General features: G+C 45.7%; 1 protein-coding gene across 2 annotated transcripts; it reads left to right on the forward strand.

Moving 5' to 3' along the window:
• The first annotated feature begins 76,886 nt into the window (after positions 1–76,886).
• Positions 76,887–106,329, forward strand: LOC138582488 (tubulin alpha-1A chain-like). Of its 2 annotated transcripts, none has more exons than XM_069653829.1 (4): positions 76,887–76,992; positions 91,220–91,442; positions 96,410–96,558; positions 102,226–106,329. In XM_069653829.1, the coding sequence occupies exons 1-4, from the start codon at positions 76,990–76,992 to the stop codon at positions 103,204–103,206; spliced, it is 1,356 nt and encodes a 451-aa protein (XP_069509930.1). In that variant the 5' UTR covers positions 76,887–76,989; the 3' UTR covers positions 103,207–106,329. The 2 variants fall into 2 exon arrangements, with proteins under 2 accessions (XP_069509930.1, XP_069509932.1); XM_069653831.1 differs by lacking the exon at positions 76,887–76,992 and adding an exon at positions 83,616–83,766.
• Positions 106,330–144,179: the final 37,850 nt, after the last annotated feature.

The following is a 144,179-nucleotide window of genomic DNA, read 5'->3' on the forward strand; positions in this document are numbered from 1 at the left end:
TGTGAGAGATTCCCACAGGAATATTGAGAAAGGACAAAAATGAAAATTGCTCAAAATTATATTTTGAGGCATACAAGGGATGCATCAGGCTAGACGTGGGGAGGGGGAAGAGGACAACATGTGAAGTTGTCTGTGAGCTGCAGACCCAGTTACAGGTAGAACATTTTCAACTTATCAGTGGAATCCCAGACTAATTTTGTGTGATTACCGCAGTAACGGCACAAGACATTCTTGGAAAAGAAACTGTGTCACATGTACCAAAAGGTGATGGGGGGTAATGGGAGAGGATCAGGGAGGAACAAAGCAAATGGGGATTGTGTGGGGACCAAGGAAAGAGGAGGGGGAACATGGTGAGTGCTTATTGTAAGGAACTCATGGTGGCAAGAGTAAAGACAGACACAAGTGATCACAGTTCAAGGGTGTTTATTAAACTGTATAAATGGGTGAGGAGAAAAATGCCGAATCTAAACCTAAATTTAAGATGGGAGCAAGCTACAACCATCAAATAATAATAAGGCCGTCCTAGTGGCATCTTATCAAAATAAAAAGGGCCTACACTATAAAAAACTATTACCAATCCTTACTGCTAAGTTACAAAATAGTGTGGAATAATGTTCATCAGAAAAGAAAGAAGAGTTCTCAAAATGGTAAGGCAGGATGGTATGGCTGGGATCTCCCTTCCTCACATTTTTATCATGGGACAAGGCGGTATTCCTGTGCACAGGACACTCCTGGGCCTTGCCAACACGAGGTTACAGTTCTTTTCCAAAATATCAGTGCCTTCTGTGGTGAAGTCTCTTTCACACAAATTCTCTTGCCTCAGAGGACTTGATGTGCTATAAACCATAAACAAAAACAAAAGTGCCTTCAATAAATCTTCATGGGGCGATTACTCTTTGCCTTAGGATCTCCCTCTGACGGATTCACTACGGCCTTTCATTCACAATGTAACATTCAAGAGTCTCAATGTCTTTTTAAAAAAAAACTCAGTGTGGACAACCCTCAGCCGGGCTCACTCTTGTCGACACAGTGGTTACGGGTGTATTACTGTTCACCCCAATTTGCAGGCATCCCTCCGTCGGGTTCACATTTACCAAACACACAGTTCACTTTGCTTTATCAATATGTGGGATTCACTTGCCTTAGCTTGCCCTGTTGCATTTCTCCGTCGGGTTCACATAGCTATTCTACAACAGATTTGCTCATTCTCATCAGAAAGGTTCCCTTCCCCTAGCTTTCTTTCAGCAACCCTCTGTCGGGTTCACACTTGCCACAGTTCACAATGTTCACTTCAGATTACTTAGGTTCCCTTCTTACCTAAGTTCAGGTCTCAGCCCACAGTAAGACTTTCTTTAAAGCCCCCAGCCAGGCTATACACAGTTCTGTTACAACACCTTACTTTGCTTTCCTTCTTGTCATTGTGTCAGAGACTTTAGATTGTACAAGGTGTTTGACTCGACCCTTGTATGACCCCTCTAAATCCTCACACTAGCCTCACTTAGGGCCTTCTGGTACTGGTAGTTTCAACAAAGGAGACCAGCCAGAGTCCTTCAAATGAGCACCCACGTGGCCCCTGAACAGCCTGCAGCTGGTCCTTCACTGGACTTTCTTTCAAGCTTTCACATACAAGTTCTTTGTTCAAAAGTTCATACAATATTGCCGTTCACAACCTTGGGTTCAACACTGTCTGGTTTGCTATCAGCTCCCTCAGACTCACTGGCTATGCTGAACCCGATGGCTTGTCTTGCCTCTGGAGTCAAGGATGGGTCCACGGTAGCAAGCATGCATGCCTGCCTGGGTTATCAATGCGGGAGGCCACCGTGCACCGTTGACATCTGTTACACCACACGCCAGCTGTAATTCCCAGTCTTATGATTCTTTTCTTGGAGGCTTTGAGGGTCTGGGTTAAAAAGGGCATGGATACTTCCCTCCTTGTCGTCCTTTCAGGTCTCGCCGCCTTTCTCCTCCGTTTGAACTGCTGTCTCGGAATTACTGCTTCCTCATGTGTTTGGGCTAGTGCTCCACCTTTTATCCCTGTGGGGAAGGGAAATGGCCGTATTATTATCAATTGCCTGACTCTGCCTGACCCTGGTGTTGGGGCATGTCAGGTAAAAGGCTTGGGCGTTAGTCCATTGTTTGTCACGGTGTAGCAAAGTGTTTGTATTGGAAACGGGGGGAGAGGGGTTGAGCTTCTATATATCCTACGGGGTAGGATGGGGAACATGTGTTAATGGGAAGGTGGGACCGCGTCTCAGCCTTTGGTGTCCCACCTCGACTCCCCGAAGACCCCTCCCCCACTGGTCCACCCCCAGGAACTGGATCCAATAGCGATGGCTGTGTCCTGGTAACCTGGAGGACAGATCCCGGGGACTAGCAAGTGAGACACCTTCAGGTTTCTCAAATTATGAGTGTACAGGAATGACGTTTTAATTTTCAAGCATTTTTTCCGTTATCGAGGGAATTGGCACACTGCTAAGCAAACCACAGGAATCTGCATAATCAAAAATGATTCCCCAGAAATTATTATTACGGGAATAGGAAGTTGAAAAAAAACATTTCACACATGCATAGAACACATCTACTAGGCAGAGGGCAAGGGGTCTTTAGGGGAGATTGGTGCAGCAATTGTATCATCTACAAGGCTGTCATCCTAAAGTCCCCAATCTACCTCACTGAGCATCTCCGGAGGCTTGTGATCCTCCAGAAGTATGGAAATGTGCAGGCTTGAACTCGAACAGTGCAGGAAGGAAAGAACCAGAAGACAAGCCTTCACAGTCTATGCTCCAAGACTTCGGAACCTCCTCCCCGTCAACATCAGATTTGCTGCATCGCTTCTACAGTTCCAGAAAGAGCTCTAGATCTTCCTCTTCAAGGAATGGCTCCTACCTAACACCTAGATCCACACACCCTGCACTCCCCACCCTACCTGAAACTCGGTGATCTGCTTCCCACTGTCTGCTCCCTTAGTTGCTTCTAGATCCATTGCTACCAATTGCCTACCCTCACCCTCCTCTGTTAGCGCCCATGCTATATTCCTCCCTCACTGTGATCCATTGCTTTCAAAGCTAGATCCGCACTCAATAAATACCCTAATAATAATAAAAATAATACAGTGGACGCGGCAATGGCCAATAGACACTGAGCCGGCCAGCAAAGTTTTTAATATTTGGGGAAACATGGATAGTGGGTACAGCAGAAGGCCATGGCTGGTGGACCCTGATGCCTCATGTTAAGGCCCTCTGTGTCTTTGCAAGCATTTGGGTCAACATGGAGAGTGGCCACAGCAAAGGCCATGGGTAGTGGGCCACTAGAACGGGCCAAAGTGCAGTGGACCCCACAGATGGTAGGGGGTTATGAGCCTCGACCAGTGGGCACGGGCCATTGGCCATGGTGTCTCATCCATAATGGGTGAGGGGGCGCCGACCCGCCTGTACGCTCGCCCATCATGGAGGAGCTGCACCAGCCCAGGAGCCTCTGTCAGCTTGCTCAGCATCACCAGGTCTCCTGAGGACGCCTCATAAGGGAACACATTATGAATACCTAGTTTTTAAGCTCCCATAACTCACAGAAACTCTTTAGTACATCTTGTGGCCATCACAAATCCACTTGACTTAAAATAAAACCTACAATACATTGTACTGCTAACTGACAGGATAATTGTCCGATATGGACAATTGTCATGACTGTTTTGGTCTGCACCGATACTACTATACATTCATCTCTGCAATCACTATTACTCAACCTTATGTTTTCCTTCCCTTTTTTGTGACCTATGTCTGTCTGTTTTGTTCTCCACCTTTCTCCATCTGCCATTTCCTGCTCACATTTTCCCAGTGTCCTTCTATCCCACATAATACTATGGTTTGGTTTATACAGGGGGTGGGGTCACAGTTGACCCATACAGACAAGGTTCCATCCGCTTTAAAACTACTACAGTGGTGATATGTGCAGTAGAAACGACAAGTAACATAACATAGCATAATAGATGCCGAGTAAAAAAGGCCTTTTTTGAAAATGAGGTTGGTTTTATTACGTGGCTAGAGTGTAATTTTGGAGCAGCCTGTCTACCCATTTCATACTCTGGCATGACAGTTTTTATCGTGGGCATCTACGATAAAGCAGACATTTTAGGTTTTCGACACAGTAGACCACCAGGCACCTTCAGACAACGTACATCGGCGCATGGGGATCAGCAACCGTATTCTACACTGGTTCAAGTCCTACCTCGCCAAACGCCAGCAGTTTGTTCAGATGGACTCGCCTAGATCGCTAATGCTACCCGTCACATGTGGAGTCCTGCAGTGTTCCATCGTCACCCCGGTGATCTTCAATCTATACATTGAGCCACAGAGCCACCCACAACATCCACATCCACCAATAAACTGATGACCCAGAGCAATAACTCAAGATCGACTCCATCAAGGACATCCATAGACTCAAAACCTGCCTCTCGCTGATCCAGTTGTGGATGTCCAGTGCATATTTCAAGCTCAACCCCTCCAAGACCGAATTCCTACTCCTCACCAACAACACTGAACACCCAAACCTACAAACCAGGCCATCAACCATGACCTCTGAGGGATTCACACCCAAGTTCACCTCTTGCACCAAGTCCCTCGAGTTTCACATCTACAAACACCTCTCCTTCAAGACACACATAGCTATGAAAACTCAGAAAGCTTGGTATCATCTCTCCCTCCTACAGACTATCAAGCCCTTCCTCCCTCCGGACAGCTTTAGATCCACTGTTCAAGCACTGGTCCTATCCCACCTGGATGGGGGAAATGCACTCCTCAAAGGCCTCCCGTTGTCCTCCCTTCTGCCCCTGAGAAGTGTCCTACAAGCGGCCGCACGCCTCATCAAGGGTCTACGCAGATACGAGCACATCACCCCGGCCCTCATTGACCTTCACTGGTTCTCACTGCATGCACAAATCACCTTCAAGTCTTGCTTCATCATCTATAAGGCAGTTGCCCTCAAGTCACCAAGCTACCTCACAGAGAAACACAACATCTCTAGCGGACAGCGCACCACCAGAGGTCATGGCACGTACAGACTTGAAATCCGTTGCTGCATAATGGAAAGGACCTCTGTAAAAGCTGTCAATCCTGGCCTTATCTGGGGAACTCTCCCATGACCCCTTCTCACCTCTTTCCTCTGAAGAGTTGGTCTGGGTGTCAGATGTCTCTCTTCTCCAGGACTTCCTTTCACCTTGGCACTTCTTCGTCTTGACCTTTTTATCACAGAGGTAAGGACGGGCTCCACCAGAGGCCACTTTGGCAGAGGATAAATCCCCAACCAAAGGGAACCCCAGGAAGCCAGCCTCCAAAGCAGGGAAAAAGCTTCTTAGCACCAAAAAACCCTGCTGCAATGTGGCCAGATGGTCAGCAAAGGATTGCCCTCTTGGTACACCAATAGGTTCAAGTTCGTGGTTTAAATACCAGTCCAATGAATCCGAATGATGGATCCAGACAGCTGGAGGTTCAATAGCAATTTGAAAGTAAGTCAGACGGCAAATGGGAATGGTCTGAGCGTAGCGGGTAACAGGAGCAATGGTCGGAAACAAGGGAAGCGAGGAAAGGAAACGCCAGAGTGGCAGAAGAGGGTGCAGGAGCACAAGAAATGTAAGAACAGAAACGGACGGTAAAAGGATCCTTCCATTAGGAAAGCAGCAGAGAATCAAGAGGTAAGGGGACGAGCTGGTGAAAACAGAGCGAGTGTACCTTGTTGAGTGGGTACCAGCCGAGGAGGGTCTCGGGTGAAACAAAGTCTGTAAGGAAAAAGTAGATACTAGCAGTAACCGGAGACAGAGATAGACTGAAATAGGATACATGAAGGCAGGAATAATCCAGGGAATAAACAATCTTCCAGAAAACTCGGTGAAGGAGAGAAACATCGAGAGAAGCTGCAGCGGGGTACCAGGAAGTGCGATAAAATGCACTGAGCCGTGACTACGGCGTGTAGTTATAGCATTGCAGCAATGCGGTGGCCATGTTGGTAGAGGACTAGACCGCGTGCGGTCCTTTTCGGATGGCTATCCACAGAACGTGGTTTTGAACATGAATTGCAATGCCTTCTCCATTTGTGCTACAAACTCCAAGGCTGCCGCATGACAGTATGCCTCCTTCCCATCTGGGTACCTCCAGGCTTGCTCGGATGATGTCTATGAAACCGTTGTAAGAGCAAAGGTGCATGAATATGGCTTCTAGGTTCCCAAGTACGCTCGGACACTGTGTACCCCTTGCAGTGAACCAGATATTGTAATGTGCCTCTTCTATACCTCGAGTCAACAATGTGCAAAACCTCGTACTCCTCAGGTTCAGAGGCAGCGATGATCTTCTGCTGGCGTCTCTTTCTCAAAAAGGGGTCTGACACATATGGTTATAAGAGGGAAGCGTGTAAGACTGGGTGTACCTTCTTCATCTTCTTAGGGAGTTTGAGTCTATATGCCACAGGGTTTATTTGTTCCACGATGGGGTAAGGACCGATGTATCTGGGAGCAAACGTACCCGTGTGCACCCATCGGGAAATGTACTTGGTCGCCAGCCATACCAATGATCCTGGAGTCCAATCGGGATTGGCTCGTCTTTTGCGGTCGGCACTTTCCTTATATGCTTGTCTGCTTGCTTCTAGAGATCTCATGGCCTCCTTGTGTGTAATCTTCAGGGTGTCCAGGAGATTGTCCATTGTACAGGAATTAGATGTGGAATGACCGATCCAAGGCAAATGCTGAGGGTGATAGCCAAAGGTACAGTAGAAGGGGCTCATGTTTATAGCGGTGTGGTAGGTATTGTTGTAAGAAAATTTGGCTAAGGGCAGCAACGATGACCAATTGTCCTGCTCACGGTTACAGAAGCATCTGAGGTACTGTTCAAGGGTGGCATTTAACCGTTCAGTCTGTCCATTGCTCTTGGGTTGGAATCCCGATGAAAGCGCCCTCTGGATACTCAGTTGTGCGCAAAGTGTGGACCAGAACCTGGACGTGAACTGCGAACCTCGATCAGAGAGTATGGTTCTTGGTATTCCATGAAGCTGGACTATGTCTCTGAGAATGACTGATGCCATTTCTGGAGCAGTAGGAAGACCAGAGAGGGCTGAAAAGTATTCGAGTTTGTTGTGGGTGTCGACTGTAACCATAATGGCTCGACAGCCTTCTGATAATGGAAGGTCCACTATGAAGTCCGTCGAGACGTGCTCCCAGGGTTGTGTCGGTAACAGAGGTTGTTGCAAAAGACCCAATGGTCTGCCGGTCATGGAATTACTGGTGGCACATACAGGACAAGCGGCACAAAGCTCTGTACATCCTTATGCAATGTCTTCTCACCAGCTGTAAAGTGTTCTTCAGACCTGTGTGCCCCGCCAATGGTACATCGGGACACCAAGTTAACACTTGGGCCTGTAGATCGGGTGTAGGGATGAACAGTGCCATGCCGAGGTACAACAACCCATCCTTCAGAAGTAAGTCGGGATTCCCTTTTTCTTTCATCTGAATCCCTTCTTGGACGGCTTGAAGAAATCTCAATACTATAGATATGAACTTCTTGTCTGGTAAGAGCAATTATCTTCCACGGAGAAAGCCTTGTTCTATATCCCAGCTCCTAGAGAGAGTGTCAGCCAAGGTGTTCTAGGAGCCCGGGAGATACTTTATGCGGAAGTCGAATTGCAAAAAAAGGGCGGCCTATGTCAGGACAACTGACTCTAATTAAAAGAACATGTGGATTAAGAATAAAATCGACCCGTAACTTGTCACCTTTCCTTCAGGAGGTTTGCGTAGAACAATCAGAGCCCACAGAGAAGTTGATGGACCAATTATATATATTAAATATATTCTGGAACACGACTCCAAAGTTCAACCAAAAGCTTGAAGACGATATCATTGAAGCCAAAGACACAATTAAAATAGAGGACTCAAAGGCATTAATTATCCTATGTGGAGACTTCAATAGGAAATTTATTGACCTAGACCAACGAAAAACAACGAAGACCAACGGGGCGAGACTTAAAAATGAATGTTGGCTAGAAGAAATGGCAAATAGAAATTTATCAATGCTTAATGGAACAACAAGAGGGGACATTCCAACAAAACCGACCTGGGAAAGAGGAACTCAGCAATCTATTTTAGACTATATCTTTGTCTCGGAGAACATACTACATGAAATAGTCTCCTTCACAGTCACTAAAAACATCCAAAGTGATCATAATATTACATCAATGGAATGGAAATGGAGAAAAGTAGAAAAAAAGGAACAATGGAGATGTGACATCTCAGTGGAACCTGGGCGTAACAGACTAAGGATAAAGAAACCAAATATTAAGGTGATATCTGAACAATTGCAAAGATCCCAGGAGCAAGGCCTGATTGATGCAATTGAATACCAGCATTTGCTGGAAATTTATAAATCTAAAAAAACAAAGGCTCTAAGGAACCAAAACTTCTTCAAACATAAGTACGACCCGGAAGTGGCGAAAAAAAAGGGAATTGAGAAAAACATTAAGATCGATTAATGCCACGAAAGGAGTAGCAAACCAAAACCAGTCCAAAAAAGTGAGAAACCAATATAACAACTGGCACAAGTTACACAGAGCTAAGATGGAGCAAAACGACGCTGAGATAATCCTGAAGGCGCTGAACCAAAGGAATTCCAGGGGATTCTGGGCCTTAATAAATGAATCATCTAACTCAGAAAAAGCGATCATAACAAATATGGTAACGGAAATGAATTGGGAGTGCTACTACAAAAATCTGTTCAAAAGAAGGAAAGGTCCAAGTACAGTGGAGATCCACACAAAAGTACCATGGGACTTACAAATAGACAGAGTGGACATTCGAACCTCAATTGCAAACAGCAGTACATCCAGAGCCGCTGGACCTGACGGCCTCTCGAATGCTGACTTAAAAGAAAACATCGATGAATGGTCTGAATTTTGTGATATCCTGTTAAAGGCGATAATAAAAGAAGGATGGATCCCTGCAACCTGGAAATCAGGAATCATTGTTCCGATATTCAAGAAAGGCTTACCGTCTGAGCCAGCAAATTACCGCCCCATCGCCCTCCTTGACGTTATAGGTAAAGTGTTTGCAACTCAGCTCCTTAAACAACTCACACTGTGGATTAATTACGAAAAAATCTATGATGACCGACAGTCTGGGTTCGTAAAGGGAGTGGGTTGCAGCACAAACCTCCTGATATTAAACCTACTAAAAATAGATGCCATTCGATCGGGCCAGAAAATCTGGCATTTATTGATATGGCAAACGCGTTTGATGGAGTAAACAGGGAAATCCTGTGGTGTAATTTAAAGAAGAGAGGCTGTGATGAGAGTTTAATTGCAGCCATTAAAGAACTTTACTCCGACACCCACATTCAAATAAGGCTAGACAAAGAAGGAAATCTGTCAATTCCAATTCCCACAGAAAGGGGAGTAAAACAGGGCTGCCCATTAGGGGCAACCCTGTTTAACTTCTACATCTCGGAAGTAGGAAAATCCCTGGCAAACGTGACTTCATTTCCGCCAACCATCAATGGATTCCAACTGCATCACATCTTATACGCAGATGATATGGTGATCTTGGACCGTACACCAATCGGTCTACAGAGGAAATTGTCTGCATTGAAGATCTATTCAGAAGAACTTGGGCTAGAGATAAATGCAGCCAAATTAGAAATCCTAGTCCTGGAGAACAAAAGAGGAAGGAAATCTTGCAAGTATAGATCAAGTTGGTTCGTGGGATCAAAGAAGCTAGAAAAAGTGCAATTCACAAAATACCTGGGCACAATAATCAACTCCAGCATAAACGACGAACCAATGGTAAAAAAAATTCTAAATAGCTGCAGACAATTAACCTCACAAGGGATCGTAATGCAGAAGAAATTCGGGAAATTCACGTGTGAGCCAGTGAGAAAATTTTACCAAAATAAAATTACACCGATCTTGATCTATGGGGCAGAGAACATGTTTGGCTGTGACCACAAGATATGGTCTAGGTGTGAAGGTTTCTTCTGGAAAAAAAGTTCTCCAAATACCACAAAGTACACCGACTGCGTGTGTTCTATACGAAGTAGGAATATCCACTCTGAACGTAAGGATTACATGGAACAAGCTATTGCTCTTTAGGAAAATGCACGACGAAGCAAACCTACCACCATTCAAAATCCTATTGGGAAACGAAATAGGTGAAAAAAAGTCGGCCCTAAGAGACTGGAAACAGCAATGTGGAGAAATCCTCAAACAGCTAGAGACGGATGAGTCAACATTATGGAATAATCCAGATTTTGTAAAAAGAAAATTGCTGGATCTCGACTGGATCACAATTGGGGAGAGAAGAGCCTGTCAAAAATCCATGATAAATCAACCAAAAGAAGCAAAAAAACGGAATACTCTTCAGAAATATCTGGCACTGGCTCCGTGCAAGCACCTCAGAAAACATTATTTGATGTTTCGTCTAAACATTCTAGAAACAAAAGAAATTCTGGGAATCAGGCGTGCGATATCAAGGGGAAACACTATGCCGATTCTGTGGGGAGAAAGATGAAAATTTAAAACACCTCATTCTAAGCTGTACTGAACTAAATGATCAACGTGATAGTTGCATGGGAAAGATGATGACAAATTACCAGACGCTGTCTGAAGAAGAATGGTGGAGACAACTACACTTGACTGAAAGCAAGCCACTGTTGATTGCATTAATGCGATTTTTAGAGCTCCTGCAGAAGCGCCTAAAAATGAATCCGGTGGTTGCCTAAAACAGCGGCCCGCACAGTTATAGGTCAGGAGACCAACCTCTCTGAAAAGACTGATAAGACAGAATATCTGTTGGTGCAAAGGTAGAGGAATTGGGGGTAGAACAAGTTTTGAGAAGTAGACCAATAAGGTGTTTAGTGAAAAATGGTTAAGGACGATAGATGGAATGTTGATCTTATGTTAAAGATAAAGTTTTTCAAAAGTTTGCATAAACTAAATGAAAATAAAAAAAACAAAAAAAAAAGCCCACCTGGCATGGCAGGAATTGGCACATTCCATTTGTTGGAAGACCCTAAGGTTACGATGATCCGGGCTTACGATGAAAGGCTGTACTGAGCCCTGTAGCAAGTGTCTCCATTCCTCTCAGGCCTGTTTTATGGCCAACAGTTCCTTCTCCAGGACGGAGTAGTTCCTTTCACTGAGCGTGAGGTTTCTGGAATAGTAGGCCACAAGGGGGTTCCATCTCATTGGTAGTCCTTTGTAAAAGGGCTGCACCAATAGCCCTATCTGAGGCGTCAGTATCTAATATAAACTGATGTGTCTGATCAGGTTGCATGAGAACTGGGGCTGAAGTAGTGAACAACTCCTTCAACTGCTGAAAGGCTTGCAATGCTGCTGAATCCATGCAGAACTTAGCTCCCTTCTTTAACAAGGCAGTGATGGGAATAACTATGTTGGAAAAATGAGGGCTAAAGCGGCGATAAACATTTGCCAGTCCCAGGAATCTCTGGACATCCTTCACGTTCTTCGGTTCAGGCCACCTTAAAATAGTTTCGACCTTGCTGGGGTCCATCCTGATTCCGTCCTTAGAAAATATATATTCCAAGTAAGAAACTGATTCAACATTGAACTGGCACTTCTCAGATTTGACGAAAACCTGATTCTTTTGGAGATGACTGAGTACCTCCTTACCATGGATCAGATGCTCAGTGGGGCTAGATGAGAATACCAAGATGTCGTCGAGGTACACCACAACTGACAGAAACAGGAAATCTGAGAAAAGTTTGTCTATAAATCTTTGAAAAACTGCAGGAGCATTCACTAGGCCAAAGGGCATAACTCTGTATTTGAATAGGCCTAAGGGAGTTCGGAAGACGGTCTTCCATTCGTTGCCTTCTCTAACTCTAAGGAGGTGGTAGGCTCCCAGCAGGTCTAACTTGGTGAAGCTAGTGGAACCTTGCACAGCCTCCAGAATGTCCCGGATTAGAGGCATGGGGTAACAGTCTTGCAGGGTGACGCGGTTGAGTCCCCAGTAATCTATACAGGGCCACAATTCCAAGGATCCTTTCTTGGGGATGAAGAATAGGGAGGCTCTGCCTGAAGACCTGGACTCTTGTATCAGTCAGTTCTGTAGGTTTGCTTCTAGGTACTCCCTGAGTGCCTCCCTTTCTGGAAGGGAGAGCGGGAACATCCTCCCAAAAGGGACTGGGGCCCCTTCTAGTAGCTCCAGTGAACAATCTTCAGGTCTGTGGGGGCGGGGGGGAGTAGTAGTCTGGGTAGCTTGTCCTTGAATACTTCAGAGTACTGTTGATATTGCACTGGGATACTAGACACCACTGAGGAAGAGGGCACGATCTCCTGACCCACCAGGTCTCTTTGAGAGGGATGCAGAAGGCAATGCTCTTGGCAATAGTCTGAATTGAAACTCAAAGTGTTCTGTGACCAGTCTATGCGAGAATCATGTCTACTTAGCCAAGGGATTCCTGGTATACCTGGGAAGTGGGCAGCTCTGGTAACATCAAAAGTAACTGTTTCCTTGTGTCATCCCATCTGAATCTGAATGGGGCCTGTCTCCATCACTATGGGACCTGAAGAAAGGGGAGTTCCATCGACTTCCTCTACTGGGATGGATCTGTGTTTTTTCAACACCGCTAACCCTTGCTCCTTCACTGAGGTGATGTCTATGAAATTGTAAGCTGCCCCACTGTCCAGCATAGCTAACACCTCCACCATCTTCTCAGGGTTGAATTGTAACTATAAGAGGAGCCCCATCAATCTAGAGTCTTCCGTGGGATTCAGTGCTTGTGTGTGGTTGCATGGTTATCGACTATTTCCCCCGATATCACCCCTGCGTTGACTCGGGGGGAAGCGTTTCCCTTTCTCCTGGGGGGCACCTCCGGACAGTTGCGTAGCAGATGTTTTGAAGACCCGCAATACATGCAGAGTCCCAGTTCTCTTCTCTTTCTTTTGTCTGGCGAAAGGGGTCCCCGAGCTGCTCTTACCTGCATCGGCTCGTCAGGAGGGTGGTCGGTCCTGGAAGAGTCCTTGGTTGGAGGCGAGAGGTCAGTCACCAGGGAGTAGGCCCACTGTCTTCTTCGTTCCTGTCGCATTTCCATCATGCGATATTCTATCTGCAAAGTCAGGGTCACTTGTTCCTGAAAGGTGCCTGGACATGCTACCCGAGCCAGTTCTTCCTTGATGTCTATGTGAAGTCTCCTCCTGAATATTGTCTGCTGGGCCGAATCCAGCCACCTGGAATTGGTTGCAATCTTCTGAAATCTGGAAACGTAGGTCTGGACAACTGAGCCGCCCTGTCGGACGTCCAGCATAGCTTCATAGGAGGCAAACAACACCTCTGGTCAATCAAATCTGGCTCGGAATAACTGGGCGAGCTGGTCGAAATTCTGTAGGGCCAGATCGTTATTAGTTACAAGAGGAGTGGTCCATGCCAATGCGTTTCTCACCAGATTGGAAATTAGGATCCGCACTCGGGCCCTGTCGTTCTAAAATGTCCTTGGTCTGAAGGTGAAATAGACTCAACAGGCATCCATAAATCGTTTCCAAGACTTGGCACTGCCATGAAATTTACCAAATGATAAAGGCAAGGGAGGTAAATCCCCTCGTTCTTCGTTCCGTGCTGTCGCCTGTTGTCTAAGTGCAACATTTTCAGCTTGTAGATTCTGGATCTGAGTGGTCAGGCCTTGGATGGCGGCCACTAACTCCTGAGATTGTTCAAAAGACGCCATGGGAAATTCTGGGTGTTGTATACTGTCAAGCCTGGCCTTATCTGGGGAACTCTCCCGTGACCCCTCCTCACCTCTATTCCTCTGAAGAGTTGGTCTGGGTCTCAGATGTCTCCCTTCTCCGGGACTTCCTTTCAACTTGGCATTTCTTGGTCTTGACCTTTTTATCGCACAGGTAAGGACGGGCTCCACCGGCGGCAACCTTGGCAGAGGATAAATCCCTAACCAAAGGGAACCCCGGGGAGCCAGCCTCCAAAGCAGGGAAAAAGCTTCTTAGCACCAAAAAACCCGGCTGAAATGCGTCCAGATGGTCAGCAAAGGATAGCCCTCTTGGTACACCAATAGGTTCAAGTTTGTGGTTTAAATACAAGTCCAATGAATCCGAATGATGGATCCAGACAGCTGGAGGATGAATAGCAATTTGGAAGTAAGTCAGACGGCAAGTGGGCATGGTCTGAGCATAGCGGGTAACAGGAACAATGGTCGGAAACAAGGGAAGCGAGGAAAGGAAATGCCAGAGTGGCAGAAGAGGGTGCAGGAGCACAAGAAAGGTAAGAACAGAACGGTAAAAGGATCCTTCATTTAGGAAAGCAGCGGAGAATAAAGAGGTAAGCGGACGAGCCGGTGAAAACAGAGAGAGCGTACCTTTTTGAGCAGGTAACAGCCGAGGAGGGTCTTGGGTGAAACAAAGTCTGTAAGGAAAGAGTAGATACTAGGAGTAACCAAAGACAGTGATAGACTGAAGTAGGACACAGGAAGGCAGGAATAATCCAAGGAATAAACAATCTTCTCGAAAACTCAGTGAGGGAGAGAAACAGCGAGAGAAGCTGCCGCGGGGTACCAGGAAGTACGATACAATTCACTGAGCCGCGACTACGGCGCATTGTTATAGCAATGCCGCAATTTGGCAGCCATGTTGGTAGAGGACCTTTCCGGATGGCTATCCACAGAACATGGTTTTGAACAAGAATTGCAATGCATTCTCCATTTGTGCCACAACCGCCAAGGCTGCTGCATGACAAGCACTCTCTTGCTTCTCAAAGCTAGGTCCATGCACAATAAATACCATAATAATAATTTAAAAATTAATAAATAAGTGTTTTAAGTGGTATTTTGGAGCAGTCAGACTAGCCTTTTCTTGGCTAACATTTTCTGTACTTGCATCTATGATAAAGCAAGTATTTTCAGTGTTATTATGTGGCTAAACTGGCATTTTGAGGGCAGCCAGTCTAGCTATTTCTTTGGCATCACATTTTTTAATTGTCATTTATAATAAAGCAAGCATTATGTGTAATTACATGGTTATCAGTTTGAACATGTTTTCATATTATGGCATGCCATTTTTAGTGGCAAAGCCAACAAGAGTATGCTGCTGCATGGGGATACTGGCATTTTGTTGAGCTGCACATCTCACCATGCTGCGTACCCACCTGTTTTTCTGGCATGCAGTTTATCATCTTGTTGAAGCAGGTATTGCAGCGAACCAGACCCAATCCACCCGTGGGAGGGTGAAATCCAAGGATTGGCCGGGGACCCGATCCCCACACCACGGGACAGCCTGCCAGAATTACTGATGTAGGAACAGTGCTAGCAGAGGCCAAGGAGGGCTGGGAATTCTTGGCAAATATCCAATGAACCAGAATGGAGAAGCCCAAATAAGAAGTACCAGGCAGGATGCAGAAGGTAATGGGTAACGAGTGGAAACGCGATATCGGGAAAACACACGGGATCTAACCCGCGATTACACTGAGAGGTATTGGTACCACATATTGTCTGTTGGAGATTTGCCTCTCTGGGCCTCATTATAACTTGTGTGAAATGGGTTTAACAGCGCTGGTAATGGTGCCGGCGCCATTAAACCCATTCTGCACAATTACGAGGTCCCCTCGTGGGACCCGCTCTGGACGTCTGGTTTTTCCAGACATCCATAGTGGGTCACGCGAGGGGACCACGGAGCTAACAACAGGCCCGTTCGTTGTTAGCTCCCTCGCCATTCCCATTGAGCCTTATGAGGGCTCGAATGGGAATGGGGAAGGATCGGGCCCGGGTTCCCTAAAGGAGGAAATACCGGGCCCTCCATACTCGGAATTGCCCGGTATTTCCCCATTCAGGGAACCCGGACACGATTTTGGAGGCAGCCTTGCCTAAGGGCAAGGCTGCCTCCAAAGTCGTAATGAGGCCCTTTAAGTTTCTGGCAGCTAATCTAAAGTGAGGCATATGGGCCAACGTTGTTTTCTGCCTATGAGTACCACATAGAGAGGAAATGTTTTGAAGCAGCATCTGATGGTTATGCAACGGGCATATCAGCCCCCAAGTTGAATGAAAATACTAACCACCAGGGTTGAAGCTAGTGACCTTTAAAGTTAATACACCTACCACATTCATGAATAGAGAACAGTATAAAAGATAGCCTTGAGGACGACCTATTGGTCGAAAACACATGTTGGCTGTTGATTTGTTGAACCTAACCAATGAATCAGATACTTTACATCGGACAATGAGACTTGAACTTTCATAAGGACTATGGACACTCTCATGTTTAGGGTCTTTGCGTGGATGGGCAGTATACACAACTAATTCATCGAGTGGAAACTACTCTGTATCATCGGAGCCACCAAGAATAGATGGGAAGGCTGGGAAATACTGAGTAAGCGAAACAGGTAGAAAAGGCCAGGAGAGAGGGAACAGGAGCCTGGAGAGGGCAGGCCGGAGAGAGGGAGGTGTCAGGGGATGCTACTGGCTAACAGACGAAAGCAGGAACCCACAGAAAGCTAATGTTAAAGGGCAAACAGATAGATTCTGCCCCCCCAGCTTTAATGGACAGATGAACATGTCACTCAGAGCATTTGCTCCTCCCCCAGCCCAATATTGTAAATATGAGAAGCATCACTCACTTAGGCAACTTTATCACCCATACTCTAAGCAGGGGCAGTAACAATAATAAACACAGTGTGAGATAAAGATGGCAAGAATGACCACACAGACAGTAGAAACATACATGCATCCATTAGTCATGAAGCACAGATGGATTCACCATGAAGTCACACAGACATTAGGATAAATGTGCATTCGTACATGAAGAGCATCTGTGCAACCACACATATAGAAGAAACGTAACATAAGTGATGCCAACGCTGAAATGCAATGTGAAGAATATATGCTTGTTTTTTTTATTGTATTTATTCTACATATAGTTAATTAAAAAATCTTTGCCAATCACATCACAAGCATCTTCTTTCCTCCATATCTTATCGCTATTTTTTTTTAAAACAAATTCCAAAATTCCAAATATTTTACCAGTGCATGCATCCACTTGATAATCCCCCCACCTCCCCGAATATTGGGCTTCCCACCATCTCTCAGAGTCCATTTAAAGTTTTGGGTAAAGCTGACCTTAGAGGTAAACACTTCTCAGGTGTTGCAGTTCCGGGCAAAACAGAGTCAGGTGTTGCAAAGGCTCTATTTCTCCATCACATAGTCTGCAGTTTGTGTTGTTGGAGCAAATTCTGTATCTACATAGTGTTGTTCTGTTGTGGAGGATGTTTAATCAGAATCTTAAGCACAGGTCTCGATATTTAGGGTTTGGGAATTTAGTCAAGTAGGGTGGTGTCACATTAAGGGGGCCCGTTATAGTTTTAGACACAGTGTGGGTCTTGGACTTTGATCTTCCCATTTCGGTGATTCTCCAGTCGTCTGTCCACAGAATACGTTTCACATACAATGGGTTCTGACATAGAGTCTCAACAGTGACACCCAACTCAGATAGCTGGGCAAGGCAGGATCTCTTCCACAGGTCCAAAGTCCAGTCTGCAGAAGTATTTGGTCTTGGAGAGAGAATGTCAAATTGAACTGGGTGATCTGATGTTTGTGTTTTACTATAAAGTAGTATAGATTTCCATTTTACTCTCGTGTCGGATGATGGCTATGGGGACTGAGTTCGATAGATGTAAGAAAGTTTACCAGAATTTTCCTTAAAGCCAGTACCACGTCTTCCACGGTAACCCCAGACATGATATATGTGATTGCTGGAGCTACCTTCTGGTTGTAGAATTGCACAATAGGGGCAAGTGAGAATTTCCCATACTTCCGCCCAATTATCATAGCTTGAGATGTTAGTTCTTTTAGTTTGCACTCCAGGTGATCTTTCCACTGGCTTTCAATCGCACTTGCGTTAATCATTGACCCCGGGTATTTGATTGATGGTGTCGCTTGGAGGTGATGCTCATTTATAGACCACCTCAACGTCTTCGTTTTCCGCATTCTTCTCTTTTCCAACACAAGTATTTCGGATTTGTTGGGGTTTATTTGTAAACTGTTTTGGTCTACATAGGTTTGAAGGCTGTCAAGCTTCTTCTGCAGGCTCCTTGGTGTTCTGTCTAATAACACCAGATCGTCAGCGTAAAGGAACCACCCCAGCATTTGACTGTTTATTTTTGGTGAGCACGATGGAGCAGGGTCGATGACGTGCCTCACATCCGAAATTAAGAGGTTGAACAGGAATGCCACATGGAGCCAGCCCTGTTTTACAACATTCTAGGTGGAGCTGGAACCTGTCAAGAGGCCTTCTTGATTCAATCTAACATGCAGAGATGTTCCAGTATATAGATCCTTAATCGCATTTAGCAAGTCAGTTGGACATTTTGTAGCAGGCATTTTCATCCATAGACGTGCTCTGACTATACCGTCGAACGCGCTTTCAAGATCATTGCAAGCAAGGTACATTTTGCAGTCTCCTCTGAGAGTTTGCGTTTTTATCAGGCTCATTAACAGCAGGTTAAGACTGCACCCGACACCTTTAACAAAGCCTGTTTGTCTGCAGTCTATGTTCCCGGTCTCGGTCACCCATACATTCAGTCACTAAAATAGGACTGAGGCGAAAATCTTGCCCAACACATCCAGCAGTGCGATAGGGCGGTAATTTCCTGGTTTTGCTCGCTCTCCCTTCTTGAAGACCGGAACAATGATACTTTTTTTCCACGAGGTTGGGACTTGACCATTCTGGTCGATCCTTTTAAACAACATGCAGCAGAAGTTAGCCCGTGAGTCTGGGGCTGCCTTTAGTATTTCACTGGTTAGGCCGTCTGGTCCAGGGACTCTCGATTTACTTGCTTTCTTTATGATAGTTAGAATTTCATCTTGATCAAAATTAATATTCCATGATCTTCTCTCCGTCTGCTGGAGGTCACCTCTTTGGGCGATGTTGTTTTTAAAAAGATCGGCAAAGTGAGATGACCAAACATTTCCTGGCACCGAGTTCAAGAGAAAAGGACGGTTATATGAGATGTGTCCATTTAGTAACTGCCATACGTTCTTTGTGTTTTTGGATCCCATAGCTTCAACCATTGTTTCAGCGTCTTTTTGAAACATAGCAGCTTTATGTGCTGCAATCCAGTTGTGATATTTCTGTTTTCTTTGTTTGATTGACTGTGTTCTGACTAGCAGCGGGGCGCTCTGCATGGCTCGCACTTCTTTGCGCATCTGGTGCTTTTGCTTAAATGCTGTTCTATCAGAGCTTGTTGTTTGCTAACATATAAACGCGATGATAAAGAGCAGCCATCTTATCCAAAATGGAGGCCACAGAATGCTTCAGCACCAGCCAGTTCGTCCAGGCCCCAGGAAAGCTTACAAGACTGAATTCATAAAGAGGAAAGCACATTAGAAAAGGCTTGCTTAGCACATGAGATAGTTTAATGCTGAGCCTCGAGGGTGAGTACAAGGAAATGCATGTCCTTGTAGGAAGTAGAATTCTGCTCAGAAAGCAAGATGCTGGGTCTGACATTAACAAATAATATTAAAGAATCAAATAGTAGGGAATACAGAATTCAGCCGTGCCTCTGCAAAGGTGTGTGTAACTAATACTTGGCACAAAGGGAACAGATAGAGAATACAGAACAAGCCCATCAGAAATGTGGAGAGACAAAGGGTTGCTGTAAAATAACCCTGGCACTGAACATGGTCTCCTTTCGATACTCCAGGCAAACAGCATTTGGTGGGAACCAGTGTGTTCCCAAAGCTAATTCAAGCACGTCAGCAGAGAATAACATCAGCAGGAAGGGAGGGAGTGTGATTGTAGGTGTTCATTGGAAATGACTCGGCCAATTTACGTGGCTAAATTATTGTTAATGCAGTGCAATTTTTTATGCCGTTCTCACCACCCTCTGTTGTGCTCCTTTGCTGGTAATCTTCCAAAATGGCATGGTTGAGAAAGCCACCACTGACCAATCATTACCTCCCATCCACGTTGCCTGACACACTGTTGCATCGTCCAATGACATATTTTCGAGATGACATGGTTTTACCTGTTGCAACTTAGAAGGTGGTCTCAGACGGAGATAGCAGGGGTAGAGCCTGACCAATGATCACACTAACCCCTACATAAAATATGCATAGTTAATTCACCTTACCAATCCCTGCCTACCGTAGGTTTTTGTGAAGCAACACATCGCTTACGATGTCACAGCCCTTTATAAGATGTTGTCAAGCTTGGAACTGTTGAGAGTCATGGAGATTTGCCTAATGTTCGTGCTGTCCCTGTTGTATATGGTGTTTGTTAAATAAAACAGTAGTTTGTCGCATTTTTTGTCTCTTCTGTTTTTGGGGCATGGGGTTTCCCCTGGCCTTCCCTCTTGCTTATCCACAGAGGTCTTCCTCCCTCTCATTTCACTACTACGTTCAGTGAGTCATGCCACTAAATGGCCTTTATGGCAAGCCGCCACCAGAACGAGGCTGGGATTCAGCAGAGGGTGTTTCCCAGGCAACTAATGCTCTGAGAAGGAGTAGGTTGGGATTGATCCTCCTTGCACCAGCGTAGCACCAGCGTAGTCAAGAGCAAGATGGCGCCACCAGAAAGAGGCTGGGCATCGGCAGAGGGTGTTTTCCAAGCAACGAATGCCGTGCAAAGGAGTAGATTGGGATCGATCCTCTACGCGTCAGCGTAGTCAAGAGCAAGATGGCGCTGCACTAATGAGGCTGGGAATCGGCAAAGGGTGTTTCCCAGGCAAAGTATGCTGTGTGCTGGCACAGGTCGGGATCAATGCTCCCCACACCTGCTTAGCCAAGAGCAAGATGGCACTACCCATTGTCAAGAGCAAGCTATGCAGGTTCAGAGGCATGATGGTGGTAGTTAAAGCTGCGGGCGTGGAGCATCAGCTCTGAGAAACACCGGCTCCCAACCCAGTGTCCTGTGCCCCAAAAGCACCAGCATGGATAAAGGTGCCACTCCTGTGCAGTCGCTGAAGATAAGAGCCGCGGAACGTTATGCTATGTGTTGAAATGTGAGGAACGCCTGACACATTTATTGGCAGAACCAGTGTGGACACGTTTTCTGATAGAATCATTAGTGGCATTATGTGCGAAGCAAACATGAGTATGTTCTTATATGGAAATTCTAGTATATATTGGTGCAGCAAACATTAAACTGTATGGGCAAGGCTGTGTGAAAATATTTTTATACTGGCACACATTGTGGGAAAAGGCATCATAGAAATGCATTGGGAAATGCTCTTGGGAACCGTTGGTGACTTGCATCAATTACATTTTGGGAATTTGAGTTACCCTACAAAACCAATTACAAACTGTCTGGCTTGTTAACCAATTTTTCACAGAAAGTGTGCTATATAATGCACCATTTTAACCCATAATTCAAAAATTTTTCTTAGGGGGGGAACCACCCAATAACCGCCTTTGGTTGGTTCAGCTACCTCACTACAGTTGGTAGCTCTGCATATGTGTGGGACATATTTACACCAATCCAATCATAAAATTCACCAGCCACCATTGGCCATGGCGAGTGGCCTTCCCTCTTTTAAATTTATCGATTGATTGATTGATATTTTATTTCTATTGCGCTCGTACACAAGTGTTTCAGAGTGCGACAAGGCAAGGGAGGGGACAGGGGCGGACAAAACAGCGATCTTACTAGGCCCAGTGACATTGAGAACGCGCAAGTACATGGGTGAGGGGGAAGGGGAAAAGTGCATGGAAGGGGGGAGAGGTGGAAAGTGCAAAGCAGAGGAGAAACAGATAAATAACAATAAATATTTATTTATTGTTAAAGGCAACAAACAGTGGTAATGCAGCCAGCAATTGGCAAGCAGGTTTAAGGCAGCATTGAGTTTTACGTGAGCTGTGCCTATCCTCTTTTTAGGGGCTGAGTGGGTGAGGATAATGAAACACCAATTACAAGAAATCCCACTAATCAGCTTCCTTCCCTTGCCGGACAGAGTGAGTCAACTTAGATGTATATGTACTTAATTTTTTGCATTCTTAAACCCAAACAAAAGGGCACTTCACCATTTAATTGTCAGAAAATACACATATTTTAATATTTATCATACCAATTTGACAATTCCAATATACAACGTTAAAAATGTTCCAAACATCAATTCAACAATCAATTTTGTGTGTACATCTTTCTTCATTGCGACTAACAGCATAGAACTATATGCTTAAAAAAACCTTTTCTATGCCTTATTGGGGTGTATTCTCTTTTATAGAAAAGACCCCGCTCTTATTTAAGCCCTTCCCAATTTCTCTGGGCCAAACGGACTGTGCCAACACTTTTATAGAAATGTGTTTCTAGGACCAGCATGGGAATATATCTTTTAAGAATAGGCAAGGCAAGTAATCCCTATTGCAAATCCTGCTGGTGCTGTCTTCAGGGCACTTAGGTTTTTGTTCATATTCTGGTTTTCACACCCTTAACGGTTTGCCGTAATGTACAATCTTTCTAAAAGACAAATAAAACATTTCCACTTTAGAACATAAACAAGTAAAACATTTTTATGCAAAAAATACATCAGATACATCTATTACAACTTCATCTCTATTACCAATATAGACAGCAGGGATGCATTAATACTCAAGTGGTCTAAATTATCCACTACTACACTTTCTCTCATATTCAATATGGTTTGTTCTCTCCATTTCATGTGTCTGCAAACATGCATTTTAGCCTTTAAAGCTTAATTTCCTTGGGCTGACCGTCTCTTTCCAGCACAGACATAAAAAACTTTTGCTGAAAGGGGGGGAGGGATATGTTTTAATATTCCTATCAAATGTCCCTATATGTTTACCTATCACCCAATTATTAATTTAAGCAAGCTGAACGCTCACCTTTTACTGGATCTTCAATTTCTTTCCGATCGGGCTACTTCCTCTAAGTCCCGTGTGGGCACTATTACTGCCCAATGGTGTTCTCTATGTCACGAGCCAGGGTGGTCTCCCTACTAGTTTGTAGCTTAGCTCTGTAACAGGAGGAGAGAAGCCACCATTACTTATCACAGGAATATCGGTGATCACCTCAACATTCTCTTGTTTAAAATTGAGTGAAGCTTACCCGAGTGATCAAGTCCACTGTCTTGAAATTTCCTTTATTTCTATTGGGGGATTTTATCTCTCGTCACCCTTCATGGAACCGCCAAAAGCGTGTTCTAAATAAACCAGCACAAAGGGGAACAGCGTTAAATTCCCTTTTAATGGATACCGCATTACTCAATGTGTCCATTGTCCCTCTCTCTTACCTCATGGGTACATCTATGCCGGCTGTTGTCCCGTGCACAGTGTATCTGAAGCCGGGCGTGCCGCGATGAACGTCTGCTGCTCGATAAAGCTGCGGGCCTACTGTCGCATTTGGTCCATTTTAAGTAGTGGTCATGTCACATGATTTTACGCGCGTATCTACGTGATATCACGTGATCCGCAACCCTTCTCTTAAAGGTATACCACTTTCTTTTGGTTTAGTGTCGCTGATAATCAAATAAAGCAAAAATGCGCAATATACCAGTATTACACATTAAGCAAGCTGGATATTCACCTTTTACTAGATCTTAAGTCCCGTGTGGGTACTGTTACTGCCCAATAGGGTTCTCTATATCAGGGGCCGCCCGAGGCGTGTTCTAGTTGGACCAAAAATGATCAAAGGTAACAGCATTAAATTCCCTTTTAGTGGATACCTCATTTATTCAATGTGTGCATTATCTCTCTATCTATCTCCCCTCGTGGGCATATATGCCGGCTGTTTTCCATCTCTCTCGCCGTTGTATACTAATCACTTATTCCCACAGAGACCCTTATAGAATGTTACATATTTCACAGGGTACATATTGTAAAAGAACTTGCGACTCATATATCTTGTTCACCTTTTGTGATGTATAAAAAGGGACCACTCAATGGAGATATTTAATCCGTTTCTTACAGTGTCTAGGGAGTATATCCATTTCTGTTCTGTTTGTCTTAGCTTTAGATCTCTGTTACCTCCTCTTGGTTGCACATTTATTACTTCTATAATGAACCAGTGGATGTCATGTACTGAATGGTGGGCGCTTTTAAAATGGGCCACTAAAGGTTTATCGGGTACCTGGTTCTTCACACAGGATCTGTGTTCACAGATTCTCTGACGAATGGGTCTCTTCGTCTTGCCAATATATAACAGGCCACATGGGCATTTGATGCCATACACTACCCACTTAGAGTTACAGTTTGTAAAGTGTTTCAATTCCCATATTCTCCCTTTGAGGTCTACCTGTTTCATGTTAGATGTTAATTCACACACAGAGCAGTTACCACATCTGAAGTGACCTACCACCGGAGGTAAATTCCACAGTCTCGATTGGTTGGTGGACCTATCCTTGCCCACTGGTTTATATGTATGTACAAGTTTGTCTCTCAAATTAGGCATACGACGAAACGCAAACCGAGGTTTACTAATTGAGAAATCTTCTGTGTTGATAATATTCCAGTTCTTCAATATGCATCTCCGCAGATCGTTGCTGATCGGAGAGAATGTGGAGACACAAGTGATCTTTTCCTCTATAACTCGCGGTTGTGGTGTCAAGCACCTATCTCTAGGAGTGTTTCTAGCTCTTTTCATGGATCTACGTACTATGGAGGGAGGATAACCTCTTGCCCTCAGTCTAGTTGTTAAATCTTTGCTATGAATCTCAAAAGCTTCTTTATGGGTACAATTCCTTCTGATACGTAGAAACTGTCCCACTGGTAAGTTTTGCCGCAGGGATTGGGGATGGAAGCTTTCAAACAGTAACAGAGTGTTTTTATCTGTAGCCTTCCTGAACAAAGTGGTGCCCAATTTGTTCTCTGTGTCTTTAAAAATCTCTAAATCCAAAAAGGGAATTTTTTCTTGGTTGGAGTTCATGGTGAAGTTAATACATTCATCTTGGTCATTGACCCAGGTGATGAATGAGTTTAGTTCTATTTCAGTTCCTCCCCACACCATGAAAATATCATCAATGTAGCGCACCCATGTTTTCATAAGGTGCTTAAAAGGATTGTGATCTGCATAGACTGAACGTGTCTCTAAATCGTCCATAAAAAGGTTTGCAAGATCTGGTGCGAAACTGGAGCCCATACTTGTGCCATGTTGTTGCAGGTAAAACCTGTCTTCTTCAATGAAAAAATTGTTGGTAAGGGCAAGTCTAATACACTCCAGAATGAATGCCGTTGGTACTGTCTTGTCCCTCCTTTTCTCTAAGTATTGACCCATGATTCTGACGCACTTCATCTGGGGAATACTCGTATACAATGCTTCCACATCCAAGGTGACTAAGGTGTCTGTGGAAGCCACAACTATCGTGTCTAGTATCTTAATCATTTGGGTTGTATCTTGGACATATGAACGCATCGTTTTCACAAATGGCCTCAAAAAGAAGTCGGCATATATTGACAAGGGTTCGAGAATAGATCCAATGGCTGCCACTATGGGCCGCCCCGGAGGGACCTTGTGGTGTTTATGAATCTTCGGTAGACAGTAAAAGGCTGGTGTGATAGGATGAGCTTGTAGCAAAAAGGCTTTCTCATCGATGTCAATCCACCCTTCACTTTCTGCGTGGTCCATAAGACTAGATATTTCATCTCTAATTCTTGGTGTAGGATCACATGGTAAGGGTTTGTAAAAAATGATTCTTTCAAGTTGTTTCTTTACTTCGGCCCGGTACAACTCTATGCCCCATAGGACCACTCCTCCGCCCTTATCTGCAGGTTTAATCACGAATAGTTTGTTTTCAGCTAGATTTTTTAAAGCTATCCTTTCCACTTTGGACAAATTGTCCCTGTGCTTATTTTTAGTTTGAACCAGATTTTTCATCTTGCTTATGATTTTGTTCTCAAAACTGATGATTTCTGGTGAAACCATCGAGGTGAGAGGAGTGAAAGTGGATGGTGGTTTCAAACCCGAAGTACTTCTATCTCTGGGTCTTTGATCATCATGATCTTTAAAGAAATACTTCAATCGAATCATACGGAAAAAGTTCCGCATTTCTATTTCTGTGGTAAACTGATCAGCTTTACTCACTGGAACAAAAGACAACCCCTTGCTCAGAACACGAATTTCCGCTTCTGTGAGGATGTGTTGGCTTAAATTAAAGATGGGAATCACCAATTCGGCAGACCCGGCTGCCACTGTCGTGTACGCATCCCGTGGCTGCCTGGTTGGCGGTTCCTCCCCCGTCTGCCCCGGTTCTGAAAAGGGCCTCTTTGTGGATTGCCTACATTGGCCCCCTCAGTACTTGAACCACCATCACTACTGTTGGATGAATTTGAAAAGGTTACAAACTTTCTGAAGGGACGTTTCTTATTCCCACCTTGGCTTTGGCCTGGGTTCATATTCATCTGTGTAAAAAAACCCGGTACCAAATACGGATAGGTCACTTCTTCCTTATAGTACTGCACATCTTTTTTAAATTTCCACAATTTCTTGTCCATGGTGAAAGTTTTAAATTTCCCCATGTCCTCTTCTATTTTTTCCAATAGAGCTTTGGCATTAGGTATTATTGAATCCTCTTTGATTTTCTTTTCTAATTCCGCTAGATCCACTTTTTGTTTTTTTGCTTCCTCATTTGCCGTCGATATAACTAGGATGATCCAATCTCGGGAACACTTATTCCCTACACCACTAAAATTTGCCATAAATTTAGGGTTGTCCAGAAATACCCGGGGTATATTTTTAACTTGGAGACCCTCCGGGATGATCCCTGCTTTTAGGTATTCGACCATTAACTGGCCATGGGATTCAGTACGTATTAATTTCTTCACTTTCTGAGTTAGTAAATCTAGATCATTGGTGTTAGATGGAGTGGGACTGGCTGTTGCCGGGCTGGATTGTCCCAGAATCGACGGCAGTTCAAAGAACTTTTTGAACTGATCCTCCGAAAAGGACACTATATTTACATTTTCCATTTTATCAAGCTAAATAGCTCTGCCAACCAACGGGTTGTCCTATAACATTGAGTTTTACGTGAGCTGTGCCTATCCTCTTTTTAGGGGCTGAGTGGGTGAGGATAATGAAACACCAATTACAAGAAATCCCACTAATCAGCTTCCTTCCCTTGCCGGACAGAGTTGGCACAGTCCGTTTGGCCCAGAGAAATTGGGAAGGGCTTAAATAAGAGCGGGGTCTTTTCTATAAAAGAGAATACACCCCAATAAGGCATAGAAAAGGTTTTTTTAAGCATATAGTTCTATGCTGTTAGTCGCAATGAAGAAAGATGTACACACAAAATTGATTGTTGAATTGATGTTTGGAACATTTTTAACGTTGTATATTGGAATTGTCAAATTGGTATGATAAATATTAAAATATGTGTATTTTCTGATAATTAAATGGTGAAGTGCCCTTTTGTTTGGGTTTAAGAATGCAAAAAATTAAGTACATATACATCTAAGTTGACTCACTCTGTCCGGCAAGGGAAGGAAGCTGATTAGTGGGATTTCTTGTAATTGGTGTTTCATTATCCTCACCCACTCAGCCCCTAAAAAGAGGATAGGCACAGCTCACGTAAAACTCAATGTTATAGGACAACCCGTTGGTTGGCAGAGCTATTTAGCTTGATAAAATGGAAAATGTAAATATAGTGTCCTTTTCGGAGGATCAGTTCAAAAAGTTCTTTGAACTGCCGTCGATTCTGGGACAATCCAGCCCGGCAACAGCCAGTCCCACTCCATCTAACACCAATGATCTAGATTTACTAACTCAGAAAGTGAAGAAATTAATACGTACTGAATCCCATGGCCAGTTAATGGTCGAATACCTAAAAGCAGGGATCATCCCGGAGGGTCTCCAAGTTAAAAATATACCCCGGGTATTTCTGGACAACCCTAAATTTATGGCAAATTTTAGTGGTGTAGGGAATAAGTGTTCCCGAGATTGGATCATCCTAGTTATATCGACGGCAAATGAGGAAGCAAAAAAACAAAAAGTGGATCTAGCGGAATTAGAAAAGAAAATCAAAGAGGATTCAATAATACCTAATGCCAAAGCTCTATTGGAAAAAATAGAAGAGGACATGGGGAAATTTAAAACTTTCACCATGGACAAGAAATTGTGGAAATTTAAAAAAGATGTGCAGTACTATAAGGAAGAAGTGACCTATCCGTATTTGGTACCGGGTTTTTTTACACAGATGAATATGAACCCAGGCCAAAGCCAAGGTGGGAATAAGAAACGTCCCTTCAGAAAGTTTGTAACCTTTTCAAATTCATCCAACAGTAGTGATGGTGGTTCAAGTACTGAGGGGGCCAATGTAGGCAATCCACAAAGAGGCCCTTTTCAGAACCGGGGCAGACGGGGGAGGAACCGCCAACCAGGCAGCCACGGGATGCGTACACGACAGTGGCAGCCGGGTCTGCCGAATTGGTGATTCCCATCTTTAATTTAAGCCAACACATCCTCACAGAAGCGGAAATTCGTGTTCTGAGCAAGGGGTTGTCTTTTGTTCCAGTGAGTAAAGCTGATCAGTTTACCACAGAAATAGAAATGCGGAACTTTTTCCGTATGATTCGATTGAAGTATTTCTTTAAAGATCATGATGATCAAAGACCCAGAGATAGAAGTACTTCGGGTTTGAAACCACCATCCACTTTCACTCCTCTCACCTCGATGGTTTCACCAGAAATCATCAGTTTTGAGAACAAAATCATAAGCAAGATGAAAAATCTGGTTCAAACTAAAAATAAGCACAGGGACAATTTGTCCAAAGTGGAAAGGATAGCTTTAAAAAATCTAGCTGAAAACAAACTATTCGTGATTAAACCTGCAGATAAGGGCGGAGGAGTGGTCCTATGGGGCATAGAGTTGTACCGGGCCGAAGTAAAGAAACAACTTGAAAGAATCATTTTTTACAAACCCTTACCATGTGATCCTACACCAAGAATTAGAGATGAAATATCTAGTCTTATGGACCACGCAGAAAGTGAAGGGTGGATTGACATCGATGAGAAAGCCTTTTTGCTACAAGCTCATCCTATCACACCAGCCTTTTACTGTCTACCGAAGATTCATAAACACCACAAGGTCCCTCCGGGGCGGCCCATAGTGGCAGCCATTGGATCTATTCTCGAACCCTTGTCAATATATGCCGACTTCTTTTTGAGGCCATTTGTGAAAACGATGCGTTCATATGTCCAAGATACAACCCAAATGATTAAGATACTAGACACGATAGTTGTGGCTTCCACAGACACCTTAGTCACCTTGGATGTGGAAGCATTGTATACGAGTATTCCCCAGATGAAGTGCGTCAGAATCATGGGTCAATACTTAGAGAAAAGGAGGGACAAGACAGTACCAACGGCATTCATTCTGGAGTGTATTAGACTTGCCCTTACCAACAATTTTTTCATTGAAGAAGACAGGTTTTACCTGCAACAACATGGCACAAGTATGGGCTCCAGTTTCGCACCAGATCTTGCAAACCTTTTTATGGACGATTTAGAGACACGTTCAGTCTATGCAGATCACAATCCTTTTAAGCACCTTATGAAAACATGGGTGCGCTACATTGATGATATTTTCATGGTGTGGGGAGGAACTGAAATAGAACTAAACTCATTCATCACCTGGGTCAATGACCAAGATGAATGTATTAACTTCACCATGAACTCCAACCAAGAAAAAATTCCCTTTTTGGATTTAGAGATTTTTAAAGACACAGAGAACAAATTGGGCACCACTTTGTTCAGGAAGGCTACAGATAAAAACACTCTGTTACTGTTTGAAAGCTTCCATCCCCAATCCCTGCGGCAAAACTTACCAGTGGGACAGTTTCTACGTATCAGAAGGAATTGTACCCATAAAGAAGCTTTTGAGATTCATAGCAAAGATTTAACAACTAGACTGAGGGCAAGAGGTTATCCTCCCTCCATAGTACGTAGATCCATGAAAAGAGCTAGAAACACTCCTAGAGATAGGTGCTTGACACCACAACCGCGAGTTATAGAGGAAAAGATCACTTGTGTCTCCACATTCTCTCCGATCAGCAACGATCTGCGGAGATGCATATTGAAGAACTGGAATATTATCAACACAGAAGATTTCTCAATTAGTAAACCTCGGTTTGCGTTTCGTCGTATGCCTAATTTGAGAGACAAACTTGTACATACATATAAACCAGTGGGCAAGGATAGGTCCACCAACCAATCGAGACTGTGGAATTTACCTCCGGTGGTAGGTCACTTCAGATGTGGTAACTGCTCTGTGTGTGAATTAACATCTAACATGAAACAGGTAGACCTCAAAGGGAGAATATGGGAATTGAAACACTTTACAAACTGTAACTCTAAGTGGGTAGTGTATGGCATCAAATGCCCATGTGGCCTGTTATATATTGGCAAGACGAAGAGACCCATTCGTCAGAGAATCTGTGAACACAGATCCTGTGTGAAGAACCAGGTACCCGATAAACCTTTAGTGGCCCATTTTAAAAGCGCCCACCATTCAGTACATGACATCCACTGGTTCATTATAGAAGTAATAAATGTGCAACCAAGAGGAGGTAACAGAGATCTAAAGCTAAGACAAACAGAACAGAAATGGATATACTCCCTAGACACTGTAAGAAACGGATTAAATATCTCCATTGAGTGGTCCCTTTTTATACATCACAAAAGGTGAACAAGATATATGAGTCGCAAGTTCTTTTACAATATGTACCCTGTGAAATATGTAACATTCTATAAGGGTCTCTGTGGGAATAAGTGATTAGTATACAACGGCGAGAGAGATGGAAAACAGCCGGCATATATGCCCACGAGGGGAGATAGATAGAGAGATAATGCACACATTGAATAAATGAGGTATCCACTAAAAGGGAATTTAATGCTGTTACCTTTGATCATTTTTGGTCCAACTAGAACACGCCTCGGGCGGCCCCTGATATAGAGAACCCTATTGGGCAGTAACAGTACCCACACGGGACTTAAGATCTAGTAAAAGGTGAATATCCAGCTTGCTTAATGTGTAATACTGGTATATTGCGCATTTTTGCTTTATTTGATTATCAGCGACACTAAACCAAAAGAAAGTGGTATACCTTTAAGAGAAGGGTTGCGGATCACGTGATATCACGTAGATACGCGCGTAAAATCATGTGACATGACCACTACTTAAAATGGACCAAATGCGACAGTAGGCCCGCAGCTTTATCGAGCAGCAGACGTTCATCGCGGCACGCCCGGCTTCAGATACACTGTGCACGGGACAACAGCCGGCATAGATGTACCCATGAGGTAAGAGAGAGGGACAATGGACACATTGAGTAATGCGGTATCCATTAAAAGGGAATTTAACGCTGTTCCCCTTTGTGCTGGTTTATTTAGAACACGCTTTTGGCGGTTCCATGAAGGGTGACGAGAGATAAAATCCCCCAATAGAAATAAAGGAAATTTCAAGACAGTGGACTTGATCACTCGGGTAAGCTTCACTCAATTTTAAACAAGAGAATGTTGAGGTGATCACCGATATTCCTGTGATAAGTAATGGTGGCTTCTCTCCTCCTGTTACAGAGCTAAGCTACAAACTAGTAGGGAGACCACCCTGGCTCGTGACATAGAGAACACCATTGGGCAGTAATAGTGCCCACACGGGACTTAGAGGAAGTAGCCCGATCGGAAAGAAATTGAAGATCCAGTAAAAGGTGAGCGTTCAGCTTGCTTAAATTAATAATTGGGTGATAGGTAAACATATAGGGACATTTGATAGGAATATTAAAACATATCCCTCCCCCCCTTTCAGCAAAAGTTTTTTATGTCTGTGCTGGAAAGAGACGGTCAGCCCAAGGAAATTAAGCTTTAAAGGCTAAAATGCATGTTTGCAGACACATGAAATGGAGAGAACAAACCATATTGAATATGAGAGAAAGTGTAGTAGTGGATAATTTAGACCACTTGAGTATTAATGCATCCCTGCTGTCTATATTGGTAATAGAGATGAAGTTGTAATAGATGTATCTGATGTATTTTTTGCATAAAAATGTTTTACTTGTTTATGTTCTAAAGTGGAAATGTTTTATTTGTCTTTTAGAAAGATTGTACATTACGGCAAACCGTTAAGGGTGTGAAAACCAGAATATGAACAAAAACCTAAGTGCCCTGAAGACAGCACCAGCAGGATTTGCAATAGGGATTACTTGCCTTGCCTATTCTTAAAAGATATATTCCCATGCTGGTCCTAGAAACACATTTCTATAAAAGTGTTGGCACAGTCCGTTTGGCCCAGAGAAATTGGGAAGGGCTTAAATAAGAGCGGGGTCTTTTCTATAAAAGAGAATACACCCCAATAAGGCATAGAAAAGGTTTTTTTAAGCATATAGTTCTATGCTGTTAGTCGCAATGAAGAAAGATGTACACACAAAATTGATTGTTGAATTGATGTTTGGAACATTTTTAACGTTGTATATTGGAATTGTCAAATTGGTATGATAAATATTAAAATATGTGTATTTTCTGATAATTAAATGGTGAAGTGCCCTTTTGTTTGGGTTTAAGAATGCAAAAAATTAAGTACATATACATCTAAGTTGACTCACTCTGTCCGGCAAGGGAAGGAAGCTGATTAGTGGGATTTCTTGTAATTGGTTTAAGGCAGCAGACAGGGTAGGTCCGATAAGTGCAGGAAGAAAAAGGGGAGGCTGTATGGGTACAGATACAGACCCCAGTGCAAGGGGTGGCCCGGAGGCATTGCGGGAGGGTGGCAGGATAAGGTGGTACCTGGGCCCAAAAGACAGAGGGTGGCCAGGTGCACGGTGTTAAGAGCGAACAGATCAGCAGGGGAGAGGGGGAGCGAAGGCAGAAGAAAAGAGGAAGGTCTGGAGGTGCTTCTGGAATGGGAAATGGTTCTCCTCAAGTTTTAGAGTGGCAGGGAGGCTGTTCCAGAGGGAAGCCCCAGCCGAAGACAGAGATCTACCCCAGCTTGTTTCTTAGAAAAACGACTGACTCTGAGTGAGTTGGAGGTAGAGGAGCAAAGAGCTCGAGAGGGGAGGTATTTGCAGAGGGATAGCTGAAGGTATTTTGGACCCAGGCCCCAGAAAGTCTTGTGGACAATGCAGAGGGTTTTGAATTTAATCCTTGCATCGACTGGGAGCCAGTGGAGAGATTTCAGAGCTGGAGAGATACGATCCCAGGGCTTGAGGCCAAGGGCAAGTCTCGCAGTCCTGTTCTGGATTAGTTGCAGAGGGCGGAGAGTAGAGGCAGGTAGATTTAGAAAGAGGCTGTTACAATAGTCCAAGCTGAGAGAACCAGAGCTTGCTATACCATGAACATCTGGGGGAAGGAGAGGAAAGGCAGAGTACCTCTGAGGAGGTGCAGTCGGAAATTTGACTTTTTAGAGACCTCAGAGATGTGGGCGGAGAAGGAAAGGGTGGAGTCAAAGATGACCCCGAGGTTCTTAGCCTCGCAGATGGGGGTAGGAGGAGGGCCAAGGGAGGCTGGCCAGAGAGTGAGGGGATAGGACGGTGAAGGTGTGGCGATGAGGAGGATCTCTGTCTTGCTGGCATTCAGACAAAGATCATTGGCGGCACACCAATCTTGAATGACAGTTAGGCAATCAGAGATGAGAGAGGGAGAGGAGGTGGCAGAGGGCAGCCTGAAAATGAGTTGAGTGTCGTCAACGTAGCACTGGAAATTTGAGCAGAAAAAGGCAATGCAGTGGGCGAGGGTTGCCAGGTATTGGTTGAAAAGCCAGGGCGAGAGGTTAGACCCCTGGGGAACACCACAGGTAGAGAGGAAGATGGATGAAAGGAAGGACCCAAGTTGGACTTGGGAGGGTCGATCTGAGAGGAAAGAGGTCAGCCAGGCCAGACCCTGATCAGTGATACCCAGGTTTTCACGGAGACGGTTGAGCAGGATGGTATGGTTGACCTTGTCGAAGGCAGAAGAGAGATCGAGGAGGATGAGGATAGAGGGAATGTTAGAGTCAAGGTTGGTGAGCAGATCTACATGGATGTTTAGGAGAGCAGTTTCCGTGCTTCTGGCAGCTCTGAAGCCAGATTGGTAGTCATGGAGACAGCCAACAGAATTGGAATGAAGGTTAAACTGAGAGATGGCCAACTTTTCCAGGAGTTTCCCAGGAAAGGGAGTAATGGAAATTGGGCAATAGTTAGGATGCACAAAGGAGTGCTTCAGAGGGGAGGGGAAGGATCCAGAGGCAAAGGAGTGGTTGCAAAAATCAGCAAGCGCCGGAGCGAGGGTGTCAATGTGGTCCTTGATGGTTTTAGAGGAACAGGGATGAACCTGTTTTGAAGAGGCTTTCATAGATCGGACTTGTCTAGCAACCTCGTCAGGGGTGAAAAGAGGAAAGGACGAGAAGGATGGTGGGAGAGTGGCTAAAGGAAGGTCAGCAAGCACAGATGGAGAGGGAAGAGGAGGAGTGTGGGTGGAGAGGGTGGACAGGATGTCCTGTGTTTTTTTTAATGAAGTGAGAGGCAAGGGCATTGCAAAGAGCCTGGGAGGCAACAGGAGGGGTAGAGACTGCAGCAGGGTTGGCCAGCTCCTTGCAGATTTTAAAGAGTTCAGCCGAGTTGTTAGATGCCGCAGAGACACAAGCTTGAATGTGGACTCTCTTCTTGAGGACAGAGAGTTGGTATTGCCTTTGTAGCAGGCGACAGGCCAGTTTGTCAGAGGATGAACAGGAAGTCCTCCATTTCCTCTCAGCTGCCCTACACTTACGTTTAAGTGTAGCTAGGTCAGAGTCATACCAGGAATTGCACTTGGCTTTGGACTTCAAACGGATCCTCATGACAGGGGCAAGAACATCAAGCGTATCAGAAATTGAAGAGTAGAGCAGAGACAGGGCTGTATCAGGATGAGAGACAGCCAAAGGTGGAGGGGGGGAGAGAAAGTGGTGGCAAAAGCCTCAACTGACACACGCTTCATGGGCCGGATGTCCGAGAAGGAAAGTGGCAGTGTTGGGGTAGGCTTGGCTTGGGGGGAAAGAGGGAGAGATGAGATGAGAGGAGGGAGTGATCTCTCCAGGAGAGAGGAGTGGTCAGAGGGATGGAGAGGGGGAGGTCAGAGGAGATCAAGACATCGAGTGTGTGCCCTGCAGAGTGAGTCGGGCCAGAGGGGAGGATGGACAGGGAGAGGGAGATATTGGTGCAACATGTAGCGTGGTCATGGCCGGAGGCCATGTCTAGTGGGCTCAACAAAAATATAACAGAACAAAACCCTTGAACGTCACTAAAATGAACTTTAGTTAAGAGAGATTTAAGGTGAGCTGATTTATTGCAACAAAACCCTTTAAATTCAGTGGCTGTGGTAAGTGATGACCATCTCAACTTGGTGTCCCCTGTTGCAATGCCCATTAGCACATACATCATATCACAGAAGAGAGTCACAATGGCATACACAATACAATCATGGGGGATGTATATGGGGGAATGCTGAGTTAGGATTGTCATCACTTCCCACACACACTGAATTTCAAGCATTTTGTTGCCAAAAATCATCTCACCTTAATTGCCTCTTAACTATCTGCCATTCGGGATTGGTGTGCCACCAACGATCTCTGCCTGAACGCCAGCAAGACTGAGATCCTCCTCATCGGCACACCTTCATCTTCCTTTCCTGTCACTCTCTGGCCTGCCTCCCTTGGCCCTCCTCCTACCGCCGCCTGCGAAGCTAAGAACCTCTGGGTCATCTTTGACTTCACACTTTCCTTCTCAGCCCACATCGCTGTTGTCTCTAAAAAGTCAAACTTCCTACTGCACCTTCTTAGATGTACTCTCCTTTCCTCTCCTTCCCCCAGAAGCTCACTGTCTCTCAAGCCCTGGTTCTCTCTTGGTTGATTTACTGCAACAGCCTCTTTCTAAATCTGCCTGCTTATTCTCTCCGCCCTTTGCAACTCATCCAGAACAGGACTGTGAGACTTGTCCTAGGCCTCAAGCCCTGGGATCGTATCTCTCCAGCCCTGAAATCTCTCCACTGGCTCCCAATGACTGCAAGGATTAAATTCAAGACCCTTTGCATTGTACACAAGGCTTTCTGGGGCCTGGGTCCAAAACACCTTCAGTTCTCTCTTCGTAAATACCTTCCTACTCGAGCTCTTTGCTCCTCCACCTCTCACTCCCTCAGGGTCAGTCGTTTTTCAAAGAAACAAGCTAGGGGTAGATCTCTGTCTTCGGCTGGGGCCTCCCTCTTGAGCAGCCTCCCTGTAACTCTTAAATTTGAGGAGAATCATCTGCGGTTCTGGATGCACCTCAAGACTTTCCTCTTTGCTCCTGCCTATCCCCTGCTTCTGCTCTGTCTCAGCATCGTGCACCTGGTTACCCTCTGACTTTCGGCCCAGGTACCTGCTCACCCTACCACCCACCAGCACTGCCTCTTGGCAATCCCTTGCACTGGGGTCTGTATCTGTAACCCTACAGCCCCCCCCCCCCTTCTTTGTCCTGCACTTATCAGACACACCCTGTCTGTTGCCTTAAACCTAGCATGAGCCACTTGCTGGCTGCACTACCACTGTTTGTTGCTTTTTATTATTGATTTACTAAAACAAATGTATTCCTTTGCTCAGCACTTCCCGCTTCTCCCCCTCCCATGCACTTTCCCCTTTCCCTCTCCTATGCAGTTGTGTGTTTTCAATGTCACTAGGCCTAGTAAGATCGTTGTTTTTGTTCTCTCTTGTTCCCCTTCCTTGCCTCCTCGGACTCTGAAACACATGTGTACGAGCACAATACAAATAAAATATCAATATCAATAACAAAACTTTTTTTCAGTGATATATACGAGATATATACATAGACACACATACATATAAAAACATTAAGGTTACTACCTAAAAACGTTAAAGTCTACAAATGTTGGGACTGCCAACAATAACGTTTAATCTATCCTTAAGCACTACATTTAAAATAAAACAATAACTTTGTTAGTGTCTTAAGGCATTCTTATTTGGATTATTTTTAATGTGTAAGTAGTGGTTTCTTTGGATATTGCTGTTGTGTGCTTGTTTGCATGGGTGTAGTTTGGTGTGAAATGAGGTTTAGAGATGGTAATAAGAGAATATGGCTATGTGGGACAATTGTATGTGTGTGAGTGTATGTCTTTTTAATATTATTTGATGTAATTTATCTGTGTATTATAACTTCTATTGTATGTTTGCTATATGTTTTTGGTGTTTGTTGTAAAGATATACATTCATCAGGTGCCAGATAGGAGTTGTCTCAGTTTTGCGCCCGCGGAAGGGTCTTGTATGGCACACACCTGTGCTCGCCACATGTGGTGTTTGATACTACACATTTTATGTGGTCTAAAAAATAAATCCCACTTAACCTGTCAAACACTCCAATTTTGAGTTGGCATTTGGTTCATTTTTAGAACCCTCTGCTTCAGTGGTTTCTTCCCTGATCCCTGAGCCTAACCACAGGCTGGCCCATTTTTTCGGCTACTTGCGCTCCCTGCTTTTTAATCTTAAGAACAAACAAATGAAATTGTTGGCCTCAGTGCAACTGTTACCATTACGCAATCCTACCTGGCATCCACTGTGAACCTGATGGCTGCAGTGCAACTGTGCCAAAGGCACTGTAGTACCCATAATGCACTCCTGCCCAAGATGGCTGCACACTTTTATCTGGCACCGCACCACCTTTGTCCATGTGAAGCAATATGATTTCATAGCTCCAGCACAAATGATCCAGAGCCTCTTGTATATAACTGGCGTTACAGCTCAGAAGCCCCTGCAGTACACTTCCGGTGCCCACAGCATAAATGATGCCATGCCAGATCAGGGACGTTTTTGTTTTTATGGGAGGGTAACCGGGGCACTTGCCCAGGGCCCCCACCTTGGAGGGGTCACCACAAGGCTAGCTGATCTGAAGAAGTAAGATTGCATTGTTCACCAGTCTTAAATAGCACACGTCCGATTATTTTATGGGGTGCTGTTGAGGCTCTAAACTCTTTGCCTTTCTGTTTTGGCAAGTACATTCTGCCTTGATCAATTCATCATGTATTGCTTTCTGTGTTCACTGTGGTATACATAGTTTGTGTGTTGTTTATGGCACAACTCTGTAGCATTCTTTCCTTCCTGTGGGAATTATGTTGATCATATGCAATAGGCAATGGTGAAATGCATATTGATAAATTGAGTGCCACAATGGTTTAGAAGTTACCTCAGAGTGTGAACCCATTGCAAAGATATGTGTTCATATGCAAAATTAGAACATCACATATCTGCATATGTACTTGGGTTCGCAGAACAACATCAGAACAACATCAGCTATTATCAGCAATGTACTGTACCAGATAGGGGTTGCTATAAAAACGAACATATCATCTGTATGGTGAATGTCTAGAAATTGGTTTGTTCAGATGGGGTTTTGTAAAGCCTAGGCAATCACTTCCAATGATGGGATAAACTGTTAGTCCAAGAGGTGAATAAACATCCAAATTCAAGACTATGGAACAACAGCGTTCATGTTTGTATCCTGGATTTGCCAGCAGACGATACTGTGCTGCCTTCTGTGAGGTTTGCCTTCTTGCATGCTGCTGGTATCGTTTCGCCATTACTTGATCTTTCTTCTTATGTAGGCCATTTGGGTGGAAGGGTTCTTAGACAGAAGAGAGCGGACCATATGTTGCAGGCCTCAGGCAAGCATATTTTAAGGTCTGCTTGTTTGATACAAAAAATGGTTTGCTTTTTGGTAAAAGTCAAAGGTTTTTAGGCACATTTATAAATGAAAATGTCGCAAGTCATTGTTTTGGATGTATTTAAAGCTTTAAAATACAAAAGACAAGCACAGATGAAATGTGTTAACTCACATCGATTGGAATGCTATTTCTTATATACTTCCCTTGATGATGGAGAGAACCAAGCTAGAATCATTCCCATTAACCATAACACCGTTCTATAATATTTTGTTTAAAAATAGTCATGTTTGGTCATGTGATTTGTTTACTTTCCAAGTCCGTTTTTTAATAAAATTAGATTTTAGTTCATGGTAAGAAGTGGAAAAGAAAGTGTTCAAATGCAGAAATAACAGAGTTGGCACAAATCCCAGCTTCACCCCTTCACCCCTTAACCAATGTATGATCCTGGGCATCTAATTTAATCTTGTATTGCCTAACCTCTCAATATTGCCAGTCCCTAAACCTTTCAAAATTGTCAGCCCTTCCGAGTGATTTCCTTCTCATGGTATGATCTTCATAAAAGCCTTATTCATGGTTTCACTGCGTTAATAGTGAGCATATTTATATCGCACACCACAGGCATTTGTTCCTTTGATATCTAATGGCAACACTATTTGAAAACCATATCCCACTTCTAATCTTAGTCTCTCTGTATAAAGACCTTCCTGGTAGCTTCTAATCTGCCTCCAATATCCATGCTACAGTATGTGTAGTGTTCTCCATCCTTCCAATTGGTGGTCTCTATCCATGCATGAGCACTTTTGCATTCTGTGAGGCAGCTAATGTGAGTTCTGTCTATTATGGGTTACATGTACCTTTTACATACAGTCCTGCATTAATACTACATCTATCTTCCTGGATGTTATTGATAAAAAGTACCCTCTATGCACTAGAACAAATAACCACCTTTGTAGACTGCTAATGTTGGTCTTCAAATGCTACTTGTTTATCATTATGATTAGAGCAAGAATGAAGAGGGTAATGTTAACGTGTTTATTATGCTGAGAGACAGCATATCATCCTATAGGTTGTGAGCGCGACGGGTGGGCTGTGGCGGGCGCGGCCAGTATTCTTGATCCCTTAATTCCTTAGGTTTGGTGGAGGGGGCCCCAAAGATGTCCGTGCCCAGGGCCCCAAAAGTGTTTAAGATGGCCCTGTGCCAGATGCCAGTATAAAGTTCACAAATCCATTGTCTCCAGAGAGCATTCCTAGCACAACTATCCAGAACCGCGGCACACCTACTGCATGGCTGTGGCACTCCTGTCGTATCTGGCATTGAAGCTAAAATGGGGCATTCCTGCTGTATCTGGCACGGCACAATTAATAGTAGCATCACACACTGTATGAAGCTTTTTCCACTAACGTCTGCATGCCATGCCTTCCGCACTCTTGTCTGTCCTGTAAAGCACACATGTTCTCGTGGAGCACTCCTCTGTGATGACCACAACAGAAACTCCCTAAGACACACTTGTCTGGCACTGCGGCGCAATTGCTGCCATATGCTCTTCTAAAATCTGGCACTGCAGCACATGTGTGCCAGAGGTCCACACCTGTTAGACTGCAGCACAAATGTCCACACTGCTTGCACATCGGTCAAGCAGCACAATACATTTTCCCCCAAGGAGCCTTCCCATCACATGCCAAGACTCACTGCTATCTGGCACTGCAGCACACCCGCACCATGCCGTACGCCGATCTAGTACCATGGCGCGCTCCTATCTTAGCACCATAGCCTTAATGTCCTTTTGCACACACGCTGCATCCTGCACTGCGCCACACACGGCGCTGTGTTGCACTCTTAAGAGTATGCAGCAAACCATGACACATGAGCCCATGGAGCAATGCTATCTGCTGCTACATTGAATTCTTATGTGGCACCACAAACCTAATGTTCTCAAGGCAGGCGCCTGCAAAATCTGGCACTGCAGCACACACGCTCCAGCAGTGCAGGCTCAAATTTCTCAGTTTCCCGCAGCGTACCCCTGTGGTGCACTACTAACTGGCACCACCGAACAAATGTACCCATGCCCCAGGTCTGCAGTATCTGGCACCATAGTCCATCTGTCCTGCATGAGCAATTCCACCTGCAAGCATTTGAAGTCGGGCTGAAGAGCACCACGGGGGCACCGGAACTTGATTTTGTAGGCTTAATAGCTAGGCATACTTATTTTAATTAAACAGAATTGGCACAGCAATTATAGTGCTGTGCCGCGAGGTCTTCCTTTTCCTGGCACCATGTTCTGAAATCAATGCCACTGTGTTCCTGAGGGAATTTCTGTGCTACTTTAAAAACGAATCCTGATAGGAAACAGTGTTACTCTTTAACCCCTTAAGTGCCAAGGACGAGTATGCTCGTCCTTTTTGCATAGACTTGCATAACAGCCTGGCAGAGGAGCAAAAATAGCATGTAAAGCATTTTGCTCTTCCAGCCTGGAGCGCTCGGGTGACCACGTTTTGTCCCTTCCCAGATTTTTTGAGTTTTTATTTTCTTCCGGGTGGACTGGGAACATTTGGCAATACCACACAAATGAGGCCCAGGGTGTAGAGGCCTACTGGGAAATCTCCAGTGTTCCCTGTAGGCCAGTCCACCCCTGTTTTCTTCCTGTTCGTGAGAACTCGTGCCGGATGTGACGTGGAAGTGGAAATAAGGACTGTAGTAGATGGCACAGCTGTGAGTAATAGATCAAGCATCAAAATAAAGATTTGATGAGCCAGATCTTATAGTGGCACCTGGGGAACTGGCATCAGACCGTAAGTGGGACCTACCTCTCTGGAGCAAGGAGCTGCAGCACAGCGTGGTTCAGATCCAACTTCCACATGAGCTGCAGACAATAACTTGTCCATTCATATATAACCCATTGTGCTTTAAAAGTCATGTACCTACATTGGCAAGCTTCTTCATACTTAATTCCAAGCACACGAAGGAACTGTGGTCTATATATTTCTGTGGCACCAGCAGATGTAGGGCAGCAACCTGTGGCTGTCCAGATGGTTTGCTCAACTCCCATGATCCATCACCAATGACTATGCTGGCTGGGGTTGATGGGGGTTGTAGGCTGAAACCTATGGAAAGCCGAAGGCTGCAGACCCCTGGTAGCTGTTGGTGTGAAGTTGGCCAAACTCCCCTGGTCTACAAGCAGGAGCTGAATACCATCCAGCAGTTCTGATCCTTGGGGGGATACATTGATTAGCTTTCAAAGAGCTAAACATTTCAAACCAAATTTGTTAGTGCCTCCCTCCCTTTCTTCATATTTGTTGTTCTACCGGCCACGCATTTTGGGAGAGCACACATTCTTAATACTAAATAATTTGTTTAATCAGAATGTCCTTTAACAAAATCGATCAAACTACTTACTGAAAATAGGGCAGAAACACTAGGTTTTAGTGAAGAAGAAGCAAACTGCATTCTATCATTGATCAAACTAACAAGTGAAGACCTAACCCCATCAGAAAAACCAGAGGCACTCATCAGACAACTCGAGTGGAAAATACTGCGTGAGATCAACCTAAAATTACTAGCCTCAACTTTAGTGCGCTACTACAAAGCACAAAGAATTCCCCTTGGACTGAGATTTAATCTTGAACCGACCTTATGTAAAGAGAATCCGGCATTTGTAAAGAGGTGGCGTCAGATACTAAACAAATGCTCGTTCGATTTAATACTCCTTACCATAGAGGAGTTAGCTCATAACCTCAAATCTTTGAGTGAAGATGTTGGAATTCTCAAGGCATCATTGAGCAAGTGCTACTCAGAAGATCAACTCAAAGAGGTACAAAAATACAAACAGGAATTAGAGACCAAAAAGATACGCAAGTTCAGACGAGACCCACTTGACTACAAGTTGGATATAGTATACACATGGCAGGAGTACTACGGACATCGCCCAAACAAACCATACCAGGGACAGACGCCAAAACCACCTACATCACAAGCCGAAACTACCACCTTGGACGCCTCAAGTATGGAATTGGATCCTGTAGTGACACCGGAAGTTCCTCAGCCTACTGGCTCTCGGCACGAGACAATATCAACAGAAGAACCGCCTTTTTTAGAAAAGGACCAACAAGACGTGGACAAAAGAAGAAACACACAGAGAAAGAAGAACCAGAAAAAGACTTAGTGATTAACATATCGTCTTATACTCTGACCCCTCTTGAACTTCGGCTGCTCCGGAAGGGACTGTCTTTTGTTCCTCAGAGCAATAGCACACTTTTGAAAGAAAAAATAGACTTTTCAGACTACTGAGAAAAATGAAACTGAAGGTATTCTTTGATGATCTCGTGGAAGACCAAGACGAACCGGGCGAATTTCTTGAACTTAATCCTAAAAGACATTTTAATCCACAAGTCCAGAACCATGTTCTATCGACATTTGAAAAAACGATCCTTCAAGACTTCAAGAAATTCCAATTCAAAAGTAGTGGATGTGGGAATTTTACTACATGTGAGCGACAAACCCTAAAAAATCTATTAGACAACCAAACAATAATTTTTAAACCAGCAGACAAGGGGGGCGCTCTTGTATTAATGGACAAGAGTGACTACTTGGAGGAAATTGAAAGGCAACTAGCGGACACAGAAACATACAAGGAAATACACTTCAACCCCACTAACCAGATTATGACATTAATTGAAGAAACCCTTGATGAAGCGGAACAGATGGGGAAGATCTCAGAGAAAACACATACATTCCTAAATAATAAACATCCTATTACGCCCGTCCTTTACATACTGCCTAAGATCTACAAGAGACTACTGAAACCTCCAGGGTGGCCGATCATCGCAGCAACGAATAGTATTTTGGAACCTCTGGCTCAACATCTAGACCGGATTTTGCAACCAATGATTCAGAGCACAGAGACTTACTTGAAGGACACAACAGATTTTTTGAAGAAACTACAAAATGTCCAATTTGTAGAGGATTGTGACGTCCTCTTCACTATGGACGTCACATCCCTCTTCACAAACATAACTCATGAAACAGGATTAGAGGCGGTGGAATGGATGTTATTAAGAACAGCAGATTGCAAAGCGGATCGATTGTTTGTCCTTACTTTGTTGAAGTTAGTTTTAACGAACAACTTTTTCAAATTTGGCGAACGTTACTTCTTGCAGATCTCAGGAACCAGCATGGGCGCAGCAATGGCCCCATGCTATGCCAACATTTCTATGTTCTTTTTAGAACATGAACACGTATTAACATCTCCAAGATGGACACGCCATTTGTCACTATATACACGTTATATCAATAACATCTTTGGAATCTGGACGTGTCCAAAGGACGAACTTCAGCAATTCTTTTCCATGATGGACCACATGAATCCAAGAATTAAATTCACGACATCCACCAGTGAATCTAAAATCCATTTTCTGGACGTTGAAGTTTATGTAATAGATGCTAAACTTGAAACACACACTTTACAAAGAAAACAGACAGGATCAGCTTGCTCTTAGCAACGAGCTTCCATCCACAAAGAACCCTGGACAGTGTACCAATGAGTCAGTTCCTATGGTACAGAAGAAATATTTCAGGACCCACAGAATACTTACGACAATCATCCTCTTTACAGACGAAATTCATTGAAAGGGGATATAACAGAAGTCTGATTTCTGAGGTAAAAGAAAAAGTGAACCTTATCCAAAGGGAAATCTCCTGACACCAAAACCTACCAAGAGTATCAGAAACTGGTATACGTGACAACACACTCAACCCAGAGTAAAAGAATAAAATGAATAATTCAGAAACATTGGCCAATGTTGCAAATGGATCCAAAACTACAACAACCTTTTCCGGAAATTCCGACATTTGCTTACAGGAACAACAAGTCACTACGCAACAGTTTGATCAGAGCGAATATAACAACCACAAAAACAGGAACATCTATTCACAAAGGAACTTTACCGTGCTTGAACTGTCAGCATTGTAGCAATAATAAAAGTTAACACCATCAGACATCCACACACAAGGAAAACCATCCCCCTTAAGCATTCGTGTACATGCGAGTCATCCAACGTCATCTATGGTCTGAAGTACCCCTGTGGCCTATTTTACGTAGGCATGACCACCAGAAAGGCAAAAATACGCTGGGCAGAGCACAAATTGAATATCAGAACGAAGAGTCAAAGGTCACCAGTCGCAATGCATTTTTCAGAAGCTAGACACTCAATAGCGCAACTTAAATGTGTTATATTGGAACAGGTCAAACCCAGCCCTAGAGGTGGCGACATAGTAAGAACATTACATCAGAGGGAAATTATGTGGATCGATTCACTCGACTGTCTCAGCCCTAGAGGCATGAATGTAGATTTTGATTTGATGTGTTATGACTGATGTGTTAAGTTTGATTTGATGTGGACTTTAATTTGATGTGTCTAATTTGATGTGTTATGTTTGAGCCCCATGTTAGGGCTGCACATTGAGTTTATAGAGGCTTAGATTGTGAACGTCATCTTATATTCTGAGGGAGTTTTTGAACCTAATGACGGCAGGAACATGCAAAGAATGGAATGGGTGTATCGATCAGTATTTACATCTGGGTTTGGTAACGAGAAAGGAGTAACATGACGTAGGTTGTTGTAAGATCACGGCATCCTGTGCCCAAGGCGGATATATGTGTGGATCCACATCAGAGGGATACATCCTATCACAGACACAATGGGATTTACAGCTTTGTTACATGGACCTTGTTGCCTGGGGGACATGGTGACCCGAGCAGACTTTGTCTGCGTCATCCCCACTCACCCGGACAATGGTCCACGGAACATAATCCCCCCTCACGAATAGGGACCCATTATGTCCAACCCGAAAGGAGATAAAACTGCCCCTTACTTGTTGGGGAGGATATAGGGTGTGGAGGTGTTCCACAGCCTATATACCCTATATTGTTGTTCCTAACAGTAATCATAGCATTTAAATCATCAAATTCCTACTCTATCAGTAGTGATCACACTTGTGAAACATTGAACTCGGGCAATACACCATACCCCTCGACACATGCAAACCGAGTTTGCACTTTGTCTTAGTATATACAGGTCTGTTACCTACACATGTAGATTTGATTTTGATTTGATTTTGATTCATTTCTTATGCGCACCAAGCAAGCAATTGCATTTGGGTGCATATGTTAACTATATGTTCTATATTTAGCTGTGGGTTGTAGGTTCAACATAGATACTTAAGTTCATTTGAATAGGAATGTTTTTAATTCTTTTCTAAAGGTTGCCAGTGTAGTGCATGAGCGAATGCCTAAAGGCAGCTGATTCCACAACTTGGGACCGAACACAGAGAACCTCCCGTCTCCTTTAGAGGTGTATTTTGTCCGGGGGACACATAGCAGGAGTTTATCTCCTGAACGGAGGTCTCTGGTAGGATAATATTGGTTGATTCTCATGTTCAGGTATCTGGGTGCGAGTTTATGGTTGCATTTATAAACTAAACACGCCACCTTGAATTTAATACGGTCCTCCACCATCAGCCAGTGGAATGCTTTCCGAGATGCAGAAACGTGATCTCTTTTGCCCAGGTGGGCAGTTAACCTTACTGCTGCATTCTGGGCCATTTGTTTCATAGGAATCCCTGTCATAAAACAGATCAGTGGCACGCTCTCGTGAAAACATTTGGTTGATTTTATATGGACTCCTGCACAGATTACCCACACTCATATGTAGTGCTGTAGTCATTTGTAGTAAACAACCTACCGAGAGATCTAAAAGAGCATATACACATGCGCGTAGGGGACGTGTCTCCTTTCAACGAATGTGTTGATACTGTAGATGTTACAGATGCACATGTGCAGAGGAGCACCGGCCCGACTCCACGGTCCGTGTTGCTCGCCTTGCGCATGAGTTTTGGACTAAACGGAATGTAATAACATCCAGGCTAGAGTCTGCTATACACATGCCAGACGCCAGAAGTCTCACTCGTCTGCCGATAGAGGTAAGCGATATTCCTTTATCTCCTTACACAGGATTTACGGGTTTTCATAGCCCACGGAGTCAGCAACTGTAGAGTAGCTATATTTGCATGAAATAAGAAGTCAATGCACGACTGCTTTTATAGTCATGCAATTGACTTATTTGTTCGTTTTATTGCCGATACTAATTCACAAGACACCTCTCCATTTGAGACAACATAGAATTCGGTTAATCTCTTTACACACTGAACACGGGTTATCTATCAAGGACGGTTAGATGGATTACTTCTGTCATTTTTAGACAGAATATAAGTTACGTAGGTACAAATTTGAGTGCCTTGAACCTCGTGAAGTAGTAATTAATTTACACTTCTCCTTACCTTTTACTTTAGAATTTAGTTTTTTGAGCGGGCCCGCCTAAGGTGGAAATTGCCACACAAAAGTGTGTATGTGCACAGTCACATTCTAGCACAAGAGTGTGGCCAAAGATTGGAGTTAGAGATCCCATCAACACAATTACGAGGTGGGTCATGTGCAATTATCTAGTTTGAATTGATGAAATTTAATTTGAAAACAGCATTAATAGCTGGCCCTTCTCTACATTTCCACATAGGGATTGAAGCTGTGGATATACCTATGTTATAGAACCAATAGGATCCCTTGCCCTGAAGATGGACCTTTGTACAGTCCGAAACGTGTTGGCAACGCAGTGAATGATTGGTGCTGTTTGGGATTGGTGAATTTCAACCTAAGGACCGTTTTTTCTTTATGACCAGAAGTGGATAATGCGAACACAGGCCAAGTGTGCAAAAAAACTTTTTATATTTGTGCATATAAAGAACTTTCTGTTAATAAGACTTTGTTAAAAAAAATGGCGCTTCACATTATTTGTTTCGCCAGAGAAAGGCGACTCTCATGTTATATAGGTTATGTTTTGAAGAAAAATGGTTCTTTTAATTTTATAATAGAAATTCTGTAATGTAAATTCTGTGGTGTTACCTTCTTTTGCTTTTATGAAAATGTTTAAAAAATCTGGCGCTTTAATTAATTAAAAAACCCACAGAGGGTATTTTTTCATTTATATAAAAGAGTTTGTGTCATAAAATTCTCATCAAGTACATTGGGTAAAAATGTTTTGAATGAAAAAAACTTGAAACTCCTAATTTGACACATATAGTGAAAACTGCAGGCAGCAGAGGACATTTTAGACCCTGTTAACCTGCTAGACGGACAAAATTGGGATTTATCTCCCCTTGGAGTGCACTGGTGGTTGGCGTGTAGTAATACACATATTTTTTTCTAGGGATACATTGATTTGCCTAAAATTGCCTGTATTCTGAGCAATGTGCCTGGATTAGAACCCAGGTGTACAGGTTCCCAAATTAGACCACTTACGAAGGGTCTATGGAAATCAGAGGGTGCGCAAGATCTCCAAGGCAAGAATTATGTAAAAGTAAACATGGAAAAGGAGAAGCAAACACAGTGAGAACCTGAGCACTGCCTAGAGGCTGCAGTCAAAGTAATCAGTGAAACTTTCAGGGAGTGAACGTGCCAACTTCGGCTGTTGACTGAGGATAAACTCTCCAATAATGAAGTATCGAGGCCCTCCTTGCTGACCAACCTTCTCTAAAGGTGAGGTGTGTACTTACAAGACTTTGTTTGGAGGAACTACTGCGCAGCCGCTGGGGAACTGTGGCCCTTATCCCCACAAGCCTCTTGGTCCATATTTGCTTGTTTAGCATTTTTTCTGAGCCCCCTGACCCCGATCACGTTCTCTCTACCCCCGACCCTCTCCTGGTCCCACTTTCTCGTTTCCCTTGCGACTCCCACCCCGCCCCCTCCCCTGATTGGGTAATCACAAGAGGCCTGCCTGGCCTTGTGCTACGGCTCTCCCTCCTGCACCCCACTTTTTTCCAGCCTCTGCAGGTGTGTGGTACGCCTTCTGATCCATATTTGCTTGTTTAGCATTTTTTCTGAGTCCCCCCCACCCCATGATCGCGTTCCCTCTGCCCCGACCCTCTCCCGGTCCCACTTCCTCGTTCCCCTCCCTCCTCCCGCCCCGCCCTCCGCCCATGATTGGTCTTCAGAAACCCACTTAGAGTGCACACCCAGGGCAGCCCCTGCCCGTGCAGCCCCTGTGGTGAAGGACCCGAGGTAAAGGATACCAGCTCCTGAAGAGACAGCTCCAGACTGTTCTGCCCGTGTTTGCCAGTGATGCCTGCAGCCATCACCCGGGTAGCGTCTGACCAGGTAGTAGACCTAAACCAACTGATCTACTGTGAAGTGCACAAACACCTTCGTAATTCATTATAACCGCTCCTGTTGAGTCCTCCTGCTATTAGACCTGACCCCAACCAAATACTGCCTTTCATAATTTGCCCAAAAGCCATATTCCACATCTAATTTGCCAGTACCCCCTATGGTTACTATATTTACTCTTATCTCCCTGTGTTAGGCACTTTGTCCCTCTACGCAGGTGTCCCAAATCTACGTGCTGCAATTACATCTAGGGTTACTGCATTTACCGGTGTCTCCCCGTGTTTGCCCCTTTCTCCCTCTATCCAGGTGTCCCAAATCTAGTTGCTGCTATAACATCTACGGTTACCGCATTTACTGTTGTCTCCCCCTGTTAGGCCCTTTATCCCCCTATCCAAGTGTCCCAAATCTAGGCGCTGCTATTACATCTAGGGTTACTGCATTTACTGTGCTACTGCATTTACTATTACCAAATGTACTGTTGTCTCCCTGTGTTAGGCCCTTTCTCCCTCTATCCAGGTGTCCCAAATCTGGGCTCAGCTATTACATCTAGGCTTACTGCATTTACTGTTGTCCCCCCTCCTGTGTTAGGCCCTTTCTCCGTCTATCCGGGTGAATCAAATTCTAGGTGTTGCTATTGCATTATTGACCTTCCCTGCCGGATGGAGATACCACATCAAAAACCACCACCTCTCTGACCCCTCCTTATTCCCCCCTTTCTTCATCACACCCACCCCCCACAACTCACCCCTCCCGGTGCATAACATCCACCCTAGCACCTAACTTCATGACCCCTATATCGCACACCGGGTCGCCATCTACGACCCTTGCCCCGGAACACTGATACACTCTGACCCGCCCTGCCCACTGCACAATCATCATTCCACCTCTAACTTTAAGATCAGAGGAGCACTCTGGCGTATCAAACACCCCACACCTCAAACCCTCATCTCACACACCTCAACCCTCCTGAACATATCATCATCCATCTTCCCCCAAGCATCTATTGTGAACAACCCCACACTCTTCGCCCATACACCCCGCACAATCTCAAACTCACAAGCCAGAGGAGTTCTCTGGTGTTCCAAACATCACGTGTCCCCCGCCACTACCGCACCATCTCTACGCTCACTAAGGAACTCCTCAGCCAGATGAATCCCCCACCTCAGCCCTCCCTGCCATTGCCAATCCTCCTCTGACACCCGCACTACCACACACCCACTCGTGTAGAACTCTGCGTCACTCCAGCATCATTATCCCGCTACAAACATGCCCCCCATCCACGCCCCCACATCAGTCCCACACTTCCTCACCCCCAACACCTCTACCTCGAAAACCCAGCGTCCCACTGACAGCGCGATCACTCGAGGACAACCGCACTGCACAAACCCAGCAAAACCTGCGCCGCTTACCCTACCTCCCACACCGCCCTCCCCACAGACCTCCCCCTTCTTACCCTTTCCCTTCTCTGAAAGTAGAATATCTTGCTCTTACTAATGCAGTCGTTTCCTCCTACTCTCCCTCTAACCCTCCTACCCTCTCTCACACTCCTCTGGTACACAAACCCACAAAACACAGAAAGACTGACCGACCCTCTCCCTCAACTCTCCATGCCTCACCACTTCTCCATCGCTCCACCCTCCCATCCTTTCCCACCCCGACCATCAGCCTCCTCTCTCCCCATCTCCACCCCCTTGTTTCTTGACTTATCTCCCAGTACACCTAAACCCCCTGTGCCCTCCAGACTCGACCCGCAAACAACTTACCTAACCCCTCACACCACAAGTGCACCACTCACTACCCTGATCCTTCCCACCATGTCTCTCACATATCTACCACCGCCTGCCTACTCTTCCTACTCCCCAGCGATCTAACCAACTCATGGATCCTCAAAATGTACATGCATCCAGACCCCCCAAAAATCCAGCTCAGTCAATATCCACCACCCAGACTGATCCTACCACACCTCCGATCTCACTGGGCACCCATGTCCACGAGCACTCCCAGCGAAGAGCGTCATGAAAATCACCTCCCCTCATTAAGTCAAATGCATCCTTTTCAATGCCTGCTCTGTAGCAAGAAAAGGACACAGCATCTTTGACCTCATATCCTCTGACAATCTCAACCTCATTTTTATCACTGAAACCTGGTTCTTCGACGGCTTTGCACCAGTCGCGCACAAGGCCTTCCCACCTGGCTACTCGCTTATCGCCCACAACAGAGCTTCCAGAGGTGGCAGAGTAGCAATACTCTACAAACCTCATTTCTCCGTTTCACTGGTCGAAACCTGGACTTGCAACGCTACCTGTGAATTCCTTCTAGTAAAACTCTTGCTACCATCAACACTCACTCACAGCTTCCTATTCAAATACAGACCCCGTGGATATGACAGACATTTTGCAAACAATCTCTGTGACTCAGGTAAATCACCCCACTCTCACACTATTGGGAGATTTCAATATCTGGTTCGACATGCCCAACAACCCCATGACCCAACCTCTGGTCGACATTCTTGATGCACTCAACCCCTCCCAACATGCCACTAGTCCAACTCATTCAGGTGGTCACACCCTTAATGCGATCTTCAGCTCCCATGACCTCGTCTCTTCATCCAGTCCCAAACCACTTATCTGGACATACCACTCTATCATCCCGTTCTCTATCCACACACCAGCCCCATCTCCACAATGCCAACCTTCGATTCTTTCCAACCCACCTCGAGTGACGAGTTCCTAGGTCTACTCTCTGGCACCAGACTCTCCGGATCCCCCCATAACACCCACCCGCATCTCTTCTGAAACAAATATTGTCCTCTACTTGTGCAGGAAAACATGCAAGGTCCATACTAAACGACTCCCTCACCTCTGGCACCTTTCCAAAAGCCTTTAAAATAGTGCATGTCAAACCGCTTCTAAAAAAGGCATCGACCCCCTCGACTCCAAGAATTACAGACCGATCTCCAACACCAGATTTTTCGCGAAACAAATTGATTTTCCTTGATCTGTCAGCAGCCTTTGACACTGTTAACCACTCATTCCTCCTTGCCCGCCTCCACTCCCTAGGAATCCGTGGCTCAGCACTCAAATGGATTGCCTCCTTCCTCAGCAACAGGAAACAAATCGCCTTCCTCTCCCCTTTTGTCTCCACTGCTCGCCCTGTGACTACTGGAGTACCCCAAGGCGCCTGCCTCTCTGCTCTCCTTTTCAACCTCTATCGGACCTCTGTACCAGGAATCATCCTCACACACAACCTAACCTGTTACAACTATGCCGATGACACCCAAATTAACCTACAAATTCCCAAAACAACCACCAACCCATGTCCCAACCTTGAAGCTTGCCTTAGTGATATTGACTGAAGGATGACAAAAAATCTCCTTCTGAACCCAGACAAAACTAAAATCATGGTGTGCAGCAATACTGCCCTCCTCCCACAACCACTCCCATGGCCTCCCTCCCTTGGCGCCCATCCCCCTCCCTCCACAATTGTCAAAAACCTTGGCTGCGCTATGTACTCTGGCCTAACCCTCTCCTGTCAAATCAACAATGTATCAAAATCCTGTCACTACCACCTCAAACTCCTTAGATGCATTTTCCCATACCTCAGCTATCACAACAGGCTCGCCGGTGTAATGTCTATTGTTATGCCAAGACTGGACTATGCCAACTCCTTATACCTGGGAGGACCGGCATACCAACTTAAACTCCAAAGAGCCCAAAACACTGCTGCCAAACTCCTTCTAGCCCTGGGACACAGAGACCACATCTCTCCCGCTCTCTGCACCGTCCACTGGCTCCCTGACGGATAAAGGCCCTCCATCAAAACCCTATGCATTACCCACTGAGCAGTGCACAAGACTGGCCTAACGTACCTATAAGAGAAGATAAACCCTACCTCCGATCACACACCATAAGATCAAGCACTGCCCTCTCACTAGAGATTCCAACCTTCAACTCAGCCAGAATGGGAGGGTCCGCCTTCTCAACCTTGGCTCCGAATCTGTGGAACTCACTCCCCCACACATTCGACACACCCAAGACTACATGGCTTTCTGCAAAGCTCTAAAAACCTGGCTCTTTCCATAAACCCGATTAAGACCACCTAGGGCTGCTGACACCCTGCAACCTGCGGACAAATGTTAGTGGAGATACCGAGCAATTACACCACTGAAAATGACTAATAAGGAACTGGTTACCCTCGATGACAACCTTAGCGTCCTGTAAGCGTTAGATATATGACTGCTGACTATCTGCTTCCTGAGTCTACTACACATGCTTAGCTGCCTCCTTTGCCACCTCCTCTGAGCACAGCTACCGCAAAAACGCGTAAATTTAATCCGGAACATTTGGCTCATAAGTATTTTAAAAATCCACTCCAGACACTCACCTCTCCTATCACTATGCTCACTTTCTACTCTACACCAACAAACCATAGAGCGCAGCTACACCCCTCGATCAATTCGGCCTAGCTGCTCACATACGAACAATACTCCATGAACATCTCAACATCCTGCTAGAACGCATCTATACCCCACGAAACATCGGCCTAGCTGCACACATAAGCGTTCGACACAGGCATAACCTGGCCAGGACCCAGTCTCGCAGACCAACTTCCAGACTGTACACATTCAACTGATCTCTCAATACCACCACACCTAATGTTAGGATGCAGCTTCCATCAGGCAATCACATCAGATGCTTACATATTGAGTGCACCCAAGCACCCTTTGATTCCCTTTTCTCTCGACTGACCTGGACTACGGTCCCCCAGGGCATTCAACCCACAAGCGCTTTTAGGTCATTCCAATGATATATAGAGCGCTATATAAATGCCAAATAACATAACAGTTTTGTTAACAGATTTGTGTTTAGTGCGGTAGATCCACTTTTCCGTTTCATTGTATTTTTCATTTTGCTGTCTCTTTTACATTTTGTTTCCACCCGACTTTACAGCAAATGTACAGTGGCCTTAAAACATTTTTCATTTTGATTTGCTTCTCCGACCATACTGCTCATATACGGCGGCCCATACTGAGTGTTGAGTGTGTTGTATCATGTTGTGCATTTCAAGATATTTCACATTTCAGTGTATTGTTTTAATTTTGAGTTGTTCCTATGACCCTACTAGGCATGACAGTAAGGCTACAGCTTCATCTGTGCTGCCAATCATCTTGTACATGGGGGGAATATTTTTAATTTCACTTTGTTCATCTGTGTGCTGGGTGTGGCATATTATCTGGTGTATTTTGCAGAATATTATTTCATTGTGTAGTAGAATTTCATTTGGTCTCCTCAAACCTCTGTGTCTTATTGAATATGTGTGTGTGTTTGTGTGTGTGTGCTGCAGATGTTTATGTGTTATGCAGTATAATATATATATTCCTATTGCCATTTAAAAAGCCAATGCCATGTTGAATTTGTCAATACATGCCAGCATTGCCACTGTAAGAACACACTCATAGTGGCTGCACCTAATCATTCCAGTACTGCCACTGTTAGAATTCACTTGCATTGGCTCTGTCCAATAATGCCAGCAATGTCACTATTGGAATATGCTTGTGTTTGCTTTGCCCAATAAGGTAAACACTGCCACTATATGCAAAAACACGTGTGTTGTCTTTCCCAGTAATGCTAGTACTGTCAATGTAAGTACATACATGTGTTGCCAGTACTGTCACTGTACTAATCCACACTCATGTTGGCTTTGCCAATAGTACATTTCATGCTGGCTGCACCTATATATGTCAATAATGCCACTGTAAGAATAGCTTTGTATGAACTTTGCCCAATAAGGCCACTGCTGTTACTGTAAAGATAAACTCATCTTATCCTTGTAAAATAAGACCAGTACTGCTGCTGTAAGTACAAACCCACGATGGCTTTGTTCAATAAGGCCATTAGTGCCACTGCAAGAATACACTCATTTTGCCTGCGCCCCTCAAGGCATGCACTGCCACTACAAGAATACACTCATGTTAGATGTGTCTAGCAAAGCCATAACTGCCACCAGCAGTACACTCTTATGGCTGCCTTGCAAAATAAGCACATAATAGAAGGTCTAAGAAGATATTTTCATGCAGGCTGTGCCAATATAGGCCAGTATTGCTACTATGTAGGCCAGATGTGCTGGGGTTGCATTTGAAGGCCCCAGACAGAAGTCCCTTTCACATAAATGGCAGGATTTTAAACACTGAAACAAAAACGACCTGGTCTTTGTTTTAGTTATTCAAGTAAAGTTAAAGAGCCACGTGGAAAGGGGCCTATTACCAATGGATAAACAGAAATTACAAAAGAAGGAGGAATCAAAGGTCCCTGTCACATGCAAAACAGGATTTTTAAACATTGAAAACAAAAACGGCCTGCACATGTGTGTGCAAATAAAAAGAGTTTTAAAAAGTAAAAGAAAAGAATATCACTGCTCACAGAAAAATGGCAGGAAAACAAAATGTGCGGTTTGACCAAAAGTAATGTATATTATTTTTCACCTACCAAAACTCCAGTGACATTTGAAGAGCCACTTTGTCTTCATGGAAAATGTCAGCACAAGGCAGATCCTTTTGCTGGCTGTGGTCAAAACGTCACAAGGAAAACTCCCACTCTCATCCTGGATTTCACATCTCTTATCTAATGACCAACCGCAATAACATTTCCTGCTAAAGGTGTTGAAATTCAGATTTCTCCAGACCTGCTGGCTCTGAAAGCATCGACTTAAAGAAAAAGTCACCCTTGGCTGGAGCATGACTAATATGTGTGAAAATGGGGGCACCCTCTTCAAAGACCAAGCTTCCAACACAAAGGAGATTGATTAATAAAAATGTGGGCACAGGCTGACCCAGTGAAAACAATTGTCCGGAAGGCAGGAGTCAGGGCCATTTGTCCCACATGAATATTCACAATTAATTTAAAAGGACCATTATCATTTAGGGCTCTTTCTCAGCCATCATACGGCAGATCGATTTCATCTATGTACCATTTTTTATGTAATTTCCAGGCGATTTTGGGGATATAAAATTCATTTACGTGTGAGTCATGGAACTGTAATGGCTATCTAAGATCTGTTTCAGGCTGGTCTGAACATCTGAACATGTTCCAAATGTGAGAGTTGGTGAGAGCGTGGAAAATGAAATTAGGGATATTCTTAATAACTTAAATATTCATAACTGTTGTGCTTTTTATGGAAACAGCAGAAAGATTCCACATGGCCATGCTACATGATACGGATTTGGTGGTTGGCTTATCTAATTACCCATGATTAACTGAAACAGAAAATGTGTTTACTATGGCAGTTGCTAGTAAAATTATGACGTTGTGATACATAACAAAGTTTTGCCAAAAGGTTGAAAGGAGAACAAAGGGCAATTGCAAATGGGAATTGCCATATGTTACTCCTGACCCCTAGACCAATCCTGACTCGGAAGCTGGGTTTGGGAGGAGAGAGAAGGGTAACTGTCCAATCCTGGTGGCAGGGATTATTGCAGGGTACATCCCCAAGATTGTAAAGTTGGTGGTATCATCACTGCTATATAAGGGGCACTGTACTAGGACAAGGGGATGGAAAAAGGAAAAAGACAGGAAGAAGAAGGAGAGTAACAGGCAAACAAGAGATGGGCCATCTGGAAGGCTGCTGAAACTTAACATCTGACAGCTATAAGGAGACACCAGAGGAGATTGCTGAGAGTGCATCTGGGTGGAACTGTCTATTTCTAGGAAGGCCTCAAAGTTGACTTGGTCCTATGGTGGAGAGCAGGAGCCCATCTTTGAGAGTGGAGTGACCAGACCCCGGCCCTATTTTTCCAAAGTGTCCTGAGATGCAACTGGCTTTTCTGAACCTTAAACAGGGGCTTGCTATATGCTATGTAAGTAGAACTGAACCCTGGAAAACAAAAGGGTGGAGGAGTATGCTTACCTTGAATCCCTTCCCTTTATAGTGGGCAGGGGGGTACAACTGTGTAGATCCTTAGCCTATCTAACCAAAAATATTAATGTAATTAATTCCCCATTAGGTAGAACAGTAGGGGTTGAATTTTGTTAAAATTCAAAATTAACAGCGCTCACTTCCCAGTGTGCGCTGAAAACTGTAGACTATGAATTAATTGGGTAATCCTTGTTGTCCAGCTGACACTGACTTCTTTAAGGAAGAGGGGTGTCTTTGTTCCTAAATCAGTCCAACCTTTTTATTCAGCTTCCCGAACACATGCATTTCAGTAAGGGGTGGGGGTCTGCAATCCAAAGTTTCTCCAAATCATTACAATTTTTCTCTCTAACTTCCCAACATAGACCAAAGCAAGGGGGGTCTGAAAAACAAACAGCTAAATCACCCTATATTTATTTTAAATCAAATGTTTGGACGCAATCATAATTGCCATATGTATTTGAACCAATCTTGAAATCCTACTGATAGCCTTTTAAGCCGGCAGGAAAATCACATGATAACTGCCTATGTGACTGATCAGTGCAATTAGGAAAGAATTGTGATTGTGTTCTTTTTAACTCACTTTTGTGATTTATTTATCTTGACAGAAGTTGATTGTGTTGTGCCACGGATAAAGTGGTTTTTGACATTTTTGTGCTATTTTCTATTACTTTTAATTTAAATAAATACCAATATATTTCCTGTACACCGGCCTGGTTCTTGGCTCATTGTTAGCTCAGAGGAGAGGGATCCAAGGGGCATGATATGTGTCTGAGATAGGGCTAAAAAAGGAATCTGTTAAACAGATTGTTGCATAACCATGTGAGTGGGGAGGGATGAAACTCCCTGTGTTGAGGGTGGCTTCTAAATAAACCGTTACAGTTCCACAATCCAGACCATCATTTCCTGCATAAAGAGGGAAATGCAGTCAAACAGAACCTTACTATCCATAAAAAGCAAGACCCTTTCCCGAAAAATACGTGAATGGCATAATAAAATATACCTGGTCTAAAAAAGGGTGACATACAGAATTTATTATCAGGAATCCTCCACTTCCCAAGCCTTAAAAAAAATTTAAAAACATCATCATACTCTTATGATTCACTCTTTCTGCAAGATGCTGTATCATGTCAGATGGTCGTCTTTAAATTATCATACAAATATCTTTCTCTGTGCATTTTATGCATATAACATATTTTCCATTACTCAGCTCTGCACAATACATTTGCACGATCAAGCATTGTGTACCTCCTTAAGTGCTCCTTATGGGTCCATTCAATAAAGAGCAGCCCTGATCACAGCAGACCCAGGAATAAAACACGTTTAATAAACAAAACATGCCACACTAAAACATAACGATAATATTCTAAAACTTGTTGTCTCCATATTAAACCGTCCCCTTCCCCAACCCCTTTCATGAACGACTGCACAAGGTTTTAAAGATGGTACTTGGGTAGGGATCAGCTCTAGAAAAGTGTATATAAATGCAGTGGTTTCTAAGATGAAGAGTAAGCGCTAAATATTGAAAGGGGAATCGTTTTCTCCCAGGGAACTGCTGCTATGGGGGTTTCCAAAATAGACCATATGGCTCCGCAGCACATGGGAAAAGGCAACCAACCAGGGGGGTCTAGGTCTCAGATGCATATAGCAGAGGGCATAAAAAGGAAGCCCTGGCCCACTTCCCCTCCCCACCTCCCCTCCTGGGTACAGCTATAATGGGTGACCTTGTGGAACAAGGTTCTGCAGATTTTCTCTGGAGAGGACGACAGGCCTATGTTCCAACAGACTCCAATGGGCCAGCAAAAGTGATAGTCAGGATTCTTCCAAAATCCGCCCGCTCAGCCACACAGGGTCTTCTATGTCCATTGTGTTTATGGATGCACAACTAGCAAGTGCTGTCAATTGGAAGCAGACCACACTTTTAACTCATAGTTATGAGAGGACAGACAAGACTTTTACTCCGAATGTCACAATGTACCCCTTACTTTCCGGACTCAACCATCTACAAGGTTTGGATGGGAATGAGAAGTATCAACAACCCCTCTAAATACCCTCTTCTCTGGCCAGGCTACAAGCCTATCATGCTCTCCTTGACGGATAGGTCTGATTCCTTCTAGCCAGATCAAGGGTCCAAAGACCCGTCCCGTGCATGAGATGGCGGCTTAGTGATCCACGCGCATGAGTGTGGGGGCAGTGTGGTGCTTATCTGCTGGCTATCTGTAGTGGGAGTCGGGGGTGGAGGTCCACAATAGTGGCCAGAGCTCTTTAATCCTATATCCCTACTTGCCCCAGCTTTCCTTAACATACAAGAACAGCCATAAAGCTGAGAGTTATATCAATGCAGTGTAATGTAATGTTACGTGGTCTTACAACAAACACATCATTTTGGCGGCCTTGTAATGTGTGGTTATCTGCAAAGGAAATGGGTCTTAGTAGAGTAGAGGAAGAGGAAGGTGTGAAACTTGTGGTTGTTGATGAGTGCAGGTCAGAAGGACGCAAGTCCCTAGTACCGGATGTTTCTACATTACTTGGGGCACTGACAACTCAGTTGCCAGTGCTGGGAACACCAGGAGATCCTCTGGTATAGAGGGGGAAGGGAAAGAGGTTGTAGCCTGCGTAGTAAGCACAGGGTGACTCCTACTGAGGTTTTTGTGTTGGGGGTGATGCAAATGGGCATAAAGCATGTGTGTGTGCGTGTGTGTGTGTTGTAGTGTTAAGGTGCTAGTAGATTGAAAGGTGGGGTAAACTATTTGGGGAACGTAGAGTCAGTTTGGGAGCTCTTAAGGATTTTCCCGTTTGATGAAGTTTAACTGACTAAATTGCTAGAGTTCTAGTCTTTCTGTCGGAGTGAAAACAGACAGCCTGTCATGCTATATCCTTTCTGAGTTTTGTTTTCTGTTGATTATAAGGGTAATGTTGGCATCCTATGTCAGAATGGGAGACACATTGGGGACACTGACCTGACTGAGTCCAATTTCTCAGGGTGTTTTTTATCGAGGCGTCATGCGCATTTGCACGTGTTGGCAAGACTGACCCAAAATTGGTGCCGTTTCTATTTTCTCTCTGTTAGTGAGGCGGTAGCTCGGGCTGGTCTTTGTGACCATGTTCTTGATGGCTATTATCCTGTAAAATCTGAAGGGTCTGGCCTCTAGAATTCCATGTTAGTTTGTCTGTGGGGTTCCAGTGTGTCTTTGCCTTTGTCCACGGTAGCTAGTAGGTTAAAAGTGCTTAATTTGCCTAGGGCTAATTTATCTTCACCTCCTATTTTCACTCCTCCCCAGGCCAATATGGGAAACTGCAGGGCAAATGAGTGGGTACGAGGACAAATATTGCTTAAATTAGATGGAAAAAACTTGGATGATTCTAAAGAAAGAGAAATGGAAATTTGAGACTGAGAGGAGAAAGAAGAGAAAAGAGAACAAGAGGAGCAAGAGAAGAAAACAGGAGTAGAAAGAAAGGGAATGGGAAATAAGACAAGCAGAGGAGAAGGAGAAGGAAAGGAAATGAGTAGTAGACAGAGAGAAGGAAAGAAAATGAAATGAAGAACAGAGAAATGAACAAGAGGAGAAGAAAATTGGGAGGCGAGATGAAGAAGAGAAGGAAAGGGTGAGAAAGCAATGAGAAAATAAGGAAAGGGAGAGTAGACGGGAAAAAGAAAAGGTAAAGTAGAGAGAAGAGGTAGAGGGAGAGAAAAGAGGAGGAAGAGAGAGATAGGAGAGATGGAGAAGAGCAGAGAAAGGTGACAAAATTAAAATGATGAGATTGTTAAAGGGTGTATGATCCAAGAGAAAGAGAGACAAGGAGAAGGACCGAAGAGATACGGAAAGGAGTTTAGAAAGACTCTGTAAGGAACTGGATGAAATACCCAAAAAATCAACTTAGTTAGATGAAGGTGAGGGAGAAATCATGCAAAGGAGGATTGGTCATTTGATCAGGAGCCGAAGGGACAGTGGTGTATTTAGAACAAATCAGAGTAGAGGAGGATGTTCACAGAGGGGGAATGGAGTGCATTTGAAGTAGTGATAACTGGATTATATAGGACAATTCTCCTGAAGAGACTAGACTTTGAAGACAGATAAGATGAGGGAAGTAATGAAAGTGGTGATGCAAATTGTTGTTCATGAGAAAAGACAGGAAAGTGGAGAAGAGGAAGAGACTGCACAAGCCTCTTTGACAAGTTTAAGAACAGGGAACCCGAGAAAGTGGTTAGGTTTGGAAGGATCAGAGAGGATACCGAAGCCTGTTAAAAGTACTGGATTTCCAAAAGTACAATCAAGAAGCTTAGAAGACAGAGCACCTTATGTGAACAGGTTGAGAGATTTGCCAGGACAGAAGAAAACTAATTTGACAGACATGACACCCAGCGGATGGGGACCAACTGCAGGCATACAGGACATAGAATTGACCCAATTACCATTGCTAGAAATAGGGGGTGAATGGCCGCAGTATATTCGATGGCCACAGATGGACAAGAATAATTTAATCTGTAAACTGCCAACATTGACATCGGGAGCTGGCAAATGGATTGATGAATTAGAAAGAATGACAGAAGGAATTACGTTAGTGGGAGGGGACATATAGAGCTTACTTGCTGCCATAAAGGGAGAGAGCAGATGACATTTGGAAACTAACTGGGTATTCTGGAGTGACGGCTCAAAACACCACTCATGAAGGAGCATCCTTTAACAATTGTAGGACCAAGGTATGGAGAGTACTTAGGGTACAATATCCGATTCGTCTGATATGAGCGTGATTATGACATGCAAAATGCGTGATGATGAAGACTAGGTTGCTTACATTCAGGAGAATCAAGAAAAATGGTGTTTCAAAATGCGAGAACTGTGCAAGAACTGTGGGATGAAAACATTTCTATTTTTTATCACATATTGTGTCAGGGGCTGCCTGGGGCAGTGCAGAGACAATTGAAAAAGATAGTGGGAATGGAAGCAAAGCCAAGGCCAGAGATAACGTTTTCAGTGGAAGGATCAGTGTTAACCAGTGGAGAGGGGGTGATTACACAGGAGACACAGCAGGTACAGTCAATGACTGGAGGGAACTTTGCAGGTAGGGAAGAATATAATTATTTCCCGCAAGGAAGAGAAGGTGCACCCAGAGGCAGAGGGCTTGGATTTCAGGCTCCACACTAGAGGATTCAATGGGGATAACTTAGGTTTGGAGAACAGCCTCAAAAGTGCTGGATGTGTCAGAAAATGGGGCACATTTCATGTGCATGTAGAAGCAGGGGAGGAATGCAGCAGAACTGGCAAGATCACAGAGGGGGGACAGCATATCCTCCACTGTATAGTGCAGAACCACCTGAAATTAGGTCCGAGATCACACGCAGTATCAAACGCAAGCACCGCAAATGCAACCTGGACAAAAGGGAAGGCCAATGAAAATGCAACAAACACCAATACAAATACAGCAAGCCCCCATGCAACAACAAGTACCATACAACAGAATACAATGGCATCATGTAATGCAAACGCAGTGCCCCAGACATCCAAACCCAGAATAGGGAGTGTGACCATGGTGGGAGGGAACCCTTTTACCAGTACAGGGATGAACCTATATCCACAATAGGATAGCCTACAGAAAGACTTGATGTGTTCCGTCCTATAAATTACACCAGACTCCCAAGAGGAACCAAGGGTCTGGTTAACCATAGGTGATAAAACATGTTCCTTCCTTGTAGATACACGGGTGACTAGGTCCTGTGTTAGAGAGGGATGATATCCAATGTCAGGCATTGCCATGAATGCACAAAGTTGTTCTGGGGTTTCAAGTGTGGTTCCTTTCACTGACGACGTACCTATTACTTTAGGAGAACATGACTTTTCCATGCCATTATTGTACTTTCGCAAAACAGTTTGGGTAGGTTTGACCGAATTTCTTTTGGTCGTGGAAAACTGACCGCAATTTATCTGCTCGGAGCCCAATTTAAACGCACATTTTTTTTGTCCCCTGCCTCAAATTGTAAGGAAGCGGGGGACACCTCTGCACCCCTGAAATGCCAAAATATCAAACATGGGGAGCGGGGGACACCCACAGGGTTGGTATTTTGCAATATATGCAACCAAATTGCCTTAAAGGGTAAATCACCCATGCAAAAAATTACCAAATTGGTCATTAGGTCAAATGTTTTAGGTCAAATAGGCTAATACCCACAAAACACCAATCAACATACTAAGAAGAGATTTGATCACAAAACTGAACATGACAATATCCTTCACTGACCAATATCCTCTACTCCATGGATTTATTATAAAAATGCACAAGAGTTCATAACAGCATTTTATGGCCAGAAAGTGCAAAGATGCGTAATAATAGACACAGAAGTCTTCCTTTATGGAGTACACATACTGTTAGCATGGCTCCCAAGAATAGGAGACAGAATGTTACAACTACCCACAGAGTTTTTGTTCAGAGCAGAAGTACCTATGGATGAGGAAGAAGGGCATGTGATTACAATAGAGCTAGAAGCAGCGATAGTGAGAGAAGACAGGGTGATTCTACACAGTATTGATGATGAGGGAATAAACTGGAGGAAGGTGGTAACTCTTGGCGAGGAACACAGACTGACCGATTTGACAGATGAAGACTTGTTTGCAGATGAAGACATGGATAACGAGGTAGTGTTCAACACCAGCCTTACTTACCAGCAAAAAAGAACAGAGAAGTGCTGCAAAGAATGTTATTAATAAAAAAGATAAGGAGTCCTTTCTCCTGGAAGATTTGGCACAGGTACCAAGCACATTGTGGACCAGTATTCCATATGATGTCAGCTTATTAAAAGGAGTAAGAGCAGTCAAAATTAAATTGAAACCAGGAGATATTTTGTCACGGGTCAGACAGTATCCATGTCAAGAGAAGCAGATGAACGTATTTATGATACCATTTCTGCTTTAGTGCAACAAGGGATACAAGTGCCATCAGAATTAGCATGTAACACGCGGTGTACCCAGTAAAGAAATCGATGAGAGGTTGTGGAGATTTATTCAGGATTTACACCCCCTACACAATATTGTTGTAGCAGAGTTCCCCTTGGTCCCAAACCAAGCCACAATGTTGTGCAATGGCCCATCCAGAGCTCAATATTTCACTGTGATTGATCTAAAAAAATGCATTCTTTTGAATCCACTTCATAAAAAGTCTCAAGACTTGATTTAGTTTTCCTATCGCGGGAACAAGTGGAAACATACTAGGCTTCCTCAGGGGTACTGTGAGTCCACCTCAGTCTTTAATCAAGTGCTGTGGATGGAAGTGGAAACATGATAGGCTTCCTCAGGGGTACTGTGAGTCCACCCCAGTCTTTCTGCTCTGGATGGATCTCGGAAACATACACCATGACAGCATAGTGATACAATATGTGGACAACATTTTGATGTGCAGTGAGACAGAGGAACAGTGCAGGAAAGACTCAATACAGTTGATGACAGTCTTGGCAGAAAAGGGGTACAAAGTAGACAATGAGAAATTACAATAATTGTCAGAAAAAAGTCCTGTATACAGGCCAGTTAATATATCAAGAAGTAAGAAAAGTGATCCCATAGAGAGCAGAAGTGAACATGAAAACAGCCAGACCAAAATGAGTGATGGAGATGCAGCAATTTATGGGCCTATGCAATTATTGAGGGCATGGTGTCATGGCCACCAACCCAGGGCCAACACTTTCATCCTCTAAAGGGTCCAAATGGACCCTGTCCTGGTGCCTTTGGCGACAGGCTCATAAGAAAGTGTGCTCTGCACACTTTGAATCCAAGGCATGTGCACTCAGGCCGGGCGTGGCCATTAGAAGACATTGGCAGGCACGTGCAGGAGTCTATGGGAGTGGTGAGGTGGAGCCACAAGGCAGGGCTAAAGGGGAGTGGCTGGAGCTAGGCTATTTAAGCCAGCCCCACCCACATGTAGAGGCTTCGCGTTAATCTGCCCTGGGCAGCGTAACGCTCACCACCATCTGCAGCTCTTACCTGCTTCCAGCTCAGCACGCTGGGCCTGGACATGATCTGTAACGCGCACATCTTACCTGAATCCAGCCATATCATCGCTCACAGCACAGCGCGCACCTTGCCTGAATCCAGCCATACCATCGCTCACAGCGCGCATCTCATCTGAATCCAGCCATACCATCGCTCACAGCACCGTGCGCATCTCATCTGAATCCAGCCATACCATCGCTCTCAACGCAGTACGCACCTTACCCGTTCCTCCAAATCCATCGCCTGCAGCTCGTCTCGTCCTCACCTGTCTGAGCGTACCTACGCGGGAGTCTCCTTCTCATCCAGGATCTTCAGGGATCTTTCATCTACCTGCCGCTGACAGGTTTTTGGACCGCCGCTCTCCACCAGTCGACGTCAGATTATCCGTGCAAGAGAAAAGGAACGCACAAGGTTAGAAACTGCATAAACACTTAACGCTTGGCCGTGCAATACCTAAGCCTTGCATTTTACCTAAAGGCCCAACTTACCCGCCAGTGGGGCCGCTCCATCACCCTTCTGCCACCGTGCAGGCTTGTTCCCAACACGGCGACTCTGCGGTGCCATCTTCACATATATTGGGAAATGGAAACTTACGAACAATAATCATTATTACGAACACTTACCTCAAAAAGGGGATTGGTCACAGACGGTCTGGGCCATCACGTATACGGACCAGTGAAATATGTAGGTCTATCTACAGCGCCCCTGCTGAAGAGAAGCAGGACGGAGAGCTCATCATTACTAAACAACAGGTGAGAGTTTATGGGGAAACGCATGCTTCTCTCATTCTGGCAAGAGGAGTTTGAGGGGGATCGCAATCCAACCGCCACATTTTCACTGCCTCTCACCTTCTCCCAAGTGCTTTGCCAGCGACCAGAGCAGTCCACCCTACAGCAACTGAGGGTAGAACCGGATCCAGGGGAGCCAACTCCAGGGAGGGCCCAAACCGTGCCCCAACACCCCCACGGAGATCAGGTGAGCGTAACACACGGGTCTTTGACTACAGTACATATGTCAGACCCCTCTTAAAAGAACTCGAGGAAGCACAGAAGGATAACAGTGACATGGCCTACGTAGGTGAAATGATCGAAGCCTGTGACAAGTTAAAAACAGCAATAAGCACAGCACCAATGTTAGGGACCCCAGATTATGGTGCAACGTTTTTCTTATTTTCTCATTCAAATGGAGTAGTAATGACAGCAGTCCCCACACAAAAAAAACACCCTGGAACACAAACCACTAGCATTGTACAGTGGGATCCTAGATCCAGTAATGAGAGATCATTATCCTTATGAATAAGCATTGGCGGCCGCAGCCTTTACAATTGAAAAATCTGCCACTATTTCAATGGGCGGTACAGTAACTTTGTATGTCGAGCAGGCCCTGTTTGCCATCCTTGAAAAGCCTAAAAGCACATTAACCACACAGAAAGCCTCTTGCTATGAAATCCAGCATTCAAAATTGTCACATGTAGAGTGTTGAACCCAGCTAATTTCATACTAGAACCAGTAGAACCAGTAGAATAAGTGGACTACGTGCATGATTTCACCAAGTATACTGAATATCATGATGAAATACCACACGTTAAAGAAAATGCCCTGGGGCAGGTGTTCTCTTCATTGATGTATCATCGTCAATTGCTCAAAGCACTGGTGAAAGGCACACTGGGACACCAGTAGTAAAAGTACAACGGAATGGCAACATTGAGACAGTGGCACTTGCGAGATTGTCTTTGCATTTCTCTGCCCAAGAAGCCAAATTAGTAGCGCTAATTTTTTCACTTGAAACACGCGAAGAAGAGACTGTAACAGTGTATTCTGACTCCGCCTATGTGATGTCAACAGTGCATACAGGACTGTCACATTGGAAGAGGCGTGGCTTCTTACATGCAGATGGCACGCCAGTGCCAACATGCGCCACTATTGGAAAGACTCAAACGCCTTATACCTCCCATCAGCCATTGCCATGATGAAGTGCGCAGCACACTTAAACGGAACACGCAGGACGCTGGCAGAGCTTGCCTTGCGGTAAAACACAGAGGCAACTCAAGGAGAAAATAAGGACACCAGGCAACAGTGAAGGAAGGGAATAATCCCAACAAATAGGAATTGTGGAGAGAGGAATTGCTCATGAAAAAGGTTTAAGCCCTTTCTTGAGAAAGACCAAAATGGTTGAAACACGTGTCGAAATAAGAGCAAGATTAATAAAAGATTACTGATAACATACAATAAGAACTGGAGCTGAATTATTCCATATTTTGTTAGTATGAAATAACCAAAGAGAGCAAGCACGCACAAAGGATGTCATACACTAGAATGTTCTAAATAAATGAGGTGTAGGGACAACTCAGCACATCCCATGGGACGACAGCCCAATTAACACAATATAATGTGTTGGTAAGTGCAGAGGTGATATCACCAAACCCCAACCAACACAAAAGAACAGTTCTGTGTGGCCCAGAATCAATGATGTGATTTTAAGGAATAAGCACAGAGCACAAAGGGAGTTATGTGGATAACTCTGAATGTGGGACATTCCTCACAGAGTGAAGAAGAAGAAAACATCTGCAAGAGCCAAGTGTTGGTCAATTAAAAGTGTACAAAGTTTATATGAGAGAGTGAGCAGGTCTCTGGAGGCCAAGAGGAGCAAGTGCATCCAACATAATCAAATCAAAAGTATCGTACAAAAATGTCACCCTCATTTGTGCGCCCCCACAGTCACTGCAACTTTGGAGGCGCACAAAATGAGGGTGACATTTACTGCGCCCAAGCAGAGCAGGGGTTGCGGGGGTGTCCCCTGCTCTTCCTGGGCGCAGTAATGGGGGCCGGGGGTTCCCCCCGCTTACCATTTTGGAAAGCGGGGGACACGTTAAAAAAATTTTCTTTTAAAAAACAAAAAGCACCCTACAGTGTCAGCACCAACCCACGTTAGTGGGAGGAGCTGACACTGCAGGGATCGCAGAGTGCAGGAGGCACACGCAGAAGTGTGCCGCCCTAAAGGTAAGTGTGTTTGTGTTGGGGTTGGGGGGGTGGGAGGGGGCACAGTGATCCATATGATCTCTGCACCGCTCCGTAACTGCCGCCGGCATTTTCGGCGTCACAGTTGCGGGCGGCGCAGTGATCACATAGATCCAAATGAAATAGCAGAAAATAGAAGGTTGAAATGGAAAATTGTGTGGTCTGCTAACATGTGATTTCAAAGCAGAGAACAAGGGCTATTCATTAAGCCTCAGACAAAGATAGTGGTGTGCTTACACTCCCTTGAATGTTTCAGGCCAGTGAGCAGTCAACAAGGTCAACTACAAAAGAAAGACTTTGGCTTACGGCCTACCGATGAGAGGTGATGGACTAATTGGGGAAATAGGGAGCAGTCTGATGGGAAGCAAACACCTACTTTTGGTTTGTGCTGCTAAAAGAATCGAAACTCCAAGGTTGGGATAGCATGCTAACCCATCAGTGGATTTGTGGATAACCTAACATACAATGTTGTATCGACCAATCCACTGACAGTTTGTCCATTATAATAAGTACTGTACGTATTTAGAGGTAGTTCAAGGCGTGCCCTACAGATAAGGGGTAGCCAATGATGCACTAATCCTTATATGTTCTATAAGTAGATATGTTCCCTTAACCAATCTTTTACCATGATAGGTTTTGTATTTTGCCACGTAGCATGACGTCATAAATGATGCACATTGAGGTATAACACCTTTGCATAATCAAGGTTAGTTAGGAGTGTGCATGCATCAGTCCGATGTTTGTCAGGTCTCCCTACTTTATGAACTGAGGATAAGTAGTGTTTTGCCATATTCTTTGAGTCTGTCTGGTTATTTGGTCTGTGATCTTTATTGGTAATTCCATCTAGCACAAGAGACACTTCAAGGTGCTAGAGCACAATTCCTTGACATGGACGGCCACCAACACCATCTCGGTAGGAGTTCTAATGTCTGTCTCCTTCCCGGATGGACTGCAATGTGTGAATCATGACACAATTGGAGTGTATTTAAATGAGAATTTTCAGTATGCATATAGATTCTGTTTTGAATGTATGGCAAACCATCGACAATATCAGCATTGCACATGTCCATCTCATCTGGATGTTGAGAAACCCATTGCTGTATTTCACCCTTCATCCGTGACTGTAGCGTACACCCAAATACAATCTGGTTTGCGGTCAATATGTACTGCTCCACGGTTTACCTAGTGCTCACAACTCCCATGTGAGACAGCGCATCAGCTTTACTCTGATGTGCGGCAGGCCGATATGCAATAACAAAATCAAATAGGGAAAAGAATGTATGCCAATGAGATTGTCTTGAGATCATACACTTTACGGTTTTTAATGCTTGAAGATTACGATGATCAGTATACACCGTTACTGTATGACGGGCCCCCAACAAATGATGCCGCCATTCCTTGAATGCCTCTTTGATGGACAGCAATTCCCCTTCTGTAACAGTGTTATTTGGTTCAGGAATGTTCGTTTTCATTAATAGTAGGCAACAGGGTGTAATTTGCTAGTGCCAAGACAGCAGTGTGAGAGAATGGCCCCTACTGTCCCAGAGGCATCAGCTTCAAAAATATATGGTTGTTCAGGTTGTTCAGGGTTGGGATGTTGTAACACAGGGGAAGAAGTGAAACACGTGTTAGGCTGATCTTCATTTGAATAAATTACATGCAATTACATATGAAATACACAGACTTTGTGCGCAGTGTGATTGTATGTATCTATATGTATTAAACACACACATCAAGATTGGCTACCCCTCTCTTTATCCCCAAATGGACAACACGCCAGTGATACGTTAAACTACTTTCTTAATTTGGTAGTTTGAACAGAATCTCCACGAAAGGTAACTACAAAAAACCTTACACAATTTTATTAACACATTTTAAAACATTTAAAACATATGATCAATCACATCATCACCATGTAAACCAGGCATACAGGATAACATAAATACCACAAATACTTGCATACAATAAAATATATCATAAAAAGAAATCATTCAAAATGCGAAAGAGAAAAGAAAAAAGAATGGGGCTCAATCAGAATTACTCTTCTCCTGTAAACCTACTGAGCCTCCTCAATGAGGGAGATCTTCCTTACGAAATAAAGGCTGACCCTGTATTTGTCAAACAGGTGATCCTGTGGTTCGTATGAAAGAGCCAGAAACCAAAATGCACCAGGCTGGAAAGAAAGGGATAGGATTAGCACTGGGACAACACTTCAATTAGGAAATCCCACCTATTTACCATACCAACTAACCTGGTTTTACTGTGCACAGTATCTGGATGGATGGAGACTGGATAGTTGGTTCCAGGTTTTAGAAAAGATACTTTTCTGTAAAGTAAATGACACTTTATGAAATACAGTTTTTCACATATATCTTTAAAGGATAATAATAAATAATGATACCAATTCTCACCTATTGCTAATGAGGTTAAACCCAGGGTGGTTGAGTGGACAAGGATTTCCTCAATGAACGTGTGAAGGATGAACAGAAATTCGGAAGGCAATGAACAAGGGAAAAGGCATAGGGTTAGTCGTGTTAGTAAAACGTACCCCCGAGCAGAACGAGGACAAGTGACGGAAGGAGCATATGTTGCCAGTCTGTAACAGCAGAGAGTGTGATACCATAAAACAGGAATTCCCAAATATGTGGAGAATAACAAGAAACAAAGTAAATTCAAGGGTAATCCCAAAAGACAATCCGTTGAAAGCGTAGCCGAGGTCTGTAGAACGTAGAGCATAAGTGTGAAGAATTCAGTCGGTAATCCAAATGAAGAACAGGAAATAGGCCAAAGGTCGGCAACCAGAAGAAAACCAAGACAACAAAGTAGCGTGGAGGTGCTACACAAGTGAACAGAACTTCAATAAGAAGCACCGAGAGCGCTGTGCAACTACTATTTGTTTGACTCCCTGTAAAGTGTTGCCATGGCGACACACAACGTGCTGAGAAGCCGAAATGCGAGATGCACAAAACGTTGCGCAAGAACTCTGCGGTGTGTCAGTTTCCACTGCAACTTCCAACAACGGCAGAGGCTGTGTCGCCGGAGCTGCTTTGCATTCACAGACAATGGAAATGCCTTCTCGTTCCTGACAGAGGTGGACGGGGCTGGACACATATGACACAAGAGGGTTTGGGGTGAAACAGCCAGTTGGCAGCAGAATCCCACCCATTGGAGGCCACTCCAAAGTGGACTAAAAGAGGCCATCTTTTTGGAGAGGCCTTCAACAGGAACTCTAAAGACGTAGAACCAACTGGAAGATCTGTTCAACATAAGGGATTGTCATAAATTGCATGATATGCCGATAATATGAAGAGCTCTAAACTCCTAGCTAGGCCACATAGCTTGCAGCCACACACGAAACCTTCCTGTTAACTTTGACAGAGATGCATTTCACAAATGTCCATTCAGAAATATTGACTTTGCCAGCCTTCTCTTCTCAAACACAATTGGTAATATACAGAACATTACTGAATCATTTCAGAATGCATTATAGGGTTAATGTGTTCACTGAAAACCAAAAAAGCTTGTTGCATTTAGAAAATACATTTATTTAATTTTATGCAGAATGCACGATATAGGAGTTTGCCTAAGTAACAGGTCTTCTCTGCTAGCCTTATCCAGTTTGCTACATTGTTTTTCAAAACAACCTCTGTGCTTTGCTTTAATGAGCATGTTGTCACATTATCAGTGCTGTTAAGAAAGCATAGTAGCAAACGATGCAAAGAATTCTGAAACATGCAATATTTTGTAAAACAAGATAAACAACTGATGTCTTTTTATCATTTGGCCAAGGCTCCTCTTGTTCAAATACACCAGTTCTTATGTAGTTAACAGATAACAAGATTGGCTTCAGTTCATATGCAAACAAACAAGATGTTTTTTTATTTTTACATTTATATAGCGCACATACAGCCCAAAGGCATCACAGCACTGTTACTTGTGGCAATCTTAGTTACAAAGGGAGTTACATACATGTGACGGTAGCTGTCAGGGCATATGAGTACCATCATTCAAGTACAAACAAATACAGATTCAGGTTAAATTACATTATGCAGGTGCCTAAATACCCTGATACTAGGCGTGTGGAAGATCATGTTCAAATCAAGGATGAGCTTTAGTTGAAGAGCATAGTTTTCACAGCTTCGCGGAATGCTAGGTAGGAGACTTCTCCGCACAGGGGTGGTGGCAGGGGGTTTCATTGCAGCGCTGATAGGTATGGGAAGCTAGCACTTCCCGCTCAGGCTCTCTTGGCTCTGGGGATCGTGAGCAGGTTTGCATAAGGTGTTCTAGTTGGTCTAGTGGATATAGAGGGGTGAATTCTCTCAGAGAGGTAGGGTGGAGCAGCGTGGTGGATGCACTTGTGGATGTTCTATTCTACTGTTCCTACGGATTACATGAATGACATTGTTATCTGTTAGAATATGATTGGCTAAAAGGGAAACAGGGGTGGGACTTTGCCTTTTAAAGCCAACTGTTTCAGACAGTAGGAAGCAGTTCCTAGGATTTCACCCAAGATTATGCCATTGTGAATCCTAAAGGAGCAGGGTTTGGAGGAGGCACAAACCCACAAGATCTTGGCCTGCCTGGGTAAGGAAGCTTGCAGAAACTTTGATGAGTATGCCAAGACTGTAATCCTAGCATATGGGTTTAAAAAGTGCCATTTTGCATTTTTTTCACAATTCTGATTTGATATGATTGCTTCAATGATTTTGAGGCAAACCTAAATTCCAAAGCTAACATGCCTTGGAACCAAGCAGCAAAAAGCTTTCAGACGCCTGCACCCTGAGACAGTTAACTGCCCATGAGGCTAAAAATTGGCACGTTGCTATTTTTTTTCCAAATAGTTATTTTTTGACTGTTTCAATATTTTGGGGTCTGAAGAAAGCCTTCTTTACCCATTTTATAGCATATATGTTCCTCTTCTGTGGGAGGACCAATAAGCAACATCATGGTGTATATTTCTTAGATTAGCCTTTCAATGATCCCTGTGCTGGCGAGGAACTGAGTTTAGTGTGGTACAGTGTTTTGACACAGTGTCCATATATAATCTGTGTTGCCCCCTCATACTTCCTTGGTCAGGATTAGTGGATCCGTCAAAGAACAGAGGAAAGGTGAGAGGAGTCCTTTGCAGGGAGATTTTAAATGTCCTCTTCTCTTTTTGACCCATGGCTGTAAATCACTTTTAGGTTGTTCTTAGCCAACTGCCCATAGAAGCCATAGATTTTTGACAGAGTTTTAAACCCTTTTCTAACTAATTGGTTATCCAGGAGGTTGGTCTGTATAATCTCACTTGTCCCCTGGCTTGCCAATCCAGAGCATCACAAATGTATGATTGTATGTTTCACTGGGCCACAATGGCTACATATATATTGGTGAACGGTTGTTGGTAGGTTAAACATATTAGTAGAGTAGAATGCTGGGTATCTACTTAACTACTTTATTGCTAATGTTAGGAACTATGTATTGTTTCACTATTCTATTTTCAATTCCATATACTATCTCTACAAGAGTCAGCAGGTGTTGGGCTACTACTCTATCGCACTAAGGACCATGTGTACTGAAATATTGTAGTGGATAGTGAACAGCCTGCAGTGGTCCCACCAAAGGACACTTGCCCAAGGTCACCACAAAAAACAAATCTACTAGAGTGTGTGAAACACACTCTAGTATCTCTACAACAGAATACATATACCTAAATGCTAAACAAGAGTGTCCACATAATTAATATGTTTCTATATAATGGTATAAAAGACACTATATTGTAAGTGAAAACACTTGTTGATTTAGTGATAAAAATGTGTAGGGAAGATATTGATAACATCTGATGTTTATCATACAGAGATGGGTAATGTGCAACAAAACTTAGATGACCCAGAAGGTAGACCCACTATAATTGTTTCCCAATTCCCAATAGAAAGCCTGTCAGGTGCTTAAGGGTAGTAGTTTCTCTTGCACTGAAGCGCAGAGACCCAACTTTCTCCAGAGCCTTGCTTTGGGTACCGCTTTATTTTCTGCCACAAAACCTGCCACAGTCCTAGGTGGACATTTAAGCCACCATTCGGGTGGAGGTTAGGCTCTGGAATGCAGGGTATGATGTAAATTATGACATGGTAGCCTGTTGTCTGGTACATGTGTGCATGTATAGTCAGTAAAAACTGAAAGATATCTCTGCTGTCTGGGGCAGTTCAGTGATAACTCTGTCATTGAGTCCTTAGCCTTTGAAGGCCACTTTTCCTGAAAATTGGGTCTGCTAACCAATGCTGGGATCGCTAACAACTTTAATGTGAGGGTTAGCTCTGCTTTCTGAGACAAATGTATATAAAATCAATGTAACATAGATTATAGTTCAGCTATCTGAGACCTCTACTAACAATGTAATGTAAAGTGGGTTGCATAATGGCTTCAGAGTTATCTTATGTTGAAAGAGAAAGCTTAAATTCCAATGTCTCCTTGCTCCCTCGGTCCTGCATTCTGGAGAGGAGATTCTGGATCCAGATTTCCTGCTTTTAGAGGGTGCTTAGGAGGCCCCTGGAGCTTTTGGCTGGATTCGTTCCACGGCAGATGTTTCACTCGACTATGGACACTTGACCCCTGGCATTGGGCTTCTGTAGCAACGGAGAGGCACAGCAAGTCAAGGATTGCGCCAAAGTGGAGTTCGTCTTGGGGTTAGCTGGTCCCACTAACCCAAGGGGAGAAGTCGTTCTGTCGGTGCTTCTCTGTCGAGGTGAAAAAGGAGGTCAGCACAGCAGCAGGGCTTAACGAGGCAATTGAAGGTCCAGGAGGTTGCAGTGGGATTCTCTTCATGGTTTCTTCCTAGAATCTTTCTTCCAGTGCTTGACTCTGCATGTAGTTCGAAGAACCTTGCCTTTTAAGAAAGTTTTCCCATTCATGCACAGACGAGACTGTCAATTACACAGCAGGGTGATGCTCCTTTCAGGACAGCCAGTTAATCAGGACTAGTTTCGTTCAGGCACTCCTAGAGAGAAAGGACAGGGGTGTTTCGGGACCCTCCCTCACATCCTGTCCCTTCCAGACACACTGGAGCCAGGGGTGGGCTTCAGGATTGAAGCCCGCCAAAAGCAAAACAAACAAAGTGCGCAAACCTGCCTCAATGCACACAGTAAAAGCCAAGAAAGACCTCACAAACAGAAAATGTTGAAAAAAGAAGACAGGCCTTTTTGATAGAAAGGTCACCCGTGGCTGCTGTACTGCAGCTGAGGGTTCAGCCTGCGGTAGAAAAGCACAATGGTAGGAAAAATTAAACCACTGCCACCAGCCCTTTAAAGTAGTGAGGGTAACAAAAAATGTTACATGAGAAAGTAGGATAAGGGGCTACTAAGTAACCCCCCAGCACTCCACATAAGATGGTGTGTGCTGGACCTACAAAGAGAAAAGGCAAGTAAACTCAATTTCACTTTACTATTCTTGGGATCTGTAGTTCACCCAAGATAAGGTATTTAAACCTTAAGAGAAATCTAAGGGATTTCTCAGTGACTCTGCACTGAAGGTGCTGTATCACCATAAAAAAGCAGATGCCTATGGAGTTTGTCAGGCTCCCAAAACAGTGAAAACAGACAATCCAAATAGGGTAAAAACATATGAGAGAGGGAGAAAAAGGACCCACTCCCTCAGGAATTAAAATTAAAAAGTCCTAAATCCAGCAAAAGAAGGAAAGGGGGGGCTCTAAGGCTGAAGGGAATTAGCACAGAAATTAAAATTCTGCCTAACACCTAGGCATTTATTTTGTTGCACGGGTTGGGTGCCAGAAATAAGGAGGATCCTCGATTTGTTTTCCTGAAGCACGGCACTTTCACTAGGTCTGCATTCCTGGGTTGAAACACTCAACAGGCGTGTAGTGGATGAAGATCTGTGTGACTTTAGGAATAGCTCAAATGGCCTGAGCCTGCAACACGTGTAACCTAAGGGATGGCTCCTCCATCTTTGTTTCTGGGACATTGCCATATGAGATCTGTAACGTGGTGTGGGAGGGGTGGGGGTATCTCTGCTGTTGGAGGCCTAAGCCTGCCATATCTGTAATCTCTGCCATAGCTCTGAACTTCAAGTCTGAGACCTACGTCTTTAAGATCAATGTAACCTAACGCAGAGCTATAGGTATGTGTCTAAATAAGATATGTGGAGCCGGGTGGATAGCACTGCTGTCTGATGCCTGAGGAATAGCTCTGCTGTCTTAGGCTAGGGCCGGTAGGCAGAGTCGTTGCTAGGGGGGGGCTGAGGGGGCTATAGCCCTGGGTCTTTTGGTCATAGCCCAGGATAGAAGCTCGGGGCCTACAACCAAAAGGCTAGCTATCCCTGGGTCCCGACAGTCCAGGCATTAGCATAGCCCCAGATCTTTTCCAGACCTAGCAACACCCCTGCCGGTAGGTAAGGTCTGTTGCGTGAAGGTTACCTCTTCTATTGTGTCTGGGGGGGGCTATTAGATCTGTAATGTGTGGGGCCTAGGCCTGTGGATTAGTGTAACCTAATTATGTAGCTCTTCTGTTTGGGGCCTGTGCCTGTAGGTTCTGTATAGTGAGGGCGTGCCCGGCTGCGACCAGGTGCAACCAACTCCAGCCACAAAGCAACGGCCTGTTCCTATCCCACACAGAGCAAGGGACTGATCGTTTGGAGGCCAGGGATGTGATGGGCTGTTCTGCATTCGGATGCTTGGCAACAGGCTCCTGTTCCGTGGGACGCCCAAGAACTGTGGAGGAAAGGGCACGGGACATACGTGTATAAGTGTACGCTGAAATACAGTGCTGTAGTTTGAGACCTGCAAGTTGTGTGTAACTTGAATGGCGGCTCTGCTGAGGTGTGTGCATGTAGTTAGTGTAACCCTAGTCCCACCTCTGCTGCCTGGGGAATGCGCTTGTCAGATAAGGGCAACCTGAGGAACAGCTCGGGTTTCCGACCCCCGAGGATACTTAGTAATTGTTATACAAACAATGCTGCCACAGCCACTGGGTAATGAAGATCTACATAAACAAATGTGTAATAAAAATATGTGTTAAAAAATAATCTAGCGCCTTAAAGTGACAATGTTGACCCTTCCCAGGAGCTGAGCATGATAATCAAATTGCCCACCCTCCTCCCCATCGACTAGTCGTACCACAGTCTGCACATACATTGGATGCTGCAGCATTACCTCACCCCCTCTCTCCTCGCCGGACCAATGAGAGGGCCGAAGCTGGTCTCCATGGAGACGCCCTGTATAAAGCCCCCGGGCGGGGCAGCGGATTCAGATTTTCTTACATCGACCGCCTAAGAGTCGCGCTGTAAGCAGCCTCCAGCCTCCTGTGCCGGCAGCATGGTAAGGGCGGAAGGGCCTCCTAATACCGCTCATTGCAACCAGCACCACATTTAGAGCTCATGGGCGGGGTGGGGGGACCCTTATCCTCTTCACAATGATGAGCCTCCTAATATAGCGGTCCACACACTGGCACGGTCTCCGGAATGTTGAGCTGGAGTCCACCTCACCTACCAAGCACAATCACACCCCGGCCACCCCAATAAACTGCTGTCCTGATAACAGTCCTCCACATGCCTGGTGAAAAGCGCTGCGCTCGCTTTATATGCCGCCCTCGGAGCACACTGCGGGAGCAGATCCCTGATACGGCGGCTGTGGTGTGTTATACAGGATAGCCATGCTATGCCGTCCCACGCCACACTTTACAAAACATGTTTCCACGAGATAGAGTCCTAGCGCCGCGAAGCAACGCTTTGCAGCCTCCCCGGCACTACTACCACGCCCGTTATGGTGCCATGGACCCTTTACCACCCCGCACACACAGTGCCCGCCTCCCCGCTGTGATGGCAACTCAAAACTCCCATGTATTTAGTACCCGAGAAGCAGGGGTCGGGGGTGGGGGGTGGAGGGGACGGCCGTTTGGTACTGGTCTTCTCTGAGGGAAATGGACAGTGCAGGTGTCGGGGAGAGGGGTGGGGGTGGTTGAGGCTCTTACGCATGGTGAAGTAGGGGGGTTGTCCGTTTATGAAGGACATGGCTAACAGATTTTGGGGTGGGGGCTTTCGGGTGCTTTTGAATACGGGTGGCGGGGTGTGGGCGTTTCCAGCTGATTTGATCCATGGGGTATGGGGTGAAGCAGTTAATGTGTGGGGTGTGGTCACTGGTCAGATGTGGTCTGGCATGGGGCGGCGCTGTTGTGAGGGTTAAGGCTTTGAGGTGAGTTGTCAGATATTGGGAGGGGGCGGCAACGGGTCGCTGGGGGAGCTCAGCTCTCTGGCGTGGCTGCAAAATAGGAAGCGGGGCTAGCAGACACGAGGGGGTCCCTATTTGCATTGGGGCGGGGTTCTCGGGTGTGAGGCGGCTCTGACATGGGCTGCTATGAGCAAGGAACTGCCAGATATCCGTGAAACCTGTCACACACGCGACTCGGGCGTGAGATATCAGTCGCGGGGGTGGGGGGCAATATGCGCTTCTTGATATCAATGACTGCCGCAGGCGTGGGGGGCGAGAGATTCGGTCGAGGGATCCACCCAGATATGGGTTGGCGATGTCAGCCTCGAAGGGGCTGTCGCCGGGTGATGCAGGGGCACCAGGTCTTGGTTGTCAGAAGAGACAGCCAGACATGGGTGAAACGAGTGTCTGTGGTGTCTGCCTTCGGTGTATGGATGTCTGGTGATGCGCAGTAATTGTGAGGGTCCGCCTTTGATCACCACTTGTCTGAGTTGCACGGATACTGCTTGTGCAGGCTGCTGTTGTGCGGGTGACTATTGAAATGGGTCATGCGGAGAGTACTTGTGATGGCAGTCGTTGTTGACTCTTGGGGCTGGTTTTATGGTGAGCACTTCAGGTCCCGGATAGCGCCATTTGGTGTATGGTGTCTGCTGTCGTGGAGAGGGATGGTTAGAAGGTCTTTAAAGCTTGAGTTAAACGGAAGTGGCGTCCGTCTGGTGGATGGGCCCCTGGTGATACAGGTGTGTCGTCTGTCTGGTGGATGGGCCCCTGGTGATACAGCGTGTGGCGTCTGCCTGGTGCATGGGCCCCTGGTGATACAGCGTGTGGCGTCTGTCTGGTGCTTCTGTCTGGTGCATGGGCCCCTGGTGATGCAGCGTGTGGCGTCTGTCTGGTGCATGGGCCCCTCGTGATCTGTCTGGTCGATGGGCCCCTGGTAATACAGCGTGTGGCGTCTGTCTGGTGCATGCGCCCCTGGCGATACAGCGTGTCTCGTCTGCCTGGTGCATGGGCCCCTGGTAATACAGCGTGTGGCGTCTGTCTGGTGCATGAGCCCCTGGTGATACAGCCCCTGGCGATACAGCCTGTCTGGTGGATGGGCCCCTGGTGAGCCTTGTGCCGTCTGTCTGGTGGATGGGCCCCTGGTGATACAGCGTGTGCCGTCTGTCTGGTGCATGGGCGCCTGTGATATAGTATTATGTGACCTGTGTTTGATGCGAGAATAACGAATGATTTGGTAGGCCTGTGGTGTTTGGTGATATGGAGAGTATGGGTTTGTTGGTAGTAGAGAAGGGGAGAAGTGGGGTGGCGATGTGGATACAAATGGTTCGACAAAAAAGAAAAGCAGTATTCGGTTTGATGCCGTCCTATAAAACCAACTATCACCACAGTGAGAGTGGACTCCGGAAGGCCGCCCACCCCACTTATTTGGTGATGGTTGGTTGGTTTGTCGGGCATCTTGTGATCACATTCCCAACAAAAGACCCCCCTTTAAACACCAGAATTGCTCGCTCCTTATTCTTCCTAGTGTCTGGTGAAGGGGTCGTGCTGCCTTTGTTCTCTGGGCTATGGCAGTCCGTCCCTCCGGGGTTCAGGCTCTGGGTTATAAATAGAGATGTGCGGGGTGGGGGCGGAGTCTCTTTATATGGGGGCTGGTGTAGCTGTCTAACCGGCGATGAAGAAGAGTGCGCGAGGAGTCTGACTTTGAGCCTGGCGGAAGCCTTTGTTCTGTGTCTGCATTTGTAATGGGGTGAAGGCATTTGCCCTCGTTCTGTGGGTTAGCTTGTGGGCGTCTTGCGAAGAGGCCTGTATTGTGGAGGGATGCCTCCTGGCGAGAGATTAGCAAGTATCCTGCTTGTTTTGGCGGGGCTGGTGATAAGTTAAGGGCCATTTCTTCCGGGCACGTGGCTAGTGAGGGGTCAGTGGTCCCTTTGACTGGCCAGGCCCCACTTTGGTATCAGCACACAGGGCGCCTAGTAGTCCCGGCCTGCAAGCGGTAGATAAAGGCGTCGGGAAGCCTGCGCAGCTCCCCTGTCAGCGTAGCAGCCACGCCCAGCGCGCGCGCGCCCCGCCTTCCGGCTGCAGCGCGCGCCCCGCCCCCGCCTTCCGGCTGCAGCACGCATCAAGCCCCCCTCCCGTCTCTTCTTGGCGTAGGCCAAGCCACGCCACTCCCCGGGAACCTCCCTCCCTTACGAAGACTTCATGACTCCCTCCCCTCGCATGAGGGCAGATGTCTGGTTGTCCCTCGTCTCTGCTACTCCTTTTATCGGCCACGGGCAGTGACTATTCGTCCTGAAACATGCCTATTCTGCCAGAGCGTCAATGGCTGCGTCTCTCCCTGGGCACCCAGGTCCCCCCAATGGGTGGCTCCTTCCCTGGGGACACAGGCCACCGAATGGGTGACTCGCTCCCTGGAGACACAGGTCCCCTCCTCCAACTGTCAATGGGAGACGCCTCCTCCCTGGGCACGCAGCCCCCTTCACCCGACTGTCAGTGTGTTCTCCCCTCCCCCTGCTGACGGCAGTGGTACAGTCCTACTTCTCCCCGAGAGTCAGTGGCTGTCTCCCTCCCTTCCCTGGTGGTGATGTATGCCCCCCTCCCTTGGTGGTGAATGCCGCGCTTATTGATTCGAACACTTGGCTCTTTATCCGCCCTGATGTATCCTGCCTCCTGCAGGATCTACCTTGAGCCAGAAATAACAAGGAGCAGGAACCAGGCTGACTCAGGTATGTAGAAAATAGGAAGTACGCTTTATTGTCTTAGTTACAGGTTTAGTGTAGAAGTTAGGAGAGAGAGATCACTAGTAGCTTCTTCCCTGGTTCCCTGCCCAGCTCCAAGTCCCTAACCGTCTCCCTTGGAATCCCCAGGTGCCCCAACACTCCAAGCTCCACTAGCATTCCATCACAGCTCTTACACTGACTCAGACCCCACTCATACATATGCAGGATATAACACATCCCCCTCCTTTTCAATCAAAAGAAAACACACAACTCACAACCATGCTAGGACCAAACAACCACAACATTTCTACTACTCCTTCCACCCTGGCCTGCCACACCAGGGTCTCAGTGCCGCCACCACCAAGCACTACCTTGCCACATGGACAAACAAAACAAAACTACAGACATCGACCCTCCTAAACTAAACACCTTCCGCCAAGACTGCCACTCTTGACCTCAAGTCTGCCACACTTGAGCACAACCCAAAACGCCCCAAAAATAGGCTAACTACCTTGCCAAAACTGTGTAGCCACGAATGTTGCAAACTTACACAGGGCCATCACAATAGTCCTAAACATGCCAACAAAGATCCCATTGCACTCTAACAAATATCCCAACAACATGCCTCATCCTTCTCTCCTAAAGAAAACATGAAAAAGGAATGAAAAACCTAGGAAAGAGACATACAACACAAGATCACAGAAAACACAACCACAAAAGGAAGGAATTGTGGCTTAAAAATTGCATAGCAAAAGCTATGAAAAAATGTTAACATGCACTTACTACCAAATGACAAAATTAGTAGTGCATTGCACATTCACCTTTGCAAAACCCAAAATTCAGATGTAAAAATTTTAACACTACCAGAAAAAAGAACAGTAGTGTAGTGCAATTTCAAAATTTTGCAACCCAAAAGCTCCGGCACACCACTGGGATGAAAAATCAAATGGTGTGACCTGGAATTTCTAAAAATATTTTGAAAAGTGTAATAAAAACTGAAATTAATCCAGTAACCCAAACCAGTGTACAATCCACAACTTATATACTAAACACTGGCCTAATACTGTGTGCCCTCCACTCCTATTCCATACCACTTGCAAACTGGCGTGCTAAAACAACAAAATCCTCCTCCCAAGTGCACCGCCTGGCATCACAGAACTAACTAGGGAAAACCCTAAACTCAACTAAAGGAAGTATGTTGCCGTGCGGTTACCTACAACGCAGACAACTAGTGTAGCCCCTATAATGTAAACATACACTATCTGAGAAAAAAAAATTCTCCTTTCACTTCCTTTTCCAAACGCACAACTGCGTTGTAACTCCACAAAACAACTCCGAAGAGGGCCCATGCCCTAAGGTCAACTACATTGGAACACCCTTCTGTGTCCAAACTCCTCAAAACAAAACTTTGGGGTTCCTCCTGAAGGTTTTATACTACTGCCAATACACCTGGCCAGGGTGTATAAGCCTAAACCCCATTTGCATGCATGCAACTCCCATTTATATATTCCTATTTTGCGCAACATACTCCGCATATAAACGTGTACTCTCCCACACGTCAACATCTACAACCGTACAACACCCTGTACACACACCACTACAAAACACACGTGCTACCTCTCACACATGTACTAGCACAAAATGCACTACAACTGCAGAACCTGCTGCCTCCTGTGCGCACTCTTGTGTCACACACCCCATAAGCTTGCGCTCACATACGCAGACTTAATCCACAATCGTACAGAACTTCAACACATGCAAACGCAGATCAGACAATTAGAATTTCCAAATCTGCAATTCCCAAAAATTGTGCTTTTCCAAAATTTGCATTTCCCCAAAATGCAAATTACATAATGCATACGAAAGATCAAAGATTCGCCCAAAAAACCATATCATGTGCAATTTCTAACAAAAATCAAGCATTTCTGCATATTCTTTAAAATTCTTAATGCTAAACTTCAATTCTTGTTTCCCCACAAATTGCATTTCCCCAAAATGCACATCACATTAAGCATAAACATGCTCAATGCTTCCCCCAATGCTTACAAAAAAATCAAGCATTTATGCATAATTCTTCCATATTATTGTGCCATACGTCAATTCTACTTCCATTCTATACTTCAAAGTTCCTCCAGAAATGATGTGCAGTTCGTTTAAAAATAAAGCAAATTAAAACATCTCCAAAAAAAAAAACAGCGCCCCACGTAAATCAAAGTGCCATCTGTCTTCATGCACTGTCCACTGAAACTTCAAACTCCAAAACGGAGATGCCTTAAAAACAGCTGTGCACTCCCCGTATCGAAATTACTCTGTTCAACCATGTTTGTTTGATTTAATTCAGCTGCGTGTTCCAAATTCCCATTTTCAACCGATACTTCACGGCTTCATGTTTCATTTCACCTCTCTTCCGTCAAAGATTAATCTGCAGCTGCCGGTGTAATTTATTCACTCCAACATTCCGTAGTTCCATTATGAAATAATGCTCTTGAATTTCCGCAAACGTCATCACGTTTGTACACGCACAGACGTCCTTTCCTCTGTATTCCTCTGCAGGCTCCTGAGCTCCGAGGAAATAATGGTGAGGGGCTGCCTGCATGCGTTCCAGCTCAACGGCAGAGCTGGAACGCAGGGGTTCAACTGGGCGCGCGCCACCCAGGACCCCATACGACCCTCCAGGACTTACGAAAATGTGTACCACAACACTTTTCTTTTTTTTTTTTTTTTTTTCTCAGCAGAAACTCTTTTGCTCCGGACTTGAAGTTCCACAGACCCTTTCTCCAGCAAAAGCGCAACGGCGCTCAGGCTCCAAAAGATGACAGCTGCTTACTGGTGGCACCTTCTCCCTGCCACACGGCCTCCTTCCAGCAAAGGCCCAATACTCCTCCAGCTGCTTTATCACTGACCACAGGCTTTTCCTCTAGCCTGACTGGTGCCTCCAATGAAATAGTCAGTCACCTCCATAGACAGCGCCAACTCCACATTTATTTCCAACAGCTCACCGACTTCAGAGCTGTTTGGCGCAGGTAAATTGGGCATCTCTCTCCCTCCAACCTTCACTCCAATGTTCGCTTCTTTAAATCCCACCTTCGTCGCCAAATGATGTATCCTGCCTCCTGCAGGATCTACCTTGAGCCAGAAATAACAAGGAGCAGGAACCAGGCTGACTCAGGTATGTAGAAAATAGGAAGTACGCTTTATTGTCTTAGTTACAGGTTTAGTGTAGAAGTTAGGAGAGAGAGATCACTAGTAGCTTCTTCCCTGGTTCCCTGCCCAGCTCCAAGTCCCTAACCGTCTCCCTTGGAATCCCCAGGTGCCCCAACACTCCAAGCTCCACTAGCATTCCATCACAGCTCTTACACTGACTCAGACCCCACTCATACATATGCAGGATATAACACGCCCCTGGCTCCGAAGCCAGGCCCAGGGATAGTTGGCACAATCTGACTGTAATGAGATCATTATGGGAAGCCGCGGACACACCAGCTGGTCAGCGAGGCAAGGCATGCAGGGCTCTAAAAGCCCAGTGGGACGTGGACAATGTACATTCACAATTCACCAATCATCGGCATGCCACCAGGGGCAATGCCAATGCGCGAGTGGCACTGCCAGCTGCTCCAAAGATACTGTTGGCTACCAGACAAGTCATACAGGCCAGTCCATCGGGAGAAGGGGAATAGAGGGGTGAGGGGTTGGAGGCAGGGTGCCACCCCAGCAAGAACACGACGGGGCCTCTGGGCATCATCACACGTCAGGCAAACTGGGTGCATGAGTGGTCCAGCATCCCATTAACGGCCCAGCAGTGTGAGCCATTTTTGCAAAGTCATAACCAGACACTTGAGTGAACTCCTCCATACAGACTTCCCCTTTGTTCACTTCTGGCACTGCAGTAACCGGGCAGCCAGGTACCGGCTTTGTTCGCATAGACGGGCAACCTGCAGACAGCGACCACACATTGACAGAACTAAACAGCGTTGCTTTATAAGACAGGCTCTTATACCCAGTGGCACTCGAGCATTTCCCAGGGACTGTGACCATCATATGCTCTGCTTGGGGCAGTATCCCAACCCACCCCATGGCACTCATCGCCACCCTAGGGCATTTCTCCCATCGACCCAAATGCAGGGGTGGACTGGCAACAAAAAGAGGCCTTGTAAATAATGTTCAACGTGGGCCCATATTACACTTTCTCATCAAGACCAACCAAGAACATTTGGAAAGAACAAAGGTTACCACACAAAAGAGGGCCGGGGTGAAGAGGCCAACCGGGAAATCTCCAGAGTTCCCTATAGGCCAGTGCACCCCGGCTGCCTTAATGCACTGGCTACTAGTCGAGCACCTTAGACCGATCATGTACACCCACGTCGAGTGTAGGGATCCGTGGACAACAGCCTAATTCACATCAAGGACTGTCGGAAACAAATGTATCCCTTCTTGTCTGCAGCCAAAACATCACCGCTCCCAGAAACCTGTTAGGCTCCCTCCGGCCACACTGCCAGCTGCAGACTCATAGGGCCAGTGGTGCTGTTATGGGCCAGGTGTAGCCTCAAATGATCAGGTCCTGCCATCACATGCCATGGGCAGCTATATATGTACAGGCATGCGCATCCGGCAAGTGCCCAGGTTCAGACGCTTATGCCTGATTTAGCCATCATGCCCAGGTACATCCCATATGACCGATAATACACTTCCCTTATGCGGTGCACAGTTCCTCATACGACCCCCCCACCTCCTCCATGCCTCATCCATTATCAATGGTCCACAGCCTACTCCAGAAGACAATCTGCCCCATTCACTACATCTTTGGCACCCATCAGACCACATACTCTGCCTCAGGCAGTACTGATGCACACATAGCACTCCACTTCATATAATGCGCTCTGCCTCCTTCACCAGAGCACCCAGAGGACCACATGATGAAGAACGCATATAGTCTTACTAGAGACAGAGGCTGCAGACCACCATATTTCCCAGAATGCATGTTGTCTCAGTGCTCACACTCACCTCACAGGACTCCACTCGACCACATGTTCCATGATATACATTGCCTGATATGTGGCATGTAAAACGCGCCTGTACACAAGTGTTTCTAGGTGCAAAAAGAGAAGGAGGGGCAAACAAAGGGAGGACAGAATAACGATCTTACTAGGCTTTGTGTCATTCCAATCGCGCAAGTACAGGGAAGAGGGAAGGAGAAGTGCAAGGGGGGAGGGGAAGGGGGAAGTGCAGTTATCTCACAAGTGCAGCCAGTGGGTGGCTCATAAGTGCAGAGAGAAGGGACTGCAGGGTTGCAGATACAGACCCTTAAGCGCTGGGGAGCCCGGAGGCAGTGGAGGGCAACTGGACATGCAGGAGCCTGGGCCTCACTCGTCAAACACCCCCCCCCCCCCCTCCACCACACTCCACTTGGCCACACATCTTACAATGGACTGCACCGAGGTGAGGACTCCACACCACTTGAGCTCCCTCTGGGTGAGTGTCAGGGCTGGCAGGCTGCATTCCTGGCCACTCACTCATTTGTTAAGGGAGATGCCAGGAGCACCAATCAGATGGCGCGCTCGACTCCAACATCACAGGACGGCCTTTTGACACTTCAAAGTCTTTGGCTTCAGCTTCCTCCACCAGATCCAACAAATGAAGACACGACTTTTTTTTTTAGTACTTTCGCATGCAACAATAAACGCAATGAAAAAGAAGTGGCGGGGAATACGCATACGTGAATGGGCAGGAGTGTCTATGGAGATATGGTCACAGGGGATGGGTGGAGGCCTGCTATAGCGGGGAGTGGTCGCTTCATGGGCGATGGTAAGAGTGCTTGCCAGCCCGCATGCTAGGGGTCAGTTTCCACCTCTGGCCAGTGGAAATCAGCACACACGGGGTTTGACATATCTTGCCATGCAATTGGATTGGGTATAGAAACCGCAGAGGAGAAGTCTAGCGCCAACTCACGCAGGATAACCCGCTCATCGCTATGGGCACATTTATTACCCACAGTTGCGCATTATTCTTGAACACACAACCAACCTATGAAGCCCTGAAAGACTTGCTTGAACCACCTATTGGCTACGTTTTTTTTGGCTCTGAGTATTCTAGAAATAAACCTCACGTATGCAATGCTTGGTGTATATGAACTGAGCAGAAGAGAATTTGAACCTGTTGAACTACAGACATGATGGCCTCAAAGCACAGTGGCAAGCGCTTCGTTACTCTGTCCATGGGCATCCCAGTAGCGTCCTGGTGCTTTCTCTGCCTAACTGCGTACACCCTAGTCACCTGCAAAGCGCGGTGCGCATGTGCAGCAGCGTGTGCCGCCGTGGCTGCTGTCTGAGGGGGCCACGTCCCGGGATATGTCCCACTTTTTACATCCTCTTACGGGGGCTCCCAACGTGTCCTCCTCTTCATGCACTCCTGGCACGGGCGCTCTTCTCAGGAATGCCTTCGCCATTGGTAAATGTGTTTATTGCAAGTACTCTCTGATCGACACTGACATCCCTGTTATTCAAATAAATACAAAAGGGAAACCAATGGTTCTTGCAGCGAGACGTGGCTTTCAACACACACCTCAGTGCTCCAGGCCACGCATTCCAAACTCCCCTCAGGAACACTGGCAGTGCTTTAAGGGATATGCAAAATACACGGAGGGGGCGCCCTAAAAAGTCACACAAAAATATGCATTAGAGGGACATGAGCTAGAAGTAATTAAGCAGTCTGCATAAGAGGGGTTTCCTATAAAGCTTCAGGGGTGAGCCAACACGCGCGGTGCAGTTCCCGATCTATTGCAAAGAGTACCTCACAAGAAATGGAGACAAATCTATTAAAATGTGTGTTAGATATTGTATAATTAATCAGTAGTAAACAAAAATCCGCTAATATAACAATATTCGAATTAAAACAAAATGATGCGCCCTTCGTCAAAACTGCACATTATCAATTCCAAACTAGCTGCCAAAAAACTGAAAAGTCCACACTCCAGTGTGTTGCTAACAAAGCAAATGAAAACTTGTTTCACTTATTGGTCAACAAGGTGGCTGACATGTTTGAACAAAACCAAGGTTTTCCACTCGCCGCCCTCTGCAGCGATCAGTGAGCGGGCGGTGCTGAGGTGTCCATTTGGTTTCTTTTGTGTTTTAATGTCTACAGCGGTTGAAGGATATGCCCTGGCACGGGGGCATCCAGCCCTTGGAAGGTGGCCTCACCATGGCTCTTCTCAATGTCAAACTTCTAACACTCCTCTGACCAGGGCCTGTGGGGCCGAAGCCCGTTAACATGAGGGTATACCCAGCAACGGTCCAATGACCAGCGCGGCCAGTCAATGGCCTAGTCCAAAAACTAGCAACCCTTCGAGGGCTTCTAGGACCAGGTACCGATAAGCCAGTCTCTTATCACCCAGGACGCTGTTTCCACATTAGCCTCTCGTTAAAACAGGAGAGGAACATAGCCAGACCGAGGTCCGAGGTGCAGCACAGCCCGCAGCTATCAACTACCCATTGGTAATGTTATGCTGTGCATGGCCCGCTCGGTGCCCTTGGCATACCCTACGCTGTTGCCATGCACCAGCATTCCAGGGCGGTGCAGTGGAGAGGAATGAAGGAGATTCAAGCCTCAGAAAAATACCACCAAGTTCCCTCTCGCTTCATGCTACAGAAACCCAATGAAAATACGGGGTCCTTTGCAGTGATGTCACAGCAGTTGATCTTAGATTCCAGAATACTTTAAGTACTATATAGTGACGTCATTGGCCTCCTATGGTTGGAATACACAACATGACTGTCCTCCACGGACTGGCAGATACGAGCTCCAGATGACCCTAAACATTGCCCACAGTGGCCTCCGCAGGACCCCAAAGACAGAAGCACCCAGTTACCCATTTCAATGTACCTACATTGTCCAGGTCGGGACTGTATAGCAATAGCAACCAGGGAGTGCTACATAGTCTGAAAGGCGCGGCTAGCCAACTGCCCTGGTAACAAAACGGAAAAGCCCCATCGCTCCCTGGCCGATTGCCAAGAGCATATTACACAGAAGGCAGGTCAGGTGGGGACATCATATAATGCAACATTACAATAGTTAGTGTTTCGGACAGATTTTTTTTTTTAAATGGCTCTTTTCATAACGATAAAAATGAACACACACAATATACTGCGCAATAACATTGACTGGATGCAAGAGCAGGGCTGTGCAGGTAACCACATCTTTAGGAACAAACGTAGCCCACGTGCAAACGTTTTACATCACTTTTCAGTTCCAAAATCCTTACAGTTCTGTCCAAGGGGCTGAACTGTCGGTCAAATAATAGTTAATTTGAATGTATAAAGTGCTTACGCCGAAGCACTGTACATAATTTAAAAAAATGCTGCAAGAAAGTACATGAGCAAAAAAGGCAAAAAGTATGGTGTTACATTTGTAGCAATCTGAGAGTGGCGAGTAGTTTTAAGATTTTAAGAGAAGATTGGAAATAGGCAAGAAAGTAGCAGGGAATACATAATAATGAAGATTATTCCGAAGTTTGTGGATAAGAAGGGGTAATGAGCAAAACGGGAATTAAACACACAGTGGGCCTGTGATGGCGAATAGAAAGAGAGAAGATGATCAAAGGGGGCCGGGGGAAGAGCATGCAGGAAGAAGAGAGAAGGGGATCAAAGGGGTCAGGGGGAAGAGCACACAGGAAGAAGAGAGAAGGGGATCAAAGGGGGCCAGGGGGAAGAGCACGCAGGAAGAAGAGAGAAGGGGATCAAAGTGGGCCAGGGGAAGAGCACGCAGGAAGAAGAGAGAAGGGGATCAAAGGGGGCCAGGGGGAAGAGCACACAGGAAGAAGAGAGAAGGGGATCAAAGGGGGCCAGGGGGAAGAGCACGCAGGAAGAAGAGAGAAGGGGATCAAAGTGGACCAGGGGAAGAGCACGCAGGAAGAAGAGAGAAGGGGATCAAAGAGGACAAGGGGGAAGAGCAAACATGAAGAAGAGAGAAGAGGATCAATGAGGGCAAGGGGGAAGAGCAAACATGAAGAAGAGAATAGGAACAAAGAGGGTCAGGAGGAAGAGCACACAGGAGAAGAGACGAGGATAAAAGAGGGCCAGGGGGAAGAGCACACAGGAAGAAGAGAGAAGAGGACCAGGGAGAAGAGCAAACATGAAGAACAGAAGAGGATAAAAGAGGGCCAGGGGGAGGAGCACACAGGAAGAATAGAGAAGAGGATCAGAGGACAAGGGGGAAAAGCAACCATGAAGAATAGAAGAGGATACAAGAGGGCCAGGAGAAGAGGGTCAAAGAGGACCAAGCGGAAGAGCAAACACGAAGAAGAGAGAAGAGGATTAAAGAGGGCCAAGGGGAAGAGCACACAGGAAGAAGAGGTAGGAAGGAGCATGGGCATGGACACATTTAAAGACTGTGCAGATGTGGGGAAAGAAAGCCAGTGGGAATAAGGAGATAGATGGGAACCGGAAGGAAGAACAATTACATGGTGAACCACAAAGTTAAATTTGGAGAGAGATGGAGAAAAGGGCATTTGCCAGAAGGCCGAGAAGAAATAAAAAATGATAGTCAAGCTGAGAAAAGGTCAATATAAGAACAAGAGTATTAAAGACAAAGTAACAAAATGATACGCTTTTGTCCTTGTGGCGCGTTAGAGCAGGGTTCATGCCCAGATTACCCACAACTGAGCTCAGGGTTGCCTGCAGTGGGTTTCTTGGTGGCCAGATGTGTCTCATTCAGTATATCCTGGACATGGAGGTAGGTAGACACCACACACAATCGCCGGCTCCTTTTAGGCAGAGGGAGTCTGTTTCAAGGCAGTCAGACAAGTGCACAGGTCCACCGATATGGACAATGCATGCGTAAATGCACCACCGATATGGACAATGCATGCGTAAATGCACATGCAGACAAGTGTGGCCACTTGCCGGGGGTATTTGGACATACCCATGGATCCAAATAACAAATGAGCAAATGCCAACAAGTACAAGTATCCAGATATCATCCTAGGGGCCCGTGAATACCATCAGAGCATGGATTCCTATCATACTACCAATAAACAGTAAAGTCTAGAAAAACTGGAAATGGCAATATTAAGGTACAGACAGCCAAGACAATGAATTCCCTAATACAAAGGCCAGCAGACCCCAATGAATCCCCAACTAGCACTGCACTACTCTTCACAACACTTGCTTTAAATATTAGGTAGCGTACGTGAATAACATATTTAAAGTGAGGGTTCTAAAAGTGTGCTGTGAGGCGAGTAAGGTTTAGCTTTGGGCCAGATGGACTTCACATTAGAGAAATAGTTAATTTGGATTGCTTGCTTGTACCTTAAAGCTCATAAACCTCCAAACCTAGTCTTTGATAAAAAGCCACCAGTATTTGGTGAAGACCTGTTCCAAGAATGAAGAGTTATCAGGCATCTTGCTATCTCGGGTGCCCTGCCAGTCACACATTCTTATCATTATCCCACATAAGGGAGTAGTGCTTCATATAAACACTTACATTTGTCCTGTTTTATTTTCCATGTTTTTTGGGGATTTAATAGAATTCCAAAGACTTGAGTAATTGAGATGTCTCCCCTTTCTTCAGAAGGAATTGATTGGGCAGTCTTGTGACCCCACCACCATCTGTTACTTTTGTCTCCATCACAGCGTGAGTGCATCTCCATCCACGTTGGCCAGGCCGGAGTCCAGATCGGCAATGCCTGCTGGGAGCTTTACTGCCTGGAACATGGCATCCAGCCCGATGGGCAGATGCCCAGCGACAAGACCATCGGCGGCGGCGACGACTCCTTCAACACCTTCTTCAGTGAGACTGGGGCTGGCAAACATGTGCCCAGGGCCGTGTTCGTCGACTTGGAACCCACGGTCATTGGTGAGTTGGAGCCAGAAATTCATCAAGCCTACTTTTTTACTTACAAGTACAACTGACGGGTGTATTGTTCTCTTTTACAAGGTCATGTAACAGACCAGAAAAAACATGCAGGGAAAAGGTGTGTACTAATGTACATAGTTTATATTAAGATTTAAATCCTGAAATAACAGGACATGTGTAAACCAACTTTTACAGTTCATAAGTAAATCAGGGCTGACAAGTACTAATGAAATACTAAAACTTTACGTCGTTTACATATCTTTCAACCATTTCCTATGTCCCATTCGTAACAATGAGTAAACAAATGGTGTCTAGAATGACAAGTATAAACAAGCCCTTCTTCCAATGAGGGATTCTGGGTCCGGGCCAAATTCTGTCATGCAAGGTGGGACAAAAGCCATGCCCAGGCCATGGGAACGAAGAAGGGGCCGTTAAAAACTGCGATCTGCAAGGACACCAAAATAATGTTCAAGAAGACAACAGATGCCAACCCGAAGAACTCACTCAGTAGCTGCATTAGCGAGATAAATGTCTGGATGACCAATAACAACTTAAAACTAAATCCAAGCAAAGCAGAGATCATGCTTGCCCGCCGTAACAACAATGGACCACAGACTTTGCCTCCTTGGTCTGTAGAAAGTTGATTGAAACAGGAAACTTCAACCTTAAAAGAGAATCTCGGAATTCTCATCATGAGTGCGCTCACGCTAGAACCAGTCATCGCCATAGTATCGAAATGCTTCAACTACCTATGTTCAATCAGATGTATCATGCCACACCTCCGCTGTCCACACCGGACCCTTGTCATTATTTCACTGACATGGTCAAGATTAGACTGTGCAAATAGGCTATAGCTAGGAATGGCAGACCACCTAAGTAGGAAATGTAAACATAACCAAAACACGTTAGTAGACGTCTTGCTAAGACACCCAGCAAAGAAAATCTTACGGGGAGGAACACCAAGAACAAACTAACAACCAGTAACAAACCTGCAGGAATACTGAAATTAAACTTATTAAAAACACATTTGGACCACCACACCATGGAAGCACAGCCCATTAAAACGAAACAAATCAATTAATATTCTTTGAAACATGACTCAGAACTAGAACAATGGTAAGAAACTGCACCCTCTCTTAAAAAGGTCTCCATCTTCAAGACCAACAAGAAAGATACAGGCAGTGAATTCTAACTGCACTTGCCAACAACATGTTCAGAACATAACCCACAAGCAACCTCACGTTTCATCCACTCTCACCACATGCTCACCAAATGAGCCAACACAAATGGCTAAACAAAACCCTCCAGCCACACCAAAACACAAAGAAACTCCCCAGACACTTGCAGTCTCCTATCTGGAAACACATCCAGTGTACAATCACTATCCACTTAGAAAACACACCCACATGGACACAAGTTGCTTCCGATTCTGCACACACACCAACAGTCAAGCAAAACACCTACTCTTTTCCCTCTACTCCCCTAACCACCCTACCACCGTTTTTTTCAAGTTTTTAGCCATGTTGGCACCATCCAAGCTTACTAAGTTCCCACGGGTGTATTGTTTGTGGGAAAGGCACATTTTTCATATCGTCCAAGTACTGTTAAGTAGACAAATGAGATTAATACTATAGAAAAACACAGATAAATGAAATTTACCAGGAAGTCGAAATGCCAACATTTAGTTCTATTGTCTGGTTGAACACTGTTGAACACTTTTTAATCCAATTAACAACGAGAAACTGTTCCATCTCACATTCAACAACAAACAATTAACAATATCCAAATCACAATCAATACTGAAATAACTGAGGAATCTAAAAGGGCAAGGTTACTCACCTATAACCTTCTGTTAAAGAACCACTTCCCACAAAAGGTTCATAAACTGTGGTATGGTATGTTCCCCAGCCGGGCGTCTGATCATTTTCAAAAGCTCATAATTTCCTGAAAGATCCCCTGTTGGAGATTGTTAGATCAAAGAACAATTTCCTCTTTGCTCTAATTAAGAAGCAACAAATGCTAACCTATTAACTAACGTTGACCTAATAATAAATTACTCCACGCTATAAAGGAAAAATAATGTTCGATCCAATGAAAAATTGAAAAATATTTGATCTTACTAATAATAAGTAACTAATTCATCTTCAAAAACCCCAAGAATCCGAGGAAGGGGAGGACCTTAGTAACCACATGCTGGCCCTATGTGAGGGGTCAGCAATGCGAGGTGGACAACTTTTGGATGATTGTTCAAAATGTGCCATTTTATTAAATTAAAATATTAAACGCCTCACTATCCCTACTCTGATGAGGATTTCCCTACCTAACAAAACTAAAGGGAAAGATTCCAACACAGGATGTCTGGCTGTCAACCTTAAATATCAAATGCACAAAGAAAATATATGGCAATTCAAAAAACATCAACAATGATATTCACGTTTCGTGATAACCTCTTAGTAACCTGGGTGAGATTCAAGGTAAATTCAGCTCTAATGTTCAACAAAAAAGAAACGAGGAATTACATATAAGTAGTATAGTCTCTATTCAAGTCTTGATGTTTCAATGTGAAGGTAAAGTTTTGTTAACCAAAGTCTTGGTGAAATAAGGACTTTCCACTTCCTCAAAATAGCATCAATGTTATTCCCAGCCACAATACTTTGCCACCACTTCCAGTTATCCAAGAAGACTTGCCACAGTTCAAAAGTAATACAACTTCTGTAAATGTTAGTGAAACAGGTCTTGGTTAACAGTTAATATGTCTCTCTTTATAAGATAAGGTATATTTTATCAGGATAACTTCACAGCACTTCTACTTCCCCAATGTCAACTTCTACAAAGGGTTACCTAGAGGGCAAACTCCTTGGCCCCATAGTATTCCACCTTAATTTGTGCTACTGAAGTCTCACATCTACTGACAACCAAATACAGCACCACAACTTCAGTACTTTGTGCCACCACTACAGTTTATGACAAGATTCACTTTCTGGCACTTGAACACCTTCAAGTAGACAAGGCACTCTTCCTCTGAACCTTCCTTCTCAGAGGGGCATCCTCTTTGCCTTTCTTGACGGCTTGCAACAAGAACCTAATATTGCATTTGGGAAACACTTCTCTCTTTCTTCAACAGTCTTTGGCAATGTAGGTTGTATCCACTTCAAAGAATGTTTATAAGTAGCAAGTTTCCCTTCCCCAACCTTGTCTTTATCCCTCTGCCAACTGTTATGCAGAATAATTACCCAGAAGCTTTGGTGACACTCTCTTGGCTTCAGGTAATGCTTGCACACTTGTTTTTTGGGTAATACTAAAGTTCAAAAACATCAACTAACAACTTCACATCACTTCTGCTATTATGTGAGTGATTGTTAAGCTGGATACTGTTGCAGGCAGTGCTCCCACAAGGAATCAGAACACCAGGCTTAACTCCCCGGCTTCTGTATTCCTTTCTCCATGAGTTGCACAACTTCGACGACTCCTGGCTTCACTTGGGACCCACACCCTTCCTCACTGAAGGTGTCTGCGGTCTGGCCACTCAATTAAGGAGCATGTCTTGCTCCTGAGACCCATGGCTACATGGCAGTTGGTCACCCCGGTCTCCGACACGCTTCTTGCTGTGCAATCTCTGCAATTAGGCTCACATGGGGAAAGACAGCCTTCCTGCATGTCTTCTGCTGCTCAGACTCTGCATATCAGAGTTTGGGGGAACAAGACCCTCACAGGACAAGCGGGTGAAATCTGCTGCATCAGAGTCCCAATGTCCCTTTGGTTCTCCCGCTGCTGCCTGGATTGGTTCTCTTCTGCTACTACTGCATACTCTACAGCCACAGTTCCAGCTCCGTCCTATTGCCTGAACCTGAGGGGGCCTTTTAAGCCTCTCAGGTTCCTTCAGGTGTGGGCTATTAGGTTTAATTGCCTGACTGCTGCTGCAGCTTGAGTCTTCAGCCCTCTTCCTCATCCCAGTACTTATGGGATTATGGGTCTGGTAGTTCTCTTAGAGACATTTAAGAATGAACCATTATAATTCCTTGTTACAGAGGAAGATAGTCTATTTAAGGCAATGTTTCCAGATTCCCTTCCTTTATACCTTTGGGAGTAGGGAGAATGTGTATCATCACAGAGAGGACAACTGCATGACCTCCTGCACCTTCATGCTTATACAGAGGAATACCTCCCTCTGAACTCCGGCCACACAAACGATGGGCAATCGTGTTGTCAAGGAACTGTAAGGTGACACGCAGCACTTTATAAAACAAATAAATACGGTTTGACAACTGATGTTACCAAGAATCCACAACGCTTGTTGCTATACATTTTTCTTTGGATGTGCAGCAGGATTTGTCGGGGGGCAGAACACCTATTGCCTGTTTCAGGTGGGCCTGGCCCTGCTTCTGGCGAGGGATGTGTTCAGAAGTTCCATGGTGCCGAAGGTGTGTGTTGAGAGGAAATATTTTGAGACAATCGGTTCACCGGCCCCTTTGGTATCGGAACACTGCATGCACTGATGATTTAAAGACACATCACAACCCTCAGTGAGCTGGGGGCAAAGAGTTGCACTTAATACCTGGCTTTATTTTTAAAGCTGTTGTCCATAAAATCACCATGAGCTGATGAGACACTAACTGTCCCCAATCAAAAACACGGTTTAGAGTGGAGGTGTGCAAATTGCGCCACCATGTCCTTGGTTGTCTGTGAAAAAGTTCTAGACATGGACACTTTTGTGAAATACTCAAATGTAGGTTTACATGAAATAAAAGTAGAATGGTGAAGACTTTCAATGAATTTGAGTTTGAAAAATGGTACTTGAAAAGGTAGACTTTCACGAGAAAAATGATATTTGTCAGGTTTACGTCAACTTAAAACCAATGATAAACCAAAGTTATGTGAAAAAGATGTATCTGCCTTGCTTTCATGTATAGAGCAGAAGTCTGCTGACATTCTTCCAATTCTCAAATGTTGTCACATACTTTCCCTAGATGAGGTGCGAACTGGAACCTACCGTCAGCTCTTCCACCCGGAGCAACTAATCACAGGCAAAGAAGATGCGGCCAACAACTACGCCCGCGGCCACTACACCATCGGCAAAGAAATCATCGACCTGGTGCTGGACCGGATACGCAAACTGGTAAGTATTCCTGCTTCAAGGAATGGGTAATTCAGCAAAGAAAACCTACAGCGAAGTGCAGCAAGCAGTGGCCACTGGGGCAAGCCTGCATTAACATGTCTCATTGTGGCCAGCCGTCCTGGTTCCGGTTTTCAGATCTTAAAGCTTTTCCGAAGGAACCTCGAGCCAGGGCAGCAAAGGTGCAGTCCATCAGTTAGGTCTCCAGAGAATTGACTGGCTGCCTCTTCTTTTCCTTTGGTACCACAGTACTTTGGCTGGGATCCTCGCCCAACCAGGTTAGTCATCTTCTGTATCCCAGTAATGGGTGATACCTATGGGTTTGGGCGTATAACAAATGCAATAAATACATAATAAAAATACTGCGTATAAGTCACCATGGGCACTGCCATTTATGTATATTGACGTTGTTCAAAGCACGCACAACACAGGTCAATGGGTGTCAGAGATTTGATTAAGTTTGACATAGGAGCGAAGCTGACAATAGGGCCGAGTGCACTACTGCTGCGGGTGCGGGGGCATAAGTGAACTATGCACGTTTAAATGGAGTAGAATCGGAAATCTTTCCGAAATATACAAAACTTGGATGCTACCCTCAGTGAGGAGTACAGGGGAGGTCAGGGCCTATAGAGCTTTGGCACATAGCTGAATAGGGAAAGAAATTAGTTCTTGGTGTGACAGTTCGTAAAGTGGTATGAGTTTGTCTATGAGCAAGGCCGGTTTCAGTGTGGAGAACTTTGTGAGGGATGTCAGACAACGGAGAGGAGACTCTGCACGTTGACTTGGCTTCCTGTGGAGTGCAGATTAATGGGTAACATCATTAAGAACATCTGATCCGGTTGGCAAATCAGGCAGGTTTTTCAGGGGATCTTCCAGGTAGTCCTGACCAGGGCTAACTAGGATGGCATTTTCTTAGATACAAGAAAGGGCAGGAGCGTGGTAGCCTTGTCTGGGCAGATGATGTGCAACCTATGTTTTTCTAGGCGCGAACCCTGTGTTGAGGGTGTTTTTCTTAAGATTGTAATTCAAAAAGAACCGTATGGTCTAAGGCATAAGGGTGGATTGCATTGCATTTTATGAGTTCTGCTTTACAGTCTATGAGATCCGAGTTGACAAGATGGAAAAATAACCGAACTCTTCCCCACCCCCCAACCTTCATTCGTGAGGTTAAGCTCTGAGAAAATGGCAAATGCCTGTTTCTTTATAGCGGCTTGACAAGCCAGCAGCATATTGGTAGGCAGACTGAATGCCTGGCCACTGGTTCCCCCAACATTTCCATGGCAATTAGCAGAATCGCTAGCACGCAATCCTAATGCATCGCAAAGTGGACCAATGATTGCTCTGAATCCTGTCAACTGAAAGGCCCAGCACTCCAGTTTGTGTTGAGACAGGCTACAATAGCACCCCATGGTCGATGTTCAATGCACCCGACAAATCCACTGGTGCACACAATCCAGGTTCCCCTGTCCATCAAGCATAGCAAGTCCTCGTGTATTTGGATTTCCTTAACCATAGCCACTAGGGTTGCAGCAGGAAGTGTATGGTTGATGCCTATGTTTAACGTGTGTTTTCCATGACTTTGTCCATGCTTGACAAGTGGCAGGCAGTTCTTGGGTTTTCAAGATCAAATGGTGCTTTCGTTAGCAAATGTCCTGTTTTGAGGCCATTTTGGTTTGTTACCTTTAGCAGAAAGGAACTTGAAATGATGAGCCTTGTATTCAGTAAGGTCAAAGATGTTGCCCCCATGTAGCTCGTTGGGTGTCCGGCAGTAGCTAGTGAGTTATAGCAATCTGACAGTATGAGGCTAGACATTTCTGGATTTTAAGGTGTGAAAATGCAGGTAATAGGTTATTTGGCTCATGTAATTGGGGTGTGATCTGCTCCAGATATGTGACTGAAGAATTGACAATATTGGTTAGGAGTCAGGGATGAGACTACAGAGACAAAGGATTTCTAGATTTTCAATTGCTTATTTAGTCTTGGGAAAATTGTCTTTCGGATTGCGTGTCTGTGTTTCAGCTAGGACCCCGATTTTATCAGGGAGCATTATAAATATGGGTAGGCCAAGAGGCACCTACTGAACCGAACTTCAGCGGGGGCGAGACAGCTGGGTGATTGGAAGCGATGTATACGACGTTGGGTCGGCAAGTTAAGCGAATCTGGAATGAAAATTCCACAATACCATGTTCAATCTAGCATACAGGATTTGGATGACTAGAAGATCATTGAAACTTGTCAGATTTACAGGAAGGGAAGATGGAAATGAGGTAGGGTGCGAATTACAGGTGCCCCTGTCTAGGTAGATGGCAAATGGGAGAGAATATGAAGGTCATGGTGTGAGGTGTGCCAGCTACATAGCTCCTGAAGGACTCTGCCCAGCTCCGAAGCAGACCATGGTGCTGCCATCAATTGCTCATACACCGGTCAGGGATTCAAGGAATGAGCAAACCGTTTCAACAGATTCAGTGGTACCAATATGTGAAATGGCGGCAGCGCCCATCAGTCTATTTGTCCTTTCTAATTCCATTCTGTTAGTTCAGCAGTCATTTATTTAGTGTAGGCATTGCCACAGGTGAAACATAGCACTGTACATTTATCTTTCAGTCCAGAGTAATAGAACTTGGCAGGAATAATGCGAAGCCAAGACTGCCTGAGATGAGGGGTGCGGGGGCAGGCAGGGTTTGGCATTTAGGGCAAATTCTGGTAAGCCGAGGAAAGGCAGTGTTTGTGAAGGGGCAAAGCCAAGTACATTGGTTGGGCCATGGAAGGGAGTTTTCTATGCATGAAAAGGAGTAATTTAAGACCACAAGAGGGACAGGGGACAGAAGTATTTGATCTGCACGACTAGCAGGAATAAGGTCAATTAGATTCACCCATAATGCAAATATCTTTTGTGGGTCAAAATGAGGTGCAATACTGCAAAGTGATAGTGCTATGAAGGGTTGGGGATTTATAGGCAGAAGGTCACCCCAATTTCTACTTTACCAGGCAATATCCTTAGCGCGTCTGTTTTCCCCACTAAAGCTACCGGGGTAAGAATGTTTCAGAAAGACGGATCATAAGAGGGGCATGGGTCTCTAGGCCTTTTCCATCACTGAGTCACACCTTTCCCCCACTTTTGATTGGGATGAATCTTCGCTTCACTGGTCTGCTATGAAGTGGGTCTGGACCTCAAAAGCAGGATTTGAGTTATGAATATAGTCCACAATTGGGGATAACATATGTAGATGGTTGGCCTTGTTATATAAGAAACCAATGGCTATGGTGAAGACTAACAACTGGGTGTCTGGGACATGGGAACTAGGGAGGGGGACGCGGCAGGGGTGTGCAGCCTCCCCAATTCTGTTTGCCTTGCCCTGGAGCCATTGGCAGCGTTCTTATGGCAGGAAATGAAGGAGGCGGGGATTGAAGCAGGAGGTCAAAGGCATATAGTTTCCCATTATGCGGATGACTTATTGCTGTACGTGGCAAACCCAAGGTGTATCTTCCGGAGCTGGTCGGGATATTGCGACATTTTCGATTCATGTCTGGCTTTTGCATTAATCCGGGAAAATTGGTGCTGTTCCCGTTAGGGCAGTTAAGAGACAGTCTACTGGAGGAACTACCAGAGTTGGGAATAAAATGGGAGCAGGAATCTTTCCAGTATCTGGGGATAAGGGTATTCCATGAAATGGAGGGTACGTTTGGACATAATACATGAAGGGCATTGTCAAAAATAGGAGACTCAATCCAATTCTGGAAAGTTTTACCCCTTTCTCTGATGGGCAGGGTGGCACTATGCAAAATGGTGATCCTGCCCCGATTGCTTTATTTTTGTGGCGAAAAAAGTGTTCTTTAAAATGCTGGAATGCTGGACGTCAAGGTTAGGGAACTATTGTGGGATACGGGGCGGAGGAGGTTATCCTTAGAGATATTGCAGAGGACTAGAGAGGAAGGGGGACTGGGCCTACCGACTTATGAAAAAACACTTTGTGGTGGCGCAGTGCTGTCGATTTTGGTGTGGGATCAACTGGGGGGCGGGGCCCTGAGAGGGCTGATGGGGGATCTACCGCCGAACCGTAGAGCAGTTGTATTTTGGCATCCACTGGGTAATAAGGGGAGAACCACAGTGTTTGAGGCGAAGAGAGGGACGTGGAGGAAATATGTTGGTGGTAGGGGAGTCGAGGGGCATTATGAGGGTAAGCTTCCATGGGGATCTGAGCAGAAGCTCTGTCAGGCGATTGGGAGGGCAGGAATACAGAGGCTTCAGGAGAAGGGGTGTGAGACGGTGGGGGTTCTTTTTGAAGGTGGGAAGCTACTTACCTGTAAGGAATGGAATGGAGCGGTGGTTCGTAGGTTAGCAGAGATATGGGAGGGAATTCCGGAGGAACCGGAGCCGAGTCGAGTGCTCGGAGTTTTGCTTGACCAGATGGGGGGTAAGGCACTTATTTCACGGATCTATAAAGCCCTGCGGGAGGGGATCCGTAAGGGGAGCTGAAGGTTAAGGAGAAGTGGGAGGCAGACATGGGACGTCACATATCGGAAAAAGAATGGGCACAGGTCTGGGGATTGGCCCGGAAGACATCACAGAATGCCCGCTTCCAGCTGGTCCAATTTAATATTTTGCTTAGGACATATGTGGCCCACAGTGGTGCTTCGGCAATGAACGGGGAACTGTCAGATGAATGTCCTAGGTGTGGCATGGCACATGCAGGGTTCTGGCACATGATATGGGAGTGTGGGATAATAGCTGAGTATTGGGATGAGGTTATTGAAGGCGTGAATGGGTTGTTGGGGACCAGATGGGAACAGAGTCTGGGAATATGTATATGGGGTAAACTCCCAGAGGGGAAAATGTACTCAAGATGGCCAGTTCCTGTTGATACTGGCTAAACGCTGAATGGCAATAGCATGGAAACTCCCACAAGGCCCGGCGATAAATATGTGGCGGGTGGATATCCGGAGATGGGGCATGGCAGAACTAACGATTTTTCAGAAGGCCGAAACTGATATGGAAGGGGAGGGAGTGTCGATACATTGTACTCAGGGGCGCTGCTAGGGGGGGCTAATGGGGCTATAGCCCCTGATCTTTTGGTTGTAGCCCCGGATAGAATCGCGGGAGCTACAGCCAAAAGACTAGCTAGCCCCCCAGTCCCAACAGTTCCGACATCAGCTTAGCCCTGGGTCTTTTCCAGACCTAGCAACTCCCCTGTACTAAATTGCTGAATGACTTGTCAAAGGCTAATGATCTACGGCCGCCGTGAAAATTGACTAGGTAGGGGCGGGAGTCGGGGGGGGGGGGTAAGGACGAATGGGGAGGATATGGACCGAGGGAGTGGCGGTGGAGCCGCCCGATTCTCAGTGACACTACGGACCATGGAGGATTGCCTGCCATGACCTATGGAGGGCATAATCTGGACACTGGAAGGAGGGGGGAGGGAGGAGAGTAGAGGGGGGCCTTTGGGGTTGTGATCTCGATAATGTTATAAAATGTTAATAAAGTGTGGGGTGAATAGGGGTCAGGGGGGTTGTTGGAAAGAGGGTGGAAGGGAACGTTGGGATTGTTATCTGTTTCTGGTTTGTTATTACAAAATGCCAATAAAGAGTGTTTAAAAAAAAAGATAGTCCACAAAGCACAGGGGTGGATCTTGTGTTTTTTCCAAGAGTTTGACTGCTTTTTCTTTTTCCTAGGCGGACCAGTGCACCGGTCTCCAGGGGTTCCTCGTCTTCCACAGCTTCGGTGGTGGCACTGGCTCTGGTTTCACATCCCTGCTGATGGAGCGCCTGTCTGTTGACTATGGCAAGAAGTCAAAGCTGGAGTTTTCTATCTACCCTGCTCCTCAAGTCTCCACTGCCGTTGTTGAGCCTTACAACTCAATCCTGACAACTCACACCACGCTGGAGCATTCAGACTGTGCTTTCATGGTGGACAATGAGGCCATCTACGACATATGCCGCCGGAACCTGGATATTGAGCGCCCAACGTACACAAATTTGAATAGGCTGATAGGGCAGATAGTATCTTCCATTACAGCCTCCCTGCGGTTTGATGGTGCTCTAAATGTTGATCTCACAGAGTTCCAGACCAACTTGGTGCCCTACCCCCGTATCCACTTCCCTCTTGCCACATACGCCCCAGTCATCTCTGCAGAGAAGGCTTACCATGAGCAGCTCTCTGTGGCAGAAGTCACCAACGCTTGCTTTGAGCCAGCCAACCAGATGGTGAAATGTGACCCACGCCACGGTAAATACATGGCTTGCTGCCTCTTATATCGTGGCGATGTGGTGCCAAAAGACGTCAATGCGGCCATTGCAACCATCAAGACCAAGCGCAGCATCCAGTTTGTGGACTGGTGCCCAACTGGTTTCAAGGTTGGTATCAACTACCAGCCGCCTACTTTGGTGCCTGGTGGTGACCTGGCTAAGGTGCAGCGTGCCGTGTGCATGCTGAGCAATACTACGGCCATTGCGGAGGCCTGGGCACGCCTGGACCACAAGTTTGACTTGATGTATGCCAAGCGTGCCTTTGTCCACTGGTATGTAGGGGAAGGTATGGAGGAAGGTGAGTTCTCAGAGGCCCGTGAAGACATGGCCGCCTTGGAGAAAGATTATGAAGAAGTTGGTGTTGATTCCGTTGATGGAGAGGGTGAGGAGGAGGGCGAGGAATATTAAACATCACAACGGTGCTGCTTTTACAGGGAACTTTTAAATATTGTAAACCTTCACATGTACGTTGTCTGACCAGTTCATTTGTACTAAACAATGATATATACTCAAATGTCAGGGGTATCGAGAATCTCTCTTGAAGCAATCTCTTCCGAGGGCAGCCTCAGTTGTTGGATCGCATCACGGCGGCGTCACTAATCAGTCTTGTATAGTAACCAAAGGTTCAGCACCAGTTTAATCATCAGTACTGGTACATAAAAAAGGAAGGCCACAATGGTCCAGGACCGGCAACAGTGGGTCGTGAGTTACCCACAAATGGGGAAAGGTATTGGGGTCTGGAACAGGTCTCAGGCTCAGGAAACGAGCAGACAAATGAACTCTAAAATCAGAAGGCATATAAAACCAGTGGCCTGCTTGTGAAATAAGCATGCGCTTAAAATGTAGAAATGAAGTTTGTAGAATGCAAAGTCTTCTAGGGTTCCAGTGTAAAGAAGCCAAGAGCGTGGCTTCTTCCAAATGTTCGAGGCACCACAGTAAGGATGGAATAATCACCAACTGTTGACGTGTCACGTGTGACAAAGCAACTAGGAGATCAAGCAGCATCTTACACAAAGCTCACTAGCTCTCTGAACGGTAACCTGCAGAGATCTAGAGATCAGCCTGGGTAGCACCCTGAAATTAATACTTAGAAATGTTCCAAACAGGAGATTACTTCTGCAAAGAAGAGGAACAAGGCACTAGCAATCCAGGGAGCTCCAAGAACAGACTAGGGTCAGATACCAAGCAGCATCAGCGACAAAAGCTGTGCGATTAGGGTACATAACTTTGGGTCCGGTGCCTGAAATCCATCGGTGTTGTGATCGAGATGTAGGAGCAGCTCCTCTTTGTTGATATCAAGGTATGCAGGTAACTTCTCTGAAGTAACCCTGCACTGATACGAGCATCAACAATGGCAATCTACGAACAGGAAACACTCTTCACACAAACCTAGCAAAAGAATTCTGGTAAATATGGCAGACATCTTTGAACAGGGTGATCTAAATTAACCACTTGTTGGTGAGCCTTAACTCAAGGTTGGTACTGCCAATCCATCAAGCGGGCAAACAATGCCAAAGACCCACACTAAGCACAGACGTGTTGCCCTGTGTCACCAGGGTGGATACTGTGTGTCAAGCTACTATGCAACCCACAATGCCCTAGGATGCTACACTGAATGTCTAAATCCTAAAACCCGGACTGGACGTCCCCTTCCATCAGGCCACCTCAACCATCCCTGACACCACGTATAACATCCAGGACATGGACAAACTGGAAACACACATATAAGGGGACCTTATAACCTTAATTCAGAGCATGAAGGGTGAAAAACAAGAATGCCACAACTAATGGGAGATTCGGGTAACTGGTAAGAATAAAGAGGGCACCAGTGAGCAGGGGTGTTGCTAGGTCTGGAAAAGATCAGGGGTTAAGCTAAAGTCGGGACTGGCGGGACTCGGGACAAGCTAGCATTTTGGTTGTAACACCTGAGCTTCTATCCGGGGCTACAACCAAAAGACCCCGGGCTATAACCTCCTTCCCCTCCCTACACTCCTCTAGCAACGCCTCCGCCGGTGAGAAGGAAGAATGAAAAACAGTAACTGAGGGGAAGCAGGTAACCAGAACTGAAATAAAAGTCAAAATGTGCAGGCAGGTCCAAAAAGCACTTTGAAGCACTTCACTTGTGCATAAGCACTTTATAAATTTACAATTACAAAAGCCATGTTTGATGCAAGTTTCAGACAGACACTAGAACTTCCCAAGAAGGCATATCTTGTAAAGCCAGGTACCAATGAGTTGCAAGAAGCACAAGCAATGGAGTTCAGGGCGATTTATAAAGAGGACCTTGAAAAATACTTCTGTCTTCCACTGGGAGAGGCGGATGAAGGCATTTTATGTGTTCAGGAGTAAGTGAAGCCAGAATGCATTTGTCGAACCAGGCCTTAGGAGCAGAGCACAGCACCAGATGTTCACGGACGAAGTCCACTTACAAGCAGAGTCTTGTCAAATGTGCGCCCTGAGCCCTACGGGTGTGTGTATCGCGATACAAACATTACATTAAATAAATGAAGACAGCCTGTTCTAAATGACTACACAGAACATACAACTCACAGGATACTCAAAGTACAAGCGTGTTTTTCGATGCTGAGATAATTCTGCTTGTAGAGGCGCCAGCTCTAAGAACACAAACAGGTAAGGTAGGCGTGTCTGCGAACAGCTGTGGCCATGAGCAACACCCTGCCCGTCCTCTCAGTCCAGGCTGAGGGGCAAGAAACACGCACGTAAAGCGTGCCAGGGGCCAGGGTGGTGGTAGATGCCAGGGAGATGGAGGCTGCAGTGATAGACAGATGTACACTCAGAGCTAAAGGTTTACATAAGGAAAACCTTCCCACCAGTAGTGTTTTCCCATACCAGATCGAGCGTTGCACGTGTCTCAAAGAAATTCATCCCTTCATGTCTCAATGCCTTCCGGTGGGCGTCTTTCCAGCTCACTGCAGTCACGCATCCTAGGCTTCAATGCGCAGTACACAGTCAAGTGCATTAAGGGTCTCACGTAGGCATTACCTATTCATTATGATAATAATATTGTTATTATTAGTGCATCAAGATCGAAGGTCGACTTCGAACCTGGAACACGGAGTCCCCATCACACTCCAGCACCCATCTCTGGGAACAAAGGCATCCAGCAACGACTCGAATACATCCCCCCCACACGTTCCGCCAGCCCCCACTGGACATGCTATGGGCACTCTACCCAGGATGGCTGAGGGCCAAGTAGCATGCTGCCTGCCTGCCAGGGCACCTCTTCGGTACTTGTTAACTTGTGCTTAGATTGGAGACATGGGTTCAAGGTGAGAGCTACACTTTAACATTCCAGAATATTCAATGCTGGTGTCCAGTTTGAATGGTATGTTTATAAGCAGAGAAACCACTGTGGCAATGGTCATCTTGCTTCGGAGGGAGTGTACCCCTGCTTGTGTATGTTTCTATGATTTCAACTGACCTGTTCTCAAGCACACGGATCTTCTGTGACACACCCAATCCGTCCACTCCTCAGATGTGGTTGGGAATAAAAGCCTTCCCTGTTTCACATTTTTGCTGTCTCGTCTTGTTATTTGAGGCGCTTAAGCATGGTTCTCATTACGTGGCCCTTCAGATGCTGTGGACTACACCTCCCACCATCCTCCACCACTGACTAGGCTTGCTAGCTGTAATGGGATTTGAAGTCCAAAATATCTAGAGGACCAAATAATCAGTGATCATCATATGCATTATTTCACACCGAAAACATGCATTCACAATGTGAAAGTAGTAACCTTGATGTGGGAGAGAAAGGTAGGCGGCGGTTGACCCCGCCCCAACTTGCCATGTGGCTTTTCATACATTTTCACAACAGGTGCAAAGTCATGAAAAAAGGGCGGTATTCACATGTCTACCAAACCTCAGCTTTCAGCATCGCAGGAATAGAGTTTGACCACCTCGCACCCGCTCTCAAGACATTTCAATGGCCACACGTCATCCTTAAGACTAGACCGCATACAAGATAATGGCAACCAATGATCCATCTTACCTGGCCGAAAAACCCACCATCTCTGGAGGCCAAGGCCATATCAGAAGCCGCACAACTGCCAGTACCACTGCCAGGCTAGAGGATAGAACATTAAAACGGAAACTTAGAAAATAGGGCTTCTGCTGTGGTCACTTACCCTGGAACAACCTTTTAATGCCTAATAGTCTTAGTCTCCCCCGCTGACGCTTGCAACTGAGGAAAGAACATACAACTCTGCTGTTGGAAGAACACCCACTGAAATGTTGCATATGGACTTTCTTCATCCCACCTCCCAGTCTGCTTCTGCCTTCCCCCATAGACTCCCTTTTGACTCCTGCACCCCCTACTATTCACTTCTACAGTGCTCTGTTGCTTGCCAGCTAACTTTGGTCTAGAGACATCACTATACATACATCCACACAGAAAAGACAACCAAATGGAAGAAGCTGTTCTCATGTCATTCGTTTACAGAGGAGAGCAAAGGGCTGTTGGAGATGCCACACACTCGCCACCCGATTCCGAGGCAGACCTTCCCACACACAGATGCTTGGGCAAAGTCATTGCAACATATCAATTAGCTCAATCACAGAAGGAAAACACCAATGCAAAGGGAGGTGAAACCAGTTAGCCCAGATAAAGTACATCATGGACAGGGGAGGACTGGCAACATTTGTCCTGAGCAGCAAGTGTACATTTCTGGCTCATGGTGCAATGGCCCAAGCGCAGTGGCCCCAACTTCCAGAGCAAGTAAACTCATTACCAACTTCTCTCCCTCCCACACATTCCCAAGTGCATATAATATACATTACTGACATTACTTTCCTTTTATGCAACATAGTTTTCAGTTATTTTTTGCTTAGAGACCCGGAACGCTGGAAATTCTCCCAATTACCAAACAGTAAATTTATTTCACCAGGATAATATAATGGGTGAAATGGGAATGCTGGAATTTGAGCCCAGTTTTCATTGTGTTGCATTCTGTAATTTGACAGCAGACTACATGTCCTCCCACCCCATCCTTCGTTTTAGAACAATGTAAAGAGGTGGCAAGGCTAGAGAATTCATTGGTAAAGCAGAGCTATTGCTGAACCAGGGGGTCTGGGTTGTCTCTCAGAGCCAAATATTAGCTTGCACAGCAAAATACCCACACCTGGCTTCCTGCCTCCCCAGCCCACAACACAAAACCCATACCTGCACCTTGTGTTCCCTCCCCCTGCAACAAGACCATCACTTGTCATCCTGCCTCCTCACCAATATGCTTCACATAAATGGCTAAATTATAATTGTTTATAGAGTATAAACCCAAATCAAAAATGCTGAATGCAAGTTTTCTGCGCATTCGGTATAGTTGAAAAGGATGAATCCCAAAATGCCGAAATAGGTGAGCTGGGGTTGTCCCCTGCTCCCCTATTTTGGTATTAAGGGCATTAAAACGAAAGCGGGACAAATTAACAGAATCCCAAAAGCTCGAGTTTCAAATGCAACCGAGTTGGCTTCGACAATTTTGAAACTCAAGTTTTCAGGATTGTGATTTTTTTAATGTAGATCCATCACATCATGTGTGAAGTGTGGAAGGTGGGGATTTGGGCCCTGTCTTCCTGGTTACACAGCTTTCAATTCACAAAGCGCGGGAGTCTTCATTTCTCCTATTCCATCTTCAATATTAGAAACAAAATAAATGTTTTCTGCAAAGTGGTTATTCAAGGGCTAATCTAGTATACTGTTCAATACATCTGGTTTTGAAAGCACTAATGTATGTATCTAGCAGAGGAAGTCTATAAATCAATTGTATGCTGAGGCGAATACATCTGAGAACAGACTAAGTTAATTATTATGAAAACCTGCTATAAATATAATCTAAGTCTGTACAACTGTGTGTATTTTCAAAGCACAAAATAACACTGAACAAATATAAGAGAAGTAGTAATTGAAACATGTTCACAAAGCAAGTACGCATCACTTTGTCAGAAAAAAGAAAGGTGGGGTCAATCAGTCCCATAATCAGGTGCAGTATCATGCATATCAGACAGATATCTGCAACAGTCAACCTCTGACCTACCATTCCAAATGTGTACATTCATCTCATTTATTCTATGTCCTTGCTCATCATCCTCTGGTGTCCGTCCCTTGCACCACATTCTCAATGTCCCCATTTGTTACAATTAACTTTCAGACCACCTTTCTCATGTTTCTCCATCCTTTAACTATTTACTCTATCCTCTTCCCTTGCCCACATTGCTCAGTCACCAATTCCTTGCCACTCACGCCCTCTATTTACCCATCACACCAAGCCCATTCCTTGCCCCTCACCACCCTCCACTGTCCTGGCTTACAGTTAGACAGTAGACCGCCTTGATTTGTGAGTCAGCCTCTGCCAGACATGACAAGAAGCAGTGGTCAGTGTCTTGCTGGTAATAGTGGGCATGGGGTCTTTACTTTGAAAAAGCAGACCGAAAAACAACAAGGGGACATGGCTTTTTTGTGCTGTCAAGTTGCACTTTCTTGGAAAGTCGGCTACCTATTTCAACTCGCGGAAGCAGAGGGCTGCAAGGGTAATACGCCTTGGACCTGGTGATGGAGGGGGGAGCAAGAGCGGCCTATTATATTTAAGTCTGTTTTCAAATAAAGTGGAGTGTGTGTTTGTTACAGTGTAAAGTATGCATGAAAGCATGTATCTGTGTTTGTGTGACTTATCTATGTATCTGAATCTGGTGTTGGTTTGCGTATGTGTCTTTTGTTGGTCACATAAGAGAAGACTCTTCTGGACAAGGCAATGGAAAATGATCACAGACTTAGGGGGTCATTCAGAGTTGGGCGGTAGCAGCAAAATCGTCAGTATTTGGCAAATACTGTTGATTCTACCGTTCACCCAATTCAGGGTTTGATCAAATATCATAGATGGCATTCCATGGGAATACCAGTGGTGGTATTGAAGGTTTTTAAGATGGATTTCTGAACTCTGACCTGGAGGGGCAGAGGTTCAGAAGGCCAGGCTAGTTTCTTGGAACAGGATAACCTCTGGACAAGCCAGACCAATCAGGATAGCGATGGCGGCGGTGAAGACTAAGTCCCAAGAGGGGTGAGGGTGACGGAAAGACCTCAATGAGCACACAAAGCAAGGACACTTACAAATTACTCCAGACAGGCGTTACATTAAAAATATAGACACATTTGTTACAAGGCCTTTGTAACATCGACCATAGCAAAGAATCACAATAATACGAAAGTAAACCAACACATCACAATCAATACAATACATATACAAGACCGAGGGGTCTAAAGAGTTATGAGCACGTAATATGTAGACCACCTAGATGGGGAGGAAAACAGGCAGTGCAAGTAATCATTAGACCCAGTTCGACATCAGAAACACACCTAACTAGGAGGAAGTCCGAGCCCTACGAAGAGAGGAGCCTTATGCTCAAAAGTACCTCACGCGCTTGTGCCAATGGACAAAATAGGGTCTCTTCAAGGATCTCCGGCAGTTCAGGAAGGTGAATGAAGCGATGAAGAACAAGTCCCCACTACTCAAGCAAGACCTCCACTTGTGGGCAGAGGCAGGGTGAGAGTGCGGGATAGAGTCGCTATTTCGCAACAGCAGTAGAAAAAAACGGGCTCCTGCGCGAGGGGCCTCCGGTTGGGGTTTGGACTACTCACCGGTCCCCGACGCGGCAGACCCAGACTTCTCCAGTTCAGTTCACGTTGCTGGCAGGTTCAGCTGCGATGATCAGGACGTCTTGGCCCCGTGTAGATTCTGTGTAGCAGGATGCACAGTCGAGGGTGTCCCAAATGCAGCGGACGTGCACAGGTTGTTACCGCAGCAGGGCAACACGGCAACCGCGTTTACTCTGGTCCGGGTGCACTCATCTCACTTCAGAACTGGGAATGCCAAGAGTACGAAATTCGGTTTGAGGGTGCTGTGGATGCAGAGCAAACAGTAGACCAAGTTTCGAGGGCTTCCCTGAAACGGCGGCGGTGACAGAGCAAAGCGTCCTGCGCAAGCTGGTCAGCCCACTGGTTGGCCCAGGGACACTTCCGAAGAGGCTTACTTGCAGGGTTTGATGAAGGTGCCGGGAATAGTTGATCCCACTATTCCAATGGGTCGAAGCGCCTTCGCAGACCTTCTAGGACGATCAGATGCAGAGGGGTCTTGCAGGACGACAGCAGTTCAGGGTGCCCAACCGTCAGCGGGTCACCAGCGGTTCCCCGACTCAGCTTCTTGTTGCAGGATACTTGGCTCCTTATCCCTTGTTCGGTGTGAACTCAGGAGATCGACATGGCAGTGGTGTTTTCAGCCTCCTCTTATCCAAAGTTCCCTTCGCGTCAAAACGGAGAGGACCCAATGGGAGATCTGCTCACAAACACTCACACCATACGTGGACCTATCATGGACCATGGTGGTCCCAGGCATTCAGGACACTCCAGACTCTCTGGCACCCAGGATGTGTATTGGGAACAGACATCCCAGCCCACATCCTGGAGGCAAACACAAGGCATGCAGAAGCCCGCGAAAGCGTTGGGTTTTGCGGGAACATGCATGACCAAATAAGGACAGACCTGGGTTGGCTCGACCTGGGGAACGTGAAGGGGCAAGACGGTCAGCGGACAGGACAAAGAACCTCGTGGCATGGCCATTTTGGGAGCCAGGCCACCTGTTCGTGCCAAACGCAGGAAGCACGGATAATATGGCAAAAAACAGTTCAAAACACAAGAGAAACGATAGCTGCCACCAGTCCTGTCCGTGACACACTTGCACAGTTCATAATAAGTCCAGCGAGAGCTTCTAGGGCCTTTCGAATGACTAGAGACCCAAGAGCGCGGTAAAGTAAGTTACAGTGCACTCTTGTTTCATGTTGCACAAAAGCTGCAACATGAGGAAAGGACTAAGGGAAACAAAGTCTCCCAGTACTGACTGTCTTAAGGGCATGTCAGTTTCCCCATAAGAATTGAGCGAAAGCCCAGAGGAGTGCGGCAGAAGGCTGCGCTTCTCTGGCAAAGTCTAGATCAGGGTGTAAAACAACAGCAACAAGTTTGGGGGTTGCCAGATGGAGGGAAAATGATATACAATTATGAAATCTTTGCTAACATAGGTTAACATTTTGCAGAACATCCACTTAAAAACCCAAATTAGCCTTACATTTTTTTAACTTTCTTTTTACTGTACAGAATGATCACACGAGTGCTACCCTGGAATAGAGTGAACAAAATTTTTATAAAAAAGGTGGGAATCTTTGGTTAACTCCCACCATCATGTGCCATAAAATGCACAGAAGGGCAAGAATCCACACTTTTGTGAATAAGTACAATCAATAATGGTGATATCAGCCAATTATGTACTTAATCCATTCCTCCCTTCACATTGATGCTGAAAATGGATGAACATTTAAAAAAAAAACTTTAAATCACGGCCATTGAATGTGGTATTTCTAAAAAAGCACTGGAGGTATTCCAGAAATACCACCTATGCTGGGGGTAAAATTTGAGTAGGGCGGATTTTCAGAAATACCACCAACAGAGTTGGTAACTTTCTTCAGCTGTATTAAAACAATCCACCCAACTCTGAATCATTCTCTTAGTTTGTAGTCTTCGAATAATTGATACCTGAATATTACATCTTTCAATGGGTGTTTTTCAACTGTGTCCAAAAGTAAGTACTGCAAACAGTCCAACAGACATTTTTATGACCACTACATAAGAAACATCCAGGGGTGCTATTTAGGGTGTTATAAAACTCTTATTTTTGTATCAACAAACTGGCGATCAAATGCATTCATCAGAAAATAGTAGAGGCATTCGTACAGAATCAAAATGAGGACAAACTCTAATAAGATATGGGCCCTTACTTCCTCATCAAGTAGGAGTTGTGATAGGCTGCTGTGGATTGCAACAGACCAATGGTGTATGGAGAGCAGTGATGCCAAAATGACCATCAAGGGACACAAAATCTGGTATTTAAATGCATGCATTGCCACTAGGTGGTATGAAAATGCCCCTGCAGCCTAGTCTCCTCTCCCACTCACTCACTGTGAAACTCCAAGTGTTTGGGGCCACCCAGGCACATCTAGAAACATTTCTGAAATCAAGATGAATGCCTTGCCCCATTTACACAGAATCTAAGCAGGCCTTGCCTCACTCAGTTCAGTTGTGGCAGGCTAGATTCAGAATTATTTTAGTTAGTTTCAATTATTTTGTTTTACATTTTGGAGCAAGAGGCCAGCTAGCCTGGGGGGGGGCAATTTCCCCTTTGCCACCCTTGCCAGTCTGCTCCTGATCATGCACTTAACAGGCAACCCAGTCAGATCAGCAAGGCCACAGGCAATGACCTCTGAGAAATCGCCAAAGACTAAGTGCATGAGGATTGGAAAAGGGCAGACGTGGCACTGGTGGAAATTAGCTTTTCCCTTGTTATCTCACCACAAAATGTACTTCATTAGTTTATGAGTAGCTAACTATAGGATCAATTAATATACTGTATATGTTTATATTATGGTACTGCACATTCCAGATGAATAGGACATTGTGTCTTTACTGTACATTGCTCTGGGCTGAGCAGGCCTACCTTTCCAAAGCAATCAGAGCCAATCCCTCTACGGAGTAGAGTGCCAATCCATCTCATATGGAGGGCACCAGTTTACAAAACAGTCAAAACCATATCCTTAGCTATTCTTACTCAACATCGCTTTTGACCACTGCACAACTGTTTCGGCAATGTACTAGTCCTCTCTGCCTTCCTCGGGGCTTGATTAACGTGTTGCCTTGGGTCTCAAGCCAAGACACCAAGCCTTCATATCTTACGGGACTGTTTACATGATCTTGGGCATGGATGAGCTCCTATTCTTCTGAAAGGATGGACTTCTCGCCCCTGAAGCAAAATACCCGGATGCAGTAAGGTCTTATACAGAAGACCCTAAAATGTTATTGGTCTGGAATAAACAATCATAATTAAAAAGTAAACTGTCATTATATTAATTGACTGTAAATGTGGTTACTCTTTAAAAGTTTAGCCGACAAAGGGTTTTTGATCTTTGGATGATGGTTTTACTATTTCTCAATAACACAATCAACAACGGGGATACCGGAAAAATAACAAATGATATCCTCATATCACGGCAATTAACAATAGTATTTAAGGAGCACCCACGAGGAACATTTCACATACAGACTGAGAACCTGTGGTCAAGGCTGTGTACAAACCAATCTTTTTTTCACACAAAAGCTTTTTCTTTAAAAAATGTTTACCATATAAAAACATTATATTTGTGCTTAAGAGGTTAGTAAAGTGCTCGGGTGCATTCAAAGTTGACATCCACAATCAAGATAAATTACCATCCATATATTAATTCTCGTATTCATGTTGTATATTAAAACATATTGGGCCAGTTTCCTACTCTTAATTTAAATTCACCACAAAGCAATATCTATACTCATGCATCGAAGTGCCATAGTAAGTGGCTGTTGGGCTGGAACGGAGCTCTTGATGTGCCCTGCTGCTTTGTTTGGATAAAGCTGCCATCTGTAAGGTGAAGAACTGCCTATGCGCCAACTCAGCGTAACACGGCTTTCTGTTGGACTTCAATTCCCAAGTAAAGAACTTTTCATTGACTGTCATTTTGATCTCTAACAGAGATCTAAACTGCGTTCTGCGGTCTGTGTACTACGCACTCTTTAGTGAGTTACTTACTTTAGCTATTATCTCTTACTTTAGGTTCCCCAGTGTGACCCCACCCCCTGCACTGCATAAGGTCCGCTCCTCGCTTTCTACATATAGCGAGGCGCGCGCATCATGCGCGCGCATCGAAAGTGCCATAGTAAGTGGCTGTTGGGCTGTGCGGCTGGCGGTGGCAGTGGCAGTGGGAACCCATTACTTTACAGCAAGTGCGTAAGTGTGACTAAGTAAGGGTGCTAATTTATAGGATCTGCCTTTGAAAATTAATCTGAGTTAAATATGCGTAAAAACAAACTACCACAAATGAGAAAAGACGCTGGGGCTGACTTCTTCACTGCGGTCAGCCCCAGACGTGCGAGTCTTGCTAGCGCTGTAGCCTGCCCCTTACCCACTGCGAGTGATGAAGAGGAAGCTCTCCTGCAGTGTGCGCATGAATGCTCCGCTGAATGTAAAACCATTGAAGACCAAATTGACCCTTCTCAACCCCTTTTTGCTGATTCAGATACACCTATTCCTAATAATGCTAAAGGGGATATACCGGCTAACGGTGAACTGTTGGATGAGGTAGATGCATCCATTCCCAGCAGCTTCTGCTATGGTAACTTGGCTGATTTCCCGTCCCTCAATCCTATGGGAGGTATAAAAAAGCCTGTAAGGGGGGGGGGGGATTTGAAGGATTCGATCCAACCAGCCATGGAGTCGGACTTCTCTACAATGATGAGTATATTTAACAGATCACTGTTGTAGGAATTGAGAAAACAGACAGCGGCTTTAGTGACCCTGGCTAATGAAGTAGACAAATTACCTACAAGATTTACCGAATCATTCGTACAGGCCATGAGGGATGAAGCTAAGTCTATCGTGAATGAGTGTAAAGTAATCAAACCATGCACTTGCCCCATTAATAGTATCTCTGAGGATGATGTTATAGTAATTTCATCTACACAGGAACTTGGGGGGGGGGTGTGCATAACTCTAAAGCTCAGACTTATAACAAAGATCTAAATGAAGGAAGCACAATGCCATCCCGGATGGTAAAGCTTCATCAGGTGATCCACAGAATGATAATTTTGAGGTAAAATTATCAAAAAGGCAGGAAAAAAAATGGGCAAACAAAGGAAAAAGAATAATAACGTGGCTGCTGTGCTTAAAAAAACCTCTAGGAAATTCCTGAGGGATGTGAAACCGACTCTAAAAATGTCAATGACAGATGATGGAAATGAACCCCCAGAAGTGGTCCTAAAAGAAACAATGACACATATAGATTACAATGGGACGGGTAATAAAGATCACAATAAGAAGGGTAATCTGGCTAACATGAAATCCAGCGAAGTAGCAATTCTTCGGGACGGGTATACAGAGGGTGAAGTTGCCATGATTGAGGCTATGAAAAAGAAAGGCGATGTAATGTTTCAAATCTTTAAGACTGTGCCCATACCAAACACTAACAGTTTGACCTCCAATTTTGAGTCTGTTTGGGGGCAAACCATACACAAGGATGTTAATGAGGTTGTGACGCTAATTGATAGGAATATGCCCAACATAAAAAAATCTGCTAGATCTGTGGTTAAAGGTTATGACTCCAAGGGTTTTACTATGAACACGATTGTACAGAATGAAGACCCTAAGAATGACACAAGAGTCAAACATATCGCTATACAGCATGACAAGGAACCCAGAGTTAGCATTATTGAGACTGAGGCCACATCCTCGCAGAGGACAGACTGAGGCGGTTGTTGGCCCAGAGGTTTCTAAAAATACTATGAACACCAATGAAATACGTCAACTGATTATTAAGGTGCTCAAAGATGACATTGCCCCTACTTCTGTCAATACCTACGATGCTATCACCCAACCTCAAAAATTGTATGAACCTCTACCGCCCTCCAATACTGGGTCTATTTTGGAAGGACGTGGCAAGGACTTTTTGGGTGATAAACAAAATAAGTATGATTGTGTCAATGATTACTTGCTGGTTGGTAAGAGGGATAATGACCTACGTCAACCGGCCTTTCCAGAGGTGCCTGGGCTAATTCTCAAAGCTTTATTTGATTACAGGGGCCATGTATCTCTGAATAGACCATACATTCTATCAATATTATTGACTATGCCAGAACTTAGTCTAATCCCTTCGGCAGACATCAAATTGGTGGACTACATACATAGATGCAGGTATGACTATGTTCTCCTTGTTATTCCCTCACCCCTGGTAAGGTCTTTACTCCTTAAAGAGGCCGAACAACTACAGATAAGAGGTTTTGATATTTACAAATACAGAACAACCACACAGAACCCTCCTAGTATGTCACAGAAGCGGGTATCTTCAGAGGGTGGAAACCAGCAGAAAATGCTAGGCAATGACTCTTCAGGGGTTGAAAAAGACTTGAACAAACAAGAGTGGTGATGGTTGGCTCTGTCCCTGAGGGAATCGATCGACACATAGAAGCTAAAGAGGCCTACCCAACTGCTTCAGTGACAAGTTAAAATATGTGAGTTGGATTTGAAGGGGCTGTTTTAACTTATTGCATAATGATAAACTTATAATATATTTAGGGGAGTTTGATTTCATTCTCCTACAAGAGACCTGGTCTAGAGTCTAGCTATGTTGGGACGGTTTTGATGTCACCTCAGATTGTGCCTATGGTAAGAACAGGGGTCGCCCGAAAGGGGGTTTGATGATAGCTGTAAATAAAGCTAACAAAATGGTGAAAACTGGAGAATGGATATGTTCACATCACTTTCTGGTGGTTTCCTATAAATTGGGTATCAATAAAGATGACTTTTCGGTGCTCATTATTAATGTGTACTGGAATCCAAGCAAATTTTTTCCGACCTTACTCTTGAAAAAGAACTTGCCAACTTGGGAGCTATAATGGAACTGTGGCTAGAATGTAACCTAGGGGGTAAGATTATAATCGCAGGGGATTTGAATGCCAACTGTAACTGTGATAGGTCTATTGGGGACTTTGCGGTGGCCTTTGTGGGAGACTGTGATAGGGCAGTGGGTAATCCCATTTTACGGGGTGGGCTATGGACCCACTTTGCGGAAACTTGGGGCCTGGATCTTATATATAATGAGCATTATACTTGGAAGGCTAGAGGTTCAGAATCTATAATTATAATAGATTACGTCTTCTTATCAACTGCCCTATCTGAAGGTTTAGATAAGTTCGAAGTAAAGGAATCGGGAAGCAGTGACCATTGTTTTCTCATTTTTGAAATAAGAATTGATATTTCTAAACCACCTGTGAAATATTATGTTCAGAATGTGAATGTAAATACCAGTGGGAACAGAATCAAATGGTGTCATAGATTAAATGACAAATTTACTGTCACAATGATTAGAGATCACGACTTAATGTCTAATCGAAATCCGGTTGAATGTTACTCAGTCAGTAATTTTACTCAATACATTAAGTCCACGATAACTAATCTGATGGGGGATACAAATAGATACTCATATGCAAACAAAAATCATAGACACGCTATGGACACTGCTATCCACGAACGTAAGAACATCTACAGGAAAGAGCTTAGACAACTAAAAAAATGAGGACTAACCGATTCTTTTGCTCTGCTTGAGTGGAAAAAAATACAACAAAAATATAAAAACTGGGTAATTTTTCACAAAGGTCGCCGTACTCAGATGGGGAAGCTATGCTAAAATCTCTCCGTGGTCACAATTGTACTAACTTCTGGACATTAATCAATGATCTGGAAAAGCCTCAGAAAGATGTCTTGCTGAACCCCATTGCAGAAGATATATGGTTGGGCCACTTTCCAAAATGATACACTGAAAGCGGGAAATTGGAAAACTGTAAAACCCTAGGTAGACCGAAATGGTTGCTGCGATTCACGTTGGAGGACATAATTAGATTAATCAACAAATCTAAAAACTCGGGTGCCACTGGTCCTAATAATCTGTCAAATAAAGTTCTGAAACTTAACCCGTTTATCTGGGCTAAGGTTCTGTATATACTCTAAAGTATTGTGCTTTCCTCAGTCTCCATGACTGAGGAAAGCACAAGGTCATTCCTCAGTCATGGAGAGTATCTATTTTTATTCCGGTTTATAAAAAGGGTTCCAGATTGTGCCCCACAAGTTACAGGCCGATTGTGATCGCTGATCCAGAATCTAAAATATTTGGCCCTCTTGTTCTACGGGAACTGCTAGATTGGATCAAAGGAAAATCAATCCTAGATGCCAAACAAATTGGCTTTAAAAAAAAGATTGGAACGGACTGTGGAAGGCTTATATTAAAATCACCCATAGCAAAGTCCATGACACGAGGCAAAAGATCTTTATTTGTGGCATCGATGGATTTAAGCTCCGCCATTGACCTAGTTGATAGGAATCTTCTGTGGCAGAGATTAAAAGATTTAGAAATTCCTTTGTATCTATTGGACATTATTACTGCTCTGTATACGGATACAAGAGTGACGGTGCGCCTTAATAATGGGGGCCTGTTGTCGAAGGAGTTAATTATACCAACGGTGCATGTTGGCACCTACAGTTTTCAATGTGTATGTCAGTGGTGCAAATAAGGCTCTTAGTGGAAAAGGTCTTGTCTCCCCAAAGATAAATAATATCTATCTGTCATGGCTTGCGTATGCCGATGATTTTCTTTTGATGGATAATACCAAGAATGGTCTACAGAGACTGCTTGCAGCCTTTGAAAAATGTACATATAACCTACAATTGAAAATAAATCCATCAAAGACTGTCATCGTGCGGTTTGGCAAACGAAACTTAAAAGAGAAGTACTTTGCATGGTTTTGTGGGAGTAAGACAATCAAAGCTCAACTGGCATTTAAATACCTGGGGTTCTATTTCAGCTCAAACTAAAAGCGGACATTGCTATTAGACAGATGAGGGCGATTGATACTAGATATGGTAAATTTACTATGGTCCCTTTGAGGGAATTTTACCTCCAAAAAATTATACCCTTGCTGATGTATGGCATGGAACATTTTTCACAAGAACTTTATGAATACTTGTACCACATTGAACGTAGAATCTGGAGGTCAGTTTTATTTCATCTGCCTACGTGTATACCGTTAGAACCTGTAAGATTTGAATTGGGCCTTCAATCACTTTATGTATACGCAATGTGGAAACGTATGAGTCTCTGGAGAAAATGCAAAACAGCAGCAGAGGACACTTTATATGTGAGGGCATTTCAAGAAAAGTCAAATCATTTCATACACAAACTACATATAGAGACGACATGCTGTCTCGCCTCCTTGGGCATGTCAGTCACTACCTTGTGTAATAATCCAGTAAGAATTAAAACTAGCCTCATGGGTTTTGACTGGCAGAAGACAAAGCACAAAATCTTGGAATCAAAATTATATAAGTTTGTTTGTTCCACCTGGAAGCGGTTTCCTGTCATAGAAGGATACTTGACCCAAAACCCGAGCAAAAGTATGCGAAATGATTATATGCGCTTTCGATTTAATGTTTTACCAACAAATCAAATCCAAAATATCAGGCAATGCAATCCAGATAATTGGCCCTGGTGTAGATTCTGTATGAAAGAAGGCGAAAGTGAAACTCTGCAACATATTTTGTTAGTGTGTCCTAGACTCAAGACCGAAAGAATTAGATATTTTGCACGATTCGTTAATTCCATCTATGATGTTGATAGAGATTTTATATGGCAAAGAATGCTACATGACAATACTATTAGGTTAAAAATACGAGTGACTACATTCTTGCGTAATGTGTGTAATCTATGCCAAGATGTACCGAAGCTTGTGGTCAGCTGAAATGAAATTTGCTCTTTTCTTTTTAAATTCTTTTTTAATAATGATTATGATTAGGTTGGTTTTTTATATTTAAGATTGTTAGTATATGATTTTAAATGTGTGTCTATTGAATTTGGTTTGGGATTAAGTTGTCATTTAAGTCTTGATTGTAGAGTATTTGTTATTATGTCTTTTAAATTACGTATCTTTTTAATTCGAAGAAATCAATTTGTAAAGTATTAAATTATGTGTGATTTTGTAAAGGTTTATAAATAAACCAAAACAAATAATAAAAAATAAAAAAATAAAAATATATCTATACTCAATTTGCACATCCATTTGGGTGGTATACGTGGTGACATTTAAAAATGTGGCGTCTGGAGTCTACAAACCTATACGACATGAATACGAGAATTAATAAATAGAGCTTGTCTTGAGAGCTTATTCAGGATTTCCTGCTCCCATGCTGGCTGCCTGTCCCATGATAACTTACAGCTATTAACCCCAACTCAATTTCTTTCGTTTTTCTATAGTATGAAGCAGCAAGGAAGGGCTCCATCTTTTCAAACTAAAGACTTTAAATGTGCTTTTTCTGGCCAAAGACAGACCTCTTTAAAAATGTGTTAAATTCTAAAGTGATGACTTATCATTGACATATTTTACCTTGCTTTCAGCTCTTGTAGGTGGGGCAGGGAAAATGCTTTGGAAATAAGGCAGTTCATGGAGGGGCTCATGTTATGCACACTCTATGATAAACCCAGGGAAATTACCCATTTGAGTAAACATAAACAAATCTCCATTATAATCTATATACCACACAGCTGCCTTTGAAGGGGGAGTTAGAAGGCCCCCAGGCATCATTTTGAAATGGGCCACCACTGAGTCCCCATTCATCTTCAGTCGATTCTGCAATCACCCATTATAAAGGGGAGGGAGACAAATAGAACCAATGCAAGATACTTGCTGCTTTGCAAAAAATTCAAGAACATTTTGGTAACATAAGAATAAACACATAGTTTTATATATTACATTTCTGTGACAGTGATTCATGCCAGCAGCCCTTGCAAGCATAAACTGCACACTGGCTTGCCTGCTTATTTCACTTATGAGAACACCCTAACAGTAAAATTACTGCAAACCATGAGTCATATATACACATTTGGACAGCCTCAGCCTTCAGGAATCAGCTGTTTTCTGTGCTGACGGATATGCTGGAACAAGGACCCCAGTTCAGAGGGGGCCAGGTGACCAGTGTGCTGAGCAATGAGTTACATCAGCAGGGGAGAGGAAGAGAGAAAGCAGAAGCAAAAAAGGAAGGTCTTGAGTTGCTTCCGGAACCAGAGGTGGTTCTGCTCAAGTTTGAGAGAGGCAGGGAGGCGTTTCCAGAGGGATGCCCCAGGCGAGGAGATAGATCTGCCCCCAACTCTCTGCTTGGAGAAGCGTCTGAAACTCAGAGTTGCAGGTGGATGAGTGCAAAGCTCGAGAAGGAAGATGTTTTGGAAGAGAAAGTTGGAGGTAGAGAGGTCCCAGGCCCCAGAAAGCCTTGTGGACACTGCAGACGGTCTTGAACTTGATCCTTGCAGCCACGGGGAGCCAGTGAAGAGATTTCAGAGCTGGATACGATCCCTGGGTTTGAGGCCAAGGACAAGTCTAGCATTTCTGTTCTGGATAAGTTGTAACGGTCGAAGAGTAGAGGCAGGACGATTTAGAAAGAGGCTGTTGCAATAGTGCAGCCTAGAGAGGACGAGAGCTTTGGAGACAGTGAGCTTCTGGACGGAAATTGGAAAAGGAAGAATACCTCTGAGGAGATGCAGCTGATAGTTTGACTTCTTAGAGACATCAGAGATGTGAGGAGAGAAGGAGAGTGGAGTCGAAGATGACACCAAGGTTCTTAGCCTCACAGGAAGGAGCAGGAAGAGGGCCCAGAGTTGACGGCCAGAGAGAGAAAGAGGAAAGGAGGAATCAGGTGTCCCAATGAGGAGGAGCTCAGTCTTACTGACATTAAGGCAGAGATCATTAGCAGCACACCATTCCTGAATTGTGTCCAGACCGTCTGGTATGAGAGAAGAAGCAGAGGTGGCTGAGGGGAGCCTGAAAGAGAGCTGAGTGTCATCTGCATAACACTGAAAATTGGAGAAGAAAGTAGCGATGCGGTGGGCAAGAAGTGCCAGGTAGTGGTTGAAGAGCCAGGGAGAGAGGTTAGACCACTGGGGAACACCACAAGTAGAGAGAGAGAGGGATAGAAGAGAGGAAAGACCCCAGTTGGACCTGAGAGGGTTGGTTGGTGAGAAAGGAAGTCAACTAGGTCAGGGCCTGATCAGTAATACCAAGGTTGTCGCAGAGGCGAATGAGCAAGATGCATGGTTGACCATGTCAAAAGCAAAGGATAGATTGAGGAGAATGAGGACAGAAGGGAGATTAGAGTGAAGATTGGAGAGCAAGTCTTCACAGGTGTTCAGGAGAGCAGTTTATGTGCTTCTGGCAGCTCTGAAGCTAGCCTGGTGGTCATGAAGGCAACCAACAGATTCAGTATGTAGATTAAGCTGGGAGATGGCCAGCTTTTCCAAGAGTTTGCCCAGGAAAGGAACACGAATCACCTGCGTGCACTCACTTAAAATCACACCATGCTGCTTAATCTTAGGGAATCGAGGGAGTCCCAGCGCTTTTGGCGTTATTTGGAGACTGGTGGGACTCTGCCAATCCTCTCCACTATGTCCCTCCGGCTAGACCAGCCCCGTTTGCAAAAGAACCGGTTCTATTTTTTCTTTCATGCCTGTATGCCGAGTGCTGGCTCTTTCAGTTGTTTTGGTTTGTGGGTGAGGATGAGGGTTGGGTTGGGTCGGGTCTGGTCTGCACTGGGAGCCCCATGAGGTTACTAATGTCAGTAGAGAGTGCCTGGGATTTTTTAAAGGTGAAAGATCAGGTCAGCTACTGCCTCGACAATCTCTAGTCTGTGTATAGGATATTCAGGCAGATCGGTTTAAAGAGCATTGCTGTAGCTGCTGGAATGTGTTGTAGCAAAAGGGTAACAGAGCACAGCAAAACAGCGTACCAACAATTCAAGAGTGGTCCTATAACATGAAACATTATCAAAACAATCATAACAGAAAAAAGAGTCCAAAAACACACACAAATATTGTCGCCTAAACACAGTTTTGTCTTGTAGCTAGTAACACTTGAGGCAATCATTTAAATTTCGATAGTTGCTCAAAGAGGGTACTAGTCTATAACTGTAGAGTGCTTTCTACTTCTATTCTCCGACTCAAGGTGTAACGTCAACACGCTGACATGTTTCATTCCTTGTGGGCATTGCAGGAACTTCAAAGGGCTAGAGTGTATGGAGGCGGGCTATCATGAATCAGTTATGTGCGTATGCATCCAGGTCCTGTATTATTCAAGAAACATTGGGAGTAGCTCTAAGGAGGCCTCATTGAATCACTGGGAGGACACCATCTCTAGCGGATGTTTGTAGAAGATTGCGAGGAGGAGGGAAACTTGAAAATGTGTTGTCATTTTGAGAGACTCAAGACTGTGTGAAGCTTGAGAGCTCCTATCGCGTCTGGGTTCAAAGGACCCATATCACCAGCACACCACTTTTTCAGTCCTTGGCTTTCACTTAATAAAGCATTATCAGTTGCGTTTCAGATCAGTGGAAAACAGACTAAGGTAAGCAATAGCTCTTTATACTTATTAATCCTTTTCTTATCCAGTCCGTTCTAGTGCACGAGTTCTCTCAGAGGCAGAAGAGGGACCCTAGCGGTCTAGGTCCCTGCTGTAGGCAGGGTGAGATAGGGTGCAGTTGCATAAAAAGTCAGAGTTCCTCTGGAAGACTGTTCAAACAAATAAGTAGCTCAATGTAGAGTTAGTTAGGGTCCAGGGACTTCAGAGAAGACACCCTAGAAGAATTCCAGCAGTGGGCCTGGATGAAGTGGATGAGAGGCCTCCAATCACAGAAACCCCCCCGAAAGATTTACAGAAATTACTCAGAAATAAGGTAAGTAAATACCCCAGCCAACACAGTACTTACAGTACAGGGAAAGACCTCAAACTACAAGCAAGCACGAAATGGTGAAAAAAGAAGGAGCCCACCATTTTAGAAAAATGGTGGCCCTTCTGTGCATTACCGAGGCTGAATTAACAGCCTGCGAGTAAAAATGACTAGAAGTCATAAAAGGTAAAACCACTGCCACCAGCCATTCAAGCAAACTTGATATTGTAACAACAATGTTTCGGGTAAGTAAGAAAAGGATTACATTGTATCCCCCAGCACTCCACATAAGGTGGGGTGTGCTGGCACGCTATGTAAAATGTAAAGGTGGGTGAAAATCCCTCTTTACTACTTGGGAACTATAGTTCTCACAGGTTTAACCAGAGAAAATTGTAAAGGGGAGCCCCAAAGGGTAACCGAGCAACGATAGGCTATATATATGCCAAAATGTTGTCAAAGAGGATAAAATCAAAAAGACACTATGGAGAGTCTTACAAATTACACCGATAAAAAGAGTAAAAGGATATGTGAGTGTGGAAAAAGGTTCTCACTCACTGAGGTATAAGGAAAAAGAATCCACCAGTCCAGCAAAAGGTTCTGGGGGTTTCACAAGTGAGGGAGAATCAGCACTAACCTTAAAAACGTACCTAACAGACTACCTAATATAACTTTTATGGTGTTCAACTTCTCAAATTGTTTCCCAAATATTTGTCTTTTTTCGGTGCTTTTTAGTGCATGAAATTTGCAGGGATCAGATGGGAGGACTATCTTGGCCTGTGTAGCTCCCTGTAGTAAAGACCATAGCGCTTGAGTGAAGACTATATAGTTTACTTAATTGTGCCCAATTCCACCTGCTGAAGCACTGGTCCCTGCTTGCCCTGGTCCACCCACAAGGTGCTTCAGAGAACTATTTCTAAGGCATTCGGCTGCAAGTTGCTGCCCATGCCTAACCGAACTGGAGCACGCTACACGGCACACGCCTACTCAAAGTCTACCAGGCCTTACTTGCAGATGCCTGATCCACAGGGGTCTGCAACCTTTGGCTCTCCAGATGCTTTGAACTACAAATCCCACTTCTCATAGCCAGCATAGTAAATGGTGAGGGATCATGGGAGTCGTAGCCCAAAACATTTGGAGAGCCGCAGGTTGCCGACCCCCACACATAGGAAAAATACAGTGTCTGGATCCTCAAACATCAACTGAAAACGTTTCAAAAACAGCAGAATCACTGTCCAAATCCGGGCCCCCAAAACAAAGCAGGACTGGTTCGATTTTACAATTTGATATGCCTAAAAAGTACCTCTTTTGACATAAAAATGCAAACACTTGTGATTTGACATTTAGCTTTCATCTAAGTACCCTAAATTGTAGGCAGGCAATGCACCTGAACCCCAAGGAAGCCAAGGGATTTTCAAGAATCACACGTCGTGGTCACGGTGGAAATCCGGGATTAGAATTTGAGCACACGTGTTATGTGTATGATATGGGGCTAGCATGCAGAGCCAGCCATGAGAAACATCTGTTATACGTAGACGCCATGTGTGCAGCTCAGTGAAGCACATGAGGCAGCTCCGCTTCTAATAATGGTCGTTTCTCATATTTCTCACATTTAGGTTAGGGGATTAACCCTGCTCTAACATCAGGGAAGAAGTGGAGTGAGATATAGTGATTTGCCAAGGATTACACGGTGTGGTCAGTCCTGCTGAGAACCCACAGCACCTTACGCCACAGTTACCACTAACCATTTCTCCCAAGAAATAAGGACTTGGCAGGGCTGGACTGCCCCACCGGGACATCCGTATATTTTCCAATAGGCCGCTTCCTCTGAAAGGTTGGGAGGGCTGGGGAAAAGTCTGTATTAGGGACATTTTTCAAGTGTCCTCTGGGGAGGGTTTGGGGGGGGGGAAGCCTGCAGTGTTAGCCTGGTTTTCCAATAAGTTACACCTGAATTTCACAATGGTTGGTGTGGCGGAGCAGTATGCGTTCACTCTTAGGATGGGAAGGTGTGGTATTGCCGCCTCTTTTGCCCAAGGAAGTCCACACAGTACATTCACTGTCTTTAAAGTCAAACGTAATGAAATGCATACGTTTAGGTACAGTATGTATGCAAAGAGTACATGAGTAAAAGGGACACAAAACACTTTAAAATCAGTCGAACACGGGCTTACAGTAGGGAAAAAAGCATAGGCGTCTTGAGGGACTTTATAAGTGTTGAAAACAGTACACAAAAGTTTTTTTTTTTTTTAAAGTCACGGGAAATTATAAAAATGTAAAAGAAATGTGGCTGAACATGGGAAATCCCCACCTAGACATGTATGACCACTCGATATCCAGTAAGTCATGTTTCAGGGTACATGAGAAGAGTTTAGGTAGTGTTGGGGGTTACATGCGCCCCCCCAGCGCTGCCCTAAACCCCGGACCCCAAGGACTCACGCTCACACGTCCTCTTGGTTCGGGCTTCCCGGTCGCTCTCCCGCGGCCGCGAAACGCCCCTTTTATTTATGCTGCACGCGCGGCGTGTGTTAGGAAAGATTTCGTAATTGTAGGTAATTTTCCTTCCATGTGGCAACCCCTAATCTTTTTGCTGTTGTTTTTCACCTTGTTCTTGACTTTGCCAGAGAAGTGCAGCCTTCTGCCGCACTCCTCTGGGCTTTCGCTCCTTTTCTTACGGGGAAACTGACATGCCCTTAAGACAGTCAGTACCGGGGAACGCTGTTTCCCGTAGTTTCTTTTATCATGTTGCGGCTTTAGTGCAACATGACACAAGAGGGCACTGTAAGCTAAGTTACAGCTCTCTTGGGTCTCTAGCCTTCTACAGGCCCTAGATACTCGTTCGGATTGTATTTGATCGGTGCAAGTCATTCAGGGATTGGAATGGTGGCAGCGATCGTTTTGTGCATTTTGAGCTCCTTTTGGCGTTCTGAGCGCATTTTTCACGCTGAACCCAAAATGGTGGCCTGGCTCCCAAAATGGCCAGACCACGAGGCTCCTTTGTCCTGTCCACTGACCGTCTTGCTCCCTTCACCTTCCCCAGGTCGAGCGACCCGGGGCCTTCCTTATTTGGGCATGTACTTTCCCGCGAAACACGGATGCTTTCGCTGGCTTCTACATGTCTTTTGTGTGCCTCCAGGGTGTGGGCTGGGATGTCTGGTCCCAATACACATCCTGGGTGCCAGAGAGTCTAGGGTAGTGTGAATGCCTGGGACCACCGTGGTCCGTGATTGGTCCACAAATGGTGTGTGTGTTGATGAGCGGGGAAGCGTCTCTGGGCCATCCAGTTGACTGACCAGCTTACAAGGGAGTCTTGCTCTGTAACCGCCGCCAGGTTGTGTTGTATTTCGAGTCCTTGTCACTCTCACACGCTTAGTACACTTGGCGTTCCCAAGTCTGAAGTGAGTAGTGTACATTTGGCTCAGATACACACGGCCGCTCCGTTGCCCTGCTGTGGTGACAAAACTGTGCAGGTTTCTTCGATTGGGACGTCTTTTTTCTCTACACGACGACGAGGCATTCCCGGCTCTTCTGAACCTGCCAGCTGCTGGAACTAACGTGGAGAGGCCTGGGTCTGCTTGCATCGGGGACCGGTGAGTAGTTTAGCTAGGATCTGGTCGCCCTCCTGCAGTAGCCCATTGCTTTTCCCCGCTGTGTAAAAACAGCACCCTTTTGTCCGTACTCGCGCTCTGCTTCTGCTCACTGTGGAGGCTGCGCTTGAGTCGCTGAACCTGTTCTTCTTCTGTTGTGCACTAACCCGAACTGCCTGACTTCCTCCGAAGAGCTTCTCCTTTTGCCCGTTGGCACCAGCGTGTGCAGGTACTTTGAGCACAAGGCTCCACTCTTCGCAGGGCTCGGACTTCCATGTAGTTAGGTGCCTCTGAAGGCGAACTGAGTCTAAAGCGTTATCGCACTGCCTGTTTTCTTTCCCTTTCAGGTGGACTACACATTTCGTGCATATAACGCTTGCGACTGTCGTATTTGTATATATATTGTGTTGATATGGTATGTGTTGGCTTAATATTGTGATATTGTGATTTTCTCGCTACGGTCATTATTTTAAAGGCCTTAAAATAAATGTGTATATATTTTTGATATAACAACTGTTTGGAGTAGTTTGTAAGCGCTCTTGCTTTGTGTGCTCATTGCGGGCTTTCAGTTACCCTCACCCCTCTTGAGACCTAGTCTTGACCGCCGCGATCGCTACCTTGATTGGTCTGGCTCGTCCAGAGGTTACCCTGTTCCAAGTAATTAGGTTGGCCTTCTGAACTTCTGCGCCACCAGGACAGAGTTCAGAAATCCGTCTTAACAAATTGGTGTACAGCGGTGGGATACGACTGAAGGTATCCAGTGTTGCGCACGAACTAAGGCATTTCAGGTTATTCCAACCAGGACACGTAGTGAATTGTTGTAGTATAACTTTAAAAAGGCCATAGTCTTATCTAACAGTATGGAAACAAATACCTTGTTAACTTTAAATGCTTCCAAATCAGAAACATTGAAGAAGATGTGTGCGGAGAGAGGTGTTTCCTCTCAAGGCACTAAATTGGAAATGATCCAAAGAATCGTGGCGTGGCAAGAAGCGCAGCTTGACGCTATAACTTCTGAGGACAGTGCAGAAGGTGGTGGGGCTGCTCTCACTGGTAGAACCGACGGTTCTGCCGCTGCACTGATCCATCGCGACCACGAGGACAGGGAGGATGTGATGTCTAATGTTTCCTCTGCCAGTGCTGATGGGGAGGCTATGCTTGAATTCAAGAAGCAAGAGCTGCGGTTTAGGCAGCAGGAGCTTGAATTCAGCATAGCCAAACTAAAAATCTAACAGGCAGAAAAACAAAAAGACAGGGATCACCAGTTGGAACTGGCCAAGCTTCAGGTTGCAAATGGGTCCAAGGGTCCTGGACATGGGTCTGGGGCTTCCTCTCATCCACGGTTTCCGAAAGATCTGCTCAGTGTGTATGAGGAAAGGAATGACATTATGGACTGGCTGAATGCGTTTGAGTATGCATGCGAAGTTCAACAAGTTGACAATGCTGATAAGATTGCATGGTTACTAAGCAGACTGCCCCATTCTGGCTGTAGTGCCATTATGGAAATGTCGAAGGCTGAGCGAGCTGATTTCGCAATGTTAAAGCAAACTCTCATTTTAAAGTTTGGGAAGACTCCGGCCCAATATTTGAAACGTTTCAGAGAGTATAAGAAAAAGGAAGGTGGTACTTGGGTATCTTATGTCACTGAATCCTTGAAAAACTTAACTGGCTGGGTCGAAGGTTATAAGGTTTCTACCTTCGAAGGCATGAAAAATCTTGTCATGCTGGAACACATTTTTGCTTCTTCTTCCCCGGAGCTTAAGCAGCATTTGGCCGATTCGAAGGAGATAGATCCTAAGAAGCTGGCCATTGCAGCAGACTTATGGGTGTCACATCGAGTGTCCCATAAGGACAAAACTCATCCTGGTAAGCAGGAGGAAGGGAAAAAGTCCAAAGATATGGAGGGTGGAGAATCTGCTAAATCTTCTTCCCATAAGGGCCACAAAAAGAAAAATAAGGGTAAGACACAAGAGAACTCACAGGGTAGTGGAGGACAGCCTCCGAAACAGAACTCTGGTTACAATAAGCCTCCCTATGTAAACAGACCCAATGGATCTTGTTTTGCTTGTGGAGCAACTGACCACGTGAAGGGGGATCCCCGTTGTAAGGTTAGACCTTTGGGGGTCCACTCCGCTAATCTGGCCTTCTCCTCCTACGAGGAAGAAGAGATTACAGGAGCATCCTTCTCCTCAGACTCATTTCCCAGCGGGATAGAGGCTGAGGTAGTTTTAGTGTCCCTGGGTTCCTGGGAGCCTAAAGTCGCTGAGGTTTATGCTAGGATTCCGGATAATACCAAGCACTACTTTAAAGACAGTGTGCTGATCAATGGAGTAGATACTCCAGTTCTTAGGGATAGTGGGTGCAGTCGCACTGTAGTGGATTCTACCTTGGTAGACTCAGAGGAAGTTGCCAGAGCTACTCTGATGCCCACTAAGTTGGCTGACGGCCCCCTCCGTATGTTTCCCGTAATACCTGTAAATCTTACTTTAAATGGTACAGCAGTCAGGATTCCAGTGAGCATTCAGAGAAACGTCCCGGGAAAGGTCTTGTTAGGTAATGATCTCAGAGCTTTAGGGCTCGTAGGAGACACTGCCGAAAGACCCTACACACGGTCTCAAGCACGGGCAGCATTGGCCAAGTCCAATACGCCGCCCCAGCCGAAGGGGAAACCCAAGGCGAAAGGAGTCAACAAGTCACGACGAGGGAAAGAGAATATTCCCCCGAGCTCGCCTACCACTGCGGTGGAGGAAGTTGGTCAATGGCCCGGGCCTGACGAGGAGGTGGCGATGCCTGAAGTATTCGACCCCAACGATCATCCTGAACTAAAAGACTTGTTAGTTGAAGGAGGTCCTGATAGGGACGAATTCAGTAAAGGCCAACGTGAGTGCCCATCTCTGGAAGGCCTAAGGAGACAGGCCTGCGCCCAGCTTGAGGGTGAACCTCCTGGGACGCATAGGATTTATTGGGAAGGTGGACTCCTGTATAGCGAGCCCACAGAGTCTACAGAAGGAGACCATAGGAGGTTGGTGGTTCCCCTTGCTGTTAGGCCCTTCCTCGTGCAGTTGGCGCATGAAGTTCCCCTTCCTGGTTACCTTGGTATGAAGAGGACCAAGCAAAGGTTATCCATGCACTTCTACTGGCCCAAGATGGGGGTGCAAGTAGAAAGTCACTGCAGGAGTTGTACCTCCTGCCAGTTGTCTGGTAAGGTTGGCGCGACAATCCAAGCTCCGTTGGTACCGCTCCCAGTTGTGGGGGTACCATTTGAAAGGGTAGGGATCGACATCGTTGGTCCCCTTGACCCGCAAACATCCTCAGGCAATAGGTTTATCCTGGTGCTGGTCGACCATGCAACCAGGTATCCTAGGGCCATAGTATTCAAAACTGTAACTGCCAAGTCAGTTGCAAAAGCTTTACTTGGCATATTTACTAGGGTTGGCTTCCCTAAAGAAGTTGTGTCAGATCGTGGCAGCAACTTTATGTCGAAGTATATGCAGGCTATGTGGAAAGAATGTGGGGTCACCTACAAGTTCTCTTCTGCATACCACCCCCAGACCAATGGTCTGGTGGAACGTTTCAACAGAACGTTAAAAAGCATGATTGGGGCTCTGGAGGAGCCTCAGAGAAGAAAATGGGATCTTCTTTTACCATGCTTACTGTTTGCCTACCGAGAGGTACCACAGGAGGGTGTTGGCTTCAGCCCCTTCGAACTTCTGTTCGGTCATCCCGTACGGGGACCCTTAGCCATCGTCAAAGAGGGATGGGAGATGCCCACTCCCCCTGTTACTACCAACGTAGTTGATTATGTGCTAGGGCTCAGAAAACGGATGGTACTTCTGATGGGCTTGGCTAGTGATAAATTGAAGGCAGGGCAAGCGCTGGTGAAACATTGGTACGACCAGAAAGCTTCCCTCATCAACTTTACACCTGGTCAGCAAGTCCTGATCATGAATCCCATAAGGCCTCGAGCTTTACAGGACAAATGGTCAGGCCGTTACACAGTGGTGGAGCCCCTGGGTGAGGTTAACTATTTAGTGGACCTTGGAAGGCCTGGACAGGCTCCAAAAGTGTTTCACGTGAATAGGCTGAAGGCTTTCGTCCCAAGAGTCGAAATCGCAGCACTGCTACTGGCTTCAGATGTTGAGGAAGAGGAGTCGGAACCTCTCCCCGACCTGTTCCAAAGCGGTCCTTCAGATAGCTCCTTTGAGGGTGTCCGAGTGGAGGGCGTGGCCAGCGCCGATGGTGTAAAGACGTGTCTGTGAGGAGCTCCCGTCTCGATCCTGGCCTAGATCCTTAATTCGATCGATATTTTTGACCTGAACAAGATCCAAACCCATACTCCGGTGGGGGAAGCGATTCTGGCCCTGCTCAGCGCAGGAACGAAGAGAAACGGAGCCGGCGTCCCTGAAAACGAAGCATCCGAACTGATACCCCCGGGAGAAACAAGATGGAGGGCGGTGCCGAGGCCTGACGGAAGAGCAGTTTAAGCCGGCAGCGAGGAGAAGGTCCAACGGGCGCTGCCTCCTTCGTCGCGTGTAGAGCGGAAAGACCCCAGTGGAAACCAAGCGCGGGACCGGCCGCCCTTGGATCTCCCTCCCCCCCAGAAGCCCCCGAGCGCACAGGAGAGCCTCCGCATTACCCAGGGGAGCGAACGGAACTACACCCGAGGCCCTGGGACCGCTGCAGAGGAGACACAGGGGGTGAGCGGACCGCTGCCATTTCGAGGGAGACCCGTCGGTGAACTACCAGCCGCGAGTGCGGTGGTGCTCCGTGAGCCGGAGAGGCAGCAGAGTTAGCGGACCCTTGCCGCTGTCGTTACAGCGTACTGCACGGGGCCCTCCTCCCTCCCTGAACAGGCAACCGCGCGGTTGAAAGGGGAACAGTCCACGCTCAGACGAACCGGAAGACTTGTAGACCCTAACCCAACACCGGGGAGCAGGAACTCGCCCGTGCCGCAGACAGCAGGGCCCAGCAGGGTTACAGGACAGTGGCCCAGCGTGCTGAGAGATCGCAGAGCACTCCATTGCCCAACCGGGAGAATACCCTGCGCAGGAGCGTATACTTAATTGCACCCCCCTGTGTTCTCCGGTGCCATCACTGACTATCACTGTGCATCACTGCATAACGCTCGCCTTGTTACTCACTGTCTAGGGGCTCATATCTGCCTCCACAACACTAGGAGGGACTAATGTCTACTTCACGAATCAAAAACAGGGGTGCAACAATCATGGACTCGTTCTCAGGGGCTAAACCTAAACAGCCCAGCCAATATGAGATCCCCACACAGACGGAACCCCCTGCAACAGTTGATGACCCCAGCAACGCCCAAGTGCTGCAGGCCATTGCTACACTCCAAACGTGCATGGAGACCAGGATAGATGAACTTAAGGTGGACATGCAGCTCATCCGCCAAGATGCCCGCAACCTAGCGGAAAGAATAAACACGGTGGAAATAAAACTGCAGGACACCACAGACACTGCCAAGGACTTAAAGCACAAAGTTATCGCACTTGAGAAACAAGTGGCTCATCTCGAGGCGAGGTCTGAGGAAGCAGAGGGAAGGGCCCGCCGCAGTAACATCCGAGTCCTTGGCGTTCCGGAAGGGATGGAAGGTACTGCCCCACGGAATTTATTGAGTCCCTATTAATGCAAGAGGTTGGAGCTGGCAAGCTTACACAGGGATTCTCCGTCGAGAGAGCCCACCGCTCCCTACAGAAACGACCCCCACCGGGATCACACCCACGCCCGATGATAGCCAAGATCTTAAACTTTCGCGATAGAGAGACGATCCTCAAATTCTCGAGGGACGGAGGCGAGATCAGACGCAATGGCTCCAAGATCGTTATCTACCCAGATTATACCCCGCAAGTGCAGCGCGCCAGGAACTCATTTATACCTATCAAAGCCCAACTGCGGAAGCTTGATCTTAAATACATGCTCCTGTACCCCTCGCGCCTTAAGATACTATACAAAGGCAAAGCTGTCTTCATGGAGACTCCGGCAGCAGCCACTATGTGGATGATGCACAATAATTTGGCTGAGGGAGAAGATCACGCCCTGACGCCCAACGGCTGATCACAAACAGATCTCTTTGCTGTAATGATCAATTAGTTCTTTCAAGGACGGGAGCTGTATGGTCTACCCACGGACATTGTCACAACCCACCCCACCCCAAGCATGGCTGACCTATGGCCAACACCACATCCGCACCTCACGACCCGGATCGGCCAATGGGTAGCGGAAGCCCCCGAGCGTTGTCCTCCCAGAACGGCTGCTGGGGGCAACACACAGTTATCTTTCATATTCGATCCACCTGTTCGAGTGGAAGTTAAATTTGTTCATATGTCTCCGTTTAATATATCAACACAACAATCATGGTCAACAGGAAGATCACAATGCGCATTGCTGACGGCCGACCCAGGGGGCATTTGCTCAGCACACGAAGCCGGCTTGAAGACGGTCGAGACTGCCATGAGTTCAGCGCTCCAACTCCTCTGCCACCATCATGTCTACACGCCTTAAGATCGCCACTTGGAATGTGAGGGGTTTGGGTACCTACTTACGCCGCAACAGAGTTAAATCCTATCTACACAGGAAGAAGATAGGGCTGGCCCTATTACAAGAAACCCACTTAACCAAGGAATCCACCGCGACGCTCCAATCATACTGGGGTGGACAGGGGTTCGGGTCCGCCTATTCTAAATTCGCAAGAGGGGTGTTCACTTGGATCAGCCCTCACATCCCCTTCCAGCTTAAAAAAGCTGAACAGGACCCGGAAGGAAGGTACGTGATACTCTGGGGCCACATCGAACAAACAGAGATATGCATTGTCAATTCATACCTCCCCAACAACAATATCCCTGCGCACCTCGCTATGTTGTACACAAAGATTACACTGTATAGAGACACATTCTTTATCTGGGGAGGCGATCTTAATTGCGTCAGTGACTCAGTGCTTGACAGATCTGCTCCTCCCTTGGGGGGCCCGTCGACCGCTACCACCGCTATGAATGTCATGCTGAACCGCCTAGACCTGGTAGACATCTGGCGGGAACAACACCCAGGGGATCGAGGCTATTCCTTCTACTCCTCGCCACATAATCTTCACACCAGAATTGACTACCTCTTTACCGGCAGAGAAAGCTTTCCCCAGATTGTTTCTTCCAATTATTTGGGCCGCACCATCTCTGATCACTCTCCCCTGGTAATTGAATGGAACATCACTGGCCCCAGACCTCCTATACCTACATGGAGGATGCCCACCGAGGCACTTAAAGATTCGGAGTTCAGGGAAGATCTCAGGGAATCCCTAGAGAACTACATTTGTGAGAATAAAGACAGTGTTGACCACCTAAGCACAGTCTGGGATGCTCTCAAAGTGGTTGTAAGGGGAGAGGTCATAGCAAAGGCTGGAGGAATGAGGAAACGCCTAAGAACTGAACTTGAATTACTAGAAACTGAAATAGAACAGCTAGAATCCAACACCCTGGACCCCCAACCGCAGGAAGACAGGCTTGCCAGTACTAGGGCCACCTGCAAGGAAGCTTGGGACAGACTGGCCAAATTTGATTACATCACCAGAACCAATAAAGCGCACGCCCACGCTGATAAACCTGGTAGACTGCTCGCCTGGCTGTGTAGGAAAGAACACCCTAAACATTCGACTACAGCCTTAAGAGATGCTGATGGCACGCTACATCGGACCCAACATGGGATTAACGACACTTTCGGGCAGTTTTATGCCCAACTATACTCCCATAATGACGTGGTGCCCCCTGAGGAAATTTCAAACACCTTGGATGAAATTGGCCTGCCCCTACTCCCGCTGTCACATAAGGAGGCTTTGGATGCTGATATCACCATAGATGATATAACCGATGCCATCAAGTCTCTGGCCACTTGCAAGGCCCCGGGCAGTGATGGGCTACCTGCCGAATTTTACAAAACCTACGAGCCGGAATTGACTCCGCTGCTGCACGAGGTGTTCCTAGAAGCCTATGAGTCGGGTATCCTGCCTGGGAGCATGCGCGAGACTTTGGTGGTTCCGCTCCTCAAGCCAGGTAAACCTGCAGATGACTGTGACTCCTATCGCCCTCTTGCGATGCTCAATTATGATGTTAAAATTCTTACAACCATTCTGGCTAAGCGGCTGTCCAGGGTGATCGGAGGAGTGGTGCACCCCGACCAGAGCGGCTTTGTGCCGGGCCGCAACACCACTGCCAATCTTCGTAGGCTACAACATGTATTATCACATTCTACTCATGTAGGGGAATCTTATGCTTTGCTCTCTTTGGACGCCATCAAAGCGTTCGATTCTATTTTCTGGGAATGGCTAATTGCGGTGCTTCGGGAGTTTGGCTTTGGAGAACGATTCGTTAGATGGATCACAGTTCTCTACACTAAACCACGAGCACGAGTAAAATCTGGCCGGCTCATCTCCACGGCATGGGACATACAAAGGGGCACAAGGCAGGGCTGCCCGCTCTCCCCTATGCTATATATACTTGGGCTCGAACCCATCGCCATTTTTTTTAGGAAACAGTTCTTCGATGCTGGTATAAGGCTAGACGGGGTGGACCACATAATTTCCCTGTATGCAGATGATGTCCTCCTTTGTGTGAGGGACCCGCAGTTGAATGTCCCAACCATGCTGGAGGTCCTCGGCAACTTTGCCAAGGTATCAGGCATACACTTCAGCAGACATAAGTCTTGTCTGTTTCCGTTGGGTGCCCTCCAAAACACACACGTCGATGACCTCCCCTTGCTGGGTATAAGTTGGCGCCCCATCACGTTCCGCTATCTGGGCATTAATATCTATCATACGCCCGAACTTATTTTTTATTTTCAAATTTCTTTATTGGGATTTGTGTAATAAAACAGTGCCTCACTGGATCGCACAGTCACAGTAGTAATAGTCAGGACTACATAAAATAGGCCATTTGTGAATTAACGATTAAATAGAAATAACAAAACAATAACAATGTTAACAACATGAACAAGTCTCCATATGGTCGATGATCTAAGCAACAAGGGGGGGTCAAGCAGCAAGCGAGCACAGGTTAGGTACTGTGTCAGTGTTCCGTTCCAGATATCGTGTGTCAACAGGGGTCAGTAGCTCAAGGGGGTTTATCGTCGTTGGAGGGGTTGAGTAAGGCCCAAGTAAGGGTTTTCCAGGCAGCAAGTCCCAAGCTCGTGTTTTCAGGGGATGTGGTGAGGCCGTTCTCCCAAGCTGAGGTTTCTGCCCCTATCCAGCGCTCCAGTTCGTTGTGCCATACCTGATATTGTGGGCCTCCAGGTCGCTTCCAAGCCATAGCAATGGTCCTTTTGACCAGAATGCATGCCAGGTCCATGAGCTTGACTGAGTGTTTGAACTTGGCCAGTCTGGGGTATGTTCCAAGAAGGCACTCCTTCGGGGTCCATTCATATCTGGTCATGCCTGCCTCGCTACATAGGAGTTCCACTCTCGCCCATAGTCGCCGGACCTGGACACATCCCCAGAACATGTGTAAGAGATTTGCTTCGTCTCTGCCACACCATGGGCAGTTATGGTGGGGTAGCTTATACATTTTGGCTATACTAAGTGGTGTCAAGTAAGATCGGTATAACATGTTGAGTTGTATCAGTTTAAATCTAGAATTTCTGGATACCGCATTAGGGAACGCTAGTGCTCTACCCCATTCGGCTTCAGACAGTTCGTGACCCAGGTCCCTCTCCCATTTGGTTTTGAGGTCCTGACTGCGGGGGTTGGGCCTGTCTATTAGGTGACTATATATGCGGGACACAGGCCTCCATCCATCCGCCAAGCTGTATAGGTGTGTTATGAAGGAGTCGGTTTCGGGCTCCTCGGGCCATGTGTCCCATTTAGTTCTAGCCAGTTTGCAGATCTTTATGTACCAAAGGAATTGACCAGCCGGGACGCCAACATCAGATTGCAAGGAGGGGAAATCCCGGAAGGTGCCCTCATTGTATAGATCCCCCCCAAGTGTATACTCCCAGCCTTTCCCAGTGTCGGATGGAGGCGAGGTCCACCGAGTTCTGGCATAGGTCGGCTAAGAGCGGTATGTCCGGGTTGTAACTGTGTTTCAGGTGAAGAAGGCTCATAACCCTTTGCCATACCTGACGACCCAGGGTAGCTAAGAAAGGAATCCCGTCCATAAGACGTTGAGGGGCCCAAATGAGTTCATTTAACCGGATTGGAGCAATCGGGTGCTGTAAAAGCAGAGTTTCGGGGGTAACATCATCGGCTAGCCATTTAGCCACAAAGCTTAGTTGGGCAGCCAGGTAGTAACCATACGCCCGAACTTATGCACGTCAATAACACGGCAGCGGCGCTGCCTCCCTTGCGCAAGTCGATTAGGTTTTGGTCTCGCCTCCCCCTATCCATGATGGGTAGGGCTTCCATCATCAAGATGATTGTTCTCCCCAGATTTCTTTATGGTTTCCAAAACATTTTTTATTATATTAGGACACCCTTCTTTCGCCTTTTGGGGAAGATACTTAAAGACTTCCTGTGGGGAATTAGTAGGCACAAATTTGCATTATCCACGCTGACCCTACCCTATGAGCAGGGAGGCATTCGGCTCCCTGATCTGGAACGATACTACCTGGCTGCCCAACTAAGCTTCGTGGCTAAATGGCTAGCCGATGATGACACCCCCGAAACAATGCTTTTACAACGCTCAATTGCTCCGATCCGGCTAAACGAACTCATCTGGGCCCCTCAATGTCTTGTGAATGGGATTCCACATTTAGCTACCCTGGGTCGTCAGATATGGCAAAGGGTTAAAATTCTTCTCCACTTGAAACATAGATATACTCCGGACACACCGCTCCTTGCCGACCTGTGTCAGAACTCTGTAGACCTTGCTTCCATTAGATACTGGGAAAGGCTGGGAGTGTACACTTGGGGGGATCTATATAACGAGGGCTCCTTCCGGGATTTCTCCTCCTTGCAGTCAGTCGATGGCGTCCCGGCTGGCCAATTCCTTTGGTACTTAAAGATCCGTAAATTTGCTCGGACCAAATGGGACGCGTGGCCAGAAGAACCTGAAACTGACCCCTTCATAACACTCCTATATAGTTTGGGAGATGGATGGAGGCCTGTGTGCCGTATATACAGCCACCTAATCGATAGGCCCAATCCCCGCAGTCGGGATCTCAAACTCAAATGGGAAGGAGACTTGGGACATGAATTGTCTGAAGCAGAATGGGGCAGAGCACTAGCGTTTCCCAACGCGGTATCTAGAAACTCTAGATTTAAATTGATTCAGCTTAATATGTTATATCGCTCGTACCTGACACCACTTAGAATAGCCAAAATATATGAGCTACCCCAACATAACTGCCCTTGGTGCGGCAGAGATGAAGCAAATCTCTTACACATGTTCTGGGGATGCGTCCAGGTCCGGCAACTCTGGGCGAGAGTGGAACTCCTCTGTAGCGAGGCAGGCATGACCAGATATGAGTGGACCCCAAAGGAGTGCCTTCTTGGAACGTATCCCAGACTGGCCAAGTTCAAACACTCAGTTAAGCTCATGGACCTAGTATGCATTCTGGTCAAAAGGACCATTGCTATGGCCTGGAAGCGACCTGGAGGCCCACGATACCAGGTATGGCGTAACGAACTGGAGCGCTGGATAGGGGCAGAAACCTCTGCTTGGGAGGATGGTGTTACCACATCCCCCGAAGACACGAGCTTGGCACTTTCTGCCTGGAAAACTCTCACCTGGGCCTTACTTAACCCCCCCAATGACGATAAACCCCCTTGAGTAACTTGCCCCTATTGATACATGCTATCTGACACGGAATATTTGTGCAGTCCCTAACCTGAACTTATTTGTTGCCGGATCTCCCCACGTTGCTTACTCCACTGACCATACGGAGACTTGTTAATGTTGTTTAAGTTTTGATGTTTCTGTTTAATTGTTAATCTCTATTTGGCCTATTTTGTTTAATCCTGAATTATACCAATGTGATCGCAAAATGGTACGATGCAACTGTCTCTTATATAAATGCCAATAAAGAAATTTGAAAATAAAATTTAGGGTGTCCGAGTGGCCCCTCACCTGACTTCTGATCAGCAGGCTGAGGTGAAAAGTTTGCTTAGGCAGTTTTCCCCCCTGTTTTCACAGTCGCCTGGTTTGACACCTTGGTGCAAACATAACATTGACACAGGAGACAGTGTACCTACCAAAAGTAGGGGATACAGGATGTCAGACAAAGTACGGTCTTATATTAAGACCGAGGTCAACAAAATGTTAGACCTTGAGGTGATTGAACCCTCTAGTAGTCCTTGGTCCAGCCCTGTGGTTTTGGTTCCAAAGGCAGGCACTTCTGAATTGAGGTTCTGCGTGGATTACAGGGCTCTGAATGCTGTCACCAAGACAGACGCACACCCCTTGCCTCGAACAGATGAGCTGGTGGATACTTTGGGTGCCTCCAAGTACCTCAGCACGTTTGACCTCACTGCTGGCTATTGGCAAATAGCTTTAGCAGAGCATGCCAAGGAGAAGACAGCATTTTCTACTCCAGACGGCCTTTACCAATTCCGGGTAATGCCGTTCGGGTTGAAGAATGCACCTGCCACTTTCCAGAGGCTTGTGAATCATGTGTTGAATGGGTTGGACGAATTCTGTCTTGCATATCTGGACGATATAGCAGTTTTCAGTGCCACCTGGGAAGACCATGTGAAACACCTCGGGATTGTGCTCTAGGCTCTTCAGAAAGCCCACTTAACCATAAAGGCTAGTAAATGCCAGATTGGACAAGGCTCAGTGGTTTACCTTGGACATGAAGTAGGTGGAGGGAGGATACAGCCTCTACCCAGTAAAGTACAAGCAGTACAAGACTGGCCTACCCCCACTACGCAAACCCAAGTGAGAGCCTTCTTAGGACTCACGGGGTATTACCGCAATTTTGTGGCAGACTATGGCACCATAGCTGCCCCTCTGACTGCCCTCACAACTCCGAAGAGACCCAAGAAGGTAACTTGGACCGACGAGTGTGAGAAGGCCTTCAATGGCTTGAAAGACTCCTTGTGCCAGGCCCCTGTCCTCAGGGCCCCTGATTATCAAAGACCTTTTATCGTGCAGACGGACGCCTCTGACACTGGGATAGGAGCTGTACTATCACAAGTAGATGAGAAGGGTAAGGAACACCCTATCGGTTTTATTAGTCGCCAGCTTAAGGACAGAGAGCTCAGATGGTCCACGGTAGAGAAAGAATGTTTCTCTGTTGTGTGGGCCCTAAGGAAGCTGAGGCCCTACCTCTATGGGACCCACTTCACTGTGCAAACTGACCATAAGCCGTTAAAGTGGCTAATGAACATGAAGGGGGAGAATCCAAAGTTGCTTAGGTGGTCCATAAGTCTACAAGGCTTCGACTTCACTATTGAGCACAGGCCAGGTGTCCAACATAGCAATGCTGATGGGTTGTCCAGAATGTTTAACCGACCTGAACAAGAGACTCATCCAGGGGTGGATTAGTTCCCCCTGTCCATAGTCTGGGAGGGGCGAGTGTTAGGAAAGATTTCGTAATTGTAGGTAATTTTCCTTCCATGTGGCAACCCCTAAACTTTTTGCTGTTGTTTTTCACCTTGTTCTTGACTTTGCCAGAGAAGTGCAGCCTTCTGCCGCACCCCTCTGGGCTTTCGCTCCTTTTCTTACGGGGAAACTGACATGCCCTTAAGACAGTCAGTACCGGGGAACGCTGTTTCCCGTAGTTTCTTTTATCATGTGACGGCTTTAGTGCAACATGACACAAGAGGGCACTGTAAGCTAAGTTACAGCTCTCTTGGGTCTCTAGCCTTCTACAGGCCCTAGATACTCGTTTAGGATTGTATTTGATCGGTGCAAGTCATTCAGGGATTGGAATGGTGGCAGCGATCGTTTTGTGCATTTTGAGCTCCTTTTGGCGTTCTGAGCGCATTTTTCGCGCTGAACCCAAAATGGTGGCATGGCTCCCAAAATGGCCAGACCACGAGGCTCCTTTGTCCTGTCCACTGACCGTCTTGCTCCCTTCACCTTCCCCAGGTCGAGCGACCCGGGGCCTTCCTTATTTGGGCATGTACTTTCCCGCGAAACACGGATGCTTTCGCGGGCTTCTACATGTCTTTTGTGTGCCTCCAGGGTGTGGGCTGGGATGTCTGGTCCCAATACACATCCTGGGTGCCAGAGAGTCTAGGGTAGTGTGAATGCCTGGGACCACCGTGGTCCGTGATTGGTCCACGAATGGTGTGTGTGTTGATGAGCGGATCTCCCATTGGCTCCCCTCCGTTTTGGCGCGAAGGGAACCGTGGATAAGAGGGGGCTGAAACACCACTACCATGTCGATCTCCTGAGTTCTCACGAACGAAGGAATACAGGAGCCAAGTATCCTGCAACCAAGAGGCTGGACCGAGGAATCGCTGGTGACCCGCTGAAGGACTCCTCCTTTGCACTGCTGTCGTCCTGTGAAACCTTTTCCTCCTTTGATCGAACCAGAAGGCCTGTACTGGTGCTTCGACCTTTGGAATAGCAGGAACAGCTATTCTCGGCGACTTCATCATCTCCTGCCAGTAAGCCTTCGGAAGCGTCTCTGGGCCATCCAGTTGACTGACCAGCTTACAAGGGAGTCTTGCTCTGTAACCGCCGCCAGGTTGTGTTGTATTTCGAGTCCTTGTCACTCTCACACGCTTAGTACACTTGGCGTTCCCAAGTCTGAAGTGAGTAGTGTACATTTGGCTCAGATACACACGGCCGCTCCTTTGCCCTGCTGTGGTGACAAAACTGTGCAGGTTTCTTCGATTGGGACGTCTTTTTTCTCTACACGACGACGAGGCATTCCCGGCTCTTCTGAACCTGCCAGCTGCTGGAACTAACGTGGAGAAGCCTGGGTCTGCTTGCATCGGGGACCGGTGAGTAGCTTAGCTAGGATCTGGTCGCCCTCCTGCAGTAGCCCATTGCTTTTCCCCGCTGTGTAAAAACAGCACCCTTTTGTCCGTACTCGCGCTCTGCTTCTGCTCACTGTGGAGGCTGCGCTTGAGTCGCTGAACCTGTTCTTCTTCTGTTGTGCACTAACCCGAACTGCCTGACTTCCTCCGAAGAGCTTCTCCTTTTGCCCGTTGGCACCAGCGTGTGCAGGTACTTTGAGCACAAGGCTCCACTCTTCGCAGGGCTCGGACTTCCATGTAGTTAGGTGCCTCTGAAGGCGAACTGAGTCTAAAGCGTTATCGCACTGCCTGTTTTCTTTCCCTTTCAGGTGGACTACACATTTCGTGCATATAACGCTTGCGACTGTCGTATTTGTATATATATTGTGTTGATATGGTATGTGTTGGCTTAATATTGTGATATTGTGATTTTCTCGCTACGGTCATTATTTTAAAGGCCTTAAAATAAATGTGTATATATTTTTGATATAACAACTGTTTGGAGTAGTTTGTAAGCGCTCTTGCTTTGTGTGCTCATTGCGGGCTTTCAGTCACCCTCACCCCTCTTGAGACCTAGTCTTGACCGCCGCGATCGCTACCTTGATTGGTCTGGCTCGTCCAGAGGTTACCCTGTTCCAAGTAATTAGGTTGGCCTTCTGAACTTCTGCGCCACCAGGACAGAGTTCAGAAATCCGTTTTAACAGCGTGCAACATCACGCCACCGCGTGCGCGCCCCGTCATCGGGCAGCGCCACACTCTTCCTTTTTCGGGAGGACAAACAACAAACATTTAAGAACTATACACTGCAAACCAAAACACACTACACCTATAGAATTTTACATGTCCCGTTCTGAAAAGCCCCTTTATTGACATCCACCCGGGTCCCCTTACTTAACAATTCCCCTTGTCAGGATGATCAGACAACTGTCCCAAAACGTAGTCGCTGAGGTGAGCAGGTTTCCCTCGCCCAGCCCTCTGGGGGTACCTCCTACTCACCTCCGGCACGGGTGATCGGTCCATAGGCATTCCCCAGGCCGGGGACTCAGGTAGATATGGTGTTTCTCCTGTGTCCTCAGGGACGACCTCTAAGTCCGGATCAGGGGGCGGATCAGTTCTTGGATCCCACAACTTCTTAAAGAAGCTCACGTTGCGAGTTACCTCAGACCGGCCATCCGATGCAGTCACCAGGGATCCCTTGACTGCAACGACATCTAGCGGCTCCGGCTCATACGGTAGGGAGAGCTTTCCATGGGGGTGTCTATTCCGAATGAGGACCTCATCACCCGGCTCCAGCCGTTGCAGGCAAAACCCCTCCGGAGGTTCTCCTGTTCAATTCTTGTTCGCCGGTCTGTCTCGACCTGTTGGTTGTCGATCACCCGTGGTTCTTTCTCTCCCACCTCCGGTAACAGCCCTCGAGGGCACCGTTTGAATAACGCTTCTGCCGGGGCCACTCCGGTGAACGCATGCGGCGTGATACGGTACACCCTCATAAACTGATAGAGGGCT

This window comes from Ambystoma mexicanum, chromosome 3q (assembly GCF_040938575.1).
Source record: "Ambystoma mexicanum isolate Mex_15411 chromosome 3q, UKY_AmexF1_1, whole genome shotgun sequence".
NCBI lineage: Eukaryota > Metazoa > Chordata > Amphibia > Caudata > Ambystomatidae > Ambystoma > Ambystoma mexicanum.

Excerpts from the sequence above, each read along its gene's own strand:
- LOC138582488 (XM_069653829.1), top strand. Across the intron at positions 91,443-96,409 it reads CTTGGAACCCACGGTCATTG|ATGAGGTGCGAACTGGAACC; the intron begins GTGAGTTGGAGC and ends TACTTTCCCTAG. Across the intron at positions 96,559-102,225 it reads TGGACCGGATACGCAAACTG|GCGGACCAGTGCACCGGTCT; the intron begins GTAAGTATTCCT and ends TCTTTTTCCTAG.